The sequence below is a fragment of the Dermacentor andersoni genome, chromosome 5, assembly GCF_023375885.2.
Source record: "Dermacentor andersoni chromosome 5, qqDerAnde1_hic_scaffold, whole genome shotgun sequence".
NCBI classification, from domain to species: domain Eukaryota; kingdom Metazoa; phylum Arthropoda; class Arachnida; order Ixodida; family Ixodidae; genus Dermacentor; species Dermacentor andersoni.
In genome coordinates, this window is record NC_092818.1 from 23952141 (window position 1) to 24096319 (window position 144179).

Sequence of the window (144179 nt, forward strand, 5' to 3'; positions counted from 1 at the left end):
ACGTGGTCGAAATTTGTGTAGAAGGTGTTCCTGCATTCGCTCTTGTGGATACCGGCGCAGCCGTTTCTGTGATAGCCGCGAAACTGTGCCGTTCGCTGCGCAAGGTGACCACGCCGCTTTCTGGACTGTCGCTTCGTACGGCAAGCGCGCAGCACGTCACTTCGCACGCAGCCTGTACTGTACGTGTGCTTATTCACGGCATTGTTTACACCGTCGAGTGTATTGTTCTTCCCACCTGCTCACATGACGTCATCCTCGGATGTGACTTCTTATCCAGCCATAAAGCCGTGATCGACTGCGCACGCGCCGAAGTTGAATTTTCCCCTTGTGACGCACCCTTGGACGAAGATTGCGACCGCCCTTCTAAACTTACCGTGCGCGAGGACACAGATATTCCACCTGGCTCCTTCGCCCTCGTACCTGTCTCTTGCGATGCTATCGCTGATGCAACGGTCCTCTTCACACCGTCCGACGTCTTCATGAGCCGTAAATCTCTCCCACTACCCTTCGCGATGCTTGACATGGCTGGCGGCTGCACCAATATATACTTTTACAATCCCCTCTGTGCGCCTATTACGTTGCTCGTTGGCGAATGCCTTGGCTTCGTCGAACTCCTCGACTCTTCGTCTTTGGTTGACGTCCCCGGAGACTCTTTTGATGTCGACTCCGGCCAACCGTCTTCGATGTCCGCGCTTGAGGAAACGTCCAGGGATGCGTTCTCCAATGCCATCGCCGATACCCTCACACCTGCCGAACGCGCCGACCTTCTTGATCTCCTGCACAAATTTAGAAATTCATTCGATGTTTCACAACCTCGCCTGGTCCGCACGTCGGAAGTGCAGCACTACATTGACACCGGTTCACATCAGCCGTTACGTCAACGACCGTACCGCGTTTCTGCCGAAGAGCGTCGTGTCATTACCACCCAAGTCGAAGATATGCTGCGCCGTGATGTTATTCAACCTTCGCACAGTCCCTGGGCATCTCCTGTCGTTCTCGTTCGCAAAAAGGACGGGTCTATTCGCTTTTGCGTCGACTACCGTCGGTTAAATAAGGTAACGCGCAAAGACGTCTATCCTTTGCCGCGCGTCGACGACGCCCTCGACAGTCTTCAGGGAGCAGAATTCTCGTGCCTTGACTTGCGTTCAGGGTACTGGCAGGTCCCGATGGCTGCTGCCGATCGCCAGAAAACCGCATTCATTACACCTGACGGCTTATATGAATTTAAGGTGATGCCTTTCGGGCTTTGTAACGCCCCTGCCACCTTTGAACGACTCATGGACAACACGCTGCATGGCCTCAAGTGGTCTATATATGTCTGTGTTACCTCGACCATGTCGTGGTCTTCTCGCCTGATTTTCCTACTCACCTGCTCCGCCTCAGACAAGTTTTGACCTGTCTAACGAACGCTGGCCTTCAACTCAACCTCAAGAAGTGCAGCTTCGCCGCGCGAGAGCTTACCATTTTAGGCCACGTTGTGTCCAAGCATGGCGTTCTACCCGATCCTGCAAAACTTCGAGCAGTCGCTGAGTTTCCGAAGCCTGAGACCATCAAAGAACTTCGAAGCTTCGTGGGCCTATGCTCATATTTCCGGCGCTTTGTTCGAAATTTCGCATCGATCATGGCGCCATTGACTCAGCTTCTACGCGGTGACGCCGCCCTCTCCTGCTGGTCCCCTGCATGTGACTCCGCCTTTGCGACGCTGCGTCGTCTTCTCATCTCCCCACCTATTCTTCGCCATTTCGACCCGTCAGCTGCAACTGAAGGACATACAGATGCCAGCAGGGTCGGTCTCGGCGCCGTCCTCGCCCAACGAAAGCCGGGCTACCCCGAATACGTAGTCGCCTATGCAAGTCGCACGCTGACCAAGCCTGAGGCCAATTACAGCGTGACAGAAAAAGAGTGCTTGGCTTTAGTATGGGCACTTGGCAAGTTCCGACCATATCTTTACGGGCGCCCATTCGACTTGGTCACAGATCACCATGCGCTTTGTTGGCTCGCCAACTTGAAAGATCCCACTGGCCGCCTAGCCCGTTGGGCACTACGCACTACGTCCCACAATTCGAAGGGCCTTACCGAGTCTTGGAGCAAACATCCCCGGTGAATTTTCTCATTGAGCCCCTGTCACCACCTGAAGACTTGCGCCGGTGTGGACGTGACATTGTCCACGTCTCGCGTCTCAAGCCCTACCACGACCCTCTACCTCCCGATTCTTAAGGCGCCAAAATGGCTCTTTTTGTCCGGGGGGAGATTGTGAAGAAGACGCGCCTCGCGGCACAGCCGCATCGCCAACGCGCGGCTCGTCTGCGCTCGGGCTGTTGATTGTTGGCGTCCGTTTGGACAGTGCTTCGGGCTGCCTCGCCGTTCCCGGTCGCTGTGCCTTCGCATTAGGCGCCACCAATAAACCTTTTCACACATCATTGAGACGTGCACAAGCACTGCATTTGGCGCAAGTCAGTCGACGTCGATAGCTTTCTGAACTTTACCCAAACCTCTGGCATTTGAAGAATCGCAGAGGGTTCGGGTCATATGGTCTGACCCAGATCTTCACGTACCTTGCTTCAACAGTCTTGGGGAGTACACTTGAGCCGAAAGTTAGAATGAGGTGCTTGGCGCGAATCTCTTTTCCATCACGCCTCATCTGAATTTTTTTGACATAGATGGCATTTTTCGCCACGTCAGCCCTCAAATAGTTCAGTCGCACTTAGGTCCATCAGATCATCATCCGAAATTACCAGGCTGGTGTTCATAATGTGCTGCGGCATCACAGTGAGAAGAAATTCTAAAATTGACGCCAGATTCTGCAGTTTCTCAAGTTGCTTCATATGTCAGAGTTCAAGAAGGTCTCCACTAGCCAACTTCGTAGCTTTATAGCCGACTCCTAGTGTCCCTGTCAAGCACTTTGCGACGAAAAATGGAGAGATGGCTTTCACAGCCTTCCCTCAGTTTTAGTCTGTGAATGAGATGGTAGTGCAGAATGGTTTCTTTGTGGTGGCCAAAAAAATGAAAACCTTCTTCGGTGCGCCCATTTTTTTGGGGTCGATCAGTAACGCGGGGAAAGAAGAACCCTTGAGAGTAGTATTCTTTCGGCAGCAACGGTCCAACAAGAGGTTGCTGTAGGACTTCTAAACACAGCCCCTACAAAAATCAGCTGTACGTTCTTGCTATAATGAAATACATATAACCAAGGGTGGTTACGACACTTAAAGTTAACCTTTACGCCAGGAATCTTGAAAGTAAAACGAACAGAAAACACGAAAGATTAAATGTGAGGGTGAAAGATTTCTGAGAAGGACAGGAAGAGAAGACAGCTCATATCCTCTAAGTGGGTCCATCTTGAAGCGCCGTCTATGTGAAGCAGAGGCCAAAAAGGTATGCTGCCTGCACTGGGAGCCTTAGAGGTCAGAACACCCGGCGCCGGCTCAACCCTCAGGAAACCCCATTCCCCAGACACGGCTAAGCCGCGCACAGCTACACGCAGGATGGTCCATCCCTTATGCGCTCGGGCACGTGGTGTCGCAACAAAAGAAATGCCTGCTTACGCAGACGCCCATGCAGTGTGCGTAAAGTAACTCCGATAGCATTCCGTACCACTGCGGCCGAGGGCAGGCTTTTCTAAAAGAGCAGGCAATAGAAATGGCTGTAGGCGTTATATTTCTTATAGATAAAATAATAGAGTGAAATATATGTAGAGTGTACAGAACTCGGCCTTCGGAATCGCTGAATAGACCAAACATTGTATAATAGAAACCTCTAAATTTGGCATTCTGCGCATATTATCTTCAAGCATTGAAGAGCCTCCCAGTGAATGGCTGTTGGCGTTGCGGCAGAATCTCCGGATGACACACTTCCATACATGGGTTGAATACCACGCCATACGTTTTTTTTTCCTCTGGAAGCTTGCATTAGGTGGCTAAAACCCTATTTGCCACTTACATCTTACAATTTCAAGATGACAACAAGCAGTGCACTTTCACTGCTACATGAGAGTGACAAGCTTTAGGCCGTCGGATCATATGTGGGTATTTTAGGCTAAGCGGCATATGATAGGCCCTACGTAATGCAAGGTTAGAAGGTTTTCGCAGTGCTGTATCGAAAATAAATCACTCATACTTAATCTTACAATAATGTCGGTGGTTTTGGTATTATTCGAATTCTAGCAGAAGCAACTTGCCAGACACAAAAAAAAGCTGGGAACGTAATAGCATAATTGCATTAGTCGTGAATTATCAAATAGACATAGCCATGAGACATGGTTAAACTACCAATACATGCTGTCAAACGGTTTGTTTATTTATGACTAGTACTAGATTGTGGAAGCAGCGGCCTAGTTGTAGATCACCCGCCTCGGCTGTTGGTTCGATTCCCATCGCAGCCGGGCACGCACTGGTTCTCAGATGGTCACAAGTGTACCTTGGTCAGGTGTTCGGCGTTCTTCAGGCATGATACGCTTGGAAAAGGAGCCTGCGCTCTAAATTCATGTCGAAACCCTCGTGAGCACAAAAAAGAGTTATATTTGGGCCGCTTCCATGGCGGCTATTTCCCATGTGGCGCCACAAATACACCTCTTGAGGTAGGTCTTAAAACTTTTTGTGCGCAAACAAACAGGGACGAAGGATAGGATCAACATAAGGACGAGCGCTTTCTAACTACTGGTTTTATTTTTGAAGAACCACCTGCTTAAATACCCATAGATATGCGCGATCTAGTCAACAGGGCACGCCTATAGCGCATATATTACCCACAGATCTGCGCGATCTAGTCAACAGAGCACCCGTCTATAACTCAAATAACGCTTGTGATAAAAAGACGTGGACCAAAGCCACCCGGTCAACATAAAAACAGTAAGGTGCACGAAACAACCACTTACAATAAAATACGTTAAGGATGTGATGATAGAAGCGAATGTTCTTTATCCAACAATCTTGAAGTAGGGACGCTTTCGGGTTGGAGACAAAGCAGGTTTAGTAAGAGCTGCAATGCCCAAGCCGAGGCTGGAGCGATTTTCCGGATGAACTGGTGGCGCTAACTTGTGGCGCTTTCGATAAAAAGTGAAGGGTATTCTGCCATTTCCACAATGCTCAGAACGCACTGCCTTGAGTCGCCCGCGTACTTCGTCAAGCAGTAATACATTGGCTCTTCGAGCAGCTACGTCTCTATCACACGATCGAGAAAAAAAATAAACAAGTATTACGAAATCAGGGCAGAGGTTCGCTCTGAGAAAGAACGCTGCTGTACATACTAAAGACGTTGTACTGTTTTTCCAGTCAGTGCATTATCGCGCCGCGACGAATGGAAACGACAGGAAGAACGGAGGCACATTCATTGCAGGAATGACTTAAACCTCTCCACTGTTTTTCGAGAGCATTGACAATTTAGAAAATAAATATAGAGTTATTTATACGCCGTCAGAATGTAATACGAAGCATTAAAATAAAGCGCCACAAGCTTCTTTGTTGGATGTTTTCTGCAAAACTGCCTAATTTAGCCGCAACAAACAATTGCGAAATCATTTCACTGAAAGCGGGGGGAGCGGTTAATCTTCGAACCGCTCACACTTCTTTTCTTCTTGACTACTTTTAAGTATTTTTGCACGCAATATCTTTGATTGCTTTTGTGGAGAGAATAAAGGGGTCATTTGAGCAACGTCAGGTAGTGCAAAGCTAATCAATACCTCAAAGAAAACAAAAGAACAGCAGGATTTTGTCATTCCAAAAAGACCTTTTTTTTCATTCTGATTCTGGTGCAAAAAGAAATAGCGATGTCATTGCAATGGCGATAACACTAGTGAATGCCCGTGAATATTTGCACCATTGTTATTGCAATGCGACAATTGTTCTTGCCAAAATTCAATTGTGATTGTTATTCAGCGTGCGAAAACAACGCTGCTGAAAGCCATATCCTCGGTTCAGTATTTGCAAGGCCGTGCTTACGCACCTGTGAGAGGTTCTGGGTTTTGGGAGGAGTTCTAGGAACTACTGGAGGTACTGCGTGCGACCTATTTTACCAAATTCAATGGCTGGGTCCTTCCATAACTTACTTGTGTCCAAACTTTCTGCCTCTAAGATGGCGTTAGGTTGCCTTGTGTGGATTTTGAATTTGATATTAAGTATGGCCGTCACAGCTGCAACTACAGTTTCTTGCGTGCCCCGAAAGGTCTGCAGAATGCTAATAGGAGTGCAGTGTGTCAGCTCACAAAAAATTAAGCACTGCTTCCCATGCATAAGTTTGCTTTATGTGGTTTATGCGGGAAAAGCAAGTTTTGACCTGGGCTTAGTCAGGATAACGCGTAGAGCTCTGAAATTGAGTAGGGCTAGGGTTCAATTCGGGCACCTAAGGCCTGGTATCATATCCATACCTTCCAAAGGTTGTCAACATTACGAAATTGCCGCCGTCATAGGACTCAAGGTCAGGGGCATTTGTCAGCCTAAAGGAAGGCAGGACCGGGCAGGCCGTAACAGGCCAGTCGTAAAATTCACAGATTAGTGTGCTTTAGCAACATACCTCCGACTCCACCAAAACGGTACCATTAACCAGCCAAGCCGCTCTACGACACAAACTCTGGTCAACACAGTTCGCAGTTTATTAGTACCTCGCATTGCTTGAGGTGAGCGACGCAGTACGATCCGACATCCGAATCTAGGCGGCGATAACAATGTAAATCTTCTGTGGGACAAGGGGACATGCCAAAGCCATGTTGGGAGTGGCCGCGAAGGACAACTTTCGAAAGGTGGTTAGGCGTAAGAGAGTTGGAAATAAATAACAACAAACTAGACAGATCCCGGTGCCATCTGCACCAAAGAAAGTATACAGAATAGTTGGGGACGGACAACCACTCTAGAAAGAGGTCTGCTATAAAGAAAAGGTAAATATTTCATTGCTATGGCATGAACAGGTGGGACACCTGATTGAATAGGGGAAGGCTCACAGAAAAAGAAGTCAGACAGAAACTCCTCTGAGAGATGTCTAAGTATGCGTAAAAATTGCGCCGCTTGCATATCTCCACACAACCGGGTGTCATAATAAATGTTGTGAAACGTGATCAGGCCAGTACTAACAATAGCACCGAGGAGACACAAACTCGTACAGAGGGCGGCGCAAAGAGCATTGATGACGCAAGAAAAGTACTGCAGGTTGCGGCGCCAGGTGCGCTGATGACGTTCAAATCCTTATAAGCCGTTATAGCCCTTTAGCGCCTTATCTCTTCACGTCGAAACATTACGAATTCTAAGCAAACGCACTGAGGTGGCGGCTTCGTATGGCACCGCCAGACGGCCCGCCTCGTGAAAGCGATATGCGATGCCCACATAGATTTTGCCCACGCTGTTTTCTCACCGGTTACTTTGTAATAAAGAGAGACGCGTGGGCCCGTATCTTTAAAGCGATCTGCGAAAGTGGCAGAGTGAGTCGTGTGCTGAGATCTCTGTGAGCGCTGTGTTCTCGCAGCCTCGTTGCCGATGAAGCGATAGGCAGCGCAAAGGCGGATTCGATCGCTGCTGCGGACGCTATCTCCAAAGTGGTCGTCTCACGGGACGGACGAAGCGATGGTTTTTCTGGTTCGGCATGCTAAGAAATGTTAGCGCGTTTAAAAAAAAATTCCCTACACTATGCTCAGCAGCCCAACGTATTTTTATTGCGAGAGCAATACGGACACTCCAGGCGCATTTCTGCCGTCGGCGTCGCTGTCGCTATCGGCGTGATGTTCCGTATAGACCCAACGGCGAAAAAATCGTTGCCACCCGCCGTATGTGGTATTTGCGAGTGAAAGCATGCGAGAGTGAACAGGCGAATGCGGCTCAATCTCGCGGGCCGGAAGGGCTGGAAGGCGGGCCGGAAGCGCGCTCTCTCCTGTCGCTGTGAGGTATGGAGATAAGGCGAGGGAGGGGGGCGTTCTCCGGCGGCTGCTGCTTAAAGCGCGGCTGTGCAGAAGCCGTATCTTGAAGACAATCTGCGAAGTTTGCAGGGCGCGCGTAGCCCTTATGAAAATGACTGTTGAAAAGTTGTTGGCATATTGTTGACGAATTGTTGACTCAATAGCCTTTCAACAATACCTCAACAATTATTGAAACCACAGGCAATAATTCAAGAGTAAAATTGTTGGGCAGTTCACAACAAAAAAGTCGTTGACTAAATTCTGTTGGTATATTGTTGAATAGTATTGAGTGTTATTGAGCCATTGTTGAGCAGTTTTCAACAATAAAGTCATTGACTAAATTCTCTTGATATATTGTTGAATAGTATTGAGTATTATTGAGCCATTGTTGAGTAGTTTCCAACAATAAAGTCGTTGACTAAATTCTGTTGATATTGACACGTGTACTTATCTTTATCGGGCAACTGCGTTTCGCCGCTTACCTGTAATCACACAGCGAGGGACGCGCCTGCATGTATCCGACGTTTCTGGAAAGTTATCGACGCTTCTATCCGCGTGTCTGTTGTCGCCGAACCTTGTGTTATCAGATTTCATCGCGTGACACGAATGGTGTCGAACTTTGTGGAAGACACGCGGGTCCCATCAGTTAATCTGGAACATTCGACGACTGATCTATAAAAGCCGACGCGCTTGACCCGCTAATCAGATTTCCGACGATCGCCGACTGTGTTCGCCGCTTTCGTTGTGCTAGAAGTGTAGCCTGTTTTGTGGGCACAAGTTCGCCCAATAAAAGTTAGTTTTCTCGTTCACAGTATTGCTACTGTGTTCTTCTACGTCACCACCACGTGACAATATATTGTTGAATAGTATTGAGTATTATTGAGCCAATATTGAGTAATTTTCAACAATGAAGTCGTTGACTAAATTCTCTTGACATATTGTTGAATAGTATTGACCATTGAACCATTGTTGAGTAGTTTCCAACAATAAAGTCGTTGACTAAATGCTGTTAACTTATTGTTGAATAAAATTGAGTCACGAGCAATATTGAGTTTCGAAGTACATGTGAAAAACACACGCACATATATATGTGTGCGTCTTTTGCACATATATGTTGCTTTACTGATCACTTGATCACCATTGCATATATACAGGGTGTTGTTTCACGTTACTTGAACCATAGACGTATATACACGTGTTTCAGCTAACTTTACTCAGAGTTTAAAAATATGCCGATGCACCATTAGACGATGCGACCAAATGCATGTTGCTCACTCTTGTACGTGTCACACTATTCTTGTATTTTTCCTAAGTAGTTAATTAGTCAAGAAAATTAGCCATTCTGAAGGAACAAAGTTAGGCGAAAAATTCTAATTAGAAAGCTCTAGAGCACTTTGCAAAACGTCCTATTAGGCAATTTCTCACTTTCTATCTATTAAGTGTTAGTGTTTTTCAGCTTACTGCGGATGCCCGTGAAATAGAAAAAATATCACCTGACATATCCGCTTGCGCGCCGTGCTTGCAGCGCTCCCAAACGAGCATACCATCGAGCAGGCTGTGTTGCCGCTTAAAAGGCGACAGGGCAGTGACGAAGGCGTTGGCTGTGGTATTGACGCCAGCGACGTGCTTCCCTCGCTGCGGTTCATGATGGCGATAAGCAGACGGGTGTTCACACCGGTTAAATGGCATGTTTTCGTTTGTGCGCAGAAGGCTTAGGAGCAGTGCAATCACGACTCGCAGGCGGGCATATGTCACGTGGTGCTTTTTCTATTTCGCGAGCATCCGCAGTAAGCTGAAAAACAATAATACTTAACAGATAGAAAGACAGAAACTGTTTATTCGGACGTGTTGCCAACAGCTCTGCAACTTTCTAATTGGAATTTCTTTCCTAACTTCCTTGCTTCAGAAGTTGGTTAATTATGCTTGCCTAATTAGCTAATTAAGCAAAAATACACAAATAGCGCGACACGCTACATACCAAAGGGAGCAACATGCATTTAGTCGCGTCGTCATAGAGTTTACACTCGGCCTAAAGTTAGCAGAAACACCCTGCATATATATATATATATATATATATATATATATATATATATATATATATGCAGTTTCAGAAGACAAACGTCCCTACAACCGATGATTGGACGCATCCTGCATTTCCATCGGCGTCCATTATAAGGGGCCAGTGCCCTGGCTGTGTGTTAGGAAACGGCATTGCATGCCTCCATGTTAAATATGATCAAGGTGGCGGAGAACGTTAACAAAATTCAAGTCTGGGGTTTGACGTGCCAAAACCACGCTTTGATTATGAGCCGCACCGTAGTAAGAAACGCCATATTTATTTTTGTCATCTGGGGTCCTTTAACCTGCACCGAACGCACAGTACACGGTAGTTTTTGCATTTCACCCCAATCGAAATGCAGCCGCCGCGGCCGGCATTAGATCCCAAGCACTCGGGTTAGTAGAGCAACAGCTCAGCCACTATGCCACCACGGTGGGTGCGGCGGAGAAAGGAGTGAACATCGTTTTTACAGAGTGCGTTTCGCTTACCCGTTAGCGCGCTATACAGAACGAAACGAAAAGCTTGGCCGATATGTACGACATGGTGCTCATATTTCACATGGAGGCCAAATTCTTTTCTGTGACCTAGACGGGGTGCTGGCGAATGTGTTCGGAATCTGCTCGGCCACCAAGCACAATCTGCGCTGCTATACGTTCTCGGTGACAAATCGCACAGCGCAGGAGCACACGCACAAATGTTTAAAGAATGGGACGACAGACCGCCCGCAGTTTGCCATGACGTCGAAATAAGAAGCACAAACAGCGACGTTTCTGTACTTTTCTGGTCAATAGTTCAGTTCGCATGGTTGCGGCACGCATTACTTTTTTTTTTTTAAATCCAAACGACGAAAACTTTGCGCGCACAAATTAGCGCGGCGTTTGTGATGTTTGAATTTGGCGCCTTTTCCCGCGCATGCCATTAGCTCCGGCCGGTGCACAGCGTTACTGCGCTAAAGAAATTAGTTCATCAAAAAAGCGAAGCAATAAACTTTTATACACTTGCAAATCGCCACAATTGTTCAGTAATAACATGAGATTACATAATTTGTTATCCAATGGTACAATTTATGATAATATAAGCGTGTATTTGTATGAGTGTACATGTATGATTGCGCGTTTGCGATGTTGCTGCTTGGCGCATTCCGGCGAGTTCGTGCACGCCGTTAGCTTGAGAGTTTCCTGCGTTTTCTGTGTTCTTTGTGTGCTTCGCTGTGACATCTTTGGAATATTCCTGCGTGTTGCTCGCTTTTTATGGACTTGTTGCCTCGAAGATCGCCATGATCGCCTCCGACTCAGCGACATCAAGGGTGAGTGAGTGTTTCGAATTCCCCTTGTTCGTCCATTGCGACGCGGTGAACGGAAGCGGGGAAATGATTTCAGCGCTTGTGCGTGTCTTCCGCGCGCGTCTTTTCTAGTTTTCATTCCTAGTACTATCCTTCCGTTGCGAGAATGGGTTGTACAGCACTAGATTTGTGGTAGATAACGTGGAGTTTTGTCCTGGTTTAACTTTACACTCCGCTTGTGGTGACGTAAGGCAGCTATGTGGTGCCACCTAAAACAGGGCATGTTGTACGCCATGATTTCTGATACGGTGTTCGAGCACCGATTGAGTTAGCCTTATTAATGAGCGCAAAACAATGCGACGTGAAACCATCCGATCTGTACTGTAATCGAAGATATTTCGTTTGCGCCACGCTAGTACAAGGCGTGTGAGCGAGCTTTCAGCAAAAGGGGGGGGGGGGGGGTGTGGTGGGATTGGCGAAAGTGTATTCTGTTGCGCTGTTCCCTTCAGGATCGAGTGACTCCGCGGTGCTTCAAGGCCACTATCTGACACGCCGTGCGGCCGATGTTCGCGCGATCGGAAAACACAGAGGAGGCTGTCGCGCAATAATAATAAAGAATTTCAAGGGTGTACATGCGATACGTGAGATACAATAGGGTTGATGCCACAGAGTGCTGCGAAATCATCGACTTATACGCCTTGCCAACCGCGTGCGTTTTGTTTTCCCCCAGGTCGCGCGCATTCAACTATTTTTTCATCTCCGTTCGTCGCCATCGAGTGCTTCGCCCAAACGGCTTCGCGTAGGCGCTCTTTGCATTCACGGAAAGGCAGATTTCATGGCACTCCAGGTCCTACAACATTCAAAATAATGTAATTTCATGAAATTGCAGCTTTTCGCACTTCAGTAACTGATTTAACAATTGTTTCAAAATCAGTAAAGGAACGAGATGCCTGGCATATCTGCGTTGTCGTCCCACTGTGTTTCGAGGCGGCATGTATACGTTATCGGCAACATAAACATCAATAATTAGCATTGTTTCTTGTGACTATAGAAGTAGCTAGTTATGTCGAAAAGCAATTTTTGCTTTGAATCAGAGCACTATAGAGTGAACAGATTGAAAGGGGAGCGCATCGTTGTGAACTAAATCACGACGCTTTGCCACAAGCTTGGAATAATGCTTTGTCGAAAGAGCAGTTCTGTGAAATTCTTTCTTTGAGAGTAAGCAAAACTTCAGTAGCATCAGGTAGACGGGGAGTAAAAGAATGTAACACTGGTTTTATATGAAGGAGCTGCCTTTAATATGTGGCCATAACAGTTAAGTAGATGCGTGGAAATAATGGTTAAAGTAACTAGAGGAATGTGAAATAAATTTTTTGACAAGCTCACACTGCCATTGGCAAGAGCGGCCACACTTTAGTGTATTCAATGACTAGTCATTTGTATCCGTCCATTTATGTCAGCCTAATGGTCCATGTAGCTCTTTTGATTGTCGCTTTTGCTGCATCGTGGCTTCACATTTTAATAGTGACATCTTTTTTCAGATTCAAAATGAGCTGGGAGAGGCCCCAGCTGGAACGGTATAAGTGAATTCTTTGGCCATCCATTCTGTAGCGTCACGATGATCAAATACAGTGATACCGTGAAAATGTATTGCAGGAAGCAGAAAAAACAACAACATTGCTGGTGCAACTGCAACGCATTTGCTCCAGTGATCAATTGGTGCAGAGTGCCTTCATTAGGAGACATGGTGCCTTTAAGCACTCAGCTTAAAGACTTTGCAACTGCACCGGGACTGGGAGTGAATTTCATTGTCACTTGTGAACATATTAAACGCGGAATGTGCCGTTTTCAGTGTATATGCCTGATATGAGAGGGGCGTTCAGAAACTTAGTGTGGACATTAGTGCACACTAAGTTTCTGAACGCCCCTCTAACTAACTAGAGTGCACATCTTTCTAGTTTTACCAGAACGAAGGTATTATGACCTACGTCATACAGCAGTGCACAGCTAGAGGTATCAAACCAGAACAGCAGCACCCTTTGAGAAAGTTGGCTGAAGAACGAGCAGCGATCGGGGCTTTCTGCATTTCAAGGGCCAAATTCCAAAAAGATTGATGCCGAGCTGGACGGTGTGAAGTGCCGGTCACCACATGCTGTAGCCAGCATGGCATTTTTAATCTCCTTGGCATTATGTCTCGTTAAGATACAGAAATTGCATCACTGCTCATAAAGAAATTGGAAATTGGGAGGTTGAGGGGAAGTGGAAGGGCTCCCCTCTGGAGCAGCCAGTGCATGCCCTTTGCTATACTGATAATCCTACCTTAATGAGAACCAGTGATGCATGTTAACCTATTACGCAGCCAAGTGCATTCCTTGTTTTGTATTAAGGGGACACTAATGACACCTTAAATGAATTTAAAATAAAGCATCGTCTTAAATAACTACTTCTGTAACTTTCTTGGTAGTTGTTTGATTATTAGAGAAAATAAAGCTCAAAGTTCAATTTTCTGAGTATCGCCCCAAAATCTTTGTGCTGACACGTCATTGTCACATCATGGATTCCAAGTATTTTTTCAAACTTGGGCTGTATTGGTTCTGTAAAAGTTCCTGACGCTTTTTATTTTGGGTTTTTGGAATACGATGAAGAACATCTTTATTTGTAAAAAAAATTGCTACACCTCAACAGACATCATCAAAATCCATGACGTCACAGCAAGCGGGTGTGGTAACTTCAAGGCAGCACTGCCACCAATCTTTCCTCTTGCTGCTTTTACAGTTTACTCAGCCTCTTGTCACGGTATGAGTGAATCTCTTGAATTGTAGGAAGGTCATGTACAGATACATCTAAAATAATTTTTCTCTTTAGTGCTTTCATGCCGTAGTTGCTTAGGGGTGTTGGCACAGCTCCGCTAAGCACGAGGTCACAGGATCAAACAGCTGCATTTTGATGGAGGTGAAATACAAAACTGCCCAGGTACCTTGCAGCCTGATTTGGTAAAAATTAGTCCAGAGTTCCCCACTAAGGCGTGCCTAAACATCAGATTATCGTTTTGGCACTTAATACGCCAGAATTTAATTAATTTAATTTTGCTTTAGTGCACCTTTAAGCTGTAGAATTCATGATGTTTGCAAAAACTCATGCTCAAAGTATTCTCCATAAAGATTTAATAAAGAGTAGATATAAGTGTCTATTTACATTTTGAATTGTGGTGATACATGATGACTATTAGAACGGTGGTACGAGACACAGAATTGTAATACAATGTATGACGGCACGATGATGCACATCGAGGAAATGACTGAGTTTCCCTAGAGGTCCCTGACGTGGACATCAACTGACTGTCCACAAACTTCTGAGTTCACTCCGTGATCTTGTGCAGCCTGTGCTTTGCGAGTCGATTAATTTAATTGAGGTGGTGGTTGGCACATACTGTCCTTGCAGCTTATGTACATTTCATACAGTGGAGTGGAATCTCGCATATTACTTCTGCAGCACAGCAAGCTAACGTGACGTGTAGTGGTAATCTTAGTAATGATCGACAATCATGTCCCTCTTTGAGCTCCTAATGCTGCTTGCCAACACAAGCAGCAGCAGTTGCCCAAGATAGCGGGAAGGAGATTCATTGAAAAGTGGCATATGCCCAGGGTCGCATACCCAGTCACCCAAGCTGTTCCAACGGTTGATTTTGAACTCTTCCCTTAACATAGCAGCCCAATCTCCCCATTAGACCATGGACTACCTATTGACACAATTGGATGGGAAAATAGAGACAAACACCTGAAAATATGAAGTATCCTAAAAATGGTAATCACAATAAATAGTACTAGATGTGCATTAGCGCAAGCTCTTGGGCCAGTTGGTGCGTGATGAACTTGAAAAAGGGGGGTACCAGCAAAACAAAGGACGCGCACACACGTAAAAGGCGTTAGACAGGGACGGACGCTGGTCCGTCCCAAGGTCCGTCCGTGTCTAATGCCGTTTCCTTGTGTGCGTGTCATTTGTGTTTCGCTGGTACTCCCCTTTTTCAAGTACTATATGTTTGGATACTTTGGCTTATTATTCTTGTTTGTGCTGGATTGTTTTTCTGAAACATGTGGCGTCCAGACAGCATAAGAAGCTTGTAAGAAGTCAAGTTTAGCAATCTAGATTTGCAACAGGTACTTTTGTAATTTATTTGCAGTAGGGCTGTTGTGTGAATGTGCTTGAAATGCTTAAAACTGTTTTGCTAACATTTACTTAAACATGCAGGTTCACATAGGTTGAAGGAGTGCACATTGAGAAGGTTATCCTGGCACAGTTTACCATGGCCTGCCATGGTAGACCAGGAAAGTTTGCAAGGGCCTTGCTTCACCATGTGTTCACAGAGGAGGAGCTCATGAGCCATTTGGGCTTTGGAAATAACACCAAGGGGCAAAAAAGGCTCTTGACCCCACCAGGGTCAGTGCTGTTATAGGCAAGTACCATATATCCTGTCTGGTTGCATTTTTACATTCACATTTTTTTCTAAAATTATGAACTTGCCATTGGCATAACAAACGACTTTCAAGTAGCCCATGTGTGCAATTGTATGCGACAATAGCCTACTATTTGGATTGACTGTTCGTACGATCTTAAGTGCGTAATGCCGCCATACTCAAATGCTTCTAAAATTTAAAAGCTGCCTTCACTGCTGAAAGTTTTTAGAGGCTCCACCACATAAAATGAGCTGAATTTGCGCATTAGCAGTGTTACTTGGCTGTCATTGCAAGGAATAGTTGTCTGTGAAGCACGCTCCAAATCTATTGGCATGGAGGACATGTTAGCCTGAAAAGTTATTCTAATACGCGAATTGCGGAGAAGGTATGCTCTAGTGTGGTTACTGCTCAGCTCGAGCAGGAGCATGTTCACCAAATTGCAGAAGTTAAAACAGCTCTCCAGGTTCTGAGATGTGAAACAGTAGTTTCACCAATTTTAACAGACCACATTGAATTAAGGTTGCTCCTATATTGAAGGAGGTCCATGTGATGCCAGACAGCAGCCTTTTAGCAGAGGGAACCTGAGTGGTGTGGCAATTTTCTTTTGGTTGTTTCAATCAAAGAAACAACAGGGACAGAGTTGCAAGCATTGCTGTCAACAGTACTACGTTTAGTGGGCGCTTACTCATTCTAAGCACTTAACCTATGACTCGTATTTATTAACGCACACTTTATCACTTTGTATTCTAAGATATGAAAAAAATATTTATGTGTATTCTAAGATATGAAAAAAATATTTATGTGGCTTTTCCCCATATACTTCAATAAATTGAGAATAGGCTCTTGGGGCCTAATGTATAAAGCTTCTTACAGACCATCGGACATGTCCACTACTCCCATTCTGAAATTGTTAGAATTGATTCCTGCTTCCTTACTTCACCTACCTGTTAACAGGGTTATTATGAACCATTGCCAAGTAGATTATGGGCTTAAATTAATCAAAAAGATGAATGGGCTTTTCTGTCACTCTTGTTTAGCCCGTTGAGGATCACATTTTGGGGAGAAATATGCCTCTCTAATTTAGGAGTTATGTATTTTTTGTGGTGTGCAAATGCTCAAAACTTTCGAATTGAATAGTGTCCTATTCAATTTAGTCTTTGAATGGTCACTATTTGTAAATGCGAGTATTCTAATATTTCGAAACACCAATAAAACATGAAATTTGAGCCAAAGTACGGTAAATTCTCGCCTCCAATAACATAGTGTAGACATAAAACGTAACAACTTCTAATAGCAGACCAGGCTACGTTACTTCAGTAGCTGTACTTTAGAGGCTGTACAGCAATCATTTATGCTTACTGAAGAGTCCTGTGCATGTGACGAAACTTTCTGCTGCTCCATTTGTGCTTTTAATAAACAGCTTTTCATAACATAACAATGACAGAAACTTGCTAACTTTAATAATACTAGGATGTGAGCCTCATCTTACATTAATTGTGATATCAGCTGTTCATTATTCAGAAACTATCCATTATTTGATTTGCTTCTAGCATTATTCGGTTCAGCCTCAAAAATCACTTTTCGCGCACCCTTAATATTTTTATTGCAGATTTAAGTTCTTCAGAGTGACATTCCGAGAAAATAAACTGGTAAATAATATTTTTAAATAACAATAAAGTGGCAATACCATTTCAGTATTTGCAGTTTTACATGTTTTATTTTTTTATGCAGGATAAAGCAGCATAATTTTTTTGTGTAATGAAACTTACAAAAAACTTGTGGCAACACTCCCAAATTACTGCAATGACAGACACCAAGGAGCTAGGTGAAAAATCAGTTTTGGAGAAACCCAAGGAGCGACAGCACTATAAGAATATTTTCTAGAAGTCTCAGAAGGTTGCAGCACCTCCAGTGGGATGCTAGGCAACACTTTGTTCTGAAAAGGCAAATTTTTTTCAGAACGTTCCATCACAGCCACAGATTTACGGCAGTGAACCCTAAAAGGGTTAAAGAAGTCAGTCCTATCGCATATGGCTCTTAATATACACGGAATCCTCATTAGAACAGTAATTGAGTCGTCGAGGCAGAAAACATACTTCACTATAAGCAGTGTCTTCTTTAATGTAGAAAGTCTTAAGTCATTGTAAGGCGAGAAGTACATTCCGATTGCATGTGAACTCAGGAAACCTAACATCAAATGAAGCTACACTCAGTTGTAGTGACATGACAGTATCGTATTTGGAGCATGGAAAAGCACAGTGAAGTGCAGCAAATTTTAATTATGAAAGTTACAAGAAATAATTTTAGTTGTCAGTTCAGGTTTATTTATGAACGACATGAATTTGTTTCACCATTTCGTTTCTCAGCAAGCAAAGCTCACATCTTTGACATTGAGGATATTCATAAAGTTATTTTGCTACAGTGTTTTGTTCCTCTTTGCCCTTTCCTGCATTTGACACTTAGTGGAGTCCTGTGCCGCACTGAATAAATTTAAATGGTCATGCTGTAAAGCTGTACCCGTGGAAAGTTGGACTAAAGCAACACAAATACATAAATCAATTTCGTTATAACGAGGGCAGATTGCATGCCATTCTTTTGCATTTGAAGGTGCTTTTTAAAACTTGTTCTGGCTTCTTGTTTTTGCAGGCTTCACGTGTCGCAAATTGCCTGGTACCAACATGCCCTATGTAAAGAACTGTGGCCTCGCTTCTCGCATGGGACCAATAACCTCTCAAGAGCCCAAGTTGGACAGCTCAAACCAAAACACAAGTGTTGTGCTTTTGTGACTCTCGACATTTTTATGTTCTGTGTTAGTCTCCTGAAGGGCCCAATTTGGATTTCTCAAATGAGCTTACAAATGTTGTGCCTTTCTATGCCTTCACATTTTTATGTTAATTTTATTTATGTTAATTATGCTAGTCTCCTGAGAGGTCCACATTGGATTGCTCAATCCAGAATACAAGTGCTGTGCTTTGTTATAGTTCACTACATTTTTATGTTAGTTTTTGGTATGGTTCTAGTAAGGAAAGTGTTTCCTTATTAGTATATTTTTTAAGTATCTTAAGCCATTTCATGCCAAACCACCCAATTTTGTCAAGAACTGTTCCATTATGGCAAACCATTTCAAGTTTGCTTGATTTTGAGTAGGTACAATGAGAAAATTTGCTTTCGTACATACACTTGAGTCGTTCTAGGGCAACCAACCAACGTTATTTTGACCATCACAGATATAGTTGAAGCTCCAAACTCTTGCTCCCCATTTATTTTCCTTCGCAAAAATTTTTTTGAACTTTGGCAAAAATTTATTGTTCTTGCCCAGCTAAGCTAGAAGGCACTGATACACGTTTCTTCTGAAAGGGAAATTGTATGATCCAAATATTCAGATGGTGTTCATGTCAAGAGACTGAAGTGGTGTGAGTGCCAAAATTTGCAAAGTTTGAATTTTCTTCTAACATAGGGAAATACAGAAGGCACAAAATAAATATAAAATCAGACTGGTTGACTTGGGATAGCTGCAAAATATTTCAAGCCTTAGAGGTTCAGATGATCAGCTAAAAAACTGTAAAGTTCAAATTTTTTGCAAGAAGCTTCGTGTTGAAGGTAAAAAAATTAGCTTTGGTGGTTGGCACAAAAGTATATGTCGCCCATCGTTACACAGCCCTACATGTCTGCTATACATGTGACAAGTAACAAAAAGGTATTATTGTTTAAGTGCGATAAATTATTTTTTATAATGTTGATTTGTGGATCACACATACAGCATAAATATAGCATAAATATATGAAGCCATGTCATCTAGTAAGGAAATATTGTTATTATAATTAGCCACAAGAACTATTCAACAAACTGACTGCCTTTTTTATCATTGCGAAGGCAGGTGACGTCTAGCGCTGCAGCTGCAGTCTCAATTCGTATTTTTTTAACATGAACACAAGAAGTGGTTGCCAATGGTGTCTGACCACATCAGACTAAACATGGCACATATGACTTATAGATGAGCATGTTCCGGCTCTAAAACAGTGGTAGCAAACAACACCACAAGAATTTGTTCGTACTCATGTAGGTTTTCAGTCCTAATTATGAAGGTGTTTTCTACTTGCATCGTCATTGGGCTTCAGGGAGCAGGGCACAAAGTGTCCTGCTCCCTCTATGTTGCATTGCACTGCGACATGCCCTTTTAAAGGCTTTGTATAAACAATATCAGTGCTCTTTCTGGATTTACTGTCTACATAATAGCTGATATTTCTTTTTGTAAACTGCACGAACCATATCTTTTAGCACTGCAGGATTCCCTCACGTATTTAATACGTACGAGGTCTGTTAGAAAAGTATTTGACCTTTTTTTACGAACACCTGATGAATATGTAACAAGTGCATTTTCATCAGCCGCCCTTGAACCTTTGTGCGCATGCACGAATTTTTTCCTGCCTGCCAATAGCGTGACTTGCTGGGACGCAGCATTTGAATGAGGTAGTACACAGTGCTCTCGTCGGTTTTTTATTGCAAGGAAAATGGCGGAGTGACTGGAGCAGTGCTACTGCATCAAATTTTGCCAGAAACTGGGCGACAGCCAAGTGGAAACCATTCCGAACATTCAGACTGCTTTTGGTGACTATGCTATGAGCAGCACACAGATTAAGGAGTGGTACAACCAGTTTAAAGACGGCCACGCATCGGTGGAGAGCGAGCCATGCTCCAGTCGGCCATCAACATGCCGAAATGACCAGGTCATTGCCGAAGTGAACCCCGTGGTGATGCGGGACTGTCGTGTGACTATCCAAGAAATTGTGGTAGAGGTGGGCATCAGCACATTTTATCCACATTCCATTATCACTGAAGATTTGGCCATGAAGAGAGTTGCACCGAAATTCGTTCCCAAACTGCTCATGATGGAGCTAAAGCAACTTCGTGTTGAAGTCTCACAGACATGCTGGATTCCACAAACAGTGACCCCAACTTCATGAACACCATAATCACTGGTGACAAGTCTTGGGGGTATGTTTACGACCCGGAAACCAAATCCCAGTCATTACAGTGGAAGCATTACACGTCACTAACCAAAGACCGCTAAGTGCGCATCAACGTTAAAGTGTTGCTGACTGCTTTCTTTGACTTCCGCAGTGTGGTACACCACGGGTACACACCACAGGGTCAAACAATCACTAAAGACTACTACAGGGATGTCCTCCATGGCCTCTGTGATGCTGTGTGGCGCAAGATACCGAAGTTGTCAACAGGAAATTGGCGCATCCATGACGACAATGCTTTTCTCGCACTTGATTCAGACTTTTTTGGCGAATAACCAGACTCCTGTAGTTCGACAGGCTCCTTACTCTCCTGATGTGGCCCCCTGCGACTTCTGGCTGTTTCCCAAAATCAAGAGGCCATTGAAAGAAGCGCGATTTCAGACAAAAGAAGACATTATGGCTGCAACGACAGCTGAGCTAAACTCCGTTCTGAAAGAGGCCTTCTCGGAATGCTTCTAACAATGGCAGCACTGCTGGAAGAAGTGACTGGAGTCCCAAGGAGACTACTTTGAGGGTGATTAGGTTTCCAACGCTCCAGTTATGCCAGTTTTTTTTTCTTCAGCCAAAGGTCAGATACTTTTCTAACAGACCTTGTATTGATAGTTTATGTGCAATGGCTGTATGGTTTACCTGGCCCACACCAAACACAAGCCTCGTTGCGTTAGAGCATGTGGCCCTTGGCAATAAAATGCAGACCCCAACACCGCTTCTCTGTCATCGGTGTGGAGACAAAGCCAGCTTTGTCGTGTGCATTCCCAGCCGGCAAGCTGTGCGCACATCTGAGAAAAGTCGGTGCTGACAAAATTTCAAAAAAGAATTTCTCGCATTTAAAAATAATGCCTTCTTTAACTTCACACATGCATAGTAGACATGTAGAGCTATCCAATAATGTATCACATATTTTTTGGCCAACTACGAAAGCTGTTTTTTCTTTCAACATGAAGCTTCTTGCAAAAGATTAGAATTTGTTTTTTTTTTACAGGCGATCAGCTGAACCTTCAAAGCTGCACATATTTTTTTGCTATACTATGTCACTTGGGCTACCATTCTGTATTTAAGTTCTGTCCTGTGAATTTTTCGTTACGAAAAAAAATCTAACGGATTGCAATTTGACTCATTTTTGCCGGTGCCAAAAGCAATTGAAGTATTCAAATATTTGAAAAATTGGCTATTTTGGCAGTTGCATCACTTCACCGTATTTGCACGCACACCATTTGAAGGCCTCGATCAATACAATGTGCATTTGAAAAAGAATGTTGATTGATGTCCTCTAGCTCAGCTGAGCAGGAAAACTAAACTGTCACCAAAATGCTACAAAATATCTGGCAAAAATTAATAAAAGTGGGCAACGAGTTTTGAACTCTAGTAAACACATGGCAATGTTTCAGCTATATGTGTGGTGTCAAAAAACACTGGTCGATTCGGCATGGAATCGCACACCTGCAAGTGCATCTGCGCCATTGTCAGAGTTCAGTAAAAACTGCATTTTACATAGCTTTGTAAACATGGTTTATTGCTATCTAAAATACATGAGTAAAAATTAGTAGGTATAAGTCGGCTTAAATTTAAAATGCAACAAAAAATCTCCGCATGGCAATGATGTGCCTTTCATGTTTGCATGAAACCATATCTTTTTCTGAATTCTTTCGTTATTTTTTGTGACAGTGAATAAAATTGAACTCACAAAAGGAGTAACTTTGTTTTATTCCAGCACATCACTAATAGTTTTTTTTTTCATATAAAAATCTGAAGTAGTTAATATGAATAAGTCGCTTGATATGGAATGACCTGCGCAGGAACGTTATCATGGCAGAAAACGCAACTGTATCATGCAACAGCAATGCAGCATAATAAACTGCTCCCATAAGCATCACTTATTGTGATTGCCATATTTCAGAAGTATGTAAGGTTTACTGAAATTGGCACACACTATTCAACCAACAAATAAGGATTGTACAGTGGTCCTTTTTCAGTTTTACAGATTTTTTTAAAGTTGTCTGTGCCAGGTAGCATAATTTTTCTTCTTGAGCTGGATTATTCAGAGGTGGACATTACTAGCACAAGAAATGGAAACATTAAACTGATTCTCATAAATTTATTAATTCACTTAAACATCACGGCACATATTTCAGTTTGCAAATTGTAGCCAGTGAGGTTGAAAGACATATTCACTTGAAATTAATTTCCAGGGTGCTACCAGTTGCGAGATTTTTTCATAAATGTGAGAGAAATACATGGGCATTCCGGTTACTTTTGTGCTTCAATGCATAACAGTGCGTTTTGTTAACAAAAAAGTGCTACAGCAGTGCATTTCTACAGCCAGTTTGATGGCATGTGTCTCGTTACTGGTGTCATTCTGGAAGTTCGTTCTTAGTGCATACACCTTGTAAAATTACCGTCTACAATTCGTAAAAACTTTATTAGGAACTGAGTTTTTCTTAATCAGCTGACTATGGTGTCTTGATTTCTCATGCAAGTAATGTTTGGCACTCTGTATCTAGAATTATGTTAGCTGCAACAGTCCGTGTTTAATAAATTCCATGAAACTTAAAGATAACCACCCTGCATATCAGGTCTCATTTGAGTGCGGTGGGCTCAAGCAAATCGTGCCATGGTAATAGTACCACTGGCTCCCTAATAGAGAAAGCAAGTACCTTTTTGAGTGTTCTTATTGACAGTCATGTCAGTCTGCTTCTACATTTATTTATTTAGGTATTTATTTTTTTAAATTTATTTCTTTTGGGAAATGTGTTTTACTTGAAGGCCACACATACTACACCTTCAGTATTCAATTTCGTTATGGTGTCAAGCTGCAGGAAGTTTGTACTGTGCAATAGTTTTTAAGTTTCTGATGTTCTCAAACTACAAATGGTTGTACATTTACACAGATGTTTGGTTACAAATAAACAGTTCACCTAGAAAAATGGTTTTTGTCTGCATCAGTTCAGCACTCTTAGTTTTGTGGAGGACCATTCACTCTGACAATTGAAAAAAGTGGCATAATAGTACTGCTAGCAGTTTTGCAATACGTCTTATTACAGCCAATCTAGGAGCATGTTTTGAGCCCAGGGTGACAGAGGCCTGCGATACAAAACGGCTGTATTTAAATTTTATCCCTATCCTCTCACAGCAAACATACCAACGTGACATCAAAGGTAATTATATGCAACATAGCTCAGCAGTATCTTAAGGTAAGTGCACGTTTAAACTGCTAAATACCCAGTGGGGCATAAAGGGATTTCAACATAATTTGTGTTGATGTTCAACAGATCTGCAACAATTCTTCCATGGGCTTTCAATATTGACGAACAACACATTTCAACAATACGTCAATGGGCTTTCAATTTTGAGACTGAACACATCTTCAACAATGCTTCAATGGGCTTTCAATATTGACAAACAACACATTTCAACAATACCTCAATGGGCTTTCAATTTTGAGCTTCAACAATGCTTCAATGGGCTTTCAACATTGACAAACAACACATTTCAACAATACGTCAATTGGGTTTCAACATTGACAAACAACACATCTTCAACAATGCTTCAATGGGCTTTCAGCATTGAAGTACACCATAGTTTCAACGATATGCCAATGATCTTTCAAATTGAGAGGCCACAATGATGTTTCTGGTGAATGTCGCGGGCCAATTATCAACACTTGTCAACAATTTCCTCAATGATGTTTCAACAATTCCTCGATGATCTTTCAAGGTCATTTGTTGACGTTGAACAATGATACGTCAATAACCTTTCAACAATTTTTTTTGTAAGGGAGTGCCAGTAGCTTCGCATTGACTGTGGTTTCGACATTTCATTTGCATTGAAGCGTGAACTGCATGAAGGCTGCTGCTTCCGCGATTCCTCACGCCAGCGTTTTCACAGCAAGTTTCCGCAGTCATCGAGCTAGATGTGCTCAGAGAGAGAGAGAGAGAGATAATTTAATTGAAAGAAGGCAGGGAGGTCGGCCTGAGCTAAGGCGCTCTAGCCTGCTAGCCCTTTGAGGGTCGAATTATTTTGAAAAAAACTTTCCCAGGTGGTCAAATTATTTTTTTGCGGATCTTGAATGTCCAAAATGTATTAAGTCGGGAATAAATAGTCAAAAATAATTAGGAACAGTATTTTGGTGTCGGCATCACTCAAAACTGCGAAATGTTCAATAGTATTTCCGAGCGTGGTACTCCTTGTAACACTGGTCTACGCACAGCGCCTTATCGCAGTCTGCACACCTAAAATGCGTGTCTGTTCTCTTGAAGCGAGGAGTTGTGTTGGCGCACACATGCCATCTCTGCATGCGGCTGCCTTGGGCAGAGGTCTGAGGCACCCTCTCGCGTAAGCGCGTTGCCGCGGAGAGCGAGAATACCTCGCGAACAGCGCTGATAAGCAAGTGGTGATAACCAAGATAAGAGAAGTGCCAATCAAGATAGAAATCAACTTCCGCCGCCCCTGCGAGAGCATGCCGACAAAGAGAAAAACGACGTTTCGCGCGCCTCCGTTGCGATCACGCGGCGGAACCGAAACCGCGTTGCCACTGAGAGCGGGAATACCTCGCGAACGCCGCTATAAGCAAGCTAAGAGCAGCGCCAATCAAGATAGAAATCAACTTCCATCGCCCTGCAAGAGAGTGCCGACAAAGAAAAAAATGACGTTTCGCGCGCCTCCGTTGCGATCACGCGGCGAAACCGAAACCGCCAAAGGGGCGTTGCCGCAGTCTGAGCGACGCGCTGAAGCTAGCAATCAGCTTTGTTTATCTCCCCAAGAAGGTAGCACCAATTTCAAACGCATCTTGTAAGTGCTAAGAGGTGGCAGCACCTCCCGATGAGCGCTCATCGTCATTATGGCGCGAAATTTCAAACGGAGGGTCGGAACCGTACCCGTACGGCAAAGACCTTGCGGGACAGAAAACCGCCGCCGTACATGTACGGCAAAAACCTTCAAAGGGCTAGTCTGCAAAGGGGAACGGAGACATAAAGGTGTGATGAGGGATGATGATGACATAGCAAAAGCGAGGCGCACAGGTGAAAACAAGTTCAACACTCTGATGATAAACATTCACAAACGTCATCCACGAAGCCACTGTCGGGTTTCGTATCAAGTCTGTAGTCACCAATTCAAGTGAACTTAAAATAGAGGCGCTAGGACGAAGCTGGTGTGTGGGTCTCCCCTGCGTGAACAGCACAAGTGCCAAACAAAATCTTTATAGCATATTGACACGTGTACTTATCTTTATCGGGCGACCACGTTTCGCCACCTAACAAATGTAATCGCACAGCGCGGGACGCGCCTGCATGTATCCGAAGTTTCTGGAAAGTTATCGATGCTTCTACCCGGCTGTCTGTTGTCGCCGAACGTTGTGTTATCTGATTTCAGCGCGTGACGCGAATGGTGTAGAACATTGTGGAAGGCGCGCGGGTCCGAACGATTAGTTTGGAACATTCGACGACTGCTGTATAAAAGCCGACGCGCTTGCCTCGCTGATCAGATTTTCGACGATCGCCGACCGTGTTCGCCGCTATCGTTGTGCTATAAGTGTAGCCTGTTTTGTGGGCACAGGTTCGCCCAATAAAATCTAGTTTTGCCTTTCGCAGTATTGCCACTGTGTTCTTAAAGTCACCACCACGTGACATCTGGTGGAGGTGCTTGTGCGTTCATGTACCGAACGCCCCCGCAAAGCCGCGATCCAAGCCCGAAGCCCGAGGACAGAACCAACATCGCCCAAGGCCAGCGTGCTAGCCGCAGACTGCAAGGACTGGCCCCAGAGCACGGACTTCTGCCTGAGACGACAAAGAAGATCGTGGTCAAGACAACCCCAATGGCTGCCCCAGCGTCCCCCGTTATCCTACAACAACCTCGGGACCCACCAACCTTCCATGGAGCAGCGACTGAAGACCCGGAATCATGGCTGGAGACCTACGAACGAATCGCAACATTCAACAACTGGGACTTCGACGAGAAGCTGCGGCATGTCTACTTCGCCTTAGAAGACACCGCCAGAACTTGGTTTGAGAACAGGGAATCGACCTTGACAACATGGGACCTGTTCCGTACCGGCTTTCTACGCACCTTTACAAGAGTCGTGCGCAAGGAAAGGGCTGAAGCTATGCTGGACGCCCGAGTGCAGCTGCCAAACGAGAACGTCGCCATCTTTACTGAAGAAATGAGCCGTTTGTTTCGCCACGCCGACCCGGATATGGCCGAGGAGAAGAAACTCCGCTTACTGATGCGTGGTGTAAAGGAGGAACTTTTCGCCGGGATGGTAAGAAGCCCACCGAAGACCGTCGAAGAGTTTCTTCGTGAGGCGACGAACATTGAGAAGACACTCGAGATCCGGAACCGGCAATTCGATCGCCGCGCGAACTATACAAACTACGCCGGGGTTCAATCACTGGCCACCGACGACCTACGCGAGACTATCCGAGCTTTCGTGCGGGAGGAGCTACGAAAGCTGTTCCCATCATCACAGCCTCAAGTGGCTTCGATTGCCGACGCCGTGCGTGAGGAGCTCCAACAATAACTTGGAGTAGCCCCTGAATCGCCGCAGCCTGAGCCGCAAGCAATGACCTACGCCACCGTCGCGCGCCGTCAAGGTCCGCCTCCGCGACCGCGCCAGGGCCCTGTCACGCCGCAGTTCCGTCGTCCGCCACCGCCGCAGCCAGCACGACCACCCGTCGTCCAGCGCACCTACACGAGGAAGACGGACATTTGGCGCGCTCCTCACCACCGCCCGCTCTGCTACCACTGCGGAGAAGCGGGTCACGTCTACCGACGATGTCCATACCGGGAGATAGAACTGCGAGGTTTCGCCGTGAACGCTCCGCGCCCGCAGCAAGGTGAACGCCCCCGGGATATCGCCGACTACGTCGCCGCTACTCAGTGGAGCTCTCGACGACCGTCGCGTTCGCCATCACCAGGCCGCTACCTCTCGCCGCAGCGCCGACCATACACTGGCCCAGCCCGGGGCCGGTCAGCGAGCCCATATCCGGAAAACTAAAAGCAGCAATCGATGGAGGTGCGGTTGCTGTTCGTCGAACTGACGAAGATCCTCCGCCGCCGACGAAGACGCCGAAGAAACCATCTCGACGACATAATAACGACAGGCCGCCGTACCGAGGAAGTCAGGAAGCCAAGACTACACCGACGAAAGACGACTTAACGACGCGACGTAACAGCTTCAGTTCAACACAACGCAGCCGTGATCCGACGCCAAGACCCAACTGCAACGCAAGACAAAGAACCACCGACCTCGACGTGCTTCTAGACGGCCACGCAGTCACCGCCTTAGTCGACACAGGCGCCGATTACTCAGTCATGAGTGGACACATCGCCGTCCAGTTGAAGAAGGTTAAGACTGCATGGGAAGGCCCTCAAATTCGGACCGCTGGAGGACACCTGATTACGCCGACAGGAATGTGCACGGCAAGAATTACCATTCACGACCGCACTTACCCTGTCACCTTCGTTATCCTCCAACAGTGTTCACGAGACGTCATTCTCGGCATGGACTTCCTCAACCAACACGGCGCAGTCATCGACCTGAAGTCGAAGTCAATAACGCTGTCGGAAGATCATGCAATACCGCCGGAGAGCCCTCGTAGTCACCACGCCTTGAGTGTGCTCGAACATCAAGTGAGCATCCCGCCTCGCTCCAGCATTGTTATTTCGGTCGGCACCGAAACACCCGCTGACGTAGAAGGCGTCATCGAAGGTGACCAACGTCTACTGCTAGACCGTGAAATTTGCGCCGCAAGAGGGATCGCTCGACTGCACGGAGGAAACACGAAAGTGTTGCTGACAAACTTCAGCCAAGAGTTCAAGCACATCAACAAGGGCACGACGATCGCATACATCGAGGAAATTCTGGAAAACAGTAATGCGTTTGTCCTCTCGGATTCCGCCGCATCTACCCCGACGACCTTAGTTCCCGAGCCAGACTTCGACATAAATCCAAGTCTCCCTGCGATTAAGCAACAACAGCTCAGAAGTCTACTTCGACGATACAAAGAGTGCTTTTCGACGTCATCAAGGATTCGACGAACCCCAGTCGCAAAGCATCGCATAATAACCGAAGAGGGCGCTCGACCTCTCCTCCAGAGCCCATACCGAGTTTCGACGCGAGAACGCGAAGCTATAAGGCACCAAGTCGACGAAATGCTGCGCGACGACATCATCCAGCCGTCCAAAAGCCCGTGGGCATCTCCTGTAGTCTTGGTGAAAAAAAAGGACGGAACCCTGCGTTTCTGCGTCGATTATCGTCGTCTGAACAAGATCACGAAGAAGGACGTATACCCCCTCCCACGGATAGACGACGCACTGGATCGGCTCTGCAACGCTAAATACTTCTCGTCAATGGACCTCAAGTCTGGCTATTGGCAAATAGAAGTCGACGAAAGAGATCGCGAAAAGATGGCCTTCATCACCCCAGACGGCCTCTACGTGTTCAAGGTTATGCCATTCGGACTGTTCTCGGCGCCTGCAACCTTCCAGCGCGTGATGGACACGGTTTTAGCAGGATTGAAGTGGCAGACCTGTCTCGTTTACTTGGATGACGTCGTCGTCCTCGCCGGAAATTTCGGCGATCACCTGAGGCGGCTTGCGACAGTACTAGAGGCCATCAAGTCATCAGGGCTCACTCTGAAGCCGGAAAAGTGCCGATTCACTTACGATGAGCTTTTGTTTCTAGGCCACGTCATCAGCAAATCAGGAGTACGCCCCGACCCACAGAAGACAGCTGCCATCGCAAAGTTCCCGCAGCCAACCGACAAGAAGGCAGTGCGCAGATTCCTTGGCATGTGTGCCTACTATAGGCGCTTTGTCAAGGACTTTTCACGCATCGCGGAGCCGCTAACACATCTAACCAAACGTGATGTCGAGTTCAAGTGGGAAACGCCGCAGGCCAAGGCATTTCAAGAACTCAAACGACGCATGCAGTCGCCGCCGGTACTTGCACACTTCGACGAGGACGCCGATACCGAAATCCATACTGGCGCCAGTAGCCTAGGCCTTGGTGCCGTCCTAGTTCAGAGGAAAGAAGGACTTGAACGGGTGATATCGTATGCTAGCCGGTCGCTGTCAAAAGCGGAAAGCAATTATTCTACGACTGAAAAGGAATGCCTCGCCATCATTTGGGCTACAGCTAAATTCCGCCCTTACCTCTATGGCAGGCCATTCAAAGTCGTCAGCGACCACCACGCGTTGTGTTGGCTAGCTAACTTAAAGGACCCTTCAGGACGGCTGGCGCGGTGGAGCCTCAGACTACAAGAATATGACGTCACGGTAATATACAAGTCCGGAAGAAAACACTCCGACGCCGACTGCTTATCACGCGCCCCCATCGATCCCCCGCCGCAAGACGACGAGGACGACGACGCCTTCCTTAGGATAATAAGCGCGGAAGACTTCACTAAACAGCAACGAGCAGACCCGGAGCTAAAAGGCCTCGTCGAGTATTTGGAAGGGAACACCGACGTTGTCTCTAGGGCATTTAAGCGCGGGCTGTCTTCGTTCACGCTACAAAACAACCTGCTCGTGAAGAAGAACTTCTCACCAGTCCGCGCCAGCTACCTTCTTGTTGTACCCTCAGCGATGCGTCCAGAAATACTGCACGCCCTTCACGACGATCCAACCGCTGGGCACCTGGGGTTCTCCCGGACGCTGTCGAGAATACAGGAAAGGTATTACTGGCCGCGTCTGACCGCCGACGTCGCCCGTTACGTCAAGACATGCCGAGACTGTCAACGACGCAAGACACCACCGACAAGGCCAGCAGGATTACTACAGCCGATCAAACCTCCTCGCCGACCATTCCAGCAGATTGGGATGGATTTGTTGGGGCCGTTTCCGATGTCAGAATCCGGGAATAAGTGGATCGTCGTGGCGACGGACTATCTCACCCGCTTTGCTGAAACTAAAGCTCTACCAAAAGGCAGCGCAGCCGAAGTGGCGAAATTTTTCGTCGAGAACATCCTGCTGCGACATGGTGCTCCAGAAGTCCTCATCACCGACAGAGGAACGGCTTTTACAGCAGAGCTCACCCAGGCCATTCTGCAGTATAGCCAGACAAGCCACAGGAGGACAACTGCCTACCATCCGCAGACGAATGGTCTCACGGAGCGCCTGAACAAGACCCTCGCCGACATGCTAGCAATGTACGTCGACGTCGAGCACAAGACGTGGGACGCGGTCCTGCCGTATGTAACCTTCGCTTACAACACGGCAGTGCAATAAACAACACAGATCACGCCGTTTAAGCTGGTTTACGGCAGGAACCCGACAACGACGCTCGACGCCACTGACGAAGAGAATGTTGACGTCGCTAGCTATCTGCAGCGCGCCGAAGAAGCCCGACAGCTCGGCCGCCTACGGATCAAGAACCAACAGAGGACCGACAGCCGACACTACAACCTCCGACGATGCTTCGTCGAGTACCAGCCCGACGACCGTGTTTGGGTTTGGACACCGATACGCCGACGAGGTCTGAGTGAGAAACTATTGCGCCGCTATTTCGGACCCTACAAGGTCATTCGACGTATTGGCGCACTGGACTATGAGGTCGTGCCAGACGGAATTTCGCATTCACAGCGGCGCCGCGCACGATCTGAAGTGGTCCACGTGGTGCGTCTGAAACCCTTTTATGGACGCTGACGAACTTCCTTATTTTATTGTTTTCTTTGCTACGGGTGTTTTTCTTTATTACTTTCGTTTGTATGCAGCATCGGGTCGATGCTTTTTAAGAGGGGGGTATTGACACGTGTAATTATCTTTATCGGGCGACCACGTTTTGCCACCTAACAAATGTAATCGCACAGCGCGGGACGCGCCTGCATGTATCCGAAGTTTCTGGAAAGTTATCGATGCTTCTACCCGGCTGTCTGTTGTCGCCGAACGTTGTGTTATCTGATTTCATCGCGTGACGCGAATGGTGTAGAACATTGTGGAAGGCGCGCGGGACCGAACGATTAGTCTGGAACATTCGACGACTGCTGTATAAAAGCCGACGCGCTTGCCTCGCTGATCAGATTTTCGACGATCGCCGACCGTGTTCGCCGCTATCGTTGTGCTATAAGTGTAGCCTGTTTTGTGGGCACAGGTTCGCCCAATAAAATCTAGTTTTGCCTTTCGCAGTATTGCCACTGTGTTCTTAACGTCACCACCACGTGACAATATAAAGAACTGCGATAAGCGGGTGTAGGACGGCGAGCACTTGTAGGACACTTTTAGTGTTCGGAGTCTCGAGGCCACTGTTGGAATCGCACCGCTGGCCCGAGTTGTTGGGGTCTCGGTGCTGACGCCCGTTATTGCCAATGGGTCGCAAGCCCCAAGGGTAGCGTTGGCCTGGCGGCCTGGGGCACTGGAAGCATCCGAAGGTCCCGGCAAAGCATGAGAAGACTGGTAACAGAACAACTTGTTTATTCTAACATAGCAAAAGAGCGGCCGGTCAGGTCGACCGAATTGGAGAGACGGGAGAGCACGTAACTCAACAGTACAAATCGGAGCCTCTCTCCTGGCGTCCGGGGGCAGCTGCTCTTATACTCTCGGCGTCGCGGTCCAAAAGGGAAGGTCACGGGATGAAGGTCACGGGATGAAGGTCACGGGACGGCGGAGCATGAGCCCACGACGGCGCGCACGGTCGAGCCGAGAGACCTGCTGAACCGAGTGCAGTGACGCATCGCCAACCCGCCCACACGACGGCGCGAACGGTTGAGCCGAGAGACCTCCAGGCTCCTCATTCGGGGAAATCCGCTCCCCGGCTGCCGCGCTTTGACAAGCGAGGGCACACACACACACACGCACACACGAAGACACGTGGCACTGAAACACGCCTGGACACGCTTGGCGGGTAGGCGTTGCGGCGGCGTCGAACGGGCCAAAATGTCCGCCGCTTTGAACAAAGCCCCGGCGTCCGTTGTATCCGCGCCGGCATTACCGCGCGTTGTAGGCGAAACGTAACAGACCGCCCCGCCGGGGGAAGGAGATCCCGATGGTCAGGGGACTGCATCCGCTGTCCGGAGGGATGTCGCTCGATGATGCTCATAACCGTAGTCGGGCGTCCTTTGGCGTTTCTTGAGCGCAGCGCACAGAGAAGGCCTCGTTCTCACGTTCAAGTGCACACAGGACACTGCAAAGTGACTTCGGGAGAGTTGACATTTTTGTTCTCGTTTCCGGCAAGCGTTAGAACTACGCCGAAAGTCAACCGCTCAGTCAGCAAGCACGGCACAACCCTCACTAAGCCCTGCCAGGCTCTTTCCCCTTTTTTACTGCTGCCTAGTTCCTTACAGTAGTTTAGCAGCACTCAGAACGCGTCCACAAATCGGAAAATTGCACTAGAAAGCACATCATCACTTTGAAACACTACACAAAAGCAATAGGTTAAAAATCCTGCCTCAGGAAGAAAAACATCAGTAACAAGCAATTTTGAGGCTGATTCCCACGTTAGGGGCTTCGACTTAAGCCATCGGCGTTACCGTTGAGACTCCCCTTTTTGTAACGCACCTCAAAGGAATATTGTTGCAAAGCGAGGCTCCAGCGCAGGAGGCGGCCATTTTTGGGAGAGATGGTCTGCAGCCATTGGAGAGGGCAGTGATCCGTTTCAATGATAAACCTCGAGCCGGCTAGGTAACATGACAATTTCTGAACGGCCCACACGATACACGCACACTCTTTCTCGGTGGCGCTATACGCCTGCTCACGACTGGTCAGCTTACGACTAGCATACAGGACGGGGTGTTCTACTTCTCCATTTTCCCGTTGGCACAGTACAACGCCCATGCCTCGCTCACTAGCATCACACTGAACAACGAACCCTTTTGTGTAGTCGGGCGATCGTAGCACAGGCTGGCTTGTTAGGGCACTCTTTAGGGCGCTAAAAGCTCTTTCCTTTGTCTCGTCCCAGACGACTGTTTGCGGCTCTGTCTTTCTTAGAGCATCCGTTAGGGGAGCCGCGATATCAGAGTACCTGGGGATGTACCTCTGATAGTAGCCGGCGACACCTAAGAACGACCGAATATCGGTCTTCGTACGCGGTTGCGGGAAGTCTCGCACAGCGGCCACCTTTATTTCAGAGGGGCGGCGACGACCCCGACCAATCACGTGTCCGAGGTAGACAACCTCGGCCTGTGCTAACTGGCACTTGGGAGCCTTGACTGTCAAGCCCGCATCGCGCAGGCGGGTTAGCACTGCCCGCAAGTGCGCCATATGTTCCGGCCAGGATGCGGAGAATATCGCTACGTCGTCTAGATACGGTAAAGCGAATTCTTGCTGTCCCCGCAACACTTTATCCATGAGGCTTGAAAAGCAGTATGGCGCGTTCTTCAAACCAAAACTCAAAACTTTAGGACGGAATGTCCCCATTGGTGAAATGAACGCCGCATACCTACTAGCCTCTTCTGTAAGTGGAACCTGCCAATAACCCCTGACAAGATCTAGGGTGGAAATAACCTGAGCGCTACTCACTCTCTCAAGGCGCTCCTCGATGTTAGGGATCGGATAAATTTGATCCTTAGTGATGGAATTAAGCCTGCGGTAGTCGACGCAAGGACGAGGTTCCTTGCCCGGTACCTCAACTAAAATCAAAGGGGAGGTATAATCACTCTCACCCGCTTCAATAACACCGAGCTGTAGCATTTTCTTTACCTCAGCCTCCATAATATCGCTCTGGCGGGGTGACACCCGGTACGCCTTGGATCGTACTGGCTCTGGGGAGGTAAGTTCTATGTCATGAGTAAGGACAGAAGTCCTACCAGGCCTCTCAGAGAACAGACCTTGAAACTCTTGTAAGAGCTGGTGTAGTTCGGTTTTCTGCTCAGGCGACAGCGATGCTTTACTTATTAAGTCACTAATGACTTGATCGGTGTCTTTCCTGTTTGTCACTGAGCCTAGTCCCGGAAGCTCGACCGGAAGCTCTTCTAACTTTCCCGCATCGGGAATTTCCTCTCCAGTATCTGGTGCCCTTAACGCTACAGGCTCAATTTTATTCAGTTCGGGCGTGCTCTGAATACCAGCTTGTTGCGCCTCTGACCCTTTTTCATCGTTCAACAACGTCGGCCCCGCAACTACCGCCTTTGCAGCGAGCTCCCGAACCTTCGATCTGGTTAAGGCCTGAACGCTAGCCTCACCAAACAAAAGCCCCTTCTCGCGCAGGAGGTGATCGGACCTGTTCGAAAATAGGTACGGGTACTGGGGGGGCAGCATAGATGACACTGCGGCCTCCGTCTCAAGTGCTCCGAAAGGTCCTTCAATAAGCACTTTTGCTACCGGCAGACACACGCTATGAGCTTCCACTGCTTGCTTGATCCATGCGCACTCGCCCGTGAACATATCGGGTTCTACGTAAGAGGGGTGAACTACATCCATTGTAGCTGCGGTATCGCGAAGCACTCGGCACTCTTTCCCGTTCACGAGGAGGTCTCGCATGTAAGGCTCGAGAAGCTTGATGTTCTCGTCAGTGCTGCCTAATGAAAAAAACACGACTTTTGGTTTTGTTTCTGGGCACTGCGCCGAAAAGTGACCCGGCTTCTGGCACGTATAACACAGGCGCGCTTGCCTCGCCTCGAACCGCTTTCTGCGTTCGGCTTCGGCTGCCGCCGTCTCCTTACGTTCGGTCGGACACTGCGCCGAAAAGTGACCCGGCTTCTGGCACGTATAACAAACGCGCGCTTGCCTCATCTCGAACCGCTTTCTGCGTTCGGCTTCGGTTGCCGCCGTCTCCGTACGTTCGGTCGGACTGCTTTCACTCGCATCCGCACTACGTGTATCCCCCTTTGCTCTCAAGGGCGTGAACTTTGGCCTCTCAAACTTGGAGCCAAATTCACCCTTTTGACCGTCCTTAGCTCCGCGAGCCCGACGCGTCACAAACTCCTCGGCTAACTCAGCGGCTCTAGCCACCGTACTAACGTCTGGCCTATCCAAGACCCAGTACCGCACGTTCTCAGGTAACCGACTATAAAACTGTTCTAGCCCGAAACACTGCAGAACTTTCTCGTGGTCACCAAACGCTTTCTCTTCTTTGAGCCACTCCTGCATGTTTGACATAAGCCTGTACGCAAACTCTGTATATGACTCACTTCTGCCTTTCTCATTTTCCCGAAACTTCCGACGGAACGCCTCCGCTGACAGCCTGTACTTTTTTAGCAGACTCGATTTCACTTTCTCGAAATCCTCTGCCTCCTCTCTCTCCAAGCGTGCGACTACGTCGGCCGCCTCGCCGGGTAGCAAAGTGAGCAAGCGCTGTGGCCACGTTTCCCGAGAGAACCCCTGCTTCTCGCACGTTCGCTCAAAGTTAACCAGGAACAAACCAATGTCCTCTCCAAGCTTAAACGGCCGCATCAGGTCAGTCATTTTGAACAATACTCGTTCTCCTGCACCGTGTGCCTGACTTCCATTACGAGCGCGTTCCATCTCTAACTCGAGACGCTTCATTTCCAAAGCGTGTTGACGCTCGCGCTCTTCTTTTTCTTTCTCTTTTTGTTCTTTAAGTTCGCGCTCATCTTTCTCTTTCTGTTCTTTACGTTCGCGCTCATCTTTCTCTTTCTGTTCTTTAAGTTCGCGCTCCTGTTTCTCTTTTTGCTCTTCCCTCTCCTCAATGGTCTCAAGGCATTCCGACAGCTCGTCATCCTCAGCTTCTAACTCAAGAATAGCCCTTAGCAGTTCTGGTTTTCTGAGTTTGTCTGAGACATCCAGACCCAACTCTCTCGCAAGCTCCAGCAATTTCGGTTTGCGCAACGACTTCAAATCCATGGCTGCTCTGAATGCTGCTTTCTCTACTGCCTACTATTGTCTTGCCGCAAACTAACCCGGCAGCAACGACAACCCCAATTACCAGCTCTGTTTCTAACACTAACAAAAGCCTGGCAAAACTCAGAAGAAGAAAGTCCCGCACTCACCAAACCTCGCAGCCAAGAATTCAGCGCAGTCGTTCCGCTGCAGGCAACCAGTCATCACACAGGGCTCGTTGCACTGCTCCCGGATGGTCGTTGAGCTGCTCAGCATACAGTCAACCGCATCTCTTCGCTGCTGGCCTCCGTTGTCGCGATCCCACCGCTGCCACCAGATGTTGGAATCGCACCGCTGGCCCGAGTTGTTGGGGTCTCGGTGCTGACGCCCGTTATTGCCAATGGGTCGCAAGCCCCAAGGGTAGCGTTGGCCTGGCGGCCTGGGGCACTGGAAGCATCCGAAGGTCCCGGCAAAGCATGAGAAGACTGGTAACAGAACAACTTGTTTATTCTAACATAGCAAAAGAGCGGCCGGTCAGGTCGACCGAATTGGAGAGACGGGAGAGCACGTAACTCAACAGTACAAATCGGAGCCTCTCTCCTGGCGTCCGGGGGCAGCTGCTCTTATAATCTCGGCGTCGCGGTCCAAAAGGGAAGGTCACGGGATGAAGGTCACGGGATGAAGGTCACGGGACGGCGGAGCATGAGCCCACGACGGCGCGCACGGTCGAGCCGAGAGACCTGCTGAACCGAGTGCAGTGACGCATCGCCAACCCGCCCACACGACGGCGCGAACGGTTGAGCCGAGAGACCTCCAGGCTCCTCATTCGGGGAAATCCGCTCCCCGGCTGCCGCGCTTTGACAAGCGAGGGCACACACACGCACACACGAAGACACGTGGCACTGAAACACGCCTGGACACGCTTGGCGGGTAGGCGTTGCGGCGGCGTCGAACGGGCCAAAATGTCCGCCGCTTTGAACAAAGCCCCGGCGTCCGTTGCATCCGCGCCGGCATTACCGCGCGTTGTAGGCGAAACGTAACACCACCGAGAATCACGCGCATTGACTCTACTAGGTGCTTCAGCATTTTTTGTACACTCTCCTTCTTATTGGGTTCATCTCCTTGCTTGCCCGTAGTGTCACCGGTTTCACTGGCCCTATAATTCTTGGCTTCATGGCGCAGAGGACCACTACTGCCCGCTGGCATGGCCGTGGGTCTAGAGGGCAGCAAAGGCCATTGCGTGTCTGTATCAGCCGGCGGAGGTAAATGTTTGCAGCGTGCTCTCGTCGACCTTGAATTATCAGTAGATGCCGTTACCGTCCTCGATGCACGCACAGGCAGAGGTGGTCGTGGTACCTGTGCCACGCTAGATAGTTCTCCTGAAATGGTTTTGTGATGCTTCTGTCGCGAGCGTTGGTCACTTTCGCGAACCGACTCAGTAGCCTCTTTACGTGAAGAGTGATCTCTTGCCATTTTTTGAAGAACACGAACCTCTTTTTTTCATCTTCGGGCATTCCTTCGAAGTCGCTTCGTGGGAGCCAGTACAGTGGGGACATTTAAATGATGGCGCCTTACAGTCGGTGTTATCATGCTCTCCGCCGCAATGCGAGCAGGTGGCTTTGCTTCTGCAAACAGCGCTCACGTGTCCTATCTTGTGACATTTCCGGCAATGAATAGGCGTCGGATTGAATGGTCGTACTCGGCGCGTAAGGTAGCCCACTTTGACAGACGTAGGTAATGTCGAAGAAGCAAATATTACCTTGATACATCGGGATTGCCCCAAGCGATGAATCTCAAGAATGCGCACCGATGACCTCAAGAGACTCTTGAGGCCCGCATGCTTGATTTCAAGCTCGACGTCAGAAATCACTCCAGTTGTTGTGTCCTTGCCGTAAGTAATAAAGGAGCGGACGGGGATTGTGCTTAACTGTGGAATGGTCTTTAACTTCTCCATTATTGCGGAATTTTTCACATCTATTGTCAGGATCTTCTTGCGAGCGTTGATCCTGGTCTCGTTCATTTGCCCAGGGGCCACACTTTCAAAATATTCGGTTAGGAACTGCCTGCTGAGGGAGTTCATGCTGTGTGACGCCGAGAGCGGCACGTAAGAAACCATGAAGGATTCTTGCTCACTCTGATGCCATGAAGTCGCCTCAGTCGGCATACGGTCCATCTTCATACGGCGCCCATGACGACGGTGTACTCGCTGTCAAGGTCCATAGCTTCTGGCGTTGAGCTCTCCCAGGAATCGAGCTTGTCCGAACTTCCAAAAAGCGATGAAGAAGACGACTGACCTTGTTCAGGTGGTCGTGGGAACATCTTCTTGCTCATCCTTGATGAAATGACTCTCACGAAAATGGCAAGAACGTAAAATAATGCATAGCAGCCAGAGGCCCAGAGCGCCAGTAGATGTGCTCATGTTCACCTGTGTGCGCCTGGCGCCGTACTTGGTAATTTAGTAAGCGAATGTTTACAAGTTTATGCGGCGAAAAATGATAATGTTAAAATGTGTTTGTCGAGGAATGGCTCGAACGCCTATTATGTGGAATAGGAAAGGGTGAGAAAGGGGTATTCACAACCGTTCTAGCATCTGCGCGTCTTTGGCTAAAACCGAAAACGAGTTCAAAATGACCCTACTGGAACCTATTGATACAGATGCCGATCTAATCCGCTCCTCGTAGGAGGACAATCTCACCGCCCTCATGTGGGCGTCCCGCTGCTGAGCGTGCACTGACACTCCCAAAACTGATGGGCTGCGGATGGCCGCGTGGCCACGCCGCAGTCGGGGCACCTGTGTGGCTCCTGGGGTGCTTCTTGTTCCGCTGAGGCTGTTGAGGGCCCGAGTTCCTGCGACGGAAGGGAGTCAGGAGACGGGGATGGAAGGTGACTCGGCGTGGCCGGTACTGCCGCCACCGCACCCGCACATCCAGTGTGAAGATGAAGCCAGAACGGAGCCTGTGCAGCCGCACCTATCCATCCGCGGGCAGGTACTGGACACTCGCACGGAGCTCTGTCTGGGTCATACGGTTGTTCTTTTGTCATGCTGCTTGTGCGGGGGGTGAGGGTTTCGGAAGGATCCCGGGAGAGGACGCGGTTGTAAAGATGGGCGCGCGCGGCCTCGTGGGCTCTCTCTTTTCCCTCGATGCCCTGATTACCAGAGATACAGTGAAGTGTTGCAATGACCGCGCGGGCCTCCGCCAGCCTGAACGCCTGCTTGACTATAATTGCTTCTGATGAGGCTGTGTTGTGCGACTTACAGCCATGCAGCGCATATTGGGAGTAGGTGTATATATCGATATGTTTTGCCAACGTGGTGCTTGAGATCCTGTCTAAGTTCAAGTGACGTTGGGTCGTCGGCATCAGCAGTTGTAAAGCTAGAATGTGTCGTAGAAGAACCGACTACGCGGTAGGTGAATACTCCCGCACTGGTGCGTGGGTGCAAAGCTGCGCCAGTGAACACTTGTTCCTGACTTGGTGGTGCGTCTGCCAATCTCTGCGCGTGACGCGCAACGAATGCTGCCACGCGGTGCGAATGTTGGGCGCCCACGTTTTGGGGCGTTGGCGTACTGTCGGCGACAGCAATGTGATGCCCCGGTGGAATTTCCGGTGGCAGTTGGGATACGGCCGATAAAACTACTATTAGTACTTCTTATAGCAGTGTACTAATTTGTTACCATAATCGGTGCTTCGCCTTTCGGGCGATACTGAAACTTTTTTTTGGAATAGCGTCCGCAAACGTGAGTAGTGATCGGTGGAGCTGGTGACATCTTTCAAGGGTAGAAGGCTTGCTTGAGCCAGAGTGGTTGGACAATCATTTGTTTATGTGTAAACATATTCACGCATCGACAGCGGATCAAAAATGTGCTCCTTACAATACCTTGTTTGGTAAAAATTTCATGCAAGAAGAAATATGAGACACATTTTACACGCCTTCTCAGGGCAACGACACAGTATATTAAGGCAGCAGCATGTAAAGTGGCGAACATGCGTTCACAAAATATGATGTGCGCTAAAGGATAGTGAAGCTCGCGATTGGTTTTTAATATTTTCTTCATTCTTCGTTCAAGCGAACAGAATAAGGTAACCTAGTTTCTCGCATATTTAGTCAAACGTAACGGAATTCACACACACTTTCTAGTTACCTTATATAAATATACACTACTAACTCGGATTCTCTGATACTTCGCAATTTTGGTAAAGGGGATGGAAAACATTAAAGAGAACGGGTCAAAAATACCTCGAATGCATTTTAACGAATTTTTGACGAGTTGACTCTGATTGGTCTCGTGTTCATTGCATTTAATTTGTTGTTGTGCCATTACCTTGGTTTGCTTTGAATTAGGCTTGACGAAGCACGAAATCTTACCTTGACGTAGAAAAAGAAAGCTGCGTTGTCTACACAGTACATTCACGGTGCCTAGCAACCCCGAAATTACCACGAAAGAACCCAGAGCCGATAATCACTGATATTACAAAAGTAGGATACTTCAATTTCAGGCTAAAATTGACTATAATGTGAGCTTGAAGGAAGCAATTCAAATATCGTTGCTTCACAAAACAATATGGTTGCACATGAGCGTTACGATTTGGGTATCGCCTGTCTATATACAAAAGAGCTAAAACAGCTTTTAGCGGCAGTTGATCTTGACATGCTGAAAGTCAGTGGATCAGCGTATTTATGTTTATATTTCAGCTATGTTTGTTTCTTTGAATATCAGCGTTGTGCGATTCAATGTTTCCTCGAGATACAAAAATGAGATGAGATGGCTAGTGGTGGGTGCATGAGTAGTCACCTGCGCCCTCGCTACAGATAATTCTACATCTGTTTGGCAAATGCACTACGGGCGTCCATAACACACAGTCGTGCACGAGAATAACATAAGATGTCACAAGGTCGGTGAGTCGGGCAAGTTGGCTAAAGTTAATGTTTCACTTCAAGGTATCTTCAACAGTAGACGACCCAGAAACCTGACTGCAGACTTTTGAAACTATCTGAAAATTTAACAACTGGAACAGCGAAGCTTCAACATGCCTTTTTCTCTATGGAAGACACCACCAGGACGGGCTTTGAGAATTTCGTATCCTCCTTAACAACGTGGGATTTAATAAAGGGAAAATCAGACATCCACCTGTCCGTAGCAATTGCTACAAAGGAAACGCATACCGGTTCCTCGAAAGAAAAGCCTCAGAGTTGAAGAAAAATTCGTCTTGGTCCGAGACTCGAACACGGGTCCACCGCCTTTCCGGGGCAGCCGCTCTACCATCTGAGCTAACCAGGCGGCTAGCAGATGGCAGGGCGAAGCCGAATTTGTCGACAACACGAAGCAAAGGCAAGTGTTTGACGTAGTAGTTCTGCGGAAACCCGCAAGGTGGAGAGAAGTAATTAATAAAGGGAAAATCAGACATCCACCTGTCCGTAGCAATTGCTACAAAGGAAACCCATACGGGTTCCTCGAAAGAAAAGCCTCAGAGTTGAAGAAAAATTCGTGCTGGTCCGGGACTCCAACCCAGGACCACCGCCTTTCCGGGGCAGCCGCTCTACTATCTGAGCTAACCAGGCGGCTAGCAGATGGCAGGGCGAAGCCGAATTCGTCTGCAACACGACAACACATGGTGTCATTCTGTCATGTTAGGGAAGTTGATCAGGCCAGTACTAACGAAAGCGCAGTGGTGACACGAATTGGTGCCGACGGTGGCGCAAGGAGCATTGATGACGAAAGCAAAGTACTGCAAGTACTGCTATGTGCACTGATAACGTTCCAATTCTTATAAGCCGTTATCGCTCTTTAGTATCTTATCCATCCGGGTCGACCCATTGTGAACCGTGAGCAAGTGTACTCAGGCGGCGGGTTGGTATGGCACCGCCGCGCGGCCCGCACCTCGAAAGCGATATGCGATGCTTACGAAGAGCACCGACTGCTTATAGCTTCGCACGCTGTGTTCTCGCCGCTTACTTAATTTTGCAGACAGACGCGTGGTCACGCAGCTTGAAAGGCATCTGCTGTGGGGCGTGCGCTGAGAGCTCCCTGAGCGCTGGGTTCTCTGCGCTTCGTTGGCGTTGAAGCGAGAGGCAGCGCACACGTGAATTCCCTCGCTGCTGCTGGAGCTATCTCAAAAGCGGTCGTCTCACGGGATGAAAGGAGGGACGGCTTTCTCGTCGGGTAAGCGTAGAAATTAAAACTGCTTTCTGGGCGAGTTGGTGCATGCTTGACATAAAAATTGTAACTGCGCAAACACATGCAACCACAAAGTATCAAGGACGAGACACAAGCGCTGACTGTCAACTAAATTTTATTGACGGAAGACGGATACGTTATATAAGGGCTAAGGCAGAAGTGAAGGGGGAAGGGAGCGATACAATCGGGAAAAATGACATTGCGCATCGATGAACGAACGTACCGGCAGTCAACGGAATCATGCGCAGAAAAACAAGAAAACTAGAAAAAACTAGAAAGATACTAGAAAAAGGGCGAGGGTTACTAACATACAATCAAACTAGTAAGCGGTCGCTTCCAAAAATTGAAGCTCTGCAGCAAAAAGCGATACAGAGGGGGTGCTTACGCCCTCGCGTGCGTCAGTTTGGAAGGGTTCCACATACAGAAATATGGCAGCAAGCGCGTAAGCACCGCCTCTGTATCGCTTTTTGCTGCAGAGTTTCAATTTTTGGAAGCGACCGCTTACTGATTTGATTGTATGTTAATATCCATCGCCTTTTTTCAAGCATTTTTCTAGTTCTTCTAGTTTTCTTGTTTTTCTGCGCCCGATTCCGTTGACTGCCGGCACGTTCGTTCATCGATGCGCAATGTCATTTTCCCTGATTTTATCACTCCCCTCCCCCTTCACTTCTGCCTTTCCCCTTACATAAGGTATCCGTCTTCCGTTAATAAAGTTTAGTTGACAGTAAGCGCTTGTGTCGCGTCCTTGTTACTTTTTGGTTGCATGTATTTGCACTGTTACAATTTTTATGTCAAGCGTAGAAATGCTTGCGCATTTAATAGTTGTTCTTTTTCCTGCAAGCTGGTGACCAAAAGACTTGTCATACAGGTAGCTGATCTTCTGCTTGAAGATAATTCAGCGGGTAAGGTCGTCTTCACGCGTCTGGAACCATACCCGAGGTGTGCCACCGAGATAGGAGAGATAGGAGACACATTACGAATCATGGCAGTTCTTTTTTTTTTTTTGCATTTGCCGTTTGAGGTGACGCTTTGAATTGGGCTCCTTTATTCTTGAAACGCCAACACCATCTTCGCCAGAGAATATGCCAGAAGCACTACCAGGGTAAATATTTGTGCAGGTGAATGCCAGAGATAAACTGGGTGGCAAAACGATGGTATTTCACGAGTACACATTGTCGCAACTGCCTCATAGGGACCGTTGTGAAGCTCCATGTTCGGTACGAGGAATGCATAATAGCTGGATGGCAGGCCATTTACAGAAGCAAAGATCTTGGGAGCCTGGCCTCACAGTTCATTATCCCAGAAAGCAGCTCGAGCACTTCTTCACTACCTGAAGGCAAGAGACTTGAGTGCCAGACTGTAGACCTACACCTAGCTTACTTCATTATAATATACGAACACGCCAAATAAACAGACACACACAAGAGAAGAGAACGGGACAGGGCGCCCAGCTACCAACTAGCTACCAACTAGCCCAACAGCTACCAACCAACAGCTACCAACTAGCCCAATAACAAGTGCTGTTAACCTAACTTAGTGCATGTGAAAGTGCGGTACAGACTCATGTTGTCTCTCTCTTTCACTCCCCATTCCCCTCCCCACTTGTAGGGTAGCAAACTGGACTCAGTCTGGTTAACCTCCCTGCCTTTCCTTTTTCCCTTTTCTATCTCTCGCACCAATAAAATTTTACATGATTAACCACAAAGATGAAACTATTTACAGGATGTGTTTGCACTAGAAAACTAGGGTCTAAACAAGATGTCTAGCAGATTGCACGGTAAACAAACACCACCATCATTATCTTCTTTACAGCTGCAATGTAGGTTCGTTTATTTCTACAATCCTGTAATAACATTATTTAAAAGGCAAATAATCACCACACTTTTTTCTGCATAATATACCAGAGCGTTGAAAAGACTCAGAAAGTGTCGCAGCTACGGCAAGTGTTTTATTTTGCACTGTCACATGAGTACAAACTTTATGTGCGCATATTTGACGATATATATACCATTCTACTCGATCGGTTACTAAATCCGCGATGAACACTTTGTGGCCATTTTTCTTGTATCGCTGATGGATATGACTTCTTAAAGAAGGACACAGTAGAATATATTTGTATGTTCGTTTTTAAAGCATGAGGAAGATGTGCATTCGAATCTTTTCATCTCTAATTGAGAGGAGTTACAATAATCCTTACTGGCATTTTCGGGCCTTGCATATCTGAAATACAAAAGGGGTTTAGTTATCAACACAGTACAATCAGCGATCAGTTGCGGAAAACGGAATATTGCTGTTATGTGACGGTGTACGATAATCTAAGGCGTCTTAACCCGGACCTTCTAAAATACGGAGTGTCTAAAACTGCACTGGACGTACGTGGGATAAATCCAGTCTCTAGCCTTAAATATACTGTGTAATGGCGAATCCGTATGGAGAACGGTCTACCGCGGTGGCGTGACAAGAAATTTTTCACTAGCTCCAAAATATGTAGAGTGGCTAAAATACGTACAATCGCAGTCTGAGATACGCGGCACACGGCTCCGGGTGGCGTTCCTACAATTGCTAGTAGGCACAGCGGGGCGGGGCGTTTCTCCCGGCGCTCTACGTTTCTGCGCAGGTGCGAGTAAGAGCGGGGTAAGAGTAAGGCACTATGAAGGAGGTTTCTTAACGCGTGTTGTATCTGTTTGTCCTGTAAGCACGCCGCCTTTGCGGAGTGTGGTCCAGTTTGTTTACGCTCCGCCGCTGACTGCCTGCGCGGTGAGGCAGTGGGCACGGACGCCTCCTTTGGTGATCGCCTTGTCTGGAGGGTCAAGCTTCTGACTGGTGTTGCATAAGCCGTGGGTCGCTTTTTAAGTCGCGACGATCGATTGCATTTTTTTCAGGCACTGCTCCATAGGGCAGATGTAACCGGCAAACAGATACCTCAGGAGAGCAGCAGAGGTATTATTAAAGCAGGCGGCGCAGGATCTCCGGGGCACCCAAGCGGCAGCAGGGGGATCAAAGTTGGAAGCTGGGCGGCCTGTGGGCTGGGGCCGCGGAGGCCGAAGCGTGCCAGGGGGTGTTCGCATAAAAAATTGGCTGTCCGCTTTCGCGGACAGCCGATCTTATACTGATCTGGCACGCGCATACTCACCACCACCGAGGCGTGGTGGTGAATGCCATCTGGTGGTGCTTCAAGGAACCCAGCGGCCACCATGGCGCGCACCTCCCTTTGATTCGCTGTCACCAAGCGAATTTTTGCAGCATCTCCGGCTGTGCCGGTGGATTTCCGCTTCATGAGCCATATAATGCTTTTGCATTCATGAAAAGCATTAACCTCCAATTAAACGCCATGAACGGTACTTAGAGTTATGAACTCCTTGCGGCTAGCGAGCGCGTTCAGACGCTTGGCGCGATTCTATTAGGCCTTACCGAGGCGCCGTTAGAACGCAGGCGAGAGCTTACGCGGACAAGTAATGCGCTGGAAAAGAACGTTTCCCTAAGAGGAATATAATGCTTCCGCATTCCCACACGTAAGGAGGCTGCGCCGATTTTACAGTGAAGCTGTTAAGGACTACTTTCCCCAGGATCGCGTTCGCGTGTTAACACATAACTATCATCAAAGCTATTCGCTCCAGTGTCGTCATCGTCTTCTACAGCTGGCTCGTACGCGCTCTTCGGCGCTACCGCGCGAACGCGCTCGTGCCAGTGCTCCCGCGTTCCGTCGTCAGCATTAATTAATTAAGTAATTAATAGTTAAGAAATACGGAGACATAACCAATCTTACAGCGAAGCTGTTAAGGGCTAGTTCCCCCAAGATCGTGTTCGCGTGTAGATAGTGTCCGTGTGTATGTAGATCGTGTCCATGTGTAGATCCTGAAGATAGTGTAATGCCGGGCGAACCCGCACGGAGGTGGAGCAGGCGTGAAGCACTGCACATGCGTGGGCCGATTCCGCTTCATGAGCCATATAATACATTTGCATTAATGAAAAGCATTAATCTTGAATTATACTCCTCTCTCGGTTTTCCGAAGATAGTGCAATACCGGGTTGAACGGCAGCGGAGGCAAAGAAGGCATTAAGCACTCCCCTCACGAGGTGAAGCAGGCGTTAAGCCCTCCGAATACGTGCCCCGATCCTGAAGATAGTGCAATGTCGAACCGACCCACGGCGTTGGTGCAGTTGGCCAATAAGTGGTTCACATACACAACTTCCCTGGTCGTTTTTCTTCACAGAGTGGAAGGGCACTGAATTTTTAAAGCGAAGCTTTCTTTGCCTCTTCCTTCGACTTTCCCACTGCTGCTGCTGCTGCTTTGGCTGCCGCGGCTGCTGCTGTGCGGCTCGCCGCTAACGTCGACCACGTCAGGCACTAACGCCACCCGTGTCGGGACGAGGTCGAGACGTGGCCATGTTGCAAAAGCATAAAAGGCACGCGCTGTCGGTGTTTCGTTTCATGGCATTTGTTCGTGAGCTGCCATTTTAAGAATTCCGAGGAATAACTTTCTAAAGAATGTAAGACAAGGCGTGCCCCACGTGGAGGGCATGCGCAGTTGTGCTTCAGAATGATCATTGGCCATGCGACGCCCGCGATGTCGACAACGGATTTTCTGCGACACGAGGCCCTTAGTGCTATCGCGTTAATACATAACAAGAGTGTGGCACAAAGGAAAGACGACCAGAGAAGCTCGTGTCAAGATTTACGCCGCGTCGCAGGTGCACAATGCCCTCTGGACGCCTAACTAGGCGTGACCCCTCACAAATGCTGTGCAGGAGCTGCCGCGCTTGTCTCCATGCTCACCCGCAACACCAACGACAGTAGAGGGTCCAGGTGAGGAGAATGTTAGCCAGAGAATGGAGAGATAGAGAGGGGGGGCAGTTTTGCGAGCTGCAACGCTACAACCCAGAATCGCGCCGAAGACTGCATTTGGTGCCGCTGAAACGAAGGCTCGCATAAAGCGCCGAGCGAAGCAAGAACAACAAGCCCAAGTGGAGCAGGCAAGGTAACATTCTACATTCTGTCACGACTGTCGCATGCTGTCAATATAACACCACCAGATAACGTCAATGAACGCACAAGGCAGACAAACCTCCCCTTACATCGAATCCCACAGTGCGTGCGATCTGCACATTCTTTATTAACTTCTGCGTACGAATGCTGCACACTATATTATGTCCCTTACCGCTGTTTTACTAGCTCGCCATAACTCGCGGGTGGGCCGAACTCGCGTCTACTAGCACAGTACACCAGGTATCACTTTCTCCGACTTCATTACGCTCTACAGATAGGAGACTGAAGCAAGCGGCGTGGCGTTAATGTAACGAGGCAAACGGGATTACAGGCAGAAGTTTACAACGTGACGATACTGCTAAGGAACAGTATTTGCGATTACGAAAAGGCGAGCAGTGTGAAGACGACGACGACGATTAGAGGCTAGCGCGGGCTGTTGCCTCTTTGCCAAGAGCGGCGTATTTCCTTGTAAATATACTTGTATATAGCTGTTCGTCTGCGCCTTCCTGCGTAACATATCTGGTGCAGGTGGACGTTCCCTGTACTTCGTCAAGGAACTTCGCAGGGGACGGTACGTCGAGCCTTCCTTCATGGCTCCCGGCGACGACAACTCGACTCCGCCGGCTCCGACACCTGCTGCCACTTCGACGACCCACATCGCTCTCCCCGCTCCCCGTGATCCTGGCGTATTCTCTGGCAAAAATGGGGAAGACGTCGACGACTGGATCAGCCTGCACGAACACGTCAGCCGCAATAACCGGTGGGACCCTACTATCATGCTCAGCAACGTAGTCTTTTACCTCAGTGGCGGATCTCGAGTTTGGTGTCGGACGCACGAAGATGAGCTCACGAGTTGGGACTCGCTTAAGCAAAAGCTCCGAGACTTGTTCGACAACCGCTACGGTCACCAACTTGCCGCGCAGAAGGCGCTTTCCGGCCGTGTGCAGACGTCAACACAGTCCTACATTTAGGACGTCTTGGCTCTGTGCGGCAAAGTTGACGCACACATGACTGAGTCAGACAAGGTTTCCCACATCCTCAAAGGCATTGCCGATGACGCCTTCAACTTGCTCGTTTTCAACAACGTGGCGACGATGGATGCAGCTATAAAAGGGTGCCGCCGCCTGGAACTCGCTAAAAGCTGACGTATCGACCAGCAGCTACCCGTCTACCCAACACCCCAGCGACATCTTCCTGTGCCGAGGCTCCTCGTCCCAATTACACTGGCAATGTTACCAGGATCGTCCGGCTTGAGATCGAGGCCGCCTACCCGGCTGGCTTCGACTCCAGCCCCTTCAACGCACCTGCAGTCACGGTTTCCTTGATCCAGGCCGTTGTCCACCAGGAGTTCGCAAAGAAAGGTCTTCACACCATCTGCTCGGCCCATCGCCCTGATACCCACCCGGCTTCTTCGATTCCGCCCCGTCCCGCATCTTATTAGCCACAACGTTTCCGCAACCCATCTGAATGGCAAACTGCTGGCGAATAGCCCATTTGTTTTCACTGCCTTTGAATTGGGCACACTTCTCGGCACTGTCGCAGTTGATAGAGATCCCCGAACCAGTCTACTTATACTGCCTACTCTCGCCTCTAGGTGGCCCTTCTCGTACCTATGCCGCACACTTCAATAATGCCGCCACTGATTCTCCTGCGCCGAACCGCCCCTATTCTCGTTCGCCTTCGCCCCAACGACGACAATCTCGCTCTCCCCAGCCCCGTCGCTCCTATTCGCAGAATCCCTTGGGACGCTGTTCCCAGCCGGAATACTAGACGCGGCAGCGCCTCGAGATGACGCGGCATTGCTCCCTACGCCGCCAAATCCTCTACTGACGTTGCCCACTCATCTGAACCTTCTCGACGTGCAAGTCGACATTGTTTCTGTGTCTCCTCTTATAGACACTGGGGCGCATGTGTCGGTAATGATCACTGACCTTCGTAACCGGCTGAAGAAAATAATCACGCCCACCACGACGCCTGTTGTCCGTGTCGACGATGGCGGAACAGTCCCCGTAATTGTTATGTGTGCCGCCCGCGTTTCCTTTGCCGATCGCTCCACTATCGTGCTATTCACAGTCATCGCCCACTGTCCCCACGACATCATCCTAGCCTTAGACTTCCTCTCCGCATATTCTGCTCTCATCGATTGTTCCGCCCGTACTCTCCGCCTTGGCCTGCCTGTTCTGAATACCGCTAAACCACACCTCAGTCGCCTCAGTTTCGTCGACTTCGTTCGCTTGCCACCTTCGGCACTAACTTACGTTGACCTAGTGTCTTCCCCACCAGTCCCCGACGGTCACTACATCGCGGCTCCTATGCAAGACGTCCTCCTTACACACGGGATCACAGTCCCTCATACAGTTTCATCTATTACGGCGAATTGCGTCTGCCTGCCAGTGATCAATTTTGGCTTGACGACACAAGTGCGGCCACGCGGGATGTCTCTGGCCCAGCTTTCGTCATTCGAAGATCACTCAGCAGCATCTATTGCAGTAGACGACAATTCAACCGATCCTCCTCTACCATCGTAGTCGACAACATCTACCATCACCGAATTATAGAAAATGATTCAGCCCGACATGCCGTCCGAGCAGCCCGTGAGCTCTACCGCGTTCTGATTTCATACCACGATATTCATTACTCTAACTATCGCCCTTTGGCCGAAACTACAGCTGTTAAACATCGCCTTAACACCGGCGATGCCCCTCCTATTCATTGCCGCCAGTATCCAGTGTCACCGGCTGAGCGTCAAGTTCTTCCCGCCGAAGTTCGCAAAATACTTGCCAAGAACATTATTGAACCGCCATGTAGTCCATGGGCGTCACCTGTTGTTCTGGTAAAAAAGAAGGATGGCTCATGGCACTTTTGCGTGGATTATGGGCACCTTAACAGGGTTTCAAAAAAGGACGTGTATCCCCTACCTCGCATTGATGACGCCCTTGACTGCCACCACGGTGCTCGCTATTTCTCCTCTATTGAACTAGGCTCCGGATACTGACAGATTGCCGTGAACGATCTCGACCGCCGGAAGACTGCTTTTGTAACACCCGACGGTTTTATCAATTCAAAGTGATGCCGTTCGGCCTATGTAACGCTACTGCCACTTTTGAACGCATGATTGCCTCCTTCACCGTTTCAAATGGTCCATGTATCTGTGCTACTTGGACGACGTTATAGACTCCTCCCCAATGTTCGCTACGCACCTCAAGCGCATCTCAGCATTTCTGGACGTTTTTCGTCGAGCCGGTCTCCAACTCAACGCATCGAAGTGCCAATTGGGCCGTCGCCAGATTACCGTCCTTGGACTTCTCGTTGACGCGAACGGAGTGCAACCGGACCCAGGCAAGATCCATGCTCTTACGCACTTCCCTGTCCCGCAGTGTGTCAAGGATGTGCGCAGCTTCATCGGGCTTTCATCGTGCTTCCGCCGTTTCGTGAAAAATTTCGCGGCCATAGCACGACCACTAACCGAGTTTTTGAAGAAAGACGCCCCTTTCCAGTAGGGCGATAACGAAGCCTCTGCATTCTCGCATCTAACCGACCTTCTCACAACGCCTCCCGTTCTGGCCCGTTTCGATCCTTCTGCGCCTACCGATGTCCCTACTGATGCCAGCGGTCACGGAATGGGCGCACTACTGGCACAACGCTAGCGTGGCAACGACCGTGTTATCGCTTACGTCAGAAGGCTCCTCTCACCCTCGGAGCGCAACTATTCCATCACAGAGTGTGACTGTCTGGCCCTAGTTTGGGCGGTTGAGAAGTTCCTCCCATCACCCGCTTTGTTGGTTATGCTCACTGAAAGATCCTACAGGAAGACTTGGTCGCTGGGCCTTACGCCACCAAAAATATTCGTATTCTGTCACCTACAACTCTGGCCAACTACACAAGGACGCTGACTGCCTCTCTCGCTACCCGGTAGACGAGCCTGACGACGCCGACAGTAGTACCGCCAACGGCACTTTCTCTGTGTTTGCCTTCGCTAACATCGCCGATGAACAGTAACGAGACCTATCGCGGCGAGCTCTCATCGAGCGTCTGCGCTTTAAACCTACCTACGCATCCGTTCGCCGATATGTCCTCCAGGGCGGCATTCTGTACCAAAGGAACTTCCTCCCTGACGGATCTGATCTTCGTCGTGTCTTGCCAAAACATGTACGACAGACTGTGCTCTGAGGTGCATGACGCACCTACTGCAGGACATCGTGGGGTAACCCGCACGTACGAACGCGTCCGCCGCCGCTTTTATTGGCCTGATCTCGCTCGCTCCGTCCGATGCTATGTTGCTGCCTGTAATCCCTGCCAGCGTCGGAAAACTACCTACCGGTCATCTCCAGCCGATCACCGTGCCTGTGGAACCGTACTTTCGTGTTGGATTAGACCTCCTCGGTCCCTCTCCCACGCCATCCTCTGGGAATAAATGTGTAGCCGTCGCAACTGATTACTCTACCCGATACGCTATCACGCGGGCTCTCCCTACCTTTTGCGCCACTGACGTCGCGGACTTTCTCTTGCGTCACATTATCTTGCTTCATGGCACCCAGCAACAGCTGCTTACTGACCGTGGTTGTAACTTCCTCTCGAAAGTTATCGCCGAATAGTGCGTTCCTGCTCCATTCAACACAAGCTGATTACCTCATACCATCCTCAAACCAATGGCCTCACAGAGCGGTTAAACCATATTCTTACCGATATGCTGTCCAAGTACGTTTCCAAGGACCACCACGACTGGGACATTCCCTTCCTTACGTCACATTTGCTTGTAATCCTTCGCGGCACGACACCGCCGGATTTTCTCCCTTTTATCTACTCTACGGTCGCGAACCGACCTTGCCCCTTGACACGGTACTTCCTCCTGCTGCGATCTCAACAACCGAGTATGCGCGCGACGCCATCGCACTCGCCGACCATGCACGCCAGCTTGCCCGTGCTCGGCTGACGTGCTCGCAAACCACGCAGCAGCGCCAGTACAACACCCGCCACCGTGACGTACAGTTTACGCCTGGTGCGTTCGTGCTCCTGTGGTTGCACTCTTGTAACGTCGGACTTTCAGAGAAGCGCCTTTCGCGATAAATAGGGCCCTACCGCGTGCTACGCCAGGTGACGCCTGTGACGTGCGAAATTACGCCTGTGAGTTCAACCTCGTTCTCTACTCTGGCATCTAGTGATGTCGTGCACGTCAGTAGTCTCAAGGGCTACTACACTGCTTCCGAGTCCGGCCTTTAGTCGATCTGGGACGGTGCCTTTGCCACCGGGGGTAGTGCTACGGAACAGTATTTGCGTTGAAGAAGAGGTGAGCAGTGTGAAGACGACGACGATGATTAGGGGATAGCGCGGGTTGTTGCCTCTTATCCAAGTGCGGCGTATTTTCTTGTACATATGCTTGTTAATAGCTTTTCGTCTGCGTCTTCCTACGTAACAATTAAATTAAAAAATGACAACCATTCCACTCTGTAAAGACGGAATGGCCACGAAAGCTGACGACAGTCAATGCTCTCAAATGAAAAGCAATGTGAAGGCATTGTGGCTGCTTTGGGTCCTCTACATGTCAGTATAGAATTCTTCTGCTGCTTTTACTGTATCTTCGAGATTGCTGATTGTAATACCCTGTGTATCTTTCAGTGCATACATCTTGGTTTTTCCCAGGCCTAGTTTCCTTATCACTAATTTCTTGCTACATCCATATTGTCACGTGGTGGGGACGTTGAAGAACACAGTAGCAATACTGTGAAAGACAAAACTAACTTTTATTGGGCGAACCAGTGCCCACAAAAACAGGCTGCACTTATAGCACAATGATAGCGGCGAACACGATCAGCGATCATCGAAAATCTGATCAGCGGGTCAAGCGGGTCGGCTTTTATACAGCAGTCATCGAATGTTCGAGACTAATCGTTGGGACCCGCATGCCTTCCACAAAATCCCACACCATTCGAGTCAAGCGATGAAATCAGAAAACACAAGGTTCGGCGACAGCAGACAGCGGATGGAAGCATCGATAACTTTCCAGAAAATTCGGATACATGCAGGCGCGTCAAGCGCTGTGCGGTAAGATTTGTTAGGCGGCGAAACGTGGTCGCCCGATAAATATAAGTACACGTGTCAATATCCCCCTCTTAAAGAGCATCGACCCGATGCTGTAAACAAACGAAAGTAATAAAGAAAAGCACTTGTAGGAAAGAAAACAACAAAATAAGGAAGTTCGTCAGCGTCCGTAAAAGGGTTTAAGACGCAACACGTGGACCACTTCAGATCGTCCGTGGCGCCGCTGTGAATGCGAAGTGCCGTCTAACATGACCTCATAGTCCCGTGCGCCAATACGTCGGATGACCTTGTAGGGTCCGAAACATCGTCGCAGTAGTTTTTCACTGAGTCCTCGTCGGCGTATCGGGGTCCACACCCAAACACGATCGCCGGGCTGGTTATCGACGAAGGGTCGTCGGAGATTGTAGTGTCGGCTGTCGGAACGCTGCTGGTTCTTGATCCGTAGGCGGGCGAGCTGTCGAGCTTCTTCGGCGCGCTGGAGATAGGTAGCGACGTCAAGATTCTCTTCTTCAGTGACGTGCGGCAGCACAGCGTCCAGCGTCTTCGTCGGGTTCCTGCCGTAAACCAGCTTAAACGGCGTGATCTGTGTTGTTTCTTGCACCGCCGTGTTGTATGCGAATGTTACGTACGGCAGGACAGCATCCCAGGTCTTGTATTCATCGTCGACGTACATTGCTAGCATGTCGGCGAGGGTTTTGTTCAGGCGCTCCGTGAGACCATTTGTCTGCGGGTGGTAGGCAGTTGTCCTCCTGTGACTTGTCTGGCTGTATTGCAAAATGGCTTGGGTGAGCTATGCTGTAAAAGCCGCTCCTCTGTCGGCGATGAGGACTTCTGGAGCACCATGTCGCAGCAGGATGTTCTCGACGAAAAGTTTCGCCACTTCGGCTGCGCTGCCTTTCGGTAGAGCTTTAGTTTGAGCGAAGCGGGTGAGATAGTCCGTCGCCAGGACGATCCACTTATTCCCGGATGTTGACGTCGGAAACGGTCCCGGCAAGTCCATCCCGTTCTGCTGAAAAGGTCGGTAAGGAGGCTTGATCGGCTGTAGTAATCCCGCTGGCCTTGACGGTGGTGTCTTGCGTCGTTGACAGTCTCGACATGTCTTGACGTAACGGGCGACATCGGCGGCTAGGCGCGGCCGGTAATACCGTTCTTGTATCCTCGATAGCGTCTGGGAGAAACCGAGGTGCCTAGCTGTCGGATCATCATGTAGGGCGTGCAGTACTTCTGGACGCAGCGCGGACGGAACAGCAAGAAGGTAGTTGGCACCGACTGGTGAGAAGTTCTTCACGAGTAGGTTGTTTTGAAGCCTGAACGAACACAATCCACGCTTAAATGCCCTAGGGACTGCGTCGGTGTGCCCTTCCAAATAATCGACGAGGCCTTTTAGCTCCGGGTCCGCTCGTTGCTGCTCAGCGAAGTCTTCCGCGCTTACTATGCCAAGGAAGGCGTCGTCATCCTCGTCATCTTGCGGCGGCGGGTCGACGGGGGCGCGTGATAGGCAAACGGCATCTGAGTGTCCTCAGTCTTTGTGACGTTATAATTTTGAATATCCCTTATTTTCTCCTCGTTGATCAGTTTCAATAGTTCCGCGAGTTCTATCTGATATCTTGAGTTTGACACTTTCATTCTTTGTCGTTTCTTTATTAGGTCCTTTGTTACCTGGGAGAGCTTACCTACAGGTTGCCTTGGGGGCCTTAACTCCCGCTTCAACTGCAGCTTCTGAAGCCAGCCTAGTGGCCTATGGTCACTGCGCTTTAGCCTACCTAACACATCTACATCCTGCACTATGCTAGGATCGGCAGAAAGTATGAAATCAATTTCATTTCTTGTTTTACCATTGGCGTTTTTTCAGGTCCACTTTTTGTTCCAACGCTTCTTGAAGAAAGCTTTCATCATTCGCAGATTATTCCTGTCAGCGAATTCTACCAATATCTATTCTTACCCGTGTGCCTGCGACCTCTTTGGATCCCACGTGTGACAAGAATTGTTCAAGCGTGTGATACAGGCTCCCAAGCCTACAGGGGTATGTGCCATTGAGCGTGAACCCTTTCTGCACTATCATCAGGATAGGTCCACATGATTTGTTCCGTTGACGGACGCAGAAAAAATCACGCAAGGTTAGTCATATACAGCTTTCGGTGTAAATTAGGATTTGCATTTATTTTCTTTCTCATATCATTTATGCAGGCGCTCATGTCGCTTTTCTGTCGTCGCCATTGGCGCTGAAGGCTTCGTGCTAGCAGTCTATCAAACCACAAGCGCGGCCCGCGCGCCTATACACCGTTTCATACATCAAGTGCAACGCTGTGGAGGCTGAGAAAATGTAAGGCGAAAGCCTTAAGTTGCTGGTATCCTCGATGGTCTTGAAAACGCGGTGTACGGTACAGAAAGTCACGTATCTGAAGCAATTTTGGCTTTTACGGCACGGAAACGAGGTTTCCGATGCAGTTATCGAAAAACAGCTTGACCGTCCTGGCGTAGTTATTATAAGGGAAAGCTCTAGCTCGAGTGCTCTTATCTAAATACACGTACAAGGAGAATTCGTTTTTCTCGTTAACCACTGAGCCAAATTTGACGAGGTTTGTTGAATCTAAAAGAAACACTTAAAGTCTAGTGATTTTTAATTTCAAAATTTGATTTATGTCGTGAATTATTTATTAAAAATTAACACAAATCGTAAATTTTCAGAAAACGAAACTATCAAGTTTACAACACCGCGACTCAGCAATAAAAAATTACATAACAATTATGTGAATTGCATGTACTAGTACATCTAACGTAGACAATATTTACATGTTACACATGAATCTAAAGAAATTTAGTAATATAGAAATGTAGCTTGTGCAGAACCCTTGCAAACAACGCAACAAATTCACGTAAGATATAGAATGCCGTGCTAAATTTCTCCGCTTTCATTGATCGAATGGATTCCATTTACAGATATGTATTAAAGAAAATTCAAGCTCAAAATCGATATTCCGCTTGCAACAGTCACTAGATTTTGACTTTATCTTTCCAAGGCAACACATTTCATTAAAATCGGTCCAGGGATTATCTCTGAAAAAGGGTTTTATGTTTTACATGTATTTGGATAGACTGCGTTGGAGTTGGGTCCGAGCTAAAGCTTCCTCTTAATGACTCGGAATGGCTGTGGTTTGCTACGCTTTCTATGAGCCCCAGCAATATTATCAATTCGGTATCTTTTCGGCACGCTCGCCGCACCCGGCTGTGTGACGCAGTTAGCGAAAAGCAGCTTGGCCGTGTGATGCATTGTTTCGCGCGTACTGAATCTTACTAGGACAAGTTTTGGTGTTTTCTCTGACCCACAACATTAGCGTAACTAATTTCGTTACTTCTTGGGGTGCTTTTCATGCACAGTTGCTGTGCCCGGAGTTATGACGCAGTTAGCGAAAAGCTGCTCGGCCGTGTGCCGCTGTTAGTTTCGCGTGTATTGAATCTTACTGGAACAAGTTCGCGACGCATTCCCTGACCGCCAAAAGTATTGTAGTTTCTTTACTTTTGTGATACATTTCAGGCAGGCTCGCCGCGCCTGGGGTTGTGACGCAGCATGAAAGCAAGCCGGTCGTGGTAACAGTTTGGCCTGTACTGAATCTTAGTGAGACAAGTTTGTGACGCTTTCTGTGGCAGGGAAGAAGTTTGGGCGTGTTGGTGGGATACATACAGACTGGAATACATAGCGCAAAAAATGTCACAGGGACAAGCAGAACACAGGACGAGCGCTCGGCCTGTGTTCTGCTTGGCCCTGTGCCATTTTTCGCGCTATGTATTCCAGTCTGTATGCTTCTACGGCCCCGCAACATATACCTTTATTAAGTACTCACTCTTGTCGAAGGCGCGACGAGCGATTGCCAAGAGTGATAACACTGGAGTGTGTTGCTTGCGCCGGCATGACGCGCAAAAGATAACGCCGAGGAACTCAAAAACCGAGAACTCGAAAATTCTGTCTTCTGAAAGACTGAAAACACGCTTTGCACCTACGCATTTCGCTTGAGTGCGAGAAGGCCTTCTGCGAGCGTCTACCATTGTCTGGCTGAGAGCCTGAAACCCTATGTTGTGGTCGCCTCTGTGTATGCAGCGCACTATGGCGTCGCCTGAGGCCAAATTGTTTTTGTGCTCTTAAAGTGCAGAAAATATTGCCTGGGAATGATCGAATGCTTGGAAATCAGATGTTTTCTTCATAACTTATAGTACGGCTTGGAATAAATAAGTCGGATATTTTCGATGCCATGTATGTAAAAGGCAATTTCTTTTGCTTGTAATGTCACCCATTCAGAACTTTCGCACGCTTCCCCTCTACACGCAGTATTTCTATAAGGTCTAAATACCAAAATGACACAAGTAGGTAATTTACTTCTTGAAGGTGATGGTGCCCGGGGGAGCTTCCTACGGGAACTACTGCTGCTTACCTGGTGCCACAACGTTAGATGAACGCATAAAAAGCCCGGAACGAGCATTTATATAGAGCGAAATATACATTTCCTCATTCAGAAGTTGTTTTGCCTCTACTTTATGAAGTTGCACGTGGCACAGATTCGATAGAGGCTTGTAGAGATCGTTCGCCATCATTTTAAATAAATAAATGATTCCGCACTAAGACCACCCACGATTGAGCAGCAAAAGCGAGAAAAAAAGAAAAGAAAGAACCCCGAGTAGCCCAGCCGCCGTAGTGCGTGCCAGCTTGCGTTCAAAACACGCCAGTCCAAAACCGAAACCGGGAAATCCCAACCGCTTGGCTCGCTACAGTCGATTCGGCCGCTGGGCTCTATGAGAGTGTCCGCTCTTGTTGAGCACCTTTCTCTATGAGTGTCTACCGCGCAGATTCTCGACGCGCTCGGCATGTTGTGTGCGTTTTTGTCGCTACTTTGGAAGTACCTTACACGCAGCTGGCGCGCCGCTAAGCATTGAAGGAACGCGTGGAGTGATAAATTTCGGTCACCGAACTTCTTGCGTAGCTTCCAGAGCGTTGCGCCAGATGTATGAAACGGTGTAGATGGTTAGAATGTTTAAAAACTAACGCAACATTTGGCACCCAAAGCGACGAAGCCAACCGGATGCTACATCATGTACTGTTCTGTTCACACTCATTTTTCATTCCTGGCATAACCTTCATGCGCATGTGTTTCTGCGCAGCAGCTTCCTGCGTTACACACCATGGTGCATATACAGTTGCTGAACGGAACAGATCGCAAAGGTCACGATAAATCTACACAATCCTACTTTTTTCGCGCGCTAAAGAGGTCGACGATTTTCCATCGGTGACAACTCGTGCACCTTCGAGGTGGATGCTCTCTTCACCAGTCCAGAGTTCTGAGACGTCTTCAGTGCAGCCTTAAACCTTCCCATCGCATTCAGTGATTCCCCTTTAGGCAACAATGCCATTGTTTTAATGAATAATGTTAAAGTAAAGACATTTTGCAAATGGAATATCAGTGGATAGACAGTTTATGTCTTGTAGTACGAAGCTAATGCTAAGTAAATTACGTGAACTCGTGGCAAGGTGCTTGTGTGCACTCACTATATAAGACGCGGGTGCAACACGGCTTTTATCGTCACAATAGTGCACTTTCTACTACGTATGTTGCAATGAAAATTTATTTTTACCAACTGGAGAAAATAGAAACAAATTACAATTACCTTCGAAGCATCGGCATCCTTACAGGGGGTGCCGTCTGAATCGTGCATGTACAATTGAAGACGGACTTCGGATTTCGTTGTGTAGGTAGCTATACAACGAAAATAGCAGGGACTGATGCTCTAGAGAATGAAAAGAGGAAAAAATTCATAATGTCAGCAAAATCAACACGGTATCGTCTGCCGAGCGAAGGTTCTAGTAAAAGAAAGCGCACACTCTCCAATTAAAAATACCGGCTATATTGACATACCAGCCAAACCCAACCACAAATGCACATTCGTCATGCGCCATATGGTCAAATAAATTCAAACACAACATTTCCGTGGTCGGACGGGTGCCTTAATCAGAAAAGGAAAGACATAGCAACTGCAATTATATAAGAATTTGGCGTAATGTAACAAATCCTTAAGGCTGTCTTATAACTACCCTAGCGACCCTTTTGCTGCACATACAACGCGAAAGAAGTGTACTTAATTTTATTAATAGACCACTTAAGCTGGGAGCTCCTACGTAAATGCCGGGGAACCGATAAACCGCTCTTTTCAGGCAATTTTATTGTGTTAGCAACTATAGGGACGCTCCAAGCGTATTTTTGTCATCGGCGTCGCCGTCGCCGTGATGCTCAAAGTCCAAGGGCCATAAAATCGTCGCCGCGTGCCGTATGATGTTTGTGGGAGTGACAGTGTGCGAGTGTGAGCCTGTGATCATGACTCAATCTCGCGCACGCAGTGGAGGAAGCGAGCCGTCTTCCGTCACTCGCAAGGCTCCGGGTGGAGGGTTGGGGGGCGCATTCCCCTCGGGGCGGCCCGTGCGCCCTCCCACACCGCGCTATCTTGAACGCTATCTGTGACAGGGACAAGGTCAGCCGTCGGTAAGGAGGGCGGGCGCGTTCTAACCGGGTGGCTCACCCCACCCGGGCCGCCGTGTCTTGAAGTCATCCGCAACATGTGCAGTGCCCGCCGGGTGCAAGGGGAACTGGCGATCGCGGCTCAATCTCGCGCGCCGTATATGCAGAAAAGCGGGAAGGCAGTGCGGGAGGGAGAGAGGGGGGCGGCTTCGACACTGCCAAGTGCGTAGTTGGCACGGCCGTGCGCGGTCGCGCGTGCCCTGTCTTGAAAGGGATGTGCGGATAGGTCATACCTTTGAGCGCGCTGTGGTCTCGCCGCTCTTGCGTTGAAGCGGTATACCGCACAGTCACTTCGCTCGCTGCTGCTGCCGCGCTCGTTCACACTAGCGTTTTTACAGCGACTGTCCGCGCTCCTCTAGTGTGGTTTTCATGTTTGCTTGTGCGCTCTGGCATCATGCTTGTTAAATCTGCCAGCAAGCGAATGTTTCCAAGTTTTCACTACCGATGAAACTGCTACCCTTACATCGCATAGGTGCGTACTAATTTGCTATCGCAATCAATGCTTCGCCTTTTGGGCGAAACTGCGACCTTTAGAAGTGAGAATGGTGATGTTTATTGTATTTAATTAAGTTGACATCTAATCCCTGTCCCTCGCAAATTGTTACTGAGTGTCAGCCTTTAAGAAAAAAGAAAGATTATTAAAATTTTGGAAAGCTTAAGAAACTGAAAATCACGCTTGCAGCTCTAACTGAAGAATCCAAAACGATAATGCCATTTTACTACGAGCACCTAATAATGCATCAAAAGCAGGCAAAACATGCTTCTGTCACCGTTTTAGTTATAAGACATGAGTGCGGCTTTCGAAAGCTCTTGGAATTATTTCAACAATTTCTCTCTCCCTCTCTCTCTCTCTCTCTATATATATATATATATCTATATATATATATATATATATATATATATATATATATATATATATATATATATATATTGCTACGAAACAGCCACCACAGTGTCGCTGCACTGAAGAGGAAGAAGACGACGTGGACCCGCTTGATATAGCGTTGCCATTTTGGCCTGCCGTTAGCTTCCTCTAAATAAGGGGTAAGGGGACGTGCGACCATCGCACGTCCCCTTACCGACCTATTGAAGAAAGACGCCCCATTTTCGTGGGGACCTGACCATGACGCATCTTTTTAGCAGCTCACTACTCTCCTTACCACGCCTCCAATTTTGGCCCACTTTGACCCGTCTGCCTCAACGGAAGTTCGAACTCATGCCAGTGGTCACGGCATAGAAGCAGTGTTAGCACAACGCCAGCGTGGAGATGATCATATTATAGCCTATGCCAGCCGACTTCTGTCACCCGCCAAGCGCAATTATTCAATCACAGAACGCGAGTGCCTCGCTCTTGTGTGGGCTGTTGCGAAGTTTCGTCCATACTTGTACGGACGCCCCTTCTGTGTCATCACTGATCACCACGCGCTCTGCTGGCTATCCTCGCTTAAGAACCCCACGGGACGACTCGCTCGGTGGGCGTTACGCCTGCAAGAATATACCTTCTCCGTGGTATATAAAATGGGACGCTTGTACCAGAATGCCGATTGTTTGTCCCGCTACCCCGTCGACGAACCGGCTGATGCGGACGCCATCGCTTGCGTTTTCTCTGTGTCCAAGTTGCTACAAATCGGCAACGAGCAATGCCGCGATCCTTCATTACGGCCCCCACGTCTTTTACTGATTTTCTCTTGTAGCATGTGATGACACAAGACGAAGAAAGGGCCCTAACCGACCAGACGCCTGTTGGCAGCTTTTCGCCTTCCTGATACTCACGCTAGCATGATGTCACATTTGTCCAACCGCACCACCAGCGTATTGCCGCAAGCGCCCACAAGTGCGATTAGTTTCAATGGAAGCGCTGTTTCAGCGTATCGCATCCGGGACCACACTATTATAGCATCACCTGCTAGGCATCCCTGCCTACCGAAGTAGCTGAAGACTGTCGATGTAACTTTTGAGCCATTCGTGGACACGCCTTAGTAGCGTGTCATGCAGAAGGCCTTCGACCTCACCAAAGCGACCGAGCGCATGCGCTTTCAGCATCTGCTCGGCAACAAGGAGCTTGGGGACTGGAGGCCGTCGCAGTTGATTGACAGGATACGCCAGCTCTTGGGAGGGAGGGATGCTGACTCAAGCAGTGCAGTGGGGGTGGTCCCTCCCAGACGTCCTTGACTTTGTAGAAGGTGTTCCTTGACCATCTCGTCGGACAGGCTGATTGGATACATGAGGAGTTGTCTAAGTCTGTGATTGTGTTTTCGAAGTGACCAAAACCTTCAATTATTTCACGGATCAAATCTGGCATTGCGCAACTTGCCGCTTCATTCACCGCTATCGAAATATTTTCATGTAGCCAACAACCTCCCCGACCAGCTGCCGCTCCTGTTTGCGTTGGCACTGCTCGCCCCCTACACAGAGTAAGCAACTGCGCCTGTAGCACAATAATTTCCAGCATCATGCACGGAATTCTAAAGCTCTGTGCAGCTGGTCCGGAAACAGGATTATATTACTGGGGGCGGCCTGTAACCTGGTCCCTCAGCTTAGACGCCACTTTATCATTATGAATAAATTATGCAGATTGAAGTTGTTGATGTACTCTGGAGTGTAGGTACGCGGGCTAGTACCCATCAAAGCCGACCGGAGTCTAAAATCGCCAAGCCGAACACACCCGCTACGAACTTCTCGATAACCGTGCATGATCTTCGTATTTGAAAACTGGTCTACGACGGCGGCGCAATTATTATGTGGGTGTTCGTCACTGCTAACCTAGTCCAATAAATGTTTGTGACTTGTTATCGCATTAAGACCTAAAGGTAAGTATGTGGCGGCACCGTTTTATTGACCGCATCATCCGTCTATCAGTCACAGGCGTGTTGTTCATGTCGTCCCTAAGGGTATCCGCACACTCATGCTGGCATTTTAGGTCATCCTCATAGAGTGGCCAAATCTGACTAAGCCTTTCAATTTGGCCCTATTCAGCCAAGCGTAATTTGATTTATCCCAACGTTACACATGGGCCTGATGTGTGTCTCAGCTCGCCCGCCTTGTCTTCTGATGAGCATCTGGCGGTGGCGCAAGAAGAATTTGAATATATTTTTCAGCATCATCAATTCAGCATCATGCGGCAAACACTCAGTGCTTGCGTTTGAACAGTTTATTCCGAGTCGAAAATAAAGACCCGCATAACAAGGCCCGGTGGCTGGACCATGACTTCATTGCGCTTAGCACTCTGGCAACCTTACAGTGAAAAGGCGTTCCTGACCGCGAAGGCTATTCACAACTATTATCTACCACATAATCAAAATTCACCTACCGTCTTTCATGGGGCTCGCATATTTCATAAGCCGGATTCTCTGCAAGGCCTATTACCAAGTATACCAATGGCGGACAAGGATCTTCCAAACACAGCTATAACACACGATTTATTAGGTATTGTCTTCGCCCTACGCATTGCCACAGCAATTTCAGCGCTTTAACAACTCCGTCACGCGTGCTTTTTCATTTTCCTGTAGATATCTCCAAGCGAATATGACGCATTTTCGCGTGCTCTCGGAGCACCTACTTTATATCGGATTTATATTAATGCGGTAAAGACTTCCTGCTGCAATTCAGCTGTCGACGTTATGGTCCAATAAATGGACTATTCTTGGAGAGGTCCTTGTTCAACAAATGTGAAAGCCAATATTCATTTTGCATCAGAGCTTTGGGTGCCGTGCTACTGAAAAATGTACGTCGCCATTTTATTGCACCCAATTACATGCGTGCCCATACCACCGATGACGGACACCTCGACTACAACTATGGGCGACGTTCTACAGCAAATGTTCAGTGACTGCTGACAGACATTGGTCTTCTCGAAGCGTCACAACCTCACCAAAAAGCGATACGGCGTATTCGGGTGAGAGCTCCTGGGTATGCATCGTGCCCTACCTCCTTTCTTCCATCTTGTTGAGGGTAGGCCATTCGTCGTAGAAACTAACCAGATTCTCCTCAAGTAAGATGTAGAGTGCCCAAATCTACGCACACTGAGGCAAGGTCCGTCACATCTCCTTCATGCCCGAGTTTACTTACGATAGAACCTGAAGCACGGGTTATGCACTTCTAATACTGAACATTCACTGAAACACATGGGCACATTCATTGAAACACTTAAACGCATTGACTGATGTGTTTTGCTGTCTACATTGATATTTATGGATTAATCAAGGTGTGTACGTTGTTTGCCCCCTACAATAATGCGGTATGGGCGCAGCAGGTACCCGTATAGACAAATTTCAAATTAAAAAGAGAAATATCAGCACTTCTGAACATGTAGTCCATAAAGCACAATTAAACCAGCTTACTTTCCGAGTCAGAAAAAATGATCAAATTCACTCGCCTTAGACAACACCATAAAAACAAAAGAACAGGCAACTATAAAACATTGCCCAATCAGTGCTGAACATTTCTTTATTATGACAACAACCTAGGGCATTTATAGTGCACTTTTCAACGGCGTATGGCAATCAGAAGGGGAGTGAAATGTGAACGTATATTGTTAGGGCCAGGCAGGCATCAGAAAACTTCATTTTGAAAATTGCCCTTTTGAAAATAAAACGGATTTCGGGTATAGGTGCCACAAAATCATAACCGTGCCTCTCTACGAGTTAATTGCATCAATCGTAAACGTTGTTTTAAAGATCGTCTTACCATAACTGCATTCATGATAAATGACTCTTTGGTTGAACCTTCTTTTAACATAAAAGTGAGTTTTTCTTTTCGTTTAAAGTCGTATTTATGTATAATGTCTGTGAAGGTAAAGTTCCTTTTATGATCAAAATGATTTGTTACCAAAACGGTATTTTATCTTAATAAGGTACGTACACCTACTTCATGTGGCCTTCTATGTGCAATGTCACTACGGTTTGAACGCAGGAACCATAAGGAAATAACTAAGCTCTGAAATACTGTCACATTTGAAGTACCTTCAGGATGCCTTATGTAATATAAGCAGGGTTGCTCACGGCTATGGTTGAAGGAATTGTGTCGTCTACTACGAACATATGTCCTGAAAAGTACCGATCATTTAACAGGTTGCGGCTCTAGCTAACGATGCTGTATTGTAAAGCATCCTGAGGTGTGACGAAAGCTAAGTTCAGTGGCTAGCAATTGCGCGCATACAGAAAAATGTTATATCTGTAGTGACTGCAAGGTCATTGCATTAAGCTCTCTTTTGAGAGGGCCAACGCAGCCGTATAACAGAATAACTTCCACATGAATTCATAATACAGCCTAATTACTACAGATGCCCCTGATTTTTATAAAGTGAAGCAACCAACCTCAATGCGCCGAACATTCTGGCCAGTGCTCAGTTTCACTTGGCACAAGTTCATTCTCTTTTTCTGAATTTTTAGATTCTCTTGGTGGGCTAGCTCCGATGGAGGTGGGTTGCTATATCCTTTTTCGAACAAGCAGTGAGCTTGGAGAGTCCTGAAATAGAATTGAAGTAAATACTATAGTAATAAATAAATTTGGTTTACTGTCCCGGCATATCAACATGTTAAGACGTATAGATTTCAGTTGTAGCGTTTTATTAGGAGCTTCAGCAGATATATCCAAAATTATATGAGGGTTTACATGAGTAAGGAATTGTCTCCCGTAATAAAATGTGAGTAACAGGGCAATTATACGGAAAATGTAGGGGAGGGGGGGACGCCTAGTGAAACTGGAAAAGCGCTTTATAAACCAGTGTTGTTTATTAATTTTTTGCGAATTCAACCGTTTCATCACGAGACATTGAAGGGATCGGTACAGCAATTAGTTACACAGTTAAATAAATCGCAAACATGTAAATGCTTACATATTGTCACGTGGTGGTGACGTTGAATAACACAGTAGCAATACTATGAACGACAAAACGAACTTTTATTGGGTGAACCTGTGCCCACAAAATAGGCTACACTTATAGCACAACGATAGCGGCGAACACGCTCGGCGATCGTCGAAAATCTGATCAGCGGGTCAAGCGCGTCGGCTTTTATAGAGCAGTCGTCGAATGTTCAAGACTAATCGTTGGGACCCGCGTGCCTTCCACAGAGTTCTACACCATTCGAGTCACGCGATGAAATCAGATAACACAAGGTTCGGCGACAGCAGACAGCGGATAGAAGCATCGATAACTTTCTAGAAACTTCGGATACGTGCAGGCGCGTCCCGCGCTATGCGATTACATTTGTTAAGCGGCGAAACATGGTCGCCCGATAAAGATAAGTACACGTGTCAATACCCCCCTCCTTATAGCATCGACCCGATGCTGCAAACAAACGAAAGTAATAAACAAAAGCACTTGTAGCACAGAAAAGTAATACGGAAGTTCGTCAGCGTCCGTAAAAGGGTTTAAGGCGCACCACGTGGACCACTTCAGATCGTGCGCGGCGCCGCTCTGAATGCGAAATGCCGTCTGGCACGACCTCATAGTCCAGTGCGCCAACACGTCGGATGACCTGGTAGGGTCCGAAATAGCGTCGCAGTAGTTTCTCACCGAGTCCATCGTCGGCGTATCGGGGTCCATACCCAAACACGGTCGCCGGGCTGGTACTCGACGAAGCGTCGTCGGAGGTTGTAGTGTCGGCTGTCGGTCCTCTGTTGGTTCTTGATCCGTAGGCGGGCGAGCTGTCGGGCTTCTTCGGCGCGCTGGAGATATGTAGCGACGTCAAGATTCTCCTCGTCAGTGACGTGCGGCAGCATGGCGTCTAGCGTCGTCGTCGGGTTCCTGCCGTATACTAGCATGAACGGCGTGATCTGTGTTCTTTCTTGCACCGCCGTGTTGTAAGCGAATGTTACGTACGGCAGGACGGCATCCCAGGTCTTGTGTTCGACGTCGACGTACATTGCTAGCCTGTCGGCGAGGGTCTTATTCAGCCGCTCCGTAAGACCATTAATCTGTGGGTGGTAGGTCGTTGTCTTCCTGTGGCTTGTATGGCTGTACTGCAGTATGGCTTGGGTGAGCTCTGCTGTAAACGCTGTTCCTCTGTCGGTGATGAGGACTTCTGGGGCACCATGTCGCAGCAGAATGTTCTCGACGAAAAATTTCGCCACTTCGGCTGCGCTGCCTTTCGGTAGAGCTTTAGTTTCAGCGAAGCGGGATAGGTAGTCCGTCGCCACGACGATCCACTTATTTCCGGTTGTTGACGTCGGAAAGGGTCCAACAAGTCCACCCCGATCTGCTGGAATGGTCGGCAAGGAGGCTCGATTGGCTGTAGCAATCTGGCTGGTCTTGTCGGTGGTGTCTTGCGTCGCTGACAGTCTCGGCATGTTCTGACATAACGGGCGACGTCGGCGGTCAGGCGCGGCCAATAATACCTTTCCTGTATCCTCGATAGTGTCCGGGAAAATCCGAGGTGTCCAACGGTCGGATCGTCATGTACGCCGTGCAATACTTCTGGACGCAGTCTTGATGGGACAACAAGAAGGTAGTTGGCGCGCACTGGTGAGAAGTTCTTCTTTACGAGTAGGTTGTTTTGAAGCGAGAACGAAGAAAATCCTCACTTAAATGCCCTAGGGATAACGTAGGTGTGCCCTTCCAAATACTCGATGAGGTGTTTCAACTCCGGGTCTGCTCGCTGTTGTTCAGCGAAGTCTTCTGCGCTTAAAATGCCAAGGAAGGCGTCGTCATCTTCGTCATCTTGCGGCGGCGAGTCAATGGGGGCGCATGATAGGCAATCGGCGTCAGAGTGTTTTCGTCCAGACTTATAGCTTATAGTGATATCATACTCTTGCAGTCTTAGGCTCCACCGCGCTAGCCGTCCTGAAGGATCCTTTAAGTTCGCTAGCCAACACAAAGCGTGATGGTCGCTGACGACTTTGAACGGCCTGCCATTAGGTACGGGCGAAATTTCGCTGTAGCCCAAACAATGGCGAGGCATTGCTTTTCGGTTGTACAATAATTGCCTTCCGCTTTTGACAACGACCGGCTAGCGTAAGCTATCACGTGTTCATGACCATCTTTTCTCTGGACTAGCACGGCGCCGAGGCCTAGGCTACTGGCGTCAGTGTGGATTCCGGTATCGGCGTGCTCGTCGAACTGCGCAAGTACGGGCGGCGACTGCATGCGTCGTTTGAGTTCTTGAAATGCGTCGGCCTGCGGTGATTCCCACTTGAACTCGACGTCACATTTAGTTAGCTGTGTCAGCGGCTCAGCGATAAGTGATAAGTCCTTGACAAATCGCCTGTAGTAGGCACACATGCCAAGAAATCTACGCACTGCCTTCTTGTCGATGGGCTGCGGGAACTTTGCGATGGCAGCTGTCTTCTGCGGGTCGGGGCGAACTCCAGACTTGCTGATGACTCCAGGCCATGACGACTTGATGGCCTCTAGTACTGTCGCAAGCCGCCTAAGGTGATCGTCGAACTTTTCGGCGAAGACGACGACGTCATCCAAGTAAACAAGACAGGTCTGCCACTTCAATCCTGCTAACACCGTGTCCATGACGCGCTGGAATGTTGCAGGGGCCGAGCAGAGTCCTAATGGCATGACCCTGAACTCGTAGAGGCCGTCTGGCGTGATGAAGGCGGTCTTTTCGCGATCTCTACCGTCGACTTCTATTTGCCAGTAGCCAAACTTGAGATCCATTGACGAGAAGTATTTTGCGTTGCAGAGCCGATCTAATGCGTCGTGTATCCGTGGTAGGGGGTATACATCCTTCTTTGTGATTTTGTTCAGTCGACGATAATCGACGCAGAAACGTAAGGTGCCGTCCTTTTTCTTCACCAAGACAGCAGGGGATGCCCACGGGCTTTTCGACGGCTGGATGATGTCGTCGCGCAGCATTTCGTCGACTGGTTGTCTTATAGCTTCACGTTCTCGCGGCGAAACTCGGTAAGGGCTCTGGCGGAGTGGTGGAGCGCACTCCTCGGTTATTACGCGATGCTTGGCGACTGGTGTTTGCCGAATCCTCGATCACGGGGAGACATGGATTAATGTCGTAGTCTGGTTCGGGAAGCATGGTCGTCGGGGTAGATGCGGCGGAATCCGAGAGGACAAACGCATTACTTGTTTCCAGAATTTCCTCGATGTACGCGATCGTCGTGCCCTTGTTGATGTGCTTGAACTCCTGGCTGAAGTTTGTCAGCAACACTTCAGTTTTCCCTCCATGCTGTCGAGCGATCCCTCTTGCGACGCAAATTTCACGGTCTAGCAGTAGACGTTGGTCGCCCTCGATGACGCCTTCTACGTCGGCAGGCGTTTTGGTGCCTACGGAAATGACAATGCTGGAGCGAGGAGGGATGCTGACTTGACTTTCGAGCACACTTAAGGCGTGGTGACTTCTAGAGCTCTCCGGCTGTATCGCTCGATCTTCCGACAGCGCTATGCACTTCGACTTGAGGTCGATGATTGCGCCGGGTTGGTACAGGAAGTCCATGCCGAGAATGGCGTCTCGCGAATGCTGTTGGAGGGTAACGAAGGTGGCAGGGTAGGTCCGGTCATTAACGGTAATTCTTGCCGTGGAGATTCCAGTCGGCGTAATGAGGTGTCCTCCAGCGGTCCGAATTTGGGGACCCTCCCATGCTGTCTTGACCTTCAACTGGGCGGCGATGTGTCCACTCATTACGGAGTAATCGGCCTCTGTGTCGACTAGGGCAGTGACTGCGTGGCCGTCGAGAAGCACGTCGAGATCGGTGGTTCTTTGTCTTGCGTTGCCAATTGGGTCTTGGCGTCGGATCACGGCTGCGTCGTGTTGAACTAAAGCTGGAACGTTGCTTCGTCAAGTCATCTTTCGTCGGTGTAGTCTTGGCTTCCTGACTTCGTCGCGAAGGCGGCGTGTCGTCATTAGGTCGTCGAGATGGTTTCTTCGTCGTCTTCGTTGGCGGCGGAGGATCTTCGTCAGTTCGACGTACAGCAACCGCACCTCCATCGGTTGCTGCTTTTAGTTTTCCGGATATGGGCTCGCAGAGCAGCCCCGGGCTGGGCCGGTGTATGGTCGGCGCTGCGGCGACAGGTAGCGGCCTGGTGACGGCGAACGGGACGGTCGTCGAGGGCTCCATTGAGTAGCGGCGAGGTAGTCGGTGATGTCACGTGGGCGCTCTCCAAGCTGTGGACGCGGCGCGTTGACGGCGAACACTCTCAGTCCCAAGTCGCGGTATGGGCATCGGCGATACACATGGCCGGCTTCTCCGCAGTGATAGCAGAGCGGGCGGTGCTCGGGGGCTCGCCAAATGTCTGTCGTCCTCGGTTAGCTGCGCTGGGCGATGGGTGGGCGTGCTGGCGGCGGCGGCGGTGGTCGACGGAATTGCGGCGTTGCAGGGCCCTGGCGCGGTCGTGGAGGGGGACCTTGACGGCGGGCGATGGCGGCGTAGGTCATCGCTTCTGGCTGGGGCTGCGATGATTGTGGTTGTAACTCGGGAACTCCGAGCGATCGCTTGAGGTTGCGATGAATGGAAGATCCTTTGAAGCTCCTCTCCTACGACTGCCCTAATGGTCTCGCGCAGGTCGTCGGTGGCCAGTGACTGAACTCCGGCGTAGTTTGTCGAGCTTGTGCGGTGGTTGAATTGCCGGTTCCACATTTCGAGTGTCTTCTCAATGCTGGTGGCCTCGCGAAGGAACTCTTCTACGGTCGTCGGTGGGCTTCGTATCATTGCGCCGAAAAGTTCCTCTTTTACACCACGCATCAGCAGGCGGACTTTCTTCTCCTCGGACATTTCCGGGTCGGCGTGGCGGAACAGATGGTTCATTTCCTCAGTGAAGATCGCGATCGTCTCATTCGGCAGCTGCGCTCTGGTCTCCAGTAGAGCTTGGGCTCGCTCTGTTCGCACGACGCTTGTAAATGTTTGTAGAAAGCCGCTTCGAAACAGGTCCCACGTCGTCAAGGTGGCTTCTCGATGCTCGAACCACGTCCTGGCGGCGTCCTCCAATGCGAAATAAACATCTCGCAGCCTGTCGTCGCTTGCCCAGCTGTTAAACGTAGCGACCCTCTCATACGTTTCCAGCCATCTTTCCGGGTCCTCAAATGTGGAACCGCGGAACGTCGGTGGTTCCCTGGGCTGCTGCAGCCCGATGGGGGACGCTGGGGCTGCCATTGGAGTTGCCTTGGACACAATCTTCTTGGTCTCAGGTAGAATAGAAGTCCGTGCTCCGGGGGCAGCTGTTGAAGACGGCGGCTTGCTCGATATTCCGTGACGGCGCTGGTGATGTCATTGCGGTCCGGGCTTGAATTACGGCTTGTCGGGGGCGTCCGGTACATGAACGTAAAGCACCTCCACCAGATGTCACGTGGTGGTGACGTTGAATAACACAGTAGCAATACTGTGAACGACAAAACTAACTTTTATTGGGCGAACCTGTGTCCACAAAACAGGCTACACTTATAGCCCAACGATAGCGGCGAACACGCTCGGCGATCGTCGAAAATCTGATCAGCGGGTCAAGCACGTCGGCTTTTATAGAGCAGTCGTCGAATGTTCCAGACTAATCGTTCGGACCCTCGTGCCTTCCTCAAAGCTCTACACCATTCGCGTCAGATGGTGAAATCAGATAACATAAGGTTCGGCGACAACAGACAGCGGATAGAAGCATCGATAACTTTCCAGAAACTTCGGATACATGCAGGCGCGTCCCGCGCTGTGCGATTACATTTGTTAAGCGGCGAAACGTGGTCGCCCGATAAAGATGTCACGTGTCAATTTAGCAATAAATCCAGAGCACGAAATTCTACGAACATAGAGGAGCATAAGATCATGCCACATACGTGGTAGGTTATAAGAAAATATGGAAACAGTTCACGTAGAAATTCCTCTGGGAGTTGTTTAAGTATACCTAAACATTGTGCCACTTACTCATCTCCATGCAGCCTGGTTTCGTCATGAATATGAAACTTGATCGGACCAGCATAAGCTCTTGTCAATCCTTATCGGTCGTTGTCAACGTTACCGGACTAGATTGGACCCTTATCAAGACTTATCCGTTGTTATCAAGCTTATTGGACTTTATCCGAGCCTTGTCAACCCGTATTAGCTGGTATCAAATTTATCGCAATCGATCCGCTTCTTATCAACCACTTTCTGATCCTTATATGCGCTTATCAACCTTATCGGATGTGACGAGACCCTTATCCACACTGATCACTCCAATACAACCTAATCGGACTCTATCCTATCCTTAGCAACCCTTAAAGGTGCTTATTGACCTTATAAGATTTGCTCAGACCATCAAAAGCCCTTATCGCTCTTGAGCACTTTATCCATCACGTCGATCCCTTATCAACCATGATGGCAACCATATAGCCCCTCATCGCCCCTTATCTTCTTAGTCACCTCACTGACAGCTTAACTTTGTGTATTGCGCGACGTCACGCCCACGGGCCCTCAGCGATCGGTTGCATTTCTGTCGGTGTAGTAACACCCGCACGGAAGACGCATCCCACGACCACCCACACACATCTGGGATGTGGCCTGTCCGGCATTAATTTCTCGCAAAATCAGAATCTTCCTCATGTCTACAATGCTCAAAACCGGCATATCACGTAGTCCTAGAGATGGCCTTTATTCCACCATCACCAAATCATTCAACAAAACCTTCATAAGAACGTTTTACTGCGATAACGATCATATCGACACTTCAGGCGCGTTTCTGTCGTTGGCCCTGAGGTTCCGTGTAAAGTCTAAGGGCGACAAAATCGTCGCCGCGCGCCGATTTTGTCGTGTGATTTTGTCGTGCGTGTGATAGCGTGCGAGAATGAACCGGTGATCACCAATCTCGCGCACTCAACGGAGGAAAGTGAGGAGGAAGCGTGCCGCTCTCCGTCACGTACAAAGCTTGAGGGGAGGGGGAGGAATGTGGGGGGGAGGCGTTCTACTCCAGGTGGCGGCGCGCGCCCGGCTGGGCCGCTGTATCTTGAAAGCCATCTGCGATAGGGACATTGTCTGCGCTGCGCTGTGATTTCGCTGCTTAGGTCGTATTCATGTGAGTGACAGCACGAAAGCCAATTCACACGTCGCTGTTGTCGCGTTTCCTCACTGCAGCATTGTGACAGCGAGTTTCCGCGGTCAGAGTGAGCTGTGTTATGTTTGCTTGTGCGCGTGTGAGACCAAGCTTGTTAATTTAGCTAGTATGCCCATGTTTAAAGTATATAGGGCTGATAAATCTACTGTACTTACTTCGTATAGTTGTTGAGTAATTCACTATCGCAGTCGAGGCTTCGACTTTCGGGCGCAACTGCTACTGTATATTTGTGCCGCCAGTACAACACATTTATACGATTCAGATATATGAACTTTCCTCAAGCGTGAGTGTTTAGCCCAGTGGGTAAGGCACTCGGCTTCTAAGCGCGGGGTCCTAGTTTCGAAACTCACTGCTGGCAATGTTTCCGCTTTCGGATACATTTTGTTTTATACATTAATTTCTTTATAGCGATTTGCTTACGTGACGGACGGGCAGGTTTTCTGGTTGGGTAGGCATAGAAATGCTTACGCATTTAAAAGTATACATTGAGGAATGCATACGAAGCATTACATTCTATCAGTACACTGTAAGCATAAATGAGCCGAGATTGGAATAAATGACTTGTCCTCTAGTGCATTCTCCGATGGAGGTTAATGTACTGCGGTTAGGCGGAGTGAAACTTTAATTCCACTGCTGAACGGAGGTTTTGGAGGGGCTTATGAGAGTATGTTTACAACTATCTGGGAGCTTTTGAAGGGAACTATGGCAGTACATGTTTACCTCCATCAAGGAGCTTATGGAAGGAATTATGGGAGCATATGTTTACATCCATCGAGGAGCTTTTGCTAGGAATTATGGGAGCATATGTTCACATCCATGGAGGAGATATTGCAGGCAACTATGGGAGTATATATTTGCATCCATCGAGGAGCTTTGCAGGAAACTATGGTAATACTTTTTTTATATTCTAGGGAGCTTTTTCAGGGCACCATAGTATTTCTTTACACTGATCGCGGACGTTTTACAGGAATATGTGGGAGTTCACATGACTTTGCTAGTATGCTGATTTCAGAATTTTCAATATTAACTTTCCGCACTGGGAAATACATGAGATATTGGCTTCTAAGCTGCAAGGTGCAAACAAAAGTAAGCGAAGTAGTGCTTTGTAGAAAATAAATTTATTGCATAAGCACATAGGCAAGGAAGAAATGACCCGCCGTGGTGCTGCTTAAATTGTACCACAATTTTAAGAGCGGGTGAAAGTGCCTGCCCTTAATAGCAGCAACCCATCACAATTCCTTGCACAGACTGAGTCTAGGCTGTAGTGTACACTTTGCAGCCTATGGATCAAGTCCTTAGCTCCAAAAATACATCATGCTTAAATTTCCTAACGCAAAACACTGAAAGAAAAGCAAAGTCGGCAACAAAGCAAAATTGCCAGAACAATGACAAGTAAGCTTCTGACAGCCATCATCCAAGTTTCCTTCTTGATATTCTACCTGGACAGTGCTGCTGCTGCAAAAAGGCTTACAGAGCCTTAGAATCACCATCTGGGCCCACTTCTGACAATTAAAAAACGCAAAAAACAGGCAGTGCTGAAGACTGCATTAATAAAGAACATGTGGACTAGTTGAGATTACAACTCTTGTAAGTTTCGTTCCATAATATTTCGGGAAGAATAAAAAGTAAACAAAAATCTTTCGGAGAAGCTTACCAATCTTACAGCGACGCTGTTATAAGGGATTTCTCACACATTTTAGAAGAATAAGGGTTTTTATTGCTGGCTCATAGCCTTGCTTGCACACAGCAACAGCTGCTGCGCTCGAGCAAGGTGAAGGCTGGTTGTTTCAGTGGTAGCCCGCACGCAGGCTAGTAGCGTCTTGGCATACGCTTCACCGCCGCAGCCATACAATGTCCTTGCTGTCCTTTAACAAAAAGGCAGTATAATGAAATGTGTGAAACAAAAATTATGAATTACTTATGGAAAAACTCTGAAAAATTTATCCAAGCAAGGTATATGCAGGTAACTCTTATTTTATAATTGTGGAAAATCACGCCTTAAAACAAATGCGAGGCTCCGAACCTGTGTTGCATTTACATTTAGTGTAGCCGCAACCACTGTGTAACTCCCATTAACAGCATGTCTGTAAGACGGTGAAAGCCTAAATGGCACCGCATATATTGCACATAAATGAATAGATAGATTTAATATATACTGCAACCATTGTGAAACTCCCCTTAACAGTGTCGCTGAAAGACAATGAAGCCTCATGTCACTGCAGATATTGCACATAAGTAACTAAAACAATAAATAAAAGGTACATATAAGCAAATGAAATAAAAAGTTGACTAGTAGCAGGGAAAGAAGGCATGTTAAACATCACACTAAAATGGCATCAGGCATTGGTGTGAACATAATGCCTAGAACATTGCCACACTTGTGGTTTACGAGAATCATCAAGTTAGACATGCAGAAATGTATTACTCAATTCCATGGCTCCAAGGCCTATAATGCTATAAATTAGAGTGCCTCAAGGTGTACACTCCTCGCCGTTAGTGTAATTACTTGAAGTCAACAGAGTATGCCTCCATTCTAGCAAGTGTATCTATATCTTTTCCGGTTTGCACTGCACTCTATTCGCATGTTGAATAGAAACCACCTTGGCAAGAAACAGTACCGACAGATGAGATACAACAAAAACACAAACACAGTGCTGACTGACAACTGTATGCACTCGCTGCCATGCTTTCCCTTTTAGACACTGTCATGAGTCACCGACAGAACATGGGCGCTTATGTGGACAAGACAACCCAAGTCAGTGAAACGGCGAACGAATACGTGAGGTGAGAAGCACGTGAAGTGCGAGAGAAAAAAATGAAGAAGGGGAGGAAGGCCGAGGAGCGGGCATTGCTCTCATGGACGAGAAGAAAGGCAGTCACATCTCCTGCTCTAATCTGGAAATGGGAAGCAGTAGTTTCAGGGACCACGGACGAATGAGGGTACATGCGAGAGTTTGCCAGCAAGAGCTCCAGCTTCTCAGTCCCGACTACGTCGCCTTGGCGGTGCTTCGTGACCCTCGTCCAACCGCACGCTGCAATATCCGGAAGGTTTAACTCCAGGTTAAGTCGTTTGCACCAACACCTAAGGTACTCTTCAGATATGTCAACGACTGTTTCAGTGTTTTGCTACGACAGAACCTACACCTCTTCGCGGCTCACCTAAACAGTATGCAAGGAGCAATTAAGTTAACCGCAGAAGTGGAACATGAAGGCGAACTGCCGTTTTTGGACACCCTTGTGTAACGCCAATGTTAAACCTCTTATTCGCGGGGTTTAGGAAGCTAGCTCCCACTGGGCGCTACCTGAACTACAAATCAGTGCACCGTGCTTCTCAAAAGAGGTCTGTTGTCGAGTCCTCTATTCATCGGGCGGAAAGCGTGCGCACACCGGCAGAAGACCGCATGGCGAACAATGCGCTTTCGCGGCGGGAATTGATGGCTTGTGCGTAGCCTGAGAACTTCATTGAGTCAGTGGCGCGCCAGCTGGCTCGCGCAGTACCCACCTACCCAGGATCTCCTATAGAGCGAGCTTCAATACCGTATGCCCCCGGCATAAGTGAGAGACCATTGCAAGCTTTGTGGTCATATGGCGTGCAGGCTGCGCACGTGCCCTCCCGGAAACTTAGACACGAGCTCGTGCACGCGAAAGACCGTTTGGAAAGGAGAAGTTCCCAGGCATGGTATATATCATTCCATGTGCGGACTGTCGGTATGTCTACGTCGGAGAAACCGGCTACTTCAAAGCAAGACTTAAACAGAACAGGAATAACGTGCAGAAACGAAACGTTGAAGCGAATGCCTTGGGTGAACACTCCGCAGCTACTTCAGATACAATTAACTGAGAAAAACGGCACGTAATTGCCAATGAACGAAATTGTTCTACATCTGATCTACATCACGCACACACACACACACACGCGCACACACGCACAAAAGGCGAGCAGTTTCCGAAAGCACTCGCCAAAGACGGTACGGATGTTTTTACAAGAAAGCAAATCCCGCCGGCGTGGCACCATTTCCCGAAGCACAAACAACACCACTCATTAACAGTACACATCCGTAGAACGGCACACAACAAGCCTGAACAAAGTGTACACCACTCGACGCCAAATCTGTCGTCGATTACGCCGCTGAGAAACACGAACACCTTCTAACATTCACAAACCAAACGACGATGTGCTGCGAACTTCAAACAGATTTTACGGCCCTGTCCGGTTGATAGGGCTGCTCCACAGGCTGTCCTCGCTGTTGAAAGCAATGTCAGCAAAGTTGTTGAAAAAGGTCGCCTAAAACACGCAAGAACATTGAAATAATACGCCTGTAGTACCCACGCTACCCATGCGATCACGGTTACCGGAACCACAGACGGCGAAGTAAACAAAAGACGTCATTTCCCCTCATTTCGGACCGAAACTTATAGTGACTTCCTCAGTGGCACGACTGAGGAAGCCATGAGGAAGCTCGGATACCTGAGGTGGACCTTGGCTAAGTCTACAAGTAATATAAAATTATTAGCATACAAGACTTTCATCAGACCATTGTTTCAGTACGCTACTCCTGTCTTGGACCCTTGGACCCAAGCAAGCATAAATATTATTGAAATGATTAAGCGGAAATCAGTCAGGTTTATTTTTAATTCCTACTGCCGTCATACATTAGTTAGCGCTCTTTTACAGGAGGCGAACCTGGAAACCCTAGAGGTAAGACGGTATCGAGAGAGGCTCAAAATGCTATATTTAATTCATCGAGAGCATGTAAAACTAGATGAAAAATTGTATATTACCCCTTGTAGCCGGCGCCCAACGCGTTCATCAAATTCATTCAGCTTAGACGAGTATTCGCACCATACCACTTTATTTAAGCAGTCGTTTTTCCCCCGAACCATCCATGACTGGAACGCCCTGCCTGAAAACGTTCAAAGCTCAACCTTATCGTCCTTTGTGCACGCTCTCATTAATGTATGACCCAAAATGTTCCCCACGATCTCTGTCCTATTCCATATAATATGTTATATAGATCATATCATGTTAAGGGCACCCTCATTTTTATTTTGTGCGTGTGTATAAGCCATTGAGCAAGCATGTGCTGTAATGCAGAATTCTTTGATATTGTTGTTTATTGTTGTTTCTTCTTTTTTTGCATTGTAACAAGATGACGCTTTGCTTGTTTCCACCCTATTTTTCTTTCTTGTGTTTCACATGTTACTAGGTTGTTAACCATTTATGTATATCGCACTCCTGCCTAGGGCCTCTAAAACAGACTGGCAGTAAGAAATAAATAAAACAAAATAATAAACAAGGTGACAATGGCCATCTAAGGGTTTCACTTCGAAACCGTAGTGGATGGCGCTTCAAGAACTGCTGTCGTTTACGAAATACATTCTGTTGAGATCGCTTCAACGTTGTCTTGCCTAATTTCATACAGAAATGGCAAACAATCTGCTATCCGCGGTGTCCTTACGCCGTTGCAAAGCGGGTACGTGCGAGCTGGTGCTGTGTGCCGGCGGCTGCCGGCGGCCGGACTTGCTGGCACGTTGAAACCACCTATTTCGAGCAAGCCTACAAATCATGTTTTGCCTTGCTGTCCATAGACTACAAGTATTAGGCTACGTCGAGGACGTCGTTCGCTGGTACATGCAGAGCAGCTGCGTGTTATTTGTAAGTATATTGGCGAAGAGTGCACGTACATACTAGATTGCATAAAAGGAGGCTATGATACAAGTTACTCGCCGTAATGTCAGGATACCGCTACATACGAGAACCAATGATTACTCACAGCGGTTGGCGTGGCTGGCCCCACTCACCATTGACGATATCAGAAGGCTAACTGCTCGTGTCTGTTGTGTTATATCCATCTCCACGAGAATCGTGGTAACGAAGATTGTTGCGATGTAGTCTATTAGGCTACAACTATATCCATAGCGTAAATACAGTGGCTGATGCGTAACCGTCGCGACAAGTGACAGGGAAGGATAGCTCCGACTTTGGAAAAGGCCGTCTCTCTGTGGGCACCTCTACTGCAAAGCTGCGGCTGCGCCTGCTAGCCGTGCTTTCTGCTAGAGAGAAGTTGGTTTCGCTTCGTACCGACGTTCAAGTTCGCCTGCGACCTGCAGGTTTTTAGAACCCCTGCACATCTGTAGGCTTGGAGTGACGCTTGACACCGGCGAAAGATACCGAGAGCGAGTGGGGCTTGACTAATCCAGGTACAACCAAATTAGGAAGGCCCAATAACCTTGAACAAAGACACTCCCTCACGAGAACAGGAATTCGCCTCCCTACTGCAGTATTCGGCCACAAACTCCCTGATGATGATGATGATCATCATCATCATCATCATCAGCCTGGTTACGCCCACTGCAGGGCAAAGGCCTCTCCCATACTTCTCCAACTGCCCCGGTCATGTACTAATTGTGGCCATGTTGACCCTCCAAACTTCCTAATCTCATCTGCCCACCTAACTTTCTGTCGCCCCCTGCTGCGCTTCCCTTCCCTCGGAATCCAGTCCGTAACCCTTAATGACCATCGGTTATCTTACCTCCTCATTACGTGTCCTGCCCATGCCCATTTCTTTTTCTTGATTTCAACTAAGATGTCATTAACGCGCGGTTGTTCCCTCACCCAATCTGCTCTTTTCTTATCACTTAATGTTACACCTATCATTCTTCTTTCCATAGCTCGTTGCGTCGTCCTCGATTTAAGCAGAACCCTTTTCGTAAGCCTCCAGGTTTCTGCCCCGTACGTGAGTACTGGTAAGACAAAGCTGTTATAAACTTTTCTCTTGAGGGATAATGGCAACCTGCTGTTGATGATCTCAGAATGCCTGCCAAACGCACCCCAGCCCATTCTTATTCTTCTGATTATTTCACTCTCATGATCCGGATCAGCAGTCACTACCTGTCCTAAGTAGATGTATTCCCTTACCACTTCTAGTGCCTCGCTACCTATCATAAACTGCTGTTCCCTTCCGAGACTGTTAAACATTACTTTAGTTTCTGCAGATTAATTTTTAGTCCCACCCTACTGCTCTGCCTCTCCAGGTCAGTGAGCATGCATTGCACTTGGTCCCCTGAGTTACTAAGCAAGGCAATATCATCAGCGAAGCGCAAGTTACTAAGGTATTCTCCATTTACTCTTATCCCCAGTTCTTCAAATCCAGGTCTCTGAATACCTCCTGTAAACATGCTGTGAATAGCATTGGAGAGATCGTATCTCCCTGCCTGACGCCTTTCTTTATGGGGATTTTGTTGCTTTCTTTATGGAGGACTACAGTGGCTGTGGAGCCGCTATAGATATCTTTCAGTATTTTAACGTACGGCTCGTCTACACCCTGATTCCGCAATGCCTCCATGACTGCTGAGGTTTCGACTGAATCAAACGCTTTCTCATAATCAATGAAAGCTATATATAATGGTTCGTTATATTCCGCACATTTCTCCATCGCCTGATTGATAGTGTGAATATGATCTATTGTTGAGTAGCCTTTACGGAATCCTGGCTGGTCCTTTGGTTGACGGAAGCCTAAGGTGTTCCTGATTCTATTTGCAATTACCTTAGTAAATACTTTGTAGGCAGCGACACTAAGCTGATCGGTCTATAATTTTTCAAGTCTTTGGCGTCCCCTTTCTTATGGATTAGGATTATGTTAGCGTTTTTCCAAGATTCCGGTACGCTCGAGGTCATGAGGCATTGTGTATACAGGGTGGCCAGTTTTTCTAGAACAATCTGCCCACCGTCCTTCAACAAATCTGCTGTTACCTGATCCTCCCCAGCTGCCTTCCCCCTTTGCATAGCTCCCAAGGCTTTCCTTACTTCTTCAGGCGTTACTTGTGGGATTTCGAATTCCTCTAGACTATTCTCTCTTCCATTATCACCGTGGGTTCCACTCGTACTGTATAAATCTCTATAGAACTCCTCAGCCACTTCAACTATCTCATCCATATTAGTAATGATATTGCCGGCTTTGTCTCTTAACGCATACATCTGATTCTTGCCAATTCCTAGTTTTTTCTTCTCTGCTTTTAGGCTTCCTCCGTTCCTGAGAGCTTGTTCAATTCTATCCATATTATACTTCCTTATGTCAGCTGTCTTACGCTTGTTGATTAACTTCGAAAGTTCTGCCAGTTCTATTCAAGCTGTAGGGTTAGAGGCTTTCATACATTGGTGTTTCTTGATCAGATCTTTCGTCTCCTGCGACAGCTTACTGGTATCCTGTCTAACAGAGCTACGGCCGACTTCTATTGCACACTCCTTAATGATGCCCACAAGATTGTCGTTCATTGCTTCAACACTAAGGTCCTCTTCCTGAGTTAAAGCCGAATACCTGTTCTGTAGCTTGATCTGGAATTCCTCTATTTTCCCTCTTACCGCTAATTCATTGATCGGCTTCTTATGTACCAGTTTCTTCCGTTCCCTCCTCAAGTCTAGGCTAATTCGAGTTCTTACCATCCCATGGTCACTGCAGCGCACCTTACCGAGCACGTCCACATCTTGTATGATGCCAGGGTTAGCGCAGAGTATGAAGTCTATTTCATTTCTAGTCTCGCCGTTCGGGCTCCTCCACGTCCACTTTCGGCTATCCCGCTTGCGGAAGAAGGCATTCATTATCCGCATATTATTCTGTTCCGCAAACTCTACTAATAACTCTCCCCTGCTATTCCTAGTGCCTATGCCGTATTCCCCCACTGCCTTGTCTCCAGCCTGCTTCTTGCCTACCTTGGCATTGAAATCGCCCATCAGTATAGTGTATTTTGTTTTCACTCTACCCATCGCCGATTCCACGTCTTCATAGAAGCTTTCGATTTCCTGGTCATCATGACTGGATGTAGGAGTGTAGACCTGTACAACCTTCATTTTGTACCTCTTATTAAGTTTCAGAACAAGACATGCCACCCTCTCGTTAATGCTATAGAATTCCTGTATGTTACCAGCTATATTCTTATTAATGAGGAATCCGACTCCTAGTTCTTGTCTGTCCGCTAAGCCCCGGTAGCACAGGACGTGCCCGCTTCTGAGCACTGTATATGCTTCTTTTGGCCTCCTAACTTCACTGAGCCCTATTATATCCCATTTACTGCCCTCTAATTCTTCCAATAGCACTGCTAGACTCGCCTCACTAGATAACGTTCATGCGTTAAACGTTGCCAGGTTCATATTCCAATGGCGGCCTGTCCGATGATATCCCTGACGATATCTACGATTAACCAATGGCCCTCAGTCCCAAGCAGCTGCGGAGCACCTGACTAAGGCGGCGGTCAGACCTGTCACGCAGCAGATGATACTAAGAATTTCTGGCTCCGGACAGGCCGCCAACAGAAACTGACCCTTGCAAGGTTTACAACCCGACCCACCTCGAGCGAGGCTAGCTTAGCTGGACTCCTTGAGGAGATATCAGACATGGCTTGGGATATTATCGGCCTTAGTGAGATTAGAAGAACTGGTGATGCTTACACATTGCTAAATAACAGCCATGTCCTCTACTATAGAGGTATCCCTGATAAGAAGAAACACGGGTGACGATTCATAATCCATAAGGACAGAGCGGGCAACATTGACGGATTCTACAGCATCAACCAGAGGGTAGCAGTAGACGTAATCAAACTCGATAAGAGGTATAAGTTAAAGGTAGTACAAACCTACGCTCCAACGTCGAGTCACGACGATGAGGAAGTAGATCAGTTTTATGAAGATGTTGAATTAGCGATGAGAAAAGCGCAAACTCGGTATACAGTAGTAGTGAGTGACGTTACTGCAAAAGTGGGGGAAAAGCAGGTAGGTGAACAGGCAATTGCTGACTACGGCGTCGATTCCAGAAACGGTAGAGCAGAGATGCTGGCAGAATTTGCTAAAGAATAAGTTGAGGATAATGAACACCTTTTCCAAGAAACGTGGCAACAGAAAGTGGACCTACAAACGCCCTAATTGGTGAAACAATGAATGAAACTGATTTCATAATTTCTGCCCATCTCAGCATAGTGCAGGATGTAGAAGTTATATGCAGGGTAAAGTGGAGTGATCATAGATTAGTGAGCGCTAGGATTCACCTGAATTTGAACAGAGAAACAGTAAAATTTGTCAAGAAAAAACAGGTCAACTTACAAGCCGTAAGGGTAAAAGCAGACAAACTTAGGCTGGTACTCGCAAACAAATACGCAGCCTTAGAACAAAGAGATGATGATGAGAGATGATGATGATGACATAGAAGTAATGAATGAAACCGTAATGAGGCTGGCTACACAGGCAGCAATTGAAGTGGGAGCCAAGGCACCAAGGCAACCAGTAGGCAAACTCTCCCAAGTAACAAAGGACCTAATAAAGAGATGACCTAGAATGAAAATGCCCAACTCAAGAGATAAGTTAGAATTCGCGGAACTGTCAAAACTGATAAACAAAGCGAAAATGAGTGATAGTAGGAATGTTAACGTGAGAAAGACTGAAGAAGCCGTAAAAAATGGACGCAACCTGAAATCAGTGAGAAAGAAACTTGGCATAGGACAAACCAAGATGTATGCACTGAAAGATAAACAGTTTAATATCATCCGCAATGTCGAAGATATAGTAAGCAGCAGAAGAATTTAATACTGACCTGTACAGTACCCAGAGGAGTCAGGATACCTCAATTAGAAACAGTAATGAAAAGGATAGAGAAACTCCTCTGATAATTAGCGATGAGGTCAGATGGGCCTTGCAAGACATGAAACAAGGTAGAGCGGCAGGAGAAGATGGAATAACAGTAGATTTAGTCAAAGATGGAGGAGACATAATGCTTGGAAAACTGGCGGCTTTTTATACGAAGTGTCTACCGACTGCAAGGGCCCCCAAAAACGGGAAGAATACAGGCATTATACTAATCCACAAGAAGGAATACGTTTAAGAATGGAAAAATTATAGGCCCATTAGCTTACTCCCAGTATTATATAAAATATTTACCAAAACATTGTCAAATAGAATAATGGCAACACTGGACTTTAGTCAACAAAGGGAACAGGCTGGCTTCAGGAAGGGATACACTACAATGGATCACATCCATGTCATTAATCAGGTTGTCGAGAAATGCGCAGAGTATAATGAGCCTCTCTATATAGCTTACATAGATTAAGAAAAGGCATTTGATTCAGTAGAGCTACCAGCAGTCACAGAAACATTGCGTATTCAAGGAGCACAGACTGCTTACGTAAGTACCCTGGAAAATATCTGCAGAGATTCCACAGCCACCTTAATTCTACACAAGAAAAGCAGGAAGATACCTATAAAGAAAGGAGTCAGACAAGAAGACACAATCTCTCCAATGCTGCTCACTGCGTGCTTGGAAGAAGTATTCACGCTATTAAACTGGGAAGGCTTAGGAGTAAAGATCGACGGCGAATACCTCAACAATCTTCGGTTTGCCGATGACACTGTTCTATTCAGCAACACTGTGGACGAGTTACAACAAATGATTGAGGACCTTAACAAGGAGAGTGTAAGAGTGGGGCTGAAGATTATTATGCAGAAGACAAAGATAATGATAAATAACCGGGGAAGGGAACAAGAGTTCAAGATCGCAAGTCAGCCTCTAGAATCAGTCAAGGAGTACGTTTACCTAGGTCAACTGATCACAGGGAACACTGACCATGAGAAGGAAATTCACAGAAGAATAAAAATGGGTTTGATAGCATACGGTAAACATTGTGAGCTCCTGACTACGAGCTTACCGCTTTCATTGAAAAGGAAGTATACAATCAGTGCATTTTACCGGTGCTGGCATATGGGGCAGAGACTTGGGGACTGACAAAGAAGCTTTAGAAGAAGTTCAGCACCGCACAAAGAGCGATGGAACGAGGAATGCTAGGCATAACTTTAAGATACAGAAAGAGAGCGGTTTGGATCTGAGAACAAACTGCTATATACGATATTCTAATATACATCAAGAGAGAAAAATGGCGCTGGGAAGGCCATGTAATGAGCAGATTTGATAACGGTTAGACCGTTAGGGTGACAGAATGGGTTCAAAGAGAAGGGAAGCGCAGTAGAGCGCGGTAATGGACTAGGTGGTGCTACTAAATTAGGAAACTTGCGGGTGCTAGTTGGAATTGGTTAGAGCAGGTCACGGGTGATTGGAGTTTGTAGGGAGGGGCTTTCGTCCTGCAATGGACATATATAGGGTGATGATGATGATGATGACTTGAAACAGCGCACAACGCTGCCGTACGCAGGTGTGTCCCATTAGCACCGTCTCCCGTTCACGTCAGGACATATCCGCTTGCCCCGTACTCTTGTTCCTTTCATTAGGCTTTTCGTAATTTGTAGTTTCAATTGTTCCTCTACATGTTATCTGTGAGAGTGCCTCCTTTTCTTCACAGACGCGGACAGCCGCATGTGCAATAGTGCAACGCGAAAGTAAACAAATCGTGAAAACTTTTTTTTAAAATTTACTTTCTGGATGGATTTTGTTTGTACGTTTGCTTGTACCCCGCCTTTTAGGAAATAGATCTATTGTTGGTCAGTGCTTCCTGTCTCTGTAGTGTAGTGCGCGATACACGATGCATCACGGAGTAGCCACCGCTGGCGGGAAGAGACGCAGTTGAACCGGCACGCCATTGACGCTGGATATAGACATGTATATCTGTTTGGATGGTGCGCTCGAGCACCTCCTTGCTCTCTGGCATCGTTTGGGCTCCAGCCGTGGATTTGACGGCGTCGCTTGCGGTGGTGATGCGCTCACACCGCCCAGCTACGTGCTGACTGCGCCAGCAAACATATTTTCCTTTCGCTTCGACGCCACCGCGGATGGCGCATCAAAACTTCCACAAACGCATACATGGGAGATAGTATAACCTTCTCCTCATCCTAATTTCACGCATCAAAACGAAAAAGGCTGGCTCATATTTGGGGCGGCTAGGCCGAGATGCCCGAGTACGGGCTTGTCTCGCTGTGCGTCAGGAGCCGTGCGCTGCTTTGAGTTGAACTATTCTCGTATCGCAGCTTCCGTTCGAGCTAGAGGTTTGAACCTGGTGTTTGCTTGTCATGAGAGGTATAGACCTCAGGTTTTGCTACTTAGCATTACTTTCCCTCTAAAAGAAGTTATTGTAGCCGATGTTCAGGTCACCGGCGGCGACGACGCAAGATACGCACGCAAGAGAGAAACGTTCCTCCGCTTTTACAACATTAAACGAGTGACCTGGACTAACCTAGAAAAGAACTTCAGAAGTGATCATTATATCCTTAGTGTATACATATCATCTCCCAAGCTCCGTAGAGTAGTAGGTGACACCCTCCTAACGGACTCGGTTGCCCTCCGCTCCCACCCCCTACCTGACCACTCTCCGAGCAATGTCGAGGAATAGACTCAACACATAAACGAGGCCCACGAGCAAACTTGAAAAGCCCTCGCGCGCACGGTGGAAATACCAGCAGTAGACCACCACGTACTCCATTTGTGGGAGAGCCACAAAAGCTTGTTCAGACGATGGAAAAAACAACGCCTCAACCGCACCTTGTTAATCAGGATAGTGGCCCTCTCAGAGCAAGCCAATGCTTATGAAGCCCGATTAGCTACAGAAGGATGGGTAAAATTCTTTAGCTCTTTACAAGACATTTTAGACACAGCACAAACGTGGACAGTTCTGCGTAACATGCTGGAACCCGACAAATCCAAAACCGCTATGAGTAAAACACTACAAATAATAGCGGATGAGTTCCCTGGTACAGACCAAGAGCTCACCCAAGCCTTAGTCTCGCGCTATATAGCAGACCATTCTCACCCGCCTTGTAACACTCTAACAGTATATTGGGGCACCCAACGAAGAACTGGATGCTCCACTAACCAAATCAGAAGTTTTTGCAGCTGCACAGCGAAAAAAGAAGAAAAGCACGGCACTGGGGCCAGACTAAATTACAAACGCAATGATTCGGAACCTCAGTGACGATATCTTGAACTATACAGAACGCCTTCAAAATTACATCGAATTCAATCACCTTTTCCCACCTGCACCTCTAGGCTACATGGCAGGACTGTCCACACAGGACGCCTTTCTTCTTCTGAAAGAAGTCTTATGCCGCATACCTAAGGGTAGCGAACGCCTAATTCTTGCCCTCGATTTCAAGGGGTCTTTCGATAACATCTCACATGAGGCTATATTCAACGAACTCAATGTCATATGCTGCGCTGAGCGAATATTTGCATATGTCGAGTCCTTGCTCACTAACCGAGCAGCCACAATAGGCATTGGACACATTCGGTCAAATCCTATAGATATGCCTAACAATGGAACCCCTCAAGGAGCAATAATGTCACCACTCCTATTTAACATAGCTATGCGCAGACTCGCTCACGCCCTAGAGAAAGTCCCGCAATTAAGCTACACGTTATGTGCGGACGATATAACCCTTTGGGCTACGTACGGCTCTCTAGCGCAGAAAGAGCAAACACTTCAGGAGGCGACCGACATAGTCTCTAGTTTCGCTAGGAACAGCGGACTTCGCTGCGCCCCAGAAAAATCAAACGTTGTCCGAGTTCACAATCTTCGCTATGAAACGAATGGTCAAATAAATCTCAGCGTGCACTGCCACCCCATTACTGAGGTCACCCAAGCCAAAATTCTGGGTTTTTGGGTACAAAGCAATGGCAAGGCTACACACACAATCAAACTTTACGCACCTCAACTAAACAAACCTCTAGGATGATACGCCGCATGACGTATTACTATAAAGGAATGAAAGACAGGGACATCCTACGGCAAGTCTAAGCTTTCGTCCTTAGTCGAATATCGTACGGCCTTCCCTACCACCACCTGAGCAAGTCCGAAGAATATCAAGTAGAAGCTATCATTCGCAGCGCGTATGAAGCTGCCTTAGGGCTGCCTATACAAACTCCGACTGAGAGGCTTTTGGCCTTGGGCTTACACAACGCTTTTTGCGGGGCTACCAACTGCGGTAGGGGTCTCGCAGAGAGACCGCCTCAGCACTACTGCTACAGGTAGAACTATCTTAGCCCGGATAGGAGTCCCACCCCCTACAAATAAAGGAAATTCTATGGAGGATATGACTGAAAAGTGTCGCAAGCACATATGCACCAGACCGCTTCCCAAGCATATGCATTATGTTACCCACCAGGGTCGTCGTTTGGCCAGGGTCAAATGGCTACGCCATCAGTTGGCACCCGAACCACATGTAATATGTGTAGATGCTGCTACATACGCAAAATCACGCTATACAGCAGTAGCTGTAGACAAAAATACACCAACCCCTCGTCACCGCATCTTTAACCATATCTTCCATAACATTTGGGGAGACTGCAGCCATGGCCATAGCCATAGCTATCCAACATCAGGAGAGGAGAGACAACTCCTCAACCATAGTAACTGACTCTCTAGAGGCATGCCGCTTGTTTATGAAGGCCGTTTACCTTCTACTACCCTTAGATTGCTAGGTCGTAACTTACAACGCTACCACACTGTAATATGGTGCCTAGGATACACAGGCCTCGTAGGCAACGAAGGGGCTGATGCTCTAGCTCGTGATCTTTGTAACCGAGCGGAACAGCCGAGCTCACACACCTTGTCTATGCCTGAACACCCACGCGAAATATTGGAACACCAGCGTTTGACACGCCAAAAATATGCCTCCCCGCACAAATACCTAAACGGGGAAGAGGCCACAAGCCTCACAAAAATCCATACCGATGTTTATCCGCACCTCCTAAAGCTTCACGCGCTCTACCCTACACCATATCCAGCTAGATGCCCGTAGTGCGGCGGTAGACCAACCCTTTCCCATACTTCGTGGGCGTGTGGAAGAATGCCGCCAGAATTAGCTATTCAGCCTAACACAAACAAAGAACAATCATTAGCGCAGCAGTGGTAGGTACAGCTCGCGAGCTCGGACCTCGGGGTACAGAGGGCACTCCTCCAGCAAGTCCCGCGGGCGGCGAAGACCAGTGGAGCCCTGGACTAAGGGAGCCATTCATTGCTTTTTGACGTATTTTGCCCCCACACCCTTTCTTAATAAAGTTTACTGCTCTTCCCCTGTAGATTGCCACAAGAGGGCGCGACATGTGAAGTGCGTGTCAAGCAGGAAGTCACCCGCCTGAAGGAGAAAAGCGGCTAGTTCCTACTTTCTCGCTCCCCTTTGTTTTTTAGTGTGTAGGTGCGTCTAAATATAGTCAAGAAAGCAATGCTTGTACGAGTGAAGCGAGGCAACAGAAAGACCGCTTCACCACAGTAAAATGTTTAACAGACGCGCAGCAGCAGCACATTACAAAGAAATGTGTGTTTACATATCAATTGTTTTTTTTTTTCATGACTTAGCTTAAGCAACTTTACCCTGACATGTTTAGTTACGTACAAGTTATGTCAACAAATCTTGTCTTAAAAAGTAAGCTGTACTAGTAGCAAGCGTTGATTGCTTGCCTTTTTTTTTTTCTCCAAGACTGCTCGTAAACCGAAAACCTCGTAAGCAGCGATTATTTACAACGTCGAAGCATCTATACGCGAGGAAACGTTATTTCAGTAAGAATCGGTGAAGACGTAGATGTGTCGTTATTATGCTACTTCAGCAGAAAAGCGGGAGCTGACGCACAGGCGCACATGATGAACACAATTATTTCCGAACGTAATATTTCTCATCGGAAGAAAACGCTTATAAAGATATTCAAAGTCACATTGAGACAATAAATTTGCACGGCTAAATTCTGACAACCAGCGCTCGGCAAGCATGAGCACATGTTCCACCGTTGTCCAGGCAGTTTTATTTTTTACGCTCGCGCACTCTATGCACACACGAGAAGCATGCACAATACGCGTGTAGTTAGCAAGCACGATTACTTACCTTTTTAACGCACGACGCGGTCGAAAAGCGCTCGCCAAGTTGCCGGTGCGGCGTCGACTCCCAGGATACATGCCGCTACGTAGTGGACGAGCTGAAGCACGCTAATAATATGGATTATTTATTTGCGACGCCCACCAAACTTGCCACAACCAGACATCAAGAGAACGCACTCCGTTTCATGGAAATCGCTGCTCCACATTTGCCTAGCGCACCACGCGTACGGTGAGTTCCCAGGGAGACACAAGCTATCTTCTGGCACCTTTCTGTGTTCGAACTAGGTGACGTTCCATTATAGCAAACGCCAAACTACACGATAAGATCGAATCCCGGCCGCGGCGGCCGCATTTCGATGGGGGCGAAATGCGAAAACACCCGTGTATTTACATTTAGGTGCACGTTAAAGAACCCCAGGTGGTCGAAATTTCCGGAGTCCTCTACTACGGCACACTACGGCGTGCCTCATAATCAAAAGTGTTTTTGGCACGTTAAACCCCATTATTAAAATTATTATTAGACAAACGCACCGCAACGGCTCGCGCGACCGACCGGCACTTAGTAAATAGTAAATCCTGACAACCAATACAAATACAGGCAACATCAAGAGATTTCAGAGCACAAAACTCGCTATAAGCTCGATGATACGCAGCTTCTGTACTCAACCGCAATAAAGAATAAACGTCGCTCGGGCGAGCACCTCTTACATCTTTCATACTGAAGGCAATCGTGTTCGACGATATATATATATATATATATATATATATATATATATATATATATATATACACGTTGAAGATTTCTTTCTGGTCTGTTTTATGAACAGTTCAGCAGCAGGAGTTAAATTGTGGGATATTTCAAAACCGAAAAACGCCTTTGTATGCTTCGCCGTTATGCAGTGTACAGGCTGTTCTTCATTCATCAGCTGGTCGTATAAGCAACTGGTGGCCCAGACTGACATTTTGATAATCGCGCATGGTATGCAGGCGCGCGCCTGTCCCAGTGCTCGGTTAGTGCAAAGAAATAGACGCTTGGGAATGACATCCACGTAGTGGCAAATTGACGGCATGATATATTGAACGTTTTGAGAGTTGTTTGGTGGGATTTTATTCTTTTCTTTTTTCTGTTTTTGCACAACAAGCATAGTGGTCTGTGCAAACCGATGCATGTCCGGCAGATGGGGATCGAACCACGTACGTCAACGCAGCAAGGCACCATAATTTCCAAATTGTGTAAGTTCGGTTAAACCATCACTTCTACCATACCACTATGTTTGCCATATAACCCCTGCAAGTACCCATTTCCTTGCTACAGAGCTGACTTAATCAGCACCGTGAATGTCTTTCTTGGAAAGTCAGCGTCGTGTGTGTCTTTCTGTGTCCCTCTCTTCCGTGCTTTGCTCGTGTTGGCATGAATCACAAACTTTCCTAAGCCTTCTCACCTTTAGTAAACAATTGGTTCCATTCGGTTGAACCTAGTAGTGCATTTCATCTGACTGACGTTTTATTCGTTTTGTCTAAAAAAAATCGACTGGCACTTAGTTGAAAAGCATTAAATCACAATATTTCATTTCTATAGCAATTGTAAGGACTGCCCAAGTGCATTTCTTCCGTCACCATCGCCGTGATATTCTCTATAAAGTCCAAGAGCAACAAAATCATCAACGCGTGCTGCTCAGAGTGTGCTGCATGTGAGAGTGAAAGCGTGTGACGGTGAGCCAGCGATCGCGGCTCAATCTCGTGCACAAGAGAGAGGATGCGTGCCGTCTTCCGTCACGTGCAAGGTTCCGTGGGGAAGGGGCCAGTGTTCTCCTCCGTGCGCCAAGTGCGCCCGCGTCCGCCCGCCCGCACTGCTACAGCTTAAAAGCCATCTGCGACTGGGATAAGGTCCGCCGTGGGTAGGTTGGGGGCGGCGTTCTACTCTACTAGAAGCGGCATGCTCCGCCCGTGCGAATTTTAACAGCGGAGCTGTTGAAGTTTTAGCTCCGCCGCGGAGCGTTACCAGAAAACTCAGCCCAGCTGAGCGCCGCCTGGCGTTGCCTAGCAACCACCTGCGAGAGCCCCGAGTCACGTAACATCCTCGCGCGCCACACGCGTAAGGCGGAATTGTGAGGTCACAGGCGAGTGAAAGCTCGGTACAGCCGGCGCGGGGACACACCTCTCCCCTCCTCTACTGCGTGCGTACGTGCTGCTGCCTTGGGAAGACCGAAAAAAGTCCGCACGCCCGAAGAAGTAGCGTACGAGCAAGAGCGCCGTGCTGCCAAGCGAGAAGCGATGCGTCGCCGCCAAGCTGACCCGGAACAATGCGCCGAAGCTACGGCAAAGGGGCGGCGCCGAGTCGAGGATCCCGACTTTCAGTCCAGGGAACGCGAGAGTCGGTGCCTGAACGCTCGACGTCGCCGAGAAAACAATCCCGGCCTGCGACTGCTCGAAAACTTCTAGCGCGATGCCCACCGAGACAAGAACTTAGCAAAACCTGGCACAACCTTGCAAAACCTAGAAACAACTTAGCCAAACCCATCACAACCTCGTAAAATCTAGAAAAGACTTAGCCAGCCTACCAACAACTTATCAAAACCTAGCATAACGTCGAAACACCTACAAACAACTCAGACAAGCCATGTAAAAGCTAGGTGATCACAAGCTCTGCTGTTGACTCTAGCCTTGCACCACAAGCGCAAGCTGCGCATGTTTTCTTTTTTTTACTATTGCTAGTAAGTACAGCGGTGCGTGGCGTTTATCGAGGCGATCGAGGTTTCTGCGCAGGCGCGACTAAAAGCGGGTGCGAGAAAGAAAATCTGGGGGCCTTTCGTCCTTAAATCCCTGACTCTGCCTAGACACTACGTTAGAGAAGTTTCTTCCGCGTGTTGCATGCGTTTGTCCCTAGGTGTGCCGGCATTGTGGAGCGGGGTCGAGTTTACGCTCGGACGCTGGCTGCTGGAGCCGTGAAGCAGAGGGCCGTGACGGCACATTTGGTGAACGCTGTGTGTGAAGGTGCGTCGGCCAGAATTTCTGGCGCCTGCTGCACTGAGTCACTGACGCCGCATTACAACTTCGTCGCGCCTTAGGGCATTCTACCTTAAAAAAAAAATGATTTTCCCAAGGGAGCGATAGGGGCCGTAATAGAGGCTGGGCCTCTTTTCCTGGACTTTTCAGGAGCATTTTTGAGTGGTCCCCTTTGAGTGAAATAAACGCACAGTGCCTTAGCAACCACGGTTAAACGCGATTGCCTGAGGTCATGCCGTGAGGAACATTGCCTTTGCGTCTCGTCCCCGTTAGGTTAGCTTAGGTTAGGTTCGCTTAGCATAAAAGGCATTAGGGTGTTGCGGCGTATTCTCACAGCAATAACGCCGTGTTGGTTCTTGTCTTTCTGTCTTGACCTCGTTAGTTGAGGTTGGCGTAAAACGCATTAGGGGGGCGCGGCGTATTCTAATAGCGGTTGCTGGGGTGTTCAGCGTGACTGCCACCCTTTCAGCAACCCGCGTACAACCGCGGTTGGTAAGGCGCTATACCTTCTAGTTACTTAACATATGCGGATCGGCCTCTACCACGGTCCCTACAGCTACCACGGAAGCGTCTGCAATGTTCTCACCTGTTTCAGCGCACCGGCAGGCAGCTTCCGGGCGTAAACAAACTCGACCCCACTCCGCAATGCCGGCACGCCTAGTGACAAACGCATACAACGCGCGCTAAGAAACTTCTCCGTACTGCCTAGGCATAGTCATATATTTAAGGCACAAAAGACCCCTCATTTGCTCTCTCGCACAGGTTATTACTCGCGCATGCGCTCAAACGTTCGGCGCCTCCGCAAGTGCCCCGCCCCTGTTACTAGCAATTGTAAAGTTGCCGCCCGGGCCGTTGTGTCTTGAAAGCCATTTGTGAGGTGTACAGAGTCCGCCAGGCACAAGGTGATTTGACGATGACGGCTCCATCTCGCGCGCCATATATGGAAGTGGGGAAGCAGCGAGGAAAGGAGGGGGTGGCTTCAATTCCGCCAACAAGCGCGTAGTTAGCAGTTAAGGAGCTCGTGTCGCAGAAAAGCTGGTGTCGTCGGCGTCGGTGGCGTTGGCCGTGAGCGAAAAATCCCGGTAGGCAATTCATAAATAAAAACAACTTGCAAGATGGGCTGGGTGGCAACTGAACCAGGGTCTCCGTAGTGTGAGTCGGAGATGCTACCACTCAGCCATGAGTTCGATGGTTCAAAGCGTGACAAAAGCGCCTCTAGTGAATGAGGTGTTGCTTTAGAAACGTGCCGTAGAAAGTTATACTGCTGTTTATATCGGTAATTATGAGCATTTAAATTACAGAAGTCGCAGTTTCACTTTTTACTTTTATTTCCTCGAAAAAGTCGCAGTTAAACGAGTAGCGAAGTACGTTTCCGCTACATTTCTGCGCTCCTCCTCCTCGCAATGTACGGCGCTGCCCTGACAGGTGGCGCGTCACTCTCCCACTTCTCCCCTTCGTCTCGTTTGTGCGCATTGGGGCCGTGCGGGAACCTGTGGGAGTATGCCCCAATACCCTTACGTTTAATAAGTTTTCTCACTCTCTCCCCTTCGAACTTCCAGCGTGCGTCTCTCGAACCCTAGTGTTAGGCGACGCGGCTCCTCTTTCCGCTCACAGCGCGATTCCTAGGTGCAGCGCCGATGCGGGACGCCTCTGACGTGATCGCTGCGCTGTAGCGCGTCTGGTGGGAAAGCGTCCCCTACGATGTGTGCCGTGCTGCTGGCGAGAAGTCATGCGTCTGCGTGGTGCTCCCAAGCGATATAGAGGATGATCCCAGCGAGGCGTCCGGCCCATGATCGCGTCCGCCTTCATGGCGCGGCGCGGCCCGGCTGTCCGTGCCGATCAAGACGTTTGATCGCGTAGATCGTTTCTCTCTCCGAGACACCGAGTTCTTTGGTTCGTTCCGCTTGCTAAGGCGCACGTTTCGTCTTTGTGTGACTCAAGAGCATGCAGAGCGAATGAGTGGGCGGTGCGAACGGGCTGCGATAATGCTATCGCGTTCCACTCTTGAAGGCGGAGCTTAAGCGTCCTCCATTTTTGAAAGGTATTTGCAGACAGTACCTACATTTAGGCGCGCTGCGTTCTCGTCACTCGCGTTGAAGCGATAGACCCCGCAGTCACTTCGCTCGCTGCTGCTGCTGCACTGGCTCACACCAGCGTTTTGACAGCGCCTGACCGTGCTTATCGAGTGTGATGTGTTCATGTTTGATTGTGCGCGCTGACACCATGGTTGGTAATTCAGTTAGTAAGCGAATGTTTCCAATTTTCTACGGCCGATAAAACTACTATCCTTAATATGTATAGCTGTGCACTAATTTGCTATCGCAATCGATCCTTCTTCGTCTTTGAGGCGAAACTCCGACTTTTTTTTATTGCACCTAAACTGCGAGTGTCATAGAATACAAGGGAATTTTCATTAAAACAGCCAAGGGAAACTTCAAAAAAGATGAGGGAATTTGGAAATGTCAACATAGGTATACTGTCTTGTTTGGCATACACAATTCCAGAAAATCTTTTTCTTAAACATATTTTTGAACTATTTCAACTCACAAAAAGTTCAGACAAATCAGCGCAATATTTTTAAAAAAATCAAAGATGGATACTGACATGGCATTTCTTAATCAATTTTTCAGCGCTAAATAAAGGTCCTGAACATTCAAACCCTAGAAAAATTACTCCCTGTTTGAGAGCACCTTAAATAATTTACTGCGATAGCGTTCATTTGGTCTATAGTATAGTTTTGTTTCCCACGAGTTGCATGTGTCATGCCATGACACAGAAAGTGCTCACGTGGTATTTCTTGTGCTCATGTGGTATGCCTGACTTGCAACCGTGTAAGCATGCCCAAGAGATCCCATTATTTAGAAATTTAGAAGTAATTAGGAAATGACAATATCAACTCAGTGAATCCATCTGCCTTCTATTGTAGTTACAGCTAATGATATATCCATTCAAGACTATCAGAAAGACATTTACACGTGAATTAAGAAAAATAAATTGCAATCCTAGGTATGTGACTGTCACTACTCCCGTCACTCTTCTGGGCATATCATTCTGCGTGGGCATAATTAACTAACAGGCAGAAAATGTGCAGACAGCCCAACTGGGTAACCTTTTTCCACTAAATAATATAGAGATGATTTGGGACAAGTACATTAATGTGTCATATACGAACTTGTCATAAAAGGAAACATACTGTTGCTAGCACCAGCAGTGATTGTGACTGTTTAATTGGTCATAATACCATAAAATTAAACGTTGTATAGCGGCACTGATTTCTTTTGATAAGCAACAATTAGTCATAGTTAAACCGAATTAAGCATTGACTCAACTGTTTTGAGCAATTATAAGCTGTCTAATGAACGTACAAAGAATACAAATTTGTTATTTTTCCCTAACATTGTTGCGTCTACATGTTTGCAGCATATGCCTGCAGCACCTTGGAATTAATAACAGGAAGGTCAAGGCGAGCCTGGCTACCGTGGTTGACAAGGGAAAGTAGTCGTAAATATGTAAATAGTCTCTTTCGATCAGAGCAGAAGGCATGCATCCTAAAAAATTAATATATATTATAATGTGGAATAAAAACAGTTCATTCCATACTGGTGCACTTGTTTTCTTTTTCACACTGCATGCTTCAGCACTAATGCAATTGTTTCAATTTTTTCTGCTTATGCAAAGTATGAGAGTGTAGCTGGTTCAGGACCATTATTCACCTGTTAGCACTAATGCTTAAGTGCAGGTGAGAAACAACAGTTGCACATGTGTATGCCTTCAAGATTTTGTGGCGCCATATGTAAAGAAATATTTTAACTTATACACAGCACATAGCCAGCAGATTTCATTCAAGGGGATGCATTGCATGTAACTGTAACATTTCTTAAATGTGCATGCGCAGAAATGCTCATGTAGCCTTGCATGAAGATTCACGGCTACATGCATTTAGGATTTTTCGACTTTTTCCATCCGTCTGCCAGGATGCCTCTCACCGCAGCGCCTACCATACACTGGCCCAGCCTGGGGCTGGTACGTAAGCCCCTATCCGCAAAACTAGAAGCAGCAACCGGTCGAGGTGCGGTTGCTGTACGTCAAAATGACGACGATCCTCCCTCCCCCACCGATGATGACACTTCAAGGTCTATTTCGGCAACGCAGCAACGACACGTCGCCATCCCGACGAAGCGTGGAAGTCAATAATACGCCAACGTAAGATGACTTCACAACGCGACGTACCAGCCACAACTCAATGCGACGCAGCCGTGATCCGGCGCCAAGACCTAAGTGTGACGGAAGACAAAGAACCACTTTCATTAACGTGCTCTTCGATGGGCATGAAGTCAACGCACTTGTAGACTGGAGCCGACTACTCCGTCATCAGTGCATTATTCGCCGGGAAGTTTAAGAAAGTCAAGACTGCATGGAACGGCCCTAAAATTTCGACAGCTGGAGGACACCTCATAACGCTGACCAGAATGTCCCAATCTACCCTGCCACCTTCGTTGTCCTCCAACAGTGCTTGTGAAACGTAATTCTCGGCATGGACTTCCGGAAACAACACGGCGGAATCATCGACTTGACGTCGAAGTCGATAACGCTGTCCACAAACAAAGCGATACCAACGGAGGGACCTTCCAGTCAGCGTGCGTTGAGTGTACTTGAAGACCAAGTCAGCATCCTACCTGCTTAAGGTAGGTAGTAGGTAGTCAGCATCCCAGCGATGTTATCTTTAAGATATTGTTGTTATCTTTATGTTATCTTTAAGATATTAAGGTATTGACACGTGTACTTGTTTATCGCGTGACCGCGTTTCACCATCTAACAAATGTCGCCTCACCACAGGATGCGCCTGCATGTATCGGAGGTTTGTCGAATGTTATCGATGGTTCTATGCGATGTCTGTTGTCACAGAACCTTGTGTAATCTGATTTCAGGCGTGACGTGAGTTTTATTGTACTTTTTAGAGCACACGCGGGCACCAGCGATTACTCTGGAATGTTCCATGATTCATGTATAAAAGCCGACGCACTTGACCCGCTGAATAGATCTTCGACGATCGCCGATGGTGTTCACCGCTATGCTGTACTTTTAGTGTACACTGTTTTACTGGGCACAAGATCGCCCAAGCAAGTTTCATCATTCACAGTCTTGTTGCTTTTTTTCTCCGACACCTCGACGATAAAATATCAAGGTGCAAGCGCGCTCGTCCTCCCCGTGGTTCCTTCGCTTATTCTAGCTCGGATCAGTAGGGCCAACGTGCTTGAATAACTTCATTTGTGTATTCTGTTAGATCATGAGAAGTGCGACCAGCAATATGAGGAAAACTTACCGCAAAAATCTATTAACGGCAGTGATGGTACACGGAGAGTACGTTAACTTCGTGTTTTCCGTAAATGCTGTGTTCATTATATAATCTGTACCTCTGCACGACTTTGAATTAAGTTGGCCGTCGTGATCAGCTCCAAGTCTGCAAAAAAACGTTTTGTGATCACTGGCGGATTGCTCAAAACGTAACAACATTTATTTTGCGAACCAGATTGATGTCACTGTGCCGAGAGACAGTGAACAAGTAAATTTACGAACATTAATAAAATTGGCGACATTCCGTACTCAATAAATCGTACAATATGTGTATGATGGGACAGCATTTTGTGATACGCTTGCAAAACACCCATGGGCTTAAAATTCGTTCTACGTATCGGCGTTTGTAAAAGCGGGTTCTTTCAACAAACCGGTTGGTTTCAATGAATGAGAATGGTTGTAAATGTAAGAAATGTGTGCAGTCTTACTTTATGAACGTTATTAAGTATGTTGAGCTTGGCTATTTCTAAATCAATACTTATTATGTTATGAGCTGGGAATAGAACTACCTCAGCAACATCACGTTTGAACAAACAACAAAAATAGCATAAGAAATTTTCTTTACGCACGAGTTTCAACGACGAACACTACGGCTATGGCACAGGCTATCGCTACAAACGAACCACATTGAATTGCACACAATTCACAAATATCCAATGTTCCGTTGCCTAGAAGTAATGGCAGCGATAAGCAGCTCCAATACCATGCACACCTTCAGGCAAACCAACTAGCCCGCTTATCCCTGTTAAATAAACTAGCAGACCCAGGCACATGACCGAACAAATGTTTTCGGAAGACCTGTCAAGATTCATATTGAATTTCACTGTGCTTAAGTCAATAATTGTCACCATCTGTCTCTAAAGTAGTATCATGTGTCAGATAGCGGTTCTTCTTATTGGTGGTGCGCTACAACTCGTAACACTCGAACACATTCATGGGGCAGCCTGGAAGATCCCCTCCAATAATAGCTCGCAAAACACGATATCTAGCAGGAATTCCGCCATCCTAGGCTATTTCTCTGGTGTTTTATAGTGAAACTGTATATAGCTTGCCTCTGTCTATGCGTCGCGTCGACTCGACAAAACTTTCGTCCCTAGGTGACGTGGCGCAACACACTGTAACATTTGGGTAGCCACCACCGCTTGTCGCAGTTACACGTCAGAGAGAGGGCCGAATAGACCCAAGGAATATCAGATCAAATTAATAGGCTGGGAACTACTTCGTAGAACGCGACAGACGGCACAGAAACGATCCATCACAGGCATAAAACAATGGACCAAGGAGCTCAGGGATGACGTCAAAGCTGCCGCAAAAATGGCACCACCTGGATCTAGCTTGGAGGAATACTACAGCCGGCATCTCCACGTATGGGAGGCTAAGCAATCACTTCAAAATAGACTTAAAGGTCATAAGCATAACAGAAAGTTAAGAAAACGCATAGCACGCCTCAACGAAGAAATAGAAGAATATGCTGAGAAATGGACCGAACAAGAATGGGGCGAGAAATGTAATTCCATGGACGGGCAATTAAGCACCGGCAAACCTGGCAAAAGCTAGGGTTCCCGCTTGACCCTAAAAATAACAAGAAAAGCCGCAGGCAAGCCATTTAAAAGTATTACACGCATACGAGGGCACAAAAGAAGAATTTAGCAATGGATTAGAGCAGAAAAACTTAACGCAGGCACCACCTTGCCGCTATCCTAGCTAAAACTGGAATATAAACCCAAATTAGACGAGAATCTCACGGAGGCAGAAATCCGCGCCGCCCCACAAAAGTTAAACACCGAATCAGTCCAGGCCCCAGATGGTATAACCAATAACATTCTCAGGAATCTGACGATGAATTTATCGCCAAACTAACAGGATACATAAACAAATGTTGGATAAAGGGAGAAGGACCAGTTCAGTGGAAGAAAACGACGATAATGCTCATTCGAAAACCTTGTAAGAAGCTTGAGATTGACAACATCCGACCGATATTCCTAACATCCTGCGTCGGGAAATTCAACACAGTAGATAACTTCTTGGATGATAATAAAGTATACCCAGATACAACGATACCATTTCGCAAAAACCTTTCGACACAAGATGCGATGCTTTAATTTAATCATCAGATAGTTAATTATAAAACGCGCTCTAGGAGGGCCATCTCAGGTACTGATCTTAAAAAGGCTTTTGATATCGCCAACCACGCAACCATATTGGAAAACATCGAACGAATAGGACTAGGGCAATGGATGTATAACATTAAGCACTTCCTATCAGATATTACATGGGGATGCGTTCAGAATCGACAATTCCTTCAAATAAAAGACCCCAGTGCGGAGCAGTGGGAGAAGGTGCTCTCCAGCAGCGACCCGAAAGTCCAGCATGGACTAGTAAGGCACCCTTACCGAGTAGCCACCCTCAGTGGTGCCCTGGAATAGGGGCGTCGACCCTGCGCAGATGGGGAAGAAGACCGTGAAGACGGCCGACCACATCTGCCACCGCTAATTTCTCACCAATTAGAGCAAATAAAGTTTTTCCTCCTCCTCCTATCAGATAGGAAAGTAGTCATCTACGTCGGACGGCTCACGTCGGCCGAGATCGACGTAGGGGGGTCCTTCACGCAGCAAGGCTCTGCCTTCTTCCCAATGCTGTTCAATCTCGTCTTGATGGGACTCCCCGAAAAACTAAATTGCGTATAGAGTCCCTGAATCATACAATCCGCATGGAGGATATTACTATCTGGGTCTGTCATGATAGCGATGGATCAATACAACGACTCCAGACCGCAATAAACACACTAGAGGAACACTTCATAGGAACAGGCCTTACATGTTCTGCCGAGAAATCCGAACCTCTCTCATACCGCCCCACTCTTAGGCGCATGCCTCCCAAAGGATGCGACAGAAACGAGGCTCATGAGTAAATCAAGCTACACACCAAGAACGGGCGGAGTATCCCAATAGTCAACCAGCTCAAGGTGCTGGGTCTAGTAACCGAGAACAAAGGTACAAACGGGGAAGCCGTAAGGAAGTTAGACACAAAGGTAACAAACACCAAGAGAATATTCAAACGAATTACTAACAAGCACCAGGGTGTGAAGGAAAAAAATATCATGCAGTTCAAGAGGACAGATCGGTGGGCTAGTCGGTACAACTTTATTTACACACTAGTGCAGAAGCACAAGGATAAAAAACGAAGACGGGATACACTGCTAACTAACAATTGAGTGTTTATTGCACGAGAGCAAATATGCAGGGTGCCCATATATTTTGAGCCAATGCTTTAAAAAGGAAAGGAGTGTCGGAAGCGAATTGAATCGAATGCATACTATTCGCAATAGCATATAGTAAGTCAGCAAATATGATACGCAGATTTGCAGGTCACCTTCAGAAACTACCGATCGAGTTGTTTCCTTTACGATACGTCTCAGGTGGTCATTTTTCCAGGTTGACAAGAAAGCCCGCGAAATATGAAAAAAAGCCATGCGCAGTGGTATTCTGCTGCTCTCAAGCTTGCGTTCGGCGAGCAAGGTTGCCTGCACCGTGACTGGCGACGAGGAAGCGGCAGGGTGCTCTTTATCTCATCGGCAGCGTTCGGCCAGCAGCATGCATTTGCGCCGCCATCCGACTGGAGCCGACCTTGTTCACCGAACTGACGATTGCGAGCAGCACACTACCACTGCGCAAGCGCTCCGTCACACGGCTTTATTATATTTCGCGGGCTTTCTTTGCAACCCGAAAAAAGGACTACGTGAGACGAATCGTAAGGAAAATAACTCGATCGGTGGTTTCTGAAGGTGCTCTACAAATCTGCGTATCATACTTGGGGTCCTCAGCCAATCATTAAAAAAAAGTTGTCCAATTAAACTAATTTAATTAGTGAGGTATGGGGACAACAAAAAAGTGTATGAGTTACTATTGGCTATGGCGAATAGTATGCGTTCGGTTCAATTCGCTTCCGATGCACCGTTCATTTTTGTAATTCTTGGCTCACGTTATGTGGCACACCGTGTATATATCACCGCACAAAAGGAAATCAACCCAGCAAGATCAACTGACACGGGCGGCTAAGAGGACAAAAACATTACTTTCTCCAATAAGGGGACCAGCAGGCAGCTAACACAATCCCTATTCCTAATCTCTGCAGCCTCTACTGTTTCTCTGGTGGGCTGGTCAGAGTGTCTGGCCAGCGACCAAGTGCGATAAAACTGAGGCTTGCATTTACAGCGCACGCAATGTGCCGTAGGGTGGCCTGATAGGGCTAGTTTTTCAACGTTGTTCCTGTGCTGACGTAAGCTGCAGAACAACGTGGCTTACCTCGTAGTACTCTAGAACTACGAGGCAAGTCACCAACACCGGGTGGGAACGAACCATTTGCGACACGGTGTTCTCGGTGCGGCTTCAGGAGGTATCGGCGGATTAACACACGGGCGGTTTTAATCATACAAGAAATTTCTGGGCAGTTAATCCTGTTGTGAAGTTTAAGCGAGGCGATCAGCCTCTTCATTTCCAGCAATGCCCACGTGCGAAGGTATCCACTAGGCAATGACGGACAGCCCACGAAAAGTAATTTTTTCGGCGTAATCTGTTATCCTGCGTAGAATTGGGCTCTTGGCATCCTTTCTCAGCAACCTGATAAGGTTGCTGAGAAATCGAACCCCGGACCTCAGTCCCCAGCAGCTGCGAAGCAACTGACCACGGCGGCGGTCAGACCTGCGACGCAGCAGAGGGTGCTAAGAATCCCTGGATCCGGACAGCCCGCCATTGGAATCTGAACCTGGTAACGTTTAACGCTAGAACGTTATCTAGTGAGGCGAGTCTAGCTGTGCTCTTGGAGGAATTAGAGGGCAGTAAATGGCATGTAATAGGGCTCAGTGAATTTAGGAGGACAAATGAAGAATATACAGTGCTAAAAAGCGGGCACATCCTGTGCTACCGGGGCTTAGCGGAGAGGCGAGGACTAGGAGTCGGATTCCTGATTAATAAGAATATAGCTGGTAACGTACAGGAATTCTCTAGCATTAACGAGAGGGCGGCAGGTCTTGTTGTGCACCTTAATAAGAGGTACAAATTGAAGGTCGTACAGGCGTACTCCCCTACATCCAGTCATGATGACCAGAAAGTCAAAAGCTTCTATGAAGACGTGGAATCGGCGATGGGTAAGGTCAAAACAAGATACACTGTACTGATGGGCGACTTCAATGCCAAGGTAGGCAAGAAGCAGGCTGGAGACAAGGCAGTGGGTGAACATGGCATAGGCACTAGGAATAGCAAGGGAGAGTTATTAGTAGACTTTGCAGAACAGAATAATATGCGGATAATGAATACCTTCTTCCGCAAGCGGGATAGCCGAAATCGGACGTGGAGGAGCCCGAATGACCAGACTAGAAATTAAATAGGCCGCATACTCTGCGCTAACTCTGGCATCATACAAGATGTGGACGTGCTCGGCAAGGTACGCTGCAGTGACCATAGGATGGTAAGAACTCGAATTAGCCTAGACTTGAGGAGGGAACGGAAGAAACTGGTACATAAGAAGCCGATTAATGAGTTAGCGGTAAGAGGGAAAATATAAGAATTCCGGATCAAGCTACAGAACAGGTAAAAAAGCTTTAACACAGGAAGAGGACCTTAGTGTTAAAGCAATGAACGACAATCTTATGGGCATCATTAAGGAGTCTGCAATAGAAGTCGGTGGCTACTCGGTCAGACAGGATACCAGTAAGCTATCGCAGGAGACGAAAGATCTGATCAAGAAACACCAATGCATGAATGCCTCTAACCCTACAGCTAGAATAGAAATGGCAGAACTTTCGAAGTTAATCAACAAGCGTAAGACAGCTGACATAAGGAAGTATAATATTGATAAAATTGATCATGCTCTAAGGAACGGAGGAAGCCTAGAAGCAGTGAAAAAGAAACTAGGAATAGGCAAGAATCAGATGTATGCGTTAAAAGACAAAGCCGGCAATATCATTACTAATATGGATGAGACCGTTCAAGTGGCTGAGCGGTTCTATAGAGATTTCTACAATACCAGTGGCACCCACGACGATAATGGAAGAGAGAATAATCTAGAGGAATTTGAAATTCCACAAGTAACGCCGGAAGAAGTAAAGAAAGCCTTGGGAGCTATGCAAAGGGGGAAGGCAGCTGGGAAGGATCAGGTAACGGCAGATTGGTAGAAGGATGGTGGACAGATTGTTCTAGAGAAACAGGCCACCCTCTATACGCAATGCCTCATGACTTCGAGCGTACCGGAATCTTGGCAGAACGCGAACATAAGCCTAATCAATAAGAAAGGGGACGCCAAAGAGTTGAAAAATTATAGACCGATCAACTTACTGTCCGTTGCCTACAAAGTATTTACTAAGGTAATTGCAAATAGCATGAGGAACACCATAGACTTCCGTCAACCAAAGGACCAGGCAGGATTCCGTAAAGGCTATTTAACAATAGATCACATTCACACTATCAAACAGGTGATAGAGAAATGTGCGGAATATAACCAACCATTATATATAGCTTTCATTGATTACGAGAAAGCGTTTGATTCAGTCGAAACCTCAGCAGTCATGAAGGCATTACAAAATCAGGGTGTAGACGAGCCGTATATAAAAATACTGAAAGATATCTATAGCGGCTCCACAGCCACCGTAGTCCATAAAGAAAGCAACAAAATCCCACTAAAGAAAGGCGTCAGGCAAGGAGATACGATCTCTCCAATGCTATTCACAGTGTGTTTACAGGAGGTATTCAGAGACCTGGATTGGGAAGAATTGGGGATAAGAGTTAATGGAGAATACCTTAGTAACTTGCGATTCGCAGATGATATTGCCTTGCTTAGTAACTCAGGGGACCAACTGCAATGCATGCTCACTGACCTGGAGAGGCAAAGCTTAAAGTGGCCATCTACGTGGCCCCAGGCCCAGGCCTTCGAATCGCCGGTTTGCAAATAAAGTTATCTCACTCAATCAGTGTCTCGCGAATGCTCTGTAGCTCTCAATTTATTGTAGGTATCTTCGAAAAAATTACACTGAAATTGGCCGAGAAGAAGACTCTATCATTACGCCGAGCTTCATTTATTTGTCGTAATTAGTTCACACTGAAGTTGCAAATGTTACAGAATTTTTGTCCGCCCTCAATACATTGCCGTCTACGGAGGCAGTATGGTTAAAGAAAACGGCGGTAAATATTGCTTTATAAAAAGTATCCCGAAACAAAGCATATCACATTTAGCTGCTAAGACCACTCGAAAATTACGCCGAGTTTCATCTAGTATTTATAATTACGTAGTTCACAATGAAGTCGTAAATTTTCTGCAATTTCCGTCTGCGGTGCGGCGGTACTTGCACACGTCAATATTGCCTAAATTTTAAGAATAAATCACTCCAGAATCAAAAGATGTATTCGTTGTCTGTGAACTTTAATAATAATAATAATAATAATAATATGAATAATAATAATATTAATAATAATAATTATAATAATAGCTATGTTTACAGAGTTGCGTCTATTGATGCAAAACACACCGCAGCTTCGCTGCTCGACCTTCATCACAAAGTGGAAGGCATGATGAATTTTTTTTTTTGATTCCGAAGAAGAATTTTATTTTATCTTCATTTCTCGCACGCGAACGGATAGCCTTCAGAAGGCACCGTTAATCTCGGAAGCGTAAAATTGGTTTATCTTGTCTTGCTAACGGTGCTCGTGAAGCGGAAACGCCGCAAATACTTATCATCTGTACTAATGGAGCTCCATTAGTTCGTGTGAATACCTTGTCAAATATTTTACAATCTAAGCGCGAAATAGTAAAACAATAAATGCACGTAATATAGAGATAGCCCGTCTTTTCGCTGAAAGATGCTTAGCCGTGTATCATGATTGTACAGTCTGTTTAGCTTATTACAGTCGAACGCGTTTCTGACGAAGTGTCGGGAGCCTTTGAAATCATTAGTTATACAAGTAACTTTAGAACTAATACCTACTTGTAATAACTATAACTAGTTAGTTGTTAAGGTAGCACACCGCATCACTCACCAACGAAATGGGACAGAATTATTCCTTCGTTATATAGGTAATTTTGTTGTAGAGGCATTCGACTATATTCTCTACTCTCGGCGGCAGACACATTTTCTCAACTGGTCTTTAGCGATGCTGAAGAAAGGCATGCCATACACAGCTCAAGCAACTTAATTGCAGTAATAACATACACTTGGAGAGCCGTTATTAAATTCCAGTGATCTTAGCTGCGAAACCGTCACGTAAACAAGGAAGAGGCCCGCATGCGCGTAGTACTTGGTTGGAATCCTGGTGTCACATATAACCATCACTTTTAATGCGACCGCGTCGAGGAGCTCATCTTGCAGGAAATTTGGTGTTTGCGTGGGACGTAGTTCCAGCAAAAAGATTTTCGAACCATCCATACTCACGCCCTCAGTGTGGCGCAAGAAACTTGCTGAACTAATTATATTTCTCAAGCTAAAATACGTAGAAAAATCGCAAAGTACGACTTACACACAACCTACACATATGATAGCTCTCGGGCTGTAATTTGAATATACGAGAAAACAATTCTCTTACGCGAAAACTCAAACTCCTTTTCCAGCGTTTCGACAGTTCAGAGACAACCGACGGAGACCGCCGTTAGCGCGCGCCGGCGCGTAAATATATCGCAGTCCACGTAGCGGCGCACGCGCTTCCTTAAAACACTTCCAGCTGACGCTCACCTCCACCGCCTCGCGGCCCACGCAAGAGGCCGCGTTTCTTCCAGAAAGCCCGCCTTCGTGCATTGCGTTCGCCTCGATCGTACCCCGGTAAACATTATTTATTTATTTATTTATTTATTGAACATACCTTACAGGCCCCTTGACAGGGCATTGAGTAAGGGGGGTAATAAAAAGTACAAAGTAACTTGTCAGTGTACAACGTACGGCTAAAACTTGCAGTTTAACATAAAGGAGAGGAATCGATGATAATGTGGTATGACGGCAAAGACAAAGTTGGGCGGGAAAAAGGATAACACGAAGACTGACTGACTGAATAAACTTTATTGAAACCAGCAAGAGATGGTGGCTGGGCCTAGGCCTCCCACGTGGGGACGTCGAGGTGTTGCCTCTTCGCCGCCTCGCAGGCCTGCTGGGTCGCCCAGAGTTGGTCGTCAAGGTTGGGGCTACGCAGGGCTGCGTGCCATCTCGACGAGAGGGTCGTGGGGTTAGTGTCGGGGTATTGGTGTGTACAGTCCCAAAGCACGTGTGGAAGTGTGGCTGGCTGTGTCTTGCAGATATGGCACGTGGGATTGGGGTAAATGCCTGGGTAGATCTTGTTGTAAAGTTGTAACGAGGGGTAAGTATTGGTTTGTAGCAGGCGGAAAGTTGTAGACTCCGCTCGGGATAGTTTGTTGTGTGGGCCGGGGAAGGTTCTACGCTCTAAGTAGAAGGACTTCACAAGATCATTGTAGCGTGTCAGGCGATCCCTACCGGTGGGGGCAGCCTCCCCTTCTCCCGCGCGGTTAACTAGGCCTCGCGCTAGGGAGTGGGTAACCTCGTTGAGGTTGGGGAGGTGCGGGTGGACGGTGCCTACATGAGCGGGGAACCAGACGAGTGTAACCTGATGGTAGGTTGAGCGGGGCGCTTGTTGCAAGATGCGCAAGGCTTGGTGTGAAATACGGCCGTTGATATAGTTGATAACGGCGGAGCGGGAGTCAGAGACGATGGTATGGCATGTTGGGTCCAGTGTGGCTAGCGCGATGGCCACTTCTTCAGCTTCCTCAGCGAGTGGGGTTACTAGGCTGATAGCATGGTGGAGAGAGCCTTCACGCGTGGTGACGGCTGCAAAGCGGGTACCGTGGGGATATTCGGCGGCGTCGACGAAACGCACACCGTCGTGGCAAGTAAGGGATTTGGTGAGAACCGTGGCACGTGCTGTGCGACGTGCGTGGTTGTATTCGGGGTGCATGTTTCTGGGGATAGGATCGGCGTGAATCCAAGCTCGTATGGTGGAGGGGATCTGGTGCTTATGGCCGTGTTGATGGTGGTAGGTGATACCGTGCGAGGTGAGGATATGGCGACCCGTCGCTGTGAGAGTTAGTCTCTCCAGCTGAGAGCGACGTTGGGCCTCGATGAGTTCGTCCAGTGTGTTGTGGACGCCTAGTTGAAGGAGGAGGCCAGTGCTGGTGCAACCGGGGAGGCCGAGGGCTTGTTTATAGACACCGCGTATAAGTATGTTGATCTTGGTGTGTTCAGCCTTGTACCAGTTTAGATACGCAGCAACGTAGGTGATGTGGCAAATTACGAATGACTGGATTAATCGGAGCAGATTCTCCTCTTTCATACCCCCACGGCGGTTGGAGACCCGCTTCAAAAGTCTCATGGTGTTGGCTGTATTCATCTTGATTTTGGCGAGGGCCATGCCATTCGCTCCGTTCGCCTCTATGAGCAAGCCGAGCACACGGATATTGGTGACTATGGGTATGGGGCTCCCATCCATGAGATGAAGCGCAATGTCTTCGTGATGGCGTTTAGCGGTGTAGTATTTTGGACGGCGGCCACGGAGAGTAGGCCTGTAGAGAAGGAGTTCGGGCTTCGCAGGGGAACAGCGAAGCCCCGTGCCTTGGATATAGGTCTCGACTGTTTCAATGGCGGATTGTAGTGCCGTTTCTATTTCGCCGTCACTGCCTTTGTGGGCCCAGATGGTTATATCGTCAGCGTATATGGTGTGGGTGACACCGTCCACTTGCTGCAACTCCTTGGCAAGATCGATCATGACAAGATTAAAAAGCATTGGGGAGATAACGGAGCCCTGGGGAGTTCCCGCGCTGCCCAAAGTCTGGGCGTCGGAGCGGAGATACCCCACCGAAAGGAAGGTCGTGCGATTAGACAGAAAGTCTCTGACGTAATTATAAGCGCGCGCACCGAGATTAAGGCGTGAGATGCGGTCAAGAATGGTGGAATGGGCTATGCTGTCAAATGCTTTTTCGAGATCGAGGCCGAGTATAGCTTTAGTAGTACGTGTTCTATCTTCTAGTATATAGTGCTTAAGAGAGAAAAAAAAATATTGGCTCGCATTATACATATGGCAAAATTGGATACAAGAATTATAACGTATACCGATTACAATGACAACAGTAACAAGAAAAGAAACTACAACCAAAGATAGACAGACAAATATGCGGAATCTAGGCGCATGAACAGTTGGCAGGGTTTAAAATACGCACAATGGTAGGGCATGATAAAAACGCAGGAACTAATGGCGTGCACAGTAAAAAAACTTATCCATATAAGAAATGCAGTCGGGCACAAAGTGGGATACTGAAAAAAAAAACACGTGCAGTGGCACAAAAAATGACGGATGTCTTTGGTCTTAAAGCTGTCAAAATAACAAATAAATAAATACATGGGTGGTATACAGAACATGGCACCGGAAGTAAAACAAAATTTGGAAATACTAGTGGCAAGTTTTTATTGCGAAAAGAAAGAGTGCAGGAGTTGACGGAAATTATCGTGGTCTGGTTCGGATGCGATGTTGTCTGGATGACCATTCCACAAACGTATTGCGAGAGGAAGAGCAGATGAGTTGAAGGTGTAAGCTGACCCCTATAATCGCGTGAAACTTAAGTGATTATGCAACCGACGTGATGTGAAGGAAGGGGCATCAAGGTGAAGTGGGAATGGTCTGTTGCTGTATGCGTATTTGTGAAAAAGGCTTAAAGGGCTATGTCGCGACGAGCACTAAGGGGTTCAAGTGAAAGATTGAGCTTAATTTGCGTTATGCTGTTATGGTTGTCATAGTTGCGTGAAATGAAACGGGCAGCCCTGTTCTGAATCGCTTCAAGCATGTTAATTAAATAATTTTGGTAGTGGGACCGGATAGATGCGGCGAATTCAAGCTGTGGGCGAACGAAGGTCTGATAAGCTAGATGACGAACGTGAGTGGGACAGTTATGTAAATTTCGACGTAAATATTCTGAAGATTTTGAAGCTTTTGCGCATATGGTGGTAATATGGTGAGACCAGGAGAGTACGCTTACATGAGACCAGTACGCTTACATACGTGCCGTTGCCGGGAAGCGTGATAAGCATTCAGTGATTTTTGAATGCTATCGCGTTGCACTCTTAAAGACGAAGCGTAAGTGCCCTCCAAATTTTAACAGCGGAGCTGTTTAAGCTTTAGTTCGACCGTGGAGCGTTACCAGAAAACTCAGCCCAGCTGTGCTCCGCCTCATGTTGCCTAGCGACCACCTGCGAGAGCACCAAGCCATGCTGCCATGGGAAGACCGAAGAAAGTCCGGACGCCCGAAGAAGAAGCGGCCTACCAGGAAGCGCACCATACTGCCAAGCTAGAAGCGATGCGTTGCCTCCGAGCTGATCCAGAACAGGGCGCCGAAGCGGCGGCTGAGAAGAGGCGACGCCGAGTCGCGGATTCCGAATTTCAGCCTAAGGCACCGCGAAAGTCGTCGCCTGAACGCTCGACGTCGCCGAGAGAGCGATCTCGGCCTCCGACTGCTCGGAAGCTTCCAGCGTCAAGCCCACCGAGACAACTTAGCAAAACATTGAAAAACTTAGCCAAGCCTACCATAACCTCGCAAAACCAAGAAACGACTTGGCCAAGCCTACTAACAACTTAGCAAAGCCTAGCGCAACCTCGCAAAACCTACGAACAACGTGGACAAGCCACGTAAAAGCTATATAAGGACAAGCTCCGCAGTTGACTCCAGCCTTGCACCACTAGTGCAATACTTGACCAATACCAATACTTAAGTACCAATACTTGAATGCGCGTTCACTGTCTGGTCCCCTCATCTAGTCTGCGATATACATTAAGTGGAATCAGTGCAAAAGAGAGCAGTTTGATTTGCTTTTCGCGCTGTGACCGCCTTTTCTCGGCTTTCTTTTATGCAGCTAAGCTATCACTGTCACCACTAGCAATCAGACGTAACCACGAGCGCATTATTCTCCTGCACAAAATAGTTAATCAATAATCCCCCACTACATCCCCCACTGTTTTCACAAGTTGTACAGCACCCCGTACCAGGCGAACCCATTCCTTGAACCTTGTTCCTCTTAAACCGTCCCTGGATTGTTTAGGTTTTCCTTCTTCCCCTACACCACTGAACTTTGGAATAACCTTGAAGCGTTTGGAATAACCGTGAAGATTTGTTATTCAACTACCCAATTATGTATGGTCATATTTATTTGTTTTCAGCAATTACGTACCCACTCCTGCTATGTCTTGCTTATGCATGATGGCAGTATACATAAATAAATAAATAAAAGCTGCGCACGTTTTTTTTGTTTTTTATATTGCTGATTAGCATTCTTACGCAACTTCACGCACAGGACTATGACGCGATCTAACCGTTTCCTGCCAACTTGGTTAACTCGGTAGTCAATGGTCGAATGGTTAGGAAGAAGACGACGAAGTGTGACGACGCGTCGGATGGGCTCCTCATCTGCTCCGCACAGAAGCTCCATTTTCGGCGAAATCACCTCGGCATCCAGATTCCACGTAATCATCGTGTGCCTGAAGTCAGCCAGAGCACGTCAACACCAAACTTGAGGGTGTAAGTGCTATATTTTGCATTCTACAGTCACATCAAGTTCCGAAGCGGGGCCGCCCCGCTAAACCAACTTCGCTAGGGCGAGGCCTAGCAAAGGCTTTGGCCGCCGCACCGCTGCAGATGGCGAGCGCGCTGCTCAATACTGACGCCGACAAAGCCCACCAATTGTCCACCGGGGTCCTGGAGGACGAGGACATGGAAATTCGCGAATCACAAGGATTTCTTCCGGCCGCTGAGGAGAACGAAGAAGACAATGAGCCTTGGATCAATGTTACCAGTCGTGCTCGTCGTCGTCGGCTGCAGACACGCTTAACCATGCCCCAACTTTCCCGAAGGCCACCGAGGCCCCTTCTCCGCCAAAGCCGACCGGTGATGCGCAAGGCCCGACAACCCCCCTTCCTGCCGATGATTAGAATTGGGCGGTTCGCCCACGGAACGGCTTGCAGCTCAACAAGGTGAGCCCAGGGAAGTTAGTAGACGCCATCACAAATGAGGCAAAGCTACAAATCGGCTCCGCCGGATTCAAAATACGCATCGACGAAGACCAAAACATCCTTGTTCTGAGCACTGCCTCAGGAGCTAAGGCCTCAGCACTAAACAAGATGCAGAAAATGACAATTGATGCAACAACATATGACATTGCATCATACGGAATTTCCCCCGATAACTCTTGCAAAGGAGTATTATACAACATCGATCACGACACCACGCCCGAAATGTTACTTAAACGCATTGAATCTCCCGGATACGAGGCGCTAACATGTAGAAGACTGGGAAACACAACCACCATGGTGATCCCATTCCTGGCAAAAACAGTACCATATTACATCGAATTCTCCGGCCTTCTTCTGCGGTGCTACCTCTACAAGAGAACCGTGCCACATTGCCGAACCTGCAACGAGACAGGCCACAGAGAGGATGTCTGCCCGCGGCCCCCCGCCACACCCAAGTGCAGAGAGTGCGGCACTTCGCTAGCAACGGAGCAGCACGAGTGCCACCCTCGGTGCTCTCTGTGCGGCGGGAATCACCCGACAGCAGCGGAATCCTGCCCCAACAGGTTGCTCCCGCCCGTCAACCGCCGGAAACCGCAGCAGGCCCTGAGAGCAGGGTCCTCGTCTCCGAGGCCACGTGGCGAGCGCTCAACATCCCGCAAGTCGCGGTCCCCGAAACGATGCGGAGCTGTCCAGGAGAGGAGGAGTTTCAGGCTACGTTTCGGTTCCGGTTCCAGGAACAGGACCTCATCGCGACGACGGACGCCATCCCATGGCAGGACCTCGAGCCGTGGTCGTTCCGCAAGCGGCAGGAGGGGAAGCAAGGGAGCAGCGCAGGTCACCAGGCAGGTGAGCTGGGCACAGGTTGTTTCTCCCAAAGCTCGTGCCCCCCGCGTTGACACGGAGCTGGCACAGGCACACGCCCAGATTAGGCGTCTCACTGAAGAGAACGCAACACTCAAAGCAGAAATCACTAGCGTACACGCAGAATTCGTAGCACTTAAAGATGAATTGCAAGAAATAGCACTACCCCTACAGGAAACACTTCAACCCCACCCCCGGAGAAGCGGAAACAAGAAGAGCAGTCAGCTCACACAGTCAATTCAAGTCCGACACCGCATTGAGCAACCGCGCAGCCCACTGCACCGCAAGGAGTCGTACCCGTCCAATATGCCACTCTCCAGAAGGTAGAAGAGGTAGTAGCAAAGGCAATTCAGAGCCTTCAGACATTCCTACAAGATACTATGCAGCAACAATTCACAGCTATACAACAGTCAGCGGCAGCTGACTGTTGTATAGCTGTGAATTGAACAACTCGCAACTCAACAACAACACTCTAACACTCAGTTGGCGGAACGCATCATGAGACTAGAGGAACGCATACTAGCACTGGAACCTCGTGAAAGCCGGCACCCCAAGAAAACAGGTCATCAGACCCTACCAGAATTGCCAGATTGTCTGGGCTCCTCAGAACCCCATCTTGTGCACGCATCACCACCCTTTAATAACCAAGATGGCTCCTCCTCAACATATATGCCGTAAACGCGGGGGCTCCCCAGGAGGATCCACGGTGTGGCAGTAAAATTGGCGGGGCTACAAGAACAAGTATGGATCACTGATACAATACATCGCGACATCAACAAGACCACCTGAAATCATCGCACTTCAAGAAACGAACCCACACGTCCGCCTACCCGGATACGTCACGTATGGCACCGATACAGGTGACAGCCTTCACAGCCTGGTCAGTAAGAAGCTAGTGGCCTTTCAACACCATCTCCAGCAATTCGAACCGCTTGCCATTCTGCTCGGAATTATCCCACAGGCAACAAAGAAGAAGGGTCCCATGTTTGGTCTAAACGTGTACTGTCTTATTTAAGCTGAGCCGTGCATGTTGAGAATATTACTAACAAGGCAGTCAAAAAACTTGGATTTTTAAAGCGCTGTCTGTACCTTGCAAACAATGACACAAGACTTCGTGCATATATTCCCCTTATCAGAGCAACCCTCGATTACGCCTCAATTATTTGGAACCCTCACGCAGCTAACCTTTCTGATTGCATCGAATCAATTGAAAATGAGGCTGCCCGCTTTATTTTGCGCTCCTACTCTCCATACTAAAGTGTGTCGGTACCCGCCGTGATTGCTCAGTGGCTATGGTGTTGGGCTGCTGAGCGTGAGGTCGCGGGATCGATTCCCGGCCACGGCGGCCGCATTTCGATGGGGGCGAAATGCGAAAACACCCGTGTGCTTAGATTTACGTGCACGTTAAAGAACCCCAGGTGGTCGAAATTTCCGGAGTCCTCCACTATGGCGTGCCTCATAATCAGAAAGTGGTTTTGGCACGTAAAACTCCATAATTACACTCTACCACATCACCTGGGAGTGCGAACGCAACAAAGCATTCCACAAACACGAACACCCGAGTGCGGAGCAATGGGAGAGTCGGCTCACCAGCAGCTAGCTCACGGCCCAAAGGGCCCTAGTGCAGCACGCGAGCGATGCAGCACGACTCAGTGGAGCCTTGGAATAGGGGCCCACCCTTGCTGAACAGAAGTCTCAAGTCGCCAGCGCCAAGAAGATGAAGACGACGGAGACCTCGTAACCGCGAAACTCTTGAAAGACTCAAAAGCTTTCACCCACTCACTCACTCACTCACTCACTCACTCACTCACTCACTCACTCACTCACTCACTCACTCACTCACTCACTATGAAATAGAATATTTCCCTCACAAAATTAAAATTAGGCGAGTATCTGTTATGCCTTTAGGAGCCGCTCAAATTGAGATAAAGAAAAATACAGATTCTTATGATTTCTGTTTTTCAACACTAATAAAATGAACTAATAAGTTGAATAAATCAGTTATATATAGCATCAATCAAACTAAATTCATCAATCACCAAAAACATCAAGCTGTATTGCCTTTCCTAATATTAGAGAAAAATTGCTCATAATATTAATAATCAACAGTACACATTAGGTTTATTTTTAGGTAGTAGAAAAGCTTTCAGCATCTTGCAATGAATCTGTCATCACATCATCATATATTTACAGATCGAGTATTGCTCGCCAAACTATTGCAGTATGATAAAGCCTCAGAGAATCTGTGCTACAAGGGTCAATTTGGGACCTTCATTATTTCTTACTTGCTATAATGACCTTGTTCTGGTTCCTAAAATACCAACAAACATTTTTATCCGAAATTGGCCGCACTCTTTCTTTTCATCCAGTTTGTGGTCAATTCACCAGATGCTAACACCTAGCTTCAAGTTCTAGTTATATGGCTCCGTGCAAATCATATTTACACGAGAAAAAAACTAAGTACATTATTTTTACGGCTAATAATAATGAACTTATCAATTCGGTTCTACTAGGTTTGGAATCAGAACCATTGGAGAAGGCACGTAAACATAACTTTTAGGATTATTATTGGATGCTAATCTTCGATCATTGGGTATTTCATGTGACTATGATTGAACTCTTTATTGCGAATACTAATGCGACATTTACCCCACAATGCGCATGGGGTGCCCATCATTTTGAAGCGCCAGTTGTTTCTGCAGTCATTCATTGACACCATCGATATCGTCCCGTTATGCGCTATGTTGTATCTAAAACAAACATGAAACGCATCCATATCACAAAGGAGAAATACGACAGCATATTACGCTCCTTTAACACATGAAGGCCAAGGGCTGGTGCTCACTTCGTAATGCATTAATTTACACAATCGGAGGGGTCAGATTTCTAGCAAAACCAAACGAGCCGCAGTGTGAAGTAAACGTATGGCGCTTTAGGTCGGCCTGTGATGTTATTGGGGCCGGATCACTCCAGAAAAAGGGAAAAGCAGCACGCGAAAACACAAACACACATCAGACTTGTATTGACGTACACGACACAGATAACGGCACACACACGTGATAGTTTCCCAAAATGTCTCATAGGCAACATGCACTATATCTATGGATCGGTGGATTATGATTGGCCTACAGTTCCGGCGGAAGCGTGTGTCACCGTGTCTGAGACCTCGTTGAACCGATGCTGGCCAGCGGCGTCGGACAACAGTGTCGGCCGGCCGGTCGGACAACTGGGTCGGACGGCCGGGTCGTACAGCTGGGTCGGACGGCTGGGTCGGACAGCCGGGTTGGACGGCCGGGCCGGACCACCTCGCGGGGCTCAGGTAGTCGGCCGCAGTCACCGGGTCGCGTCCACAGCTGGCGGGGTAGCCCTATGGCCGCTCACCCGAACGCTCGACCGCCCCGGTTCCGGACCGCCAGCCCTCCTGGACCAGTGCCCAGCGGAAGAGCGGGGCGAGGTAACTTCCCAGCGGGCGACAGCTTTGGCTCGGGTGTGGCGCAGTGGCGCCGGCGGCGATAGCTCCTATGGGCCAGACGCCCAGCGAGGAGGTTGTTTACCGTCGAACGCCGAACCTCGCGCACTGCTCACGCCACGGGACCACGGGCCACTCTCTCGCGCGCCACGCTTTTTTTTGAGGCGCCACAGCCGACGCTCCCAAATTGGTGTCGATGATGATGATGATGATCCTCTTGCGGGTATTTGCAAAGACTCGCTGTCATCTTCGCCACCGCACGGCGCACTGTCTTCATATATTCATACTTTCCACTCCCGCGTACCACATATTATTACAATACCCCCCTTCTCGAGAAAGTTGTTTACAACTATTCTAACACATGGACGCGGGATTCTAACACATGGACCACATATTTTTACACGGCCTCCTCCACGACACATTCGAGCGGCTAATGGACTACCTGAACTGCCTAAAGTATCCTTCATTCTCTCTTTCGTTCTCCCTTTTATTCTTTCTTTCGTTCTTTATTTCGTTGTTTCTGTGTTCTTTCGTTCCTTCTTTCGTTCTTTCTTTGTTTCCGTCTTTCGTTCTGTTGCTTCTTCATTCATACTCAGCCATCGCATCTTTGCTTGCGTACGGGGGTATGAGCCTTTCCTGCTGATATTTTTTACATCGCTGAGTTTTTGCGTCGCTGAACTAGACGCCGCTTCTCTCAGGTATGAACTATTGCAACGAGCCACTTAAGGCTTTCGTCTTAAAATGTAATTCCCTTTATTCGCAAGCTATGAAGCCCCACTTAAGCAGCTTACATTTATACTAAACGGGATAATATATTCAGTATTCATCGTCTTTACAAATTCTTTTTTTGATAAAAACGATAAAATGTAAACCTGGCCGTAAATTATTTTAGGCTGCGTACAGGAATCTCAAGCAAAACTGCAGTTTCAAGCCAACCCTGTATACGAAAATCGGAACCTGCACATTCCTGATTGGCAGATCCCAAATCTACTTACCGAATATTGTTTTTATTTATTCTGTTTTCATCAATCGTGCAACAGCGTATTTGTTTAGCTGTAACCTGTTCTAAATTAAAATTATATTACCTGCCAAAACCCCGATCTGATTATGACACACGCCGTGGTGGTGGAGTCTGAAAATTTGGACGGCTGTGCCCGGCTCCATAGGACGTCCACGAGGACGCGGACGAAGTCGAGACGTCATCGGAGAGACATCGCGATGCTTTGGCATTCATCCACGTAAGGATACCTAAGTGCCCTTGAATTTTTTTGATGTTTCTGAAATTGGCTGCTTGCTTGTGGCGCGGCTTGCCACAGATGCAGCTTTGTCTGGATTTTTGTATGGATGTTTACGTATGTGTACATTGTGCGCTTAATCATTTACGTAGTTGTACCTCTTTTGCAAAAATTTGCTCTTTGCAAGGAACAACAAAAACGTTCAGGCACATAAATTTATGAGTGGCCTGAAAATATTTATGGACATTATATCAACACATGTGCTTTAAAGACAGAAGACAGAAACATCTAGGACGTGTTAAATTTTGGGAAACAATAGAAGGAACTACAATGTTTAATTATACATGTACTTATTGAATGGAATGGTCAGAAAAAAAATTAAATTATGGGGTTTGATGTGCCAATACCACGATCTGATTATGAGGCACGCCATAGTAAGGGATTCCGGAAATTTGGGCCAGCTGGAGTTCTTTAACGTGCACCTAAATCTAAGTATACAGTTGTTTTCGCATATCGCCCCCATCTAAATGCGGCCGCCGTCGCCGGGATTTGATCCCGCAACCGCATGCTTAGCAGCATAACACTAACCTGTCCTGCTATAAGTATAAGAGCGTACACGTTTTTTTGTTTTTGCTTTTGTGATTTGCCTGCATATACGTGTGTGAATGTGTAAATATAGGTGCCTATATACGTGCTATCTTATCGTTAATATTGTACCGAAGAAGAGGAACGCTATAGTGGACCATCCTCTCCAGCGCTTTCTAGTGGCTGAAGCTCTCCAGCGCTTGTTCTCAGTGAACGCTGCTCGTGCTGAGAGTCCGTGCCCTGCGCTGACGGTTGGCCCAACCGCTGGTGGTTAATAAATACCTTCACAACTGGTACAGGTTGCTCAGGCAGAACAACGTTAGCTCTGGAACTTCGATGCCGTACTCTACGCTCAACCATGCCTGAAGAGGCATTCCAGCAAACGCCTCCTACCACATCCCAGCAAGCGCCTCCTGACTCGGTCCTGTGCTCTGGCGTACCGTGCCACAAGGACCCTGCCATGTTCAGCGGCGCAGACGACACCGACGTCGAGAACTGGCTGACGACATATGAAAGAGTAAGCACCCACAACGAATGGTACGATCCCACCAAATTAAGCAACGGGCTCTTCTATCTCGCGCATGTTGCCAGTCTCTGGAACTACAATCATAAAACCGACTACTCTTTCAAGACCTCTTTAGTGGCTGTGTTTTCTCGCTCAGCTGTGCGCAAACTGCGAGAGGAATCGCGTTTGCAAGAACGTGCACAGCAGCCGGCTGAATCATTTACCAGCTACATAGAATATGTACTGCACTTGTACTGCACGCGAGGATGTTCGAGTCCGACAAAGTCAGATATGTCTTAATAGGGTTAGAGGACGATGCTTTCAGACTGCTACTTGCCAAGAATAATCAGTCCGGGGCAGACATCATCACTTTATGTCAAAGCTACGAGGATATACGCAGGCAGAGCTCGCTGACACGTCGCCCTTCCTCGCGTGACGACCTCATTGCTGGCTTCGCTACCATCTCCGACCAGTCAGGGCTGCTTGCTGAAATGAAAGCGTTCGTTCGGGAAGAAGGTGCACGGCAGTCCTCCTTGGTATCCTTCGCTGAGCCGCCTCATCTCCAACAGCCTGTATCAAATTTTATGCCTCCGCTGCGTCGCGCGACCGAGCAGAAAATTGCCGACATCTTTCCAGGCTACAGCCAACTTCTTGCGGCTGCACCACTAAGCTACGCTGACATCATTGTGGCGCCCCAACAGGTCCCGGCGGCTGCACCACTCAGCTACGCTGAAGTCGTCTTGAGGACCCAGGTACTCTCGGCAAGTATGTCGCTCCGTTCTGCCGACTTCTTGCCTATGGCCCTACTGCCGCCCGCCGTGCAGTCATGTCAGCAGCCGCCCCGTACGACGCGTTCTGTGGCATGGCTGGTACCTGCCCCGGCGACCCGGTGGCGTTCTCTCGACTGCCGGCCAATATGCGTTGCATACGGCGACGCTGGTCAAGTGCACAATTTTGTAATCATGTACAGCTGCCTAGTGCCGCACCACTAGTGACAAGCCAGTCCAACTGTCCATATTACGGCCCCCCGTCGGCTTTGTCGCCGACATTGCGCCCGACGACAACAACCCGCCGTTCACCTTCTCCACGCCGTCGCTCTCTGTCACCGATGCGACCTCACCCCGTAACTCAGGACGTGGAAAACTATTTGTCGCAGTCCAAGATGCAAGGGGTGCGACAACGTCGAAATGTGAAAGTCCTCCCTGCAGTCCCTCGAACGTAATCGAAGTGTTTGTTGACGGTGTTGGTGCATCTGCACTCGAAGACACTGGAGCCGTCGAATGTGCTTTGAAGGCTAAGTTTGCCGCTTACTTCGTAAAGTCACTACGCCCCTTTCTGAACCTTCCCTCCGCACAGCCAGTGCTCAGCACATTCACCCCTTGGCGGCTTGCACTGCTCGTGTTGTCATTGCCGATGTTGTATACGCCATAGAATTCATCATACTTTCCTCGTGCTCTTATGACGTTATCCTCGGCTGGGTTTTTCTCTCGCGCCACAATGCCGGTATTCATTGCGCATGGGCCGAAATAGAACTCTCGCAGCGTTAGATGTCCCCCTCACCGATAATTCTTTGCTTCCGAGGAAACTACTTGACCAAGCCGACACCTACGTTCCTCATAGCATCTCAAGGATCGTTCCCATGTCCTGCAGCGGAATCTCAGACACTGTGTCACTACTGCCTTCAGATGACCGCTATCTGACTTGGAAAGGTCTGCTGCTGCCTTTTGCGACAGGGGATATCACACAGAGATACAGCGCCTTTTATATTTGCGACCCATTTCCATACCGTGTGTTGCTGCTCCGAGGGGAATGTCTTTGCAGTGTAATGGCAGTGGTAATGTCCGTAATGTGTATCTCCTGCAGAATGTCGTGTAATAAACGAACACGAATGACATACTTCGCTGCGAGGTGATACGTACTTTGAACTGTCCATGGGCATCCCCTGTCGTCCTAATTACGAAGAAAGACAGTTCTGTGCGGATTTGTATGGACGACCGCCTCCTCAGCAAGATCACTCGCAGTGACGTCTACCCTCCCCCGAGCATAGGCGACACCATTGACAGTTTACAAGGCACATAATTCTTTTCATCTCTAGATTTGCGCTCAGCATATTGGCAAGTACCCACGGCAGCCGCCGATCGGCCGAAGACAGCTTTTGTCACACCCGACGGCTTATACGAATTTAACGCAATGCCTTTTCGACTTCGTAATGCGCCTGCGACGTTTGAGCGCATGATGGGCACAGCTCTGTGCGGCTTGAAGTGGCACACGTGCTTGTGTTATCTTGACGACGTTGTTTTCGCTCCTGGCTTTGCGACGCACCTTCAACGGCTATGGTGTTTTATTGTGCTTAACAGACGCAGGGCTACAACTAAATCTCTAGAAGTTCCGATTTGCTGCTTGGCGGATGACAATTCTAGGTTACGTCGTATCCAAGGATGGAATTCTCCCCGATCCAGCCAAACTTCAGGCCATCGCCGAATTCCCTAAGCAAACGTCCGCCAAAGAACGGCGCAGTTTAATCGGTCATTCTTCCTACTTCTTCCCTACCTACCCTACTCGCATTTAATCATCTTTTTACTGGATGGTAGGGACTCGTCGCACACCACCGACACAATTCTGCCATACCGGCCGGATGCATCTGCTTCATTCTCAATTTCGCCGCCATCATGTCGCCCTTGACAAAGTTTCTTAGAAGCAACGGGCTTCTCACTTATTGGTCGTCCGAGTGCACGAGGCCTTCACGAAGCTCCGTCGTTTGCTGACGTCTCCACCAGTTTTGCGCCATTACCACCTGACAGTCTCTACCGAGGTGCACACAGATGCCAGCGTCGTTGGCCTCGGCGCTGTTCTTGCCTAGCACAAAGAAGGTTTTCCTGAGTATGTCGTGGCTTATGCAAGCCGTACGCTTACGAAAGCTGAGACCAATTACACTGTACCAGAAAAAGAACGCCTGGTCATCATTTGGACTCCAAGTCCCGGCCTTATTTGTATGGTCATCCATTTAATGTAGTCCCGAACCACCATGTACTATGTTGGCTGTCAACCCGATGGGCACTCCGCCTGCAGGAGTATGATATCCGCGTGCTGTACCGCAGCGGACGCCAGCATTGCGACGCCAACACCCTCTCACGCACTCTTGCCGGACGACAATGCCTGCTGCTCACTATCCCGCTTTACTTTTTCTTCGCTCGACCTTTCCTCCATTGCGTCTGCGCAGCGCAAGGACCATTAGATTACCTCTCTTAGAGATTTGCTTTCTGGCTCATCAGCACCACCAACCACTTCCACGCTGCGTTGTCAAGCTCACCATTTCGTCATTCGCGACAACCTGCTTCACCGATGCAATTATAACCCCGACGGGTGGAAGTTATTATTAGCAGCACCTCGCAGTCTCCGTTCCAACATATGCTCAGCTTTCCCCGCCGATCCACAATGTGCCCCCTCCGGAGTTTTCAAAACTTATCAGTGCCTTCGACAGCGGTGCTACTGGCGAGGGATGTACAGCTCCGTGCAGAAGTTTGTTAGCTCTTGCGCCGACTTTCATCGCCGGAAATGTCCACTCCTCCTCTGGCAAGCCGGTCTGCAAACCTTTACGTTGCCCTACCCGGCCGTTTGCGCCAGTCAGCATAGATTTGTATGGGCCTCTTCCTCTGACATCCGCTGGAAGCCACTGGGCCATTGTGGCGATTGACCACCTGACGCAATATGCCGAAACTACCGTCCTCCTTGCAGCTACAGCGTACGATGCTGCCTCCTTCCTGCTTCATTGGTTCGCGAGCGTCATAGAGCACCCGAGGAACTGCTCAGTGGTTGCGGACGTGTCTTCTTATCCGGGGTAGTTGAAGCAATTCTTAAACAGTACTACGTTCATCGCACAGCTACAGCGTACCATCCTCAAACCAATTGCCTTACAGAATGTTTCAACTGCCCGCTCGGCAACATGCTTGCAATGTACGTCGCCTCCGACCACACGAATTGGGACGTCATTCTGCCCTTCATAACCTATGCGTATAACAACGCTACTAAGAGCACCACCCGCATTTAACCTTTTTTTTACTGGACGGTAGGCACCCGTCGCACACCACTGAAACAATTCTACCATGCCAGCCGGATTCACCTGAATGTGCGCCTATTTCTGCCACGACAAGACATGCTGAAGAGTGCCGCTATCTCGCACGGGGCTTTAACCAGTGACAGGAGCGCCAGGAGAGCACTGGCGGTGACAACACCTCTGCACCCACCTTTCTTCGTGGAGCGCTTCTTTGGTTTTCCGTTCCTGCCGCTACACCTGGGCTATGTTCGAATCTTCTGCCCAAGTATGAGGAGCCATACCGCATCGCCGAGTGCGAATCTCCCGTTAACTACGTGACCGAACCCATTAAACCACGTCCGCTGACTTGCGCCCTCTTCGAAGACACAACGTAAACGTCGAACGCCTCAAGCCGTGCTATGATCCACTCATAATTAGGAGCTGCTAGGTGGGCGGACGGCTCCGTTTTCATTTTCAGGGTGAATTGTAGCGAAGAGGAACGCTATATTCGGACTATCCTGTCCAGCGCTGTTCTCGGGGAACACCGCTTGTGCTGAGAGTGCTTGCCCGGCGCTTACGTTCGGTCCAACCGCTAGTGGCTAATAAACACCTTTGCAAAATATATTACACAAATTTATTTATGTTTTCTTTTGTTTTTTATGGCGAGCAGTTTAATAAAAAAGAGGTGAATATGTGTTTATTTTGCAATACGGCTTAGTATGTTAGGTAATACAAAGAAATGCTTGTTCAAAGTTGAATGTGCTATCTCAAATCACAACAGATTTATATTGAACTGTAAAAAATTGTTTCAATTGCCGTAAGTGTATGTTCTCCACAAGTCTTGCTGTTTCCCTGCTGCTCCTATGATATGGTGAAGGGGGGTCAAGCCAGGTGGCTCACTCTCCTCTTCTGCCTCGCAGCCGTGACAATGATGCATTTTCAAAAAAAAAAAAAATGAACGAAATGCCAACGTCGAATTTCCACTCTTACGTACTTGCCCAAATACCTGTCATTCACGCCAAACTCAAGTGTGGAAATCGTATCTTAAGGCAAATGTGGCTTCTGCATAGGCGTTATCTGTGCACGCTTAGAATATTCCACAGCCTAAAACAGCGCTAAGGGACTAGATTTACAACGTGCCGGTGTAGGGCACAGTAGTTCGAAGCTAAAGCTAGGTGTAATAATTAGAGCCCGTAGTGGTATCTAACTACATTTAACAAGCTTAGCAGTTTGTCATGCGAGTTGCCATAGTCACATATGTAGTGCAAAAGTAAGTCCAAAGTAGCACTGGTACTTTGAATTACTGTAATAAAACAGCATTCTGAATGTCGGTGTGTAAATAGTGCGCTTCGTGCGCAATTTTTTCTCCTGGGTAATGTTGTTTGCGTTATTTGTGTTCAAATTTATTGTTTTCATTAGAAACCATTCAATCTCGTATTCGATATTGCGCATTCATGCCATGTTGAGCATGAAGTGAACCCAACACTACTATAGTTATCACCATCCCTCTCCGCTTTGTGAAGAGTGGAAGAAAATTCATTCAATGTCTCATTCCTTATTTATTTATTTATGTCATGATTCATTCATATTATTTAGTTTGAATCGTTTCTGGGAAAGTACCTTTGTAAATCAAACGACGCATGGAGCAGATATGTTGTTCCCAGAGATAGGGAACCTTTCGCTCAACGTTGTCAAGATAATGAACGCCACCTAGCGTGTGTTGTGCGCTGCTGAGAACCTCAACATCTATTATGAAGCACAAAACACTTTCAAAAACGTTTCTCTGGCAATCAGCGCTCTTGATAGCAAATATTTCCTGAGGACGACAAAAAATACAGCTGACTACAATACGAGGTTCAGCTCTAGCTACCGCGCTACGTTTCTTTACATGCGTAAACGTACAAAAGTATGAGAAAGGGTGTCAAGGTGGCGCATTTGAGGTTACTAGACGGAACGTAGACACACGCGCGTATACACAACTCTTAGCTACGAAGATTGGGGATGTTAAGGGATCTGGAGAAATCTAAAAGTAACCGTTTTGTCACCTGCTGACACTTTCAATGTGCTTCCTTCTTTTCTACATTCGCTGCTTTATAAGGGCGCACAAAACAGGGAGAAAAGCAAATAGCAGCATCCAGATGAATGAGTTTTCTCATGGTACTTACGTATGTGCGATTTCGTGAGCAATAGTCAGATATCTTGTTCGGGACGTAATGCTATCCGAAACCAACAGCACCCTATAAGGGCCGCATGCGCCGCCCACTGCAGCAAGTCCTGTATGCAAAAAGTTGACAACTCTGGAAATTATGCACATAGCTGTGTGCAAAAAAAAAATCATTTGTGCGGAGATACACCGTTGATAACTCGCACAAATTGCAAAAGGTAAGAAAAATGCACGAACACACCAGTTTATAGCAAATTCATAGCATAGTAAATTGCGACGTTCGAAAAATTTATCTTAACTATACACCACATTGTCTACAACACACCACAGTATTTTCCACCTTAGCCAAGTTGTTCAAAGAAAAATACTGAATAAAAAACGAGGTGCAAAATAGAACTAAAATACCTACTGTGTTCGGTCTTCAGAATACTATACGCCTTAAAATCGCTCTGAAGATCGTCAAGCATGGCGCACCTATTTCAAATAAAACCGGCGAGCACGCACCTTTTTATACGGCACAATAAACTTAAGGAAAACGCACCGATATGCCACGTTGACCGAAAATACCCCAAGGGTATCGAATATGAGACAGTACTCTATGTACTGTCAGGAACTCCCAGTACGCAAGCTGGCATAAATATTTAAACCTTTATTTTTTTAGGATGAAACACCATACATTTACTCAACTCGTGTGAAAAAAATACGTAACTCATTATTTGCCTGCTCATTACATTCACCAAACACGCAACTTAGCAACACGTGCTAGAGTTTTCGGACCCACTGCAATGTTTTGCATAAAATATACTTTCTGGCGGGGAATAGAAATAGAAACTTTATTGCAATGGAAAATATTTGAAGGAGGGCTGGTCGGAGCCTCTCAGTCCAGCGCCCCACTGGCCTCTGCCGCCTGCCTGACCTGGCTAATTAAGGTCTCTTGTACTGCCAGGTCGGAGCGGGCGAGCTGTGCCTCCCACTGCTCCATTGTGTTGCTAGTATTTCGCCTATGAGGGTGCTTAGTGCACTCCCAGGTTATATGTATTAGGCTAGGTATGCCGCCGCACCAAGGACAGTTGGCCTTATAACGAGTGGGATACATGGCGTTTAGCAATTTTAAATGGGGGAATAACCCGGTCTGTATTTTACGCCAATCAGCGGCCTCTTCCCCGCTAAGTTGTGGGTGTGCAAGCGGGCATTTTCTGCGGACTCCGCGCTGATGAGCAAGGATGTCTTTTGCATTTAAATTTGTGGAATTTTGTGAGGGATAGTGCGGGTTGTTGGGGTTAGAAGAGGACGCCGTCGCTCGGTAAGTGAACCCTCGAGCTAACGCGTTAGCCTTTTCGTTCCGCTGTACCCCCGCGTGGCCCGGGCACCAGAGTAGGCGATGATGGTGGTTGAAGGATTTGGGGATTATTGCGAGGCTAGCCGCAGTCACGTGCCCCTTGAGAAACATGCGACATGTCTCCTGGGAGTCCATGACCACGACCGAGTCCCTTTGCGAACGCTCCGCGTGAGCGAGTGCAATCGCCACTGCTAATATTTCAGCCGAGGTGGGGGATACCGCCGTGGCCGACGCGGCAATTTGCTGTTGGCTGATCGCTTTCACGACTGCCAGGGCGTACCTCCTTTGGTAGCGTTGCCCGGTCGCTTCTGCATACACAGCTGCGGCCGTGTAGTAGGTGTTCTACCTATGGTTATTAGAGTACGCTGATTGAATGTGTTGTGCGCGTGCTTCGGGCCTTTCTTTGTTGTACTCGGGATGCATATTCTTTGGAATTGGGGCTACTCTAATTTTGTATCTCATCGAAGGAGGTAGAGGTACGGCCTGCTCTGTGAGATAAATGGGGTATGCTGCGATATTGAGTCCAGCCAATATTGCCCTACCAGTTTTTGTGAAGTTGAGGCGCTCCCTCTGTCGCATCAGGGTGGCCTGCCTCAGTTTGTCGAAAGTATTGTGCACTCCCAAACCTAACATGCGCTCCGTCGAAGTACACTTAGGCAGGCCCAGAGCAGCTTTGAAAGCGGTTCGGATTATTGTGTTAGCCTGCTTTTCCTCCTCCCTGTTCAGGATTTGGTACGGTAAGCCATACGTGATTCTACTAACCACTAAGGCCTTTACGAGCCTTAGGGTATCGTCTTCTCGCATTCCCACTTTTCGATACGTCACGCGACGTATCATTTGGGCTGTGTTGTGGGCTCTGGATTTGAGTGTCTGTAGTGCTCTCCCGTCGCTCTGAAGCCACAAACCCAGGACCTCTCGGACTGATTGGCCCTCAACCACGATGTTAATCGATCCTCTGGATTTGTAGCCTTTGGCGTGTATCCGGATGACCTCAGATTTTTCGGTTGTGCACTTCAGGCCACTCCATGTAGAAAATTTCTCCACCGCTAATACTGCGCTTTGGAGCGTATATTCCTTATCCCCTAGTGAACCTCTGCTCGTCCATAGCGTGATGTCGTCCGCGTAGAGCGTGTAACCCAGGTCGGTTATTCGATCCAGATTGCGCGTGAGGTGACACATCGCCATGTTGAAGAGAAGAGCAGATAATATAGTTCCTTGAGGTGTTCCTTTGTCAGGTATCTTAAATAAATCCGAAGTGATTTGGCTAATACTGATGCTCGCCTCGCGGTTGGAAACAAACGCTCTTAAGTAATTGTATGTGCGCTCACCACAACCCGCGAGTTCGAGTTCCTCTAATATTGCGGCGTGAGAGACGTTGTCGAAGGCTCCTTTGAGGTCTAGTGCTAGGACTAGTCTCTCGTCGCCGTACGGTATATTAGTTAGAACTTCCTCTCTAAGTAGGAGGAATGCGTTCCTGCAAGATAAACCCGTGCGAAATCCTATCATGGAGTCCGGGAACCAGCTCCGCTCTTCCAGGTATCGCTGCAATCTGCTATGGATAACCCTTTCATAGAGCTTACCCAGGCAGGACGTGAGCGACACCGGCCGTAGTGTATCAATGGGAAAGATATCGTTGTCCTCCTTTGGTGCTCATATATATCAAACGATTTTTTTTCGTAAACGTCCCCGAAACTACAGAATACATTTAAAAAGTGAAGTCGGAAACTTATTTTATTCGTATCCAAGCAGCATTGGCAAACGTGTAAGCCAGACATATGCCCTCTGTTGCGACTGGGGGTACGAAGACGTGGGATCCTCTTTCCTCGTGGAGGATTGAGGGAACGTGAGGCGGCGTCCGATATTCAGGACGTTAGACAAACAGGTATTTATACATTAAAATAGTACAATAAAATGCAATGAAATACAGAAAAGTTGATGATAAAGTGGTAGTCGCCGATCACTCCTGCCATCCGTAGCTCGTTTTATGCCTTGCGTGATCATTGTTTAGTCGCTTTCCCCAATCCGGTGTCAGGAGGCCGTTAATATCAGGTCCCATCAATCGAGTGTCAGGAGGCCGATGACATCAGGCTTCCACCAATCCGGTATCGGGAGACCGATGACATCAGGCCCCACAAATCCGGAGGTAGTGTTGTGTATCCCAGGATAGCATATCCCACCGCTTCCACCAGTTGTTGCGATGCCTGTTTATCGAAGCTTGACCGCCGTTACTATTGGGTAGCGCAGCGTTGTCGGCAGGCTGCAGGCATGCGGTAGACCATGGCGACCTGGCAAGGACGAGACGACTTCTAGTGCGAACCTTGCGCGGATTATTCAAAGGTTGGTGAATGATAAGAAGAAAATGAAGTTAAAAATACATTGCGTGGCACATTAATTAGGCCCAATAAAGTCGTAGGCGGGATCTTACGCACGTCAATGTCACGTGATATGCACTGAGTTTCACGGCGCTTCGCGACGGAACCCATCCATCTGGCGATCCTTCACGAGCCGGCCCCCGCAGGGGGCAACCCGCAGGTTTGGGATACTAGACACTTTTCCTTTCTTCTAGGCGACGTTGGTTCACGGAAGTTCTCCTCTAGAGCTTGACAATTTGAGGAAAGGGCTCCTCTAAAGTCGCACACACACACAAATGGGCCTGTAGGCACTGCGGGATGCCAGCCAGACCAGCAACTCCTCGAGATAACCACAACAAATTGGGAATTCACCCTTCGTTTCCATGAGGCATGGTGGTCAAGCATTCTTTTTTGCACGGGGTGCTACACGCCAACCAGGACAGCATCTCCGGTGGGAGAGGAAGCTCCCGACGCGTAGGGGCCAGCAGCCACTGCGCGAGGTATCGGCGTTTCAGTAGCAGAATTAGCCTCAGGGGTGACGAACCCTTGGTTCGTAGCTGGTAGATTCCTGGGAGTTGTTCATCATTCCTCGTGGCGCTCTTCTGTCTTTTCTCCCTGGTCCGGGCAGGTCAAACCACTTGCAAACAGGTCTCGCAACTTTTCGTCTCCTATTTGGGCAAGCAATCACTCCAGAACCGGGCCGGACCTACAACCACAAAGCAGCGAGCACAAGGCTACCCTCCCTCAAGATACACCAGGCTTAAAAAAAAAGAAAACCCACTACTCCTTTCCCATTTCTTGAAAGCGTTAAGAAGTGGTCGCTAAAATCAGCTAATAATCAACTACAACTTTGCGATAAACAAATAATATCAACGTAAAAACGCCACGGAAACCCGAGTGAGCATGAACCTTTCGTTACTCTAGGGGCAACAACTCAAACGGTCGGCATTGCCATTAAGCTTACCCTTCTTGTGGCGAATATCGAAGGTGTACTGTTGAAGAGCCAAGCTCCAGCGCAAAATACGACCGTTTTTTGTAAACATGGACTGCAGCCATGTGGTAAGTCTCGATGGTGAACCTTGAACCAGCGATATAGCAGCTAGCTTCTGCACCGCCCATACTATGCAGGCGCATTCCTTTTCTGATGCACTGTATACTTCCTCACGAACTTAAAGCTTTCTACTGGCGTACAGTACAGGGTGTTCGTTTTCATCATCTCCCTTATTACAAAGCACCACCCCCCTACCCCCGTCACTGGCATCACACCGAAGCATGAATGGCTTAGAATAGTCGGCGCGTTCAACACTGGCTGACTCGTAAGTGCTTTCTTCAGCATACCAAAAGCCTTTTCTTTTGTGTCATCCCACTTTACCGTCTGCGGTTCTGCTTTTCTGAGAGCATCTGTTAACGAACTTGCAATCTCGGAATAACGCGGGATATATATTTGGTAATAACCTGCCAAACCAAAGAATTACCTGATATCCCGCCTGGTGCGTGGTTTAGGGAAGTTGTCTATTGAGGTCAGTTTAACCTCGGAAAGCCGACGATGGCCTTGCCCTATTACATGACCTAAATAAACTACCTCCACGAGCCCTAATTGGCGTTTGGGAGCCTTGACAGTTAAGTGCGCCTCTCGTAGACAACACAACACGGTTCGCAAGTGTTGCATATGCTCCACCCATGATGAAGAAAATATTGCTATGTCATCAACATACGGAAGTGCAAAGTCCTCCGTTCCCCGTAGCACTTGATCCATAAGGCTAGAGAAACAATAGGGAGCATTCTTCAGTCCGAAGCTCAGGACTTTCGGCCGGAAGGTTCCTATCGGGTAAATAAACGCCGCAAGCCTGCCTGCTTGCCCTCTTGGTCAACAGAACCTGCCAGTACCATCTGACTAAATCGAGCTTAAAGATGAAATTAGCACTGCTCACTTTCTCAAGCCTTTCCTCTATAGGCAGGTTGCGCACGTAGTTCCCGCGCCTACTAGGGCGCCCCTCGCGGCGGCGAGCGCGGAACCGGCAGGATACGACTGGCTCGCTTGCGTTCGGAAAGCCTGTATGTGCACTGTTTCGCGCGTAGCTGTTGCCTTTTCTGAGCAATGCCGAAGTGCAATCCGAGCTGTTGAGTAGTGGGCTGCAACAGCACGTACACCAACTCACGAGGAACAAAGTTTTACAGGTTTCCAAGCCGACCATATGAACCAGAACGGCATCAACACTGGATAGCGCTCGTCCGACGGCATAAGCTGTTTTATGTTCCGGCGTTATGCCAAGTGCGTTATAACGCTGAATTCTTTGCTTTTACAGCAATGATGGCAGCAACGGGACACCTGCAGTCAGTGGCGTAGCTAGGTCGTCTGGCACCCGAGGCCCATAGGTCGTCTGTCCCCCCTCCCCTCTCCCTGGTTTATTCGAGGAAGGCCAGGATATCAACAATTTCCGCGTGTCTCCAGACGTATATAACACCCCCCCCCCCCACTGGCCCCTTGCACCCGGAGCCCACGCCGCTCCGCCCCCTTTGCTACGTCACTGCCTGCAGTGCGTACCAGGATATGCAGCAAACAAAGTAGTTTGTTCCCACACTATACCGCAGTAAGGATGTGGAACTCTTTCCCAATCCTCTCCCATTCAAACAGCGCTAGGGCTTGCTGAGAGATTTAAGGAGGGGTTGCAGCCGGCTGAGCTGGCATACACCCTTCTGCGCCCAGCATATCAACGAAGGGGCAGGTGAGATCACCAAAATTTTTGACAACGTGGTTTATTGGAACCTCCTTTGCACGCACTGAAAAATCGCAACATAAAAGTATCGCACTTCCAGTAACTTGGGCGAAAATATTTTCCCAGCGTAGTCTAACAACTGGTAAGTTCATCCCCTTATTTTTGGGTTTGGGGAGAGCGACGTTAGAATACCTCTGGTAGGTCTTACGATTCGTTCGTACGCCCCACGTTCTTGGATGAGATGTTTTGGATTCGTATTTGCCGTCCTGTATGTACAGGGAAACTACCGCGGCGTCCTTGCACTTCCCTGCGATGCCAGCACGACAATCGCAGCTCCCCGCTAGGATTTGTCTGCTGTCGCCGATCTTCAAGAATCAATGTCGCTTATAATTTCATGCGTCCACACCATAGATAACGAAGTAACTTAAGCTGAGCTTCACGCATCTCGCTGGTGCATTATCTTTCGTTTGCGGAATAAACCTAGCAGTCACTTCCGATCAGTGCGAGTTCAGCACTTCGCTCACGCCGTAGACGTGCCCCACTTCAAATAGACGACTTCCTTTCTCTAAATTCTTTTCCCTAAAAAAGCTATGAAGATCTTGTAATTGCCGAAACCCGGTTAAAATTAATATCGGCACGCTGTTTCGCGCCATCGCTACCGTTTGACAGGACGCCAAACACGCAGCGCGGGCTGCTGACGCCGTGAGTAATCCTACCACATTCGCGCAACTATTCGTCAGATGGCGCTAGGGGTTGGAAAGACAGGGCGCCGCCTAGCACTTGCAACGTGCCCATATGCGGTGTTGGGTAGGTCTGGTCCTTCGTGATTAAGTTGAGCTGGCGATAATCGATACGCGGTCGCGGCTCTTTTCTTGGAACCTCAACCAAGATAAGAGGCGAGGTATAATCACTCTCTCCTGGCTCGATTACACATAGCTCAGACATTGTGTTTATTTAAGCGGTCATGACATGACGTTGACGAGGTGAAAGGCGATAAGCTTTCGAATGAACTGGGTCCGACGAGGTTAACTCGATGTCGTGAATGATCGCAGTGGTCCTGCCTGGTGTGTCTGAAGATATGTCTTTAAATTCCAACACGAGCTCCCACAGTTCGGCCCTTTGATTGGGATTTAACTCCTCCTGCTCTATTAGCTTGTTGATGGTCTCGTAAGTGTCTTTTGCCCCCGTTACGGATGCTAACTCCGGAAAGTCGGCCGGCATCTCCTCAGGTTGGTTAAGGGACATGTTCACAATGGCCTCCCTTCTCTCGGTAGGGTATAAGTAGATTGATGTGGTACAGTTGTGGTGTCCTTCGTTTTCCTGGTACCGTGGTTAAGTAGTCTGTTTCAGATAATTTCTGAATTGTGTCAATGGGAAGGATTTGTTTCAGATAATTTCTGAATTGTGTCAATTCGTCCTTCCCATTGAACCTGTAGTTTGTTTTTCAATGAGAGTTTCAGGATCTTCGCCTTTTCCCAAACTTTAAAGCGTCGCGTTCGAACCGTCCTGTCACAGTAATGCTTAGCATTGCTGTGTGCCTTACGCAGTCCCTGCCCTGCAAATTCTTGAGAAGTGTGCAGATGGTTCAGCAGCTCTAACACGTCTGCTACTACCGAAGGATTGTCCGCCCGGCCTTCCCATGCTTCTCGACCAATGCGAAGAGGGGACAGAAGGCAGCGTCCGTAAACGAGCTCTGAAGGTGAAAAACCTGTTGAGTCGTGCGGCGCAGTTTCCCCAGCACAGGGTAGCCAGCCGGTATTTACACTGGCTAACCTCCCTGTCTTTCCTTCCCTTTTCTCTCTCTCTCTCTCTCTCTCTCGAGTGCGTCGCGCGCAACATGGTCGCGTTCTTCTTTGGCCTCACGTGCTGCCCGCTCACGCTCTGCTTTTTCCTCTAGGCGCTTACGCTCTTCTTCCTTCTCCGCAATGCTCTCTAGGCATTCCTTCAGTTCATCGTCGTCTGCCCCGATCGCTTCGATCACCTCAATGATCTCCGGCTTTCGCTTTGATTCGGCAATTTTGAGGCCCAACTCTGGGCAAGCTAAATAATCCTGCCTTTTTTAGTGCTTTCAAGTTCCTGGCTGCCCTCAGTGCTGCTAACTCTTCACTCTATAGCAACCTCGACATACTCAGAACTTCCGTGAACGGTTAAAGAGAAATCACTGCTTTGTACTTCTCCAAAAAATATACGTAAAGCCAAGTGATATCTTAGTGAAGGAAAGCCGGGCACTCACCATATGCAGTCATGAATCCTGACACCTTCCTTCCCAACGTTGTCACCAAGGCGAAGAGGCTACAATCTCGTAGGTGTCGTCCAAAGTTGGGGTCCCCAGGGTAACGTATCCCAATCGCTGCCAGCCAGTTGCGTATCCCAGTGTAGCGTATCCCACCGCTGCCACCAGCTATTGCAACGCCTGTTTATCGAATCTCGACTGACGTTACTATTGGGTAGCGTGGCGTTGTCGGCGGGCTGCAGGCATCCGGTAGACCATGGCGACCAGGCAAGGACGAGACGACTTCTAGTGCGAACCTTGCATGGCTTATTCAAAGGTTGGTGAAAGAATAGGAGAACAGAATGAAGTTAGAAAGGTACATTGCGGGGCCCTTTAAATAGGCCCACTAAAGTCGTAGGCGGGATCTTGCGCACGTCAACGTCACGTGGTATGCATTGAGTTCCACGGTGCTTGGTGACGGCACCCACTCATCCGGCGATCTTTCACGAGCCCGCCTCCGCACCGGCGACCAGCAGGTCTGGGATAGTAGACGCTTTTCCTTTCTTCTAAACGACGTTGGTTCGCGCAAAGGGCGTCTACTTGCGGAAGGGGGGCTGATGCGCTCTCTCAATTGGCGTCTTCACCAACGCGCCTCCGCAGGTGGCAACCCGCAGGCGCGGGATAGTAGGCGCTAATCCTTTCTTCTAGGCGACGTTTGTTCATTCGAGTTCTCCTGTAGAGCTTGACAGTTCGAGAAAAGGGTCCCTCTAAAGTCGCACAAACACAAAGGCGCTTGTAAGCACTGCGGGATGCCAGCCAGACCAGCAACTCCTCGAGACAACCTCAGCAAATTGGGAATTTACCCTTCGTTTCGATGAGGTATGGTGGTCGAGCATCCTTTTTTGCACGGGGTGCTACACGCCAACCGGAACTGTAGGTTGTCGTTTTCGCCGACTCCGATCGTACTCTGACAGGTGATGGCCGCATCATTGCACTGAGCGTGTGTGCGTCTTGGACGCGCCAGTTTGTGCTGCTGACAGGTGACAGACGTATCAAGGCGAATTGCTCAAACCTGTCCTGAACGAGGTATTCCCGCGCTGGTCATAATTCATCCGTGTCGAGAACCATGTTGACAAAGCCGTCAGCCCGTTCCCCTTAATCGTGCGCGCCGTGACCGAGGGGTGTCGCAGGGTGAACGGCCGATCACAACAGCCCGTCCACCCTCAGGAAGAGGGCACGAAAGGGGGCAGCTCATCCGTGCCATTTGAAGAGGCCTTGGGCGCTCAGCAGGCGCAGCTCCTGCTCGAAGTCCCAGGCTCCCCGGGAGGCTCGAAATGCCGATCACAACCGCCCGTCCACCGCCGAGAAGAGGGCGCGCAAGGGGTCAGCTCAACAGTTCCCCTTGAAGAAGCCTTGGCCACTCACCAGGCTCAGCTCCGGCTCGAAGTACAGGGCTGGCCGGGAGGATCACGTCCAATGGACATCTTGGAGGGAGGGTTGGCTGCAGGTCGTAGGCTCGGAACTGGTATTTTAGTGACCAATTCCGCACAGCGCCCGAGCAGGGACAAGGCAAGCGCCCAAACTCCCTCCGAGATATGGCAGGTAATCCTCCTCCTCCCTTAATTAATCCCAAGGTCAGAACCAGCGACCTCCAGTAAGGCAGCCATAGAGGAGCACGGCTCAAACGAACCTAAACAAATGAATTAGTAAATGAAATTTCGGACCCTAAACAAAGTTTAAACGGTAGGGTGCCTAACGTTTTGGTCAATTTCATTTTTATCATGGCTGAAAGAAGGTGGTACTCACGCAGCTCTGAGGCAAACGACAAACAATTTTAGGACAGAACAAACAAAAAACTGTTTATGTTCCTTATCGAGACATAAACTCCTAACAAACGACATAGCTCATGAGTCCGCTAGTTTCAGCCACATTTGTCCCTCCCCATTGAAACGGCCCCAAGATCGCTGTTAGTTTGGTCACGGCATGGCGAGTTTCAAGTTCGAAGAACTGGGATCCTCCGCATCAACGTGTCCCATGTCCTCAACTACGCCCCTCCGAACTAAATATTCCACGTAGCTCGTGATTCACAAGTAGCCAAAACGAAATAAAAAGGAGACCTTTTGAACCACGGCATTCGTCACAGCGATTGAAATGGACAAAGGGATCAGTGCCGCGTGCACCCGTTCTCGTGCACTCGTTCTCGTATTCGTTACGCGTTCGGTCAGTGCGACGTGCCAGTACCAGCGCCTCTAAAGTGAAACGCACTGGGCTCTGCTGCAAGGCGTTACCTTAAAGGGCCCCTGAAATGGTTCGGACAAATTTAGTAGACGCGTAGGGTACAGTTAAAGTTAATCATTCGCACCACAATTTGTGTGAAACGTTTCATATAAAGAAAGCTACGGACGATTACAAGTTACCCTCCTACATAGTCATGCATTTTCTCCTCAACTCGTTTGCCGAGTGATCAGGGCTAAGCTCCGCCTTCACTGGCTCTGCCTCATGATATCACGTCGTGTCGTCGACTTCCGGTTCTCTAGGAGCGAGCGTGCGAAACCTCTCCAAACTCTCCGCCAGCTGCTTGGCAGTCGTCCCTAAGCGAGAGCTATCGAAGCCGCGCGCGTTGCGAACATTCTCTCGCAGCACCGAACTTGTCTGGTATTCCGGTAACCACAGGCTAGCTGGGCGTTTCGAAGGAACAGTGGAGGCATAAACTCCAGCTGAAGAAGGAACTTAAGCGTAGACGTACGTGAGCTGCCTGATCGGTCTCCGCGGTCCAGCCACCCGCTGGCGCAAAGCTTAACCAGCCAAACACAGCTAATATTGCTCTAACCAAATGTAAAACATTTTAAACATTTACAAAAACAACGTGTTAACAATTACGCTCCTGCGAAATATTTACACCAGCAGCAAAGAAGTATACATTTTCTTACTGCTACTGTGTGCGCTTGAGCTCTGTGCCACCAGGTGGCTGCACCGTGGAGACCATTCACATCTGCGCTTCTGCTCATCCCGTGGAGCGACAAGCAAGGGTGCACGGCCAGGCCTTGTCTCCTTGCGCTTGCGTTTACCCTAATACTGGACTCGCGAAACACTATTGCGATAGTAATTTTCTGCTGTAAAGTGACGGCCGCAAACGCGCAAATCCTGGTGCCGATCGGATAGCGGCAATCCGATGCACTGCACCCAGTGGACTCGTCTGCTGCCTTCCAGAGGGACACGATGTCGCAGCTTGGCATATTGCCAGTCGCTACGTTTGATGTCCACAACGCAAGAAAGTCGAATCATAGTGCTCGCAAAAAGACTGAGACCGGCTCTGACCGCGGAGCTCTTGCCAAAATGGAGCACGTTGTAACATAAGCAGACGATGCTTGCTGTGTGCCGGAAGGGCTTAAGTGTAGTGAGAAATTGTCCTCGTGCATTCTCTTTCCGTTACTTTCTTTTTTATAGAAACAAATTAACTAACATTCCAACTATTACGAACATCATTTGTTCAACGTAAAGGTGGAAGAATTATCGATGACGCGCCCTGGGCAGCCAATCGAATAGCTCGGCCTACTGACGTCCATCGGGGGATTTACGTCATATTAGGAGGGGCGGCTGAAAATTCCGCCAAGCGGTGTGCTGCGATCAGCAGCGATGTACGTTTTTAAAGCCTTTCAATAAATTACACGCTTTACGCGGAGCACTTAGATGAGTCAATTAATGATCAGAAGGACCTACTCTAATGAATCAGTACGTTTGTAGAAAATCCTCAAAATCGTTTCAGGGTCCCTTTAAAATAACTTAATTCGTAGAGGGCTACTTAAAACCTAAAAAACAAGTTACACTCTATGTACGCGCGAAAAACCTATTAAAAATTGCTTTCCTAACGCGAATTATTAAAATGAAAAGTAAGACGTTCTTAATAACCAACAAAATATGCATCACATGCTTATTACAACGAGAAGCAACATTAACAAAAAAACTTATACAAGCGCTCAAATTACAATTACTCTTTCTTAATGCGCGCTCGAATGGGTCGCCGACTGACAGCCTTTGGGCCAAGCTGAGCACAAGAGGTGCGGGACCTATATTTTTCTCTGCCGTCACGCGTCACTCCATGTGCTCGCGCCTTGCTGTCTCGTCCCTCAGAGGGAGGCCGTAAACGCGGAAATCGGCATTTCCCCTTTGTTCTCGTACTCGCGGCGCACTCCCGCTCAGTGACTATTCGAGTGGCCCGGTTCCGATGCGCATGTCTCAAGTTTTTCCGCCGCACCCCTACGCTCAGAGACGTGCTCTCTCCTGTCGTTATCAACCTTTCGGGACGCGTCTGTTTCCTGAATCGCCACAATGAACCTTTTTCGCCTTTGCGCGGTGGCCTGTCCCTCTGTCTCACGCGCGATGATGTGGCGTCTTTCGCGAGTTTTCGGTGCGCCGAATACTTCGCTTTTTTGATCCTCCGCCCCCTGAACCAATTTTTCGCTGCCAGGTGGTCACAGAATATGTCACTAGAAACCGCGAGCGTCATGCTCCTGCCCTGCCTGACCCTCATGGCATTCTCTCCATTTGGCTTTTCGGGAACGTCGCTCGAGTTCGGTGGTACGAGGAATGTTTTCAGCGCCTCCTTTACACTGTTACACTGTTAGGGCTATTGAAACAAGCCTCGTCCCCGCAAGGAACCCCTTTCCGGATCGCCACTGCCTGTACTTCGCTCTCTATTTTCGGCACTGCCAGAGAGTCATTTAAGTGCTGAAGCAAGAGGAAGGTATGCAGCCCTACACTGACCCTCATAGGGTTGCTGGAACAAGCCTCGTCACCGGAAGGAAGGCTCTCAGGGATGGCCGCTAGCTCGGTTTCGGCGTACGACTGCATTGCGCAGTCACCAATGTTGCAACCCTGAGCGGTTTCCTGTCCGTTCTGCCGCGTCGCCTCTTCTCTTGGATCGGCCGCCACCGCATCTGGGCCTATCCTAGACGATTCTGGAAGGTCGCCCAAGTGCTCGGATACAAGAAAAGTCTCCAGCTCCTCCTTAACGTTCGCATGGCTACTGCAACAATCCTCGTCATCGCAAGGGACGCCGTCCGGAATGGCCCTTCTCTGTAGACCGGCTGCGGCCTCGCTCTCGACGCGCTCTGTCTCTGAGGACTTCGCCGCCTCGCACTTTTCACGCTTATCGTTTATTGGCGCAGCCTCAGTCTCTTCGAAAGGAGCAATGTCGCACTTGTCATTCAAACTTTGCCTCCCGCGCTGATGAGGACTACCGAAATGCCGGTATAACGCACTCTTGGCTTTATCGTAATTCCGGAAGTTTCTGTCGGAAAGGCGAGCCAAGCAAAAGGAGATATTACAGGGAAGTACCCCCAAGAACCTTACCAACCAACAGTCACGGTCCAGCTGCACCTCTGCGCAAACTTTCTCAAAAAATTCAAGACAACTTCCTATATTTTCGCCGTCCTCAAATACGTGCAGCCTAGACCGCGCCTCCAGCGCCCTTAGATACTGGAGTTCCCTGTCCATTTCCTCCATCTGTATTCTGTGCTGTTGCCTTCGCTCATGATCTTCCCTTTCGCGTTCGCATTCGCTTTCATCCTGATGTCGCTTTCTCTGGTCCTGAATATCCTCCCAAGCCTCTACGATCTCCTCGTCATCTCTGCCGCTTGGCTGTATTGTAGCGATGAGCTCCGCCTTCTTTAGCTGCTTCCCACAATCAATCCCGAATTCCCCGCGTACCGCATTTCGATGCGTTCTGCGTAACTTCCTCCAATCCATGGTTAGATCTCTTTTGCCGATAACTTTCTCAAGGAATTAAGTGTAGAAACAAGGTACCTTACAACAAGGCTTCCTACACCCTTGTTACCAGGAAGAACCACGTTAAGCCTGGCAACTCTCAAGGAGAAAAGGTCGTGCACTCACCATGCCAAAGTCGATGTGCTGCGCAGACTATCTCACCGCTGCCATCTAATGTTGCGACTCTGGGTTCGAAGATGTGGGATCCTCTTTCCTCGTGGAGGATTGAGGTGAACATGAGGCTGGGTCCGATATTCAGGACGTTAGCCAAACAAACATATATTTACATAAGTACAAGCAAATGCAAAGAAATACAGAAAAATTGAAGATGAAGTGGTAGTCGCCGATTACTCCCGCTGTCCGTAGCTTGTTTTATGCCTTGCGTGGTCATTCTTTAGTCACTTCCCTCAGTCAGGTGTCAGGAGGCCGATGACATCAGGGCCCACCCATCCGGTGTCAGGAGACCGATAACATCAGGTTACCACCAACCGGGAGGTAGATTGTCCTTTTCGCCGACTCCGATCGTACTCTGACAGGTGATGGCCGGATCATCGCACTGAGCGCATCTCCGGCTTGGACATGCCAGTTTGTGCTGCTTACAGGTGACAGCCGTATCATTGCTAATTGCTCAAACCTCTCCTGAACGAGGTATTCCCTCGCTGGTCATAATTCATCTGTGTCGAGAACCATTTCGACGATGCCGTCGGCCCGTTCCCCATAATCGTACGAACCGTGACCGAGGGGTGTCGTGGGGTGAAGGGCCGATCACAACACCTCCAGGATCTCAAAATGTGTCACCAGGTGACACCGCGTGCCGCGCCCGATTGCGTTTCACACAATAATTACTGGAGAGAACTCTGACATTAGTGTTTAAGGGAGCTTCAATGGGAGCGGTTGAACCAGCATGGGAATTATGGGAAGTACACAGATTTGCCTAATATTCGTCCTTCCCGCTTCAAGCGGTTCCGTGGCTATGCAAACTCGTCATTTTCAAATATGTACCGCGCAGTAATTCATTAAACAAACCTTATTAAAAGTGTCCGACACCAAGATTAGAACGCAAGACCTCTAGCACAGACGCCCAATATTGAAACTATTACGCAACGGACACATATTTTTCCTTACGCCTCGCTTGCCACAATGTTTACGAGCTCAGAACAGAGTAACCACATCATAGTACGGGGAACTATCAGCTGTTGGCTGGCTACATTTGAGGCAGAAAGCTGGGCTAGTTGGATGTTATTTATGAAACATGAACTCCATTATGTGGTTGCAGGACAAATGGGGTTTACAGCTATTCCGCTGTCATGCGGAAGTTGCTACATCGGCGAAACTAACCGGTATATAAACGTTCGCCTATTGGAGCACAAGCTCCTTGTCGAGAGATAGGGAGAGAGAGAATAAACATTTTTGTTAGCTAAATGCAGCTTTGGAGAGGCATCCTCATTCCAGACTGCCTTGAGCTCAGGCCGCGTCCTGAGCCCTCGCAATCAACCGTTGCTGATCCTCGAGCTCGGAGCTGGCCAAGGCTCCCTCCCAAACCCCGTTGGTGTGGTAAGAGTTCAAAGGATTTATTGGTGCCTCTCTGCGACCCCCTACTATGTGCTTGAGGGACCCAGGCTCTACGCAGAAGCGGCATTGCGGAGAGAATGGTGTAGGGGCTATGAGGTAATTTCTGGTTGGATGGGGGAATGTATTAACGTGTAGAACTTGGAGGAATCGCTCCTGCTCTCAAGGTAGTGACTTGTAGAGGGGGTGCATATGTTCTGCGTATTAGCTTGTAGTGTTGTGTGATGCCTTGGTACGAGATTAAAGGGTGCATGCGCTCGGATTCAGATTCCTCGGCGTCGGCTCGGTGGGTCAAATCTCGAGTCACGTGGTTCGCGACCTCGTTGCCAGGAATGCCGTGATGAGTTGGCGCCCAGATGATGATGACTGATCTCCTCGGCCACTTTTGATTTGCTAGCGGCAGAATTCATACCATTACGCTCAAGATCATCAATCGAATGCATGCCGTTCTTTGATAAGACTCAAGTGATTACTTCTAGCACAGATCAGAAAGAGCGTGAAATACTCGAGGCCTTCCTTATTCATCGGGCAAAACAGGCCTGCGTCAACACACCGAACTTATCTTTGACATCATCATCATCATCAGCCTATATTATGTTGACTGCAGGACGAAGGCCTCTCCCTGCGATCTCCAATTACCCCTGTTCTGCGCCAACCGATTCCAACTAGCGCCCGCAAATTTCCTAATTTCGTCGCACCATCTAGTCTTCTGCCGCCCTATACTGCGCTTCCCTTCTCTTGGTACCCATTCTATCACCCTAATGATCTAACGGTTATCTAGTCTGCGTACTACATGACCTGCCCAGCACTATCTTTTTCTCTTAATGTCTATTAGAATACCTTTGACAGCAAAGGAAATAAAATTCTTGCACAGTAGGGTGCCATTGCGCGTGCACTTCAGGAATTGACCATGTAGCACGCGTCGTTTTGCCTATACATTTGTGTCCACCTGAGAATAAAGCCAGTTGATGTTTTACGGCTGACTACAAATTATCAGTATTTCGCCATGTGCAACAACATTTTCAATCTTGGAACCCACTCCGGCAGGTACGTCTGTACCTTCTGCACTTCGGCGAAATGGTACGCAGATTCGCAGAATTATTCGCGAACGGGCCTAACATAGACATCTGCATATTATACTGCAGTCTGAGTTCGCCATAGAATGTGTAGGCCCACGAGCATAACAAGATCAAAAGGCACGCCATTGTCATTTACGACCGTAAGATAACGGATTCCATGCGCACCTAATGGCATAATGGCAACTGTTTTTTCATAGTTCTCTGCACGATGTCCCGGAAAAACATCCCACCCCAGCCGCCTAAAATGACATGCTCAATTGTCTTATGTTTTGTGCATAATAAACCATAAGTACTTCACTGAAGAGATAAACTTCTATCTTCTAACCATGTTTTAATTGCTAAGGTTCCTGTGTGAAGCTTCAAAAATACTTTAACCCCACGTGCTACGAGCGTTCTTTGACGCGTTTCAAAGCAACTTTTTCTTTGCCTACGCAGTATAATTCATGGTACAATGGCAAAGGAAACAACACGTCAACGAGCTCATTGTACAGTTTTTGGCGTGACACCTCGGTCAAACATTGCAAAAAGAAAACGCACCGATAGGAACGGAAAGATGAAACCACTTTTTTTAGATGTCCCAGTACTGGTTCTTGCTGGCACTCCGAAGACACAAGAAAATTTCGGTAGGACTTTAGCAAGCCTCAACTGAATTATAATTCTGAGGAAGGTATCATCTACATCTCTTAGAAAAAGACATCCGCTGACGAGTTGTCTTACATACACATGCACTAAACCAAGCCCACCATCACTCACCCTTTTAAAAAGATTTGTTCAGTTCGTCTTTCCCCTTCAGAGCTCCAAATAAAGACCGCGAACACTCTGTGCATTTTTGTACATTTAACCTGCTGCAATGCAAAACTTGCATCTCATACCACAGCTTGCTTGCGAGAAAGAGTTGCAAGTCCTGGCCCATGCGAAAATCGACTTATGCCTGCCTTTCCACTTTGGTGCCTACACACTCTACACTTCCGTTTGCTTTTTCGATAAGGCTGGTTACCACAGTAGTAGGGCAGTGGTACTCGTAAGTTATTCTCAATGTTTCTTGCCATTTATTCTTCATAGACACCCTTGGTGTGACGTCCCATTCCCCATGCCGAAACCAAGTTTACTGCCCTGCCACTTGCTTGACAAAAACTTTTTACAGCATTGACAATATGCATTACAATTTTGATCAACACAGAAGACTGCAATGTCATCAGCGTAAGCAAGAAGGCTGCCCTCGGCTTGATGTAAATGAAATCGTATCGTCTTGCTCCTCATTAGGCTTAGACAAAAGGTCCAATATTGTCACGGGGATGTTGGGAGTATAGACATTGTGCACACAATATATATATATATATATATATATATATATATATATATATATTATACAAGCAGAATCAATGTAGTTAGGATGCCTGCCCAGCAACAACATGCAGCAGCCACCGTCTCACGATATTCTACCTCCTTCCTCTTCTTTTCTCCTTACGTAACAGGACCTACGGGTGCTGAAGCGCCGTCTCGGCGCATAGTCCGCGAAGTATTGCGAGCGAAGCATAGCTTCAGCCGCCAAACGTGTACGATGTCAACAGGCGTCGGACTTGAGGATGGATCAAACTGTAACGGCGAAATCTAGTAATGAACATCGCTAACTTGACGTAGGACTTCATAAGACCCTGTGCAGCGAGAGAGAAGCTTCTGGGAGAGACCAACCCGACGACATGGTGACCAAAGGAGCACCCAAGCACCTACGGCGAACTTAACATCGCGATGGCACCAGTCGCAACGCTCTTTTTGTATATGCTGCGAGGTTATAAAAGAGGTCGGGTGAGTTGATGCGCCATGTGAGCGCGATCGATGCTTTCACGAGCGTAATCAGTTGCAACACGTGGCACAGAAGGGAGCATGTGGCTAAGCGGCAATTTGGGGTCGCGACCATAGAAAGGATAAAAGGGTGAATACGCTGCGGTGTCATGTCGGGAC

At 48.0% G+C, this 144179-nt stretch overlaps 2 long non-coding RNA genes across 2 annotated transcripts; one reads left to right on the forward strand and one right to left on the reverse strand.

Moving 5' to 3' along the window:
- Nucleotides 1-10949: 10949 nt before the first annotated feature.
- Nucleotides 10950-18871, forward strand: LOC126530145 (uncharacterized). The gene is made up of 4 exons (XR_007599372.3): nt 10950-11238; nt 12756-12791; nt 15463-15667; nt 18315-18871. It is a non-coding gene; the product is annotated as an uncharacterized lncRNA (long non-coding RNA).
- A 25820-nt stretch (nt 18872-44691) lies between these two features.
- Nucleotides 44692-65668, reverse strand: LOC129384527 (uncharacterized). Its single transcript, XR_008612240.1, has 3 exons — nt 65481-65668; nt 59261-59380; nt 44692-44799 (listed from the first exon to the last, which is right to left on the reverse strand). It is a non-coding gene; the product is annotated as an uncharacterized lncRNA (long non-coding RNA).
- Between the last annotated feature and the right edge of the window lie 78511 nt (nt 65669-144179).